This window comes from Pristis pectinata, chromosome 23 (assembly GCF_009764475.1).
Source record: "Pristis pectinata isolate sPriPec2 chromosome 23, sPriPec2.1.pri, whole genome shotgun sequence".
In the NCBI taxonomy this organism is placed as follows: domain Eukaryota; kingdom Metazoa; phylum Chordata; class Chondrichthyes; order Rhinopristiformes; family Pristidae; genus Pristis; species Pristis pectinata.
The window spans coordinates 3,039,709-3,161,604 of record NC_067427.1 but is presented as its reverse complement, the minus strand read 5'-3'; the positions used below and the strand labels follow the sequence as shown (position 1 = coordinate 3,161,604).

At 39.9% G+C, this 121,896-nt stretch overlaps 2 protein-coding genes across 6 annotated transcripts; both read right to left on the bottom strand.

The window, feature by feature from the left end:
* Window positions 1-5,667: 5,667 nt before the first annotated feature.
* On the bottom strand, window positions 5,668-87,538 carry rc3h2 (ring finger and CCCH-type domains 2). 4 transcript variants are annotated; one of them, XM_052036943.1, is made up of 20 exons: window positions 87,347-87,538; window positions 59,258-59,343; window positions 48,173-48,483; window positions 45,866-45,983; window positions 40,492-40,725; window positions 38,878-39,053; window positions 35,584-35,784; window positions 32,541-32,673; window positions 30,661-30,779; window positions 30,147-30,259; window positions 28,448-28,756; window positions 26,940-27,148; window positions 23,939-24,369; window positions 23,165-23,338; window positions 16,121-16,279; window positions 12,133-12,337; window positions 10,937-11,033; window positions 9,435-9,510; window positions 7,056-7,147; window positions 5,668-5,792 (listed from the first exon to the last, which is right to left on the bottom strand). In XM_052036943.1, exons 3-19 carry the CDS (start codon window positions 48,401-48,403, stop codon window positions 7,109-7,111), a joined length of 3,024 nt encoding a protein of 1,007 aa, XP_051892903.1. In that variant the 5' UTR covers window positions 48,404-48,483; window positions 59,258-59,343; window positions 87,347-87,538; the 3' UTR covers window positions 5,668-5,792; window positions 7,056-7,108. The 4 variants fall into 4 exon arrangements, with proteins under 4 accessions (XP_051892903.1, XP_051892906.1, XP_051892905.1 ...); XM_052036946.1 differs by having other exon boundaries at window positions 59,286-59,343; XM_052036945.1 differs by lacking the exon at window positions 87,347-87,538 and adding an exon at window positions 63,269-63,286.
* Window positions 87,539-105,285: 17,747 nt separating this feature from the next.
* zbtb26 (zinc finger and BTB domain containing 26) lies at window positions 105,286-115,154 on the bottom strand. Of its 2 annotated transcripts, XM_052037312.1 has the most exons (3): window positions 115,017-115,154; window positions 112,707-114,096; window positions 105,286-105,756 (listed from the first exon to the last, which is right to left on the bottom strand). In XM_052037312.1, the coding sequence occupies exons 1-2, from the start codon at window positions 115,133-115,135 to the stop codon at window positions 112,710-112,712; spliced, it is 1,506 nt and encodes a 501-aa protein (XP_051893272.1). In that variant the 5' UTR covers window positions 115,136-115,154; the 3' UTR covers window positions 105,286-105,756; window positions 112,707-112,709. The 2 variants fall into 2 exon arrangements, with proteins under 2 accessions (XP_051893272.1, XP_051893271.1); XM_052037311.1 differs by lacking the exon at window positions 105,286-105,756 and having other exon boundaries at window positions 106,599-114,096.
* Between the last annotated feature and the right edge of the window lie 6,742 nt (window positions 115,155-121,896).

Genomic DNA, 121,896 nt, shown 5'->3' with positions numbered 1-121,896 from the left:
GCTGCCAGTGCCACGCAATAGTGAAGGTAGGAATAGGAGGAGATGGCAACTAAATACGTGACTAAGAAGTTGGTGCAGGAGGGAGGGTTTTAGATTTTTGGATCATTGAGATCTCTTCTGGGGAAGCTGGGACCTGTACAGAGAGGATGGGTTACACCCAAACCTGAGGGGGGCCAATATCCTTGCAGCCAGGTTTGCTAAGAGTTGCCAGTGGTTCAGGAGGGTTTAAACTAGATTGTGAGGGGGAAGGGAACCAGAGGAGTAGGTCAGAGGAAGAAGGGGATGGGGAAATAGTCAGATCTGACAGGTAGAGAGGCGTTGAGGAAGGAGTTGAGTACAGGCTATAAAAGTAGAAAAGTGGATGGGCTAAAGTGCATTTACTTAAATGAAAGAAGCATCAGGAATAAGGGAGATGAACTGAGAGCTTGGATAAGTACATGGGACTATGGTATTGTGGCTATTACAGAGACATGGCTGACACCAGGGCAGGAATGGATATTGAATATTCCTGGTTTTCAGTGTTTTAAAAGGGATAGGGAGGGGGGTGGGGGGAAGAAGAGGAGGAGGGGTGGCGATACTGGTCAGGGACACTGTTACAGCTGCAGAAAGGGTAGATAATGTAGAAGGATCCTCCCTAGATCAATATGGGTGGAAGTTAGGAACAAGAAAGGAGCAGTTAACCTCCTGGGAGTATTCTATAGGCCCCCCCCAGTAGTAGTAGGGATACTGAGGAGCAGATTGGGAGGCAGTTTTTGGAAAGATGCAAAAATAACAGGGTTATTATAATGGGAGACTTCAACTTTCCAAATATTGATTGGCACCTGCTTAGTGCCAAAGGTTTAGATGGGGCAGAGTTTGTTAAGTGTGTCCAGGACTGATTTCTGACACAGTATGTTGACAGGCCTACTAGAGGGAATACCATATTAGATCTAGTTTGAGGTAATGAACTGGGACAGGTGACAGATCTATTGGTCGGTGAGCATTTGGGGGACAGTGACCATTGCTCCATAACCTTTAGAATTGTCATGGACAGGGATAGGAGCAAAGAGGATGGGAAGATATTTAATTGGGGAAAGGTGAATTATGACACTATAAAGGCGAGAACTTGGGAGAGTAAATTGGGATGACATTTTTGAAGGGAAATGTACTATGGAGATGTGGTTGATGTTCAGGGATCTTTTGCAGGATGTTAGGGATAAATTTGTCCTGGTGAGGCAGAGAAGGAATGGTAGGGTGAAGGAACCGTGGGTGACGAGAGAGGTGGAACAACTAGTTAGGAAGAAGGAGGCAGCATACATAAGGTGTAAGCAGCAAGGATCAGACAGGGCTAGTGAGGAATATAGGGTAGCTAGGAAGGAACTTAAGAAGGGACTGAGGAGAGCAAGAAGGGGACATGAAAAGGCTTTGGCGAGTAGGGTTAAGGAGAATCCCAAGGCTTTTTTCTCGTACGTGAAGAGCAGAAGGATGGCTAGAGTAAAAGGTAGGTCTGATTAAAGACAAAGGTGGGAGGATGTGCCTGGAAGCTGTGGAGGTGGGTGAGGTTCTCAATGAATACTTCTCTTCAGTATTCACCAAGGAGAGGGATCTTGATGATGCCGAGGACAGTGTTGGTAAGGGTAATGTTCTGGAGTATGTAGATATCAAGAGAGAGGATGTGTTGGAATTGTTAGAAGATATTAGGACAGATAAGTCCCTGGGGCCTGACGGAATATTTCCCAGGCTGCTTCGTGAGGTGAGGGAGGAGACTGCTGAACCGTTGGCTAGGATCTTTGAGTCCTTGTTGTCCACGGGGATGGTACCGGAGGATTGGAGGGTGGCGAATGTTGTCCCCTTATTCAAAAAAGGTAGTAGGGATAGTCCAGGGAATTACAGACCAGTGAGCCTTATGTCTGTGGTGGGTAAGCTGTTAGAAAGGATTCTAAGAGATAGGATCTATGAGCATTTAGAGAATCATGGACTGATTAGGGACAGCCAGCGTGGCTTTGTGAAGGGAAGATCTTGCCTCACAAGCCTGTTAGGGTTCTTTGAGGAGGTGACCAGGAAGATTGATGAGGGTAGTGCAGTGGATGTGGTCTACATGGATTTTAGTAAGGCGTTTGATAAAGTTCCGCATGGTAGGCTTCTTTAGAAGGTCAGAGGCCAAGGGATCCAGGGAGGCTTGGCAGTGTGGATTCAGAATTGGCTTGCCTGTAGAAAGCAGAGGGTTGTGGTGGAGGGAGTGCATTCGGATTGGAGGGCTGTGACTAGTGGTGTCCCACAGGGATAGGTTCTGGGACCTCTACTTTATGATATTTATTAATGACTTAGATGAGGGGGTGGAAGGGTGGGTTAGCAAGTTTGCAGATGGCATGAAGATTGGTGGTGTTGTGGATAGTGTGGAGAGTAGTCGAAGCTTAGGGGGATATTGATAGGATGCAGAGCTGGGCTGACAAGTGGCAGATGGAGTTCAATCCAGAGAAGTGAGGTAGTACACTTTGGAAGGACAAACTCCAAGGTGGAGTATAAGGTAAATGGCAGGATTCTGGGCAGTGTAGAGGAGCAGAAGGATCTGGGGGTTCACATCCACAGATCACTGAAAGTCGCCTCACAGGTAGATAGGGTAGTTATGAAAGCTAACATCCCATAAACTTTCTTAAATCGTGGGATTGAGTTTAAGAGCCGCGAAGTAATGATGCAGCTTTACAAAACTCTGGTTAGGCCACACTTAAGAGGTCTATATCCACTTCTGGTTGCCTCATTATAGGAAGGATGTGGAGGCGTTGGAAAGGGTGCAGAGGAGATTTACCAGGATGCTGCCTGGATTAGAGAGTATGGATTATGAGGAGAGGCTAAAGGAGCTGGGGCTTTACTTATTGGAGAGGAGGAGGATGAGGGGAGACATGATAGAGGTATACAAGATATTAAGAGGAATAGATAGAGTAGACAGCCAGCGCCTCTTTCCCAGGGCACCAATGCTCAAAACAAGAGGACATGGCTTTAAGGTAATGGGTGGGAAGTTCAAGGGAGATGTCAGAGGGAAGTTTTTCACCCGGAGAGTGGTCGGTGCATGGAATGCGCTGCCTGGGGTGGTGGTGGAAGCTGATACATCGGTCAAGTTCAAGAGATTGTTAGATAAGCATATGGAGGAATTTAAGATAGAGAGATATGTGGGAGGAAGGGGTTAGATAGTCTTAGGTGTGGTTTGAAGGGCGGCACAACATGGTGGGCCGAGGGGCCTGTATTGTGCTGTATTGTTCTATGGTTATCTTAGGGATGTTTTCAGTGTCCTCCACGATGAAGACTTTTATAAAAAATTGATTTCACACATCTGCCTTTTGTCTCTTATTATGAATTCACTGGTCTCATTCTCTAGAGGTCTCACACCTACCTTAGCCGCCTCCGTCCTATGTATTTATCCATAAAACTGCCTGTTTGTTTTGATATCTCAAACAATACTTTCTATGAATTCCAAGATCACGACTGGGAATGCACACTGGCCAAGGCCTCTGGTATAAACCAGCAATGCTTCACATGATGTGCAGCACCTTAAAACTATCAACAGTACAATTCATTTATTTTGCAGCACTAAAATTCTGCATTAACATGCTATGTAAATTGTTTATGACAGATTTTCAATATTACATTTAAAAAACTGTCGAAGACATTTATATACTATTTATACCCCTTTGTGAATATCTCAAAGCATTTTGCAACCAATGCCGTACTTCGGAAATACAATGTTGAAGTGTAGGAAATTGCACAACATAGATACACACACACACACACACACACACACACACACACACACACACACACACAGAGCAGATTCCTACAAACACAACGTAGTAGTGACCAAATCACGTATATTTTTAATAATTCTGAGTGAGGGACAACTGTTAGCCAAGACACCACAGTTAATTAACTTTTGAGCAGATTCATAAGTATCTTTTGATTGGGAAGGGTCAGGACAGGAAAAAAAATGAATACAGCTTGCCACACAGAAGTACCATTCAATCCCTTATTGATTCTGTTGATCATTTGCACCCTGCTATGCACATTTAGAGTCACTACTGTATGTCCCTCAATTCACATTTCCAAAACCTCCTCTCCTCCTCCCCCCCCCCAACCAAACATGAATTTGTTCGCTACTGCAGACTCAACTTGTGTTATAGCTTAACCTCCCCTCCCACCCACAAGACAATCTGTGCAGTCATTGCTTTACTTCATAAAGGTCTCTGGTGCTTATAATTCTGTCACAGTGACATGCTGAACATTGAAAGGAAATGGTTCCAGAAAAAGCAGAGAGCAGGGAACTTGGTTTTTGATATCATAGACCAATAAAAAACAGTTCAGGATACAGATTAGCCCACTATGCCTGCTCTTCCAAAGCATTACAAACCTAATCTTGTTATCCAGCACTCTCTACATAGCTCTGCCTTAATTGGCCACATAGTAAGCAAATTTTTCACTGAAGGGTGCAATGCTCTTTGTCTCCATTATCCCACCCTCCACCAGCCCTCTACGTACAAAGTTATTGGCCTTTATTAGTGTTATTTACCAACACATGCACTGTTAGGGAATTACACATTTGAATTCTTTAAGCTTCTTTATTCCATACCTTTCCTTATTTTCCTATTATATGTATACACTCATTCATTGATTTTTCTCCCAAATGCCTAAACTTGCACCTGCCACCCCACAGAACATATTTTAAAAATACATTTTCTGAACATGATACATTTGTTGAACATAATTTCCCTGTGTCAGTCTCTATTACCCTATGCTTCACTGAATGTTCACTAGTTTTATTCTTAAGATCTATAACTTGATATATCTGCAAGAGGCTGCTTTGCAATTAGCCAATGTAAGCTTTCCCACCCACTACATGATCTGTACTGTTGCCACTCTTCTTTCTAACAGTCTTGTCACTTCCATCTTTCTACAGATGTTGCCTGACCTGCTGAGGGTTACCAGCATTTTCTCTGTATATTCCTGATAGCTGTTAGCCAATGTTTTCATGACTACACTTCTTGTCCAGTCCATAGGTGGACTGTAGTTGTGGTTAATCTCCAACCATTACACAGAAGATATGCTCAAATAATCTGTGCAACATTGGAGAAGAATAGCAAAAGGGGATTAATGCAACTGTTGAATTTTAGGATTGTTTAGAATTTAATGTTTTTTTTAATTTTTCAAATATTTTGGGTGTTTTTAAAAAGTCAGAAACAGTATTTAAATAGCTTTGGCGGCTAGCTAAGCCAGGGTGTAGTTTAGCCACCCAAATATCTTATCCAGCATGTCTTGTGGATTGGGTTTAATCTATCCCCATCTCCACTCCCACCCTCTACAACTAGATTCACGTGTGGAAGTACATGGTGCAGGACCTCATTTCCGAGGATCTGGGTGCCGTGGTTTCAACCAGGAGATGAGAAAGTGTGGATTTAGTCTGGAGATCAGCAGCGAGCACAAATGGCTTACTGCTGACTGCAAAATCCAGATCACATTTTAGTTAATCACAGGATAAGTGAAATCATTCAACGGTACAATTTCACTGTTGTTGCATATTTTTCTAAACAGTTTGCAGACTTCTCTCGTTCTATCTCCAGATCAACAGGATTTAGAAATCCAAACTTTAAGGAAATAAAGCTGTTTAGTTGAAAAATGTCATAATTTTATAATTCTTACTTTATCGCAATCTGCTCTGCAATCCTGCGTCCCTGCTCCTCCTGTTCTTTACCTTGGTGCTTATGATGGCCATTTTCGGACATTATGTCATCAGTCAGATCTCCTTGGGAGCCAATAACCAGAACATCCTATGTGAACAAGCAGGAACAATATCGTTTTATACCTGGTATCAACTTTTATCCAATGAGATTTAACATACAAAATAAAATTTGCAGTTAGCAAACATCACAGAACATTTTAGTCATATCTATCTCACTTAAAACATTTTTGCACCCATCTCCTTCACTAAGCTTGCAGGTATAACCTTTTGCAAAATAAAAACCACAAAGGTTGGTCATCGCTACTAACTGAGGCTTCAGAATATATACCTTCAAGCAGAACTCATTGACACAAGTGCAGTGTGACCAAAATCCTAAACCATTTACGGCGGCTTTATTTGAACACAAGTTACCATGATGGTTCCTGGAAGATTTTGAGCATCAAGCACTATTGGATTTCAGTTTTGCAATTGCACAATTTATTTCTGTACACATTTTCTGCAACCTAGTCTGTTAAACGTTAAAGTTCAAAATTCTTGCAGCTATAGGTAAAAGGGATAAGGAATCCATAAGCTAAAAATGTAGATTAAAATCACCAGTAAAACCTGTGCAAGGCAAATCATGGTTCTCTCAAAAAGGACCTAGTTACTAGTAAATAAGTTAACGCAAATTTGAAAAACAGTTATGCTTTATCCTGTTCAAAATATAAAATTTCAGAGCTTAGCATGCAAAAAAAAGTATAATGAGTATTAAGACTATTCTTCAGACTTTGAAGTTATTTAGAATCTCATTCCATTTGTGCCACATAGCAACAGGGAACACATGCAAATGGTATTTTATTTTTCTGTCAAAATATTATTCTGATTCAAGAAATAACTTTTTTTTGCTTGTATACTGGTATTTCAGTGCAAAACTGATTAAATTGATTACCAACAGTTAAAACAAAATTCAAACCCCACTATCAACTGCCCAGCAGTTGTCAGCATCTCACTTCTAACACTGACAGCTGTGGATTCCAGTCTCATTTTGTGGACTTGATCATAAAAACTGACATTTGTGCATTTTCAGATGATATTTTAAAGCTGAGGAGCTATGTGCCCTCAGGAGGGAGGTGGGTGGGGCTATTTCCCTGGTGGGCTAGCTGATACTTATTCCTTCAACTGGGATCACCAAAAGATCACCATGCTGTTTTGGTGTGCGTGGGGGGGGGGGGGGGGGGGGGGTACTTTTATCCAAATTGACAGCTAATTAAATTGCATTAGTGACTACACTTCAGAAAATATTTTACTGGCTGCAAGGCAACTTTGTAACATCATAATAGGTGCTCCTATATATAGTTGATCAGATCCGTACCTCTATTCCTTCATCTTGGTCAGCATCAGTATCCAAAGCAGAAAGCTCCAATTCTATATCTGGTCATCTGCAGAAACTTCTGTAAATTCCCTCTGTTAGTAAGCAAACAAGTTTATAATTGCCTGCCTGGTACCAACAAGAGACCGACTGCAAGTGCTTAAGTATAGTAAGATGTAAAATGTAATTTAAAAAAAATAATTGTTTATTAGCATGCAGTTAAACCGTATGCACTCCAAGGCATTTTATGCAACAGTGTACACAAAAGCCAGTAGACAGGTATAAAGATCCTAAAGAAGTGTCATTCCATGGATCATCTTTATCTCAAAATTGTTCGAAATAAAAAAGGGAAAGAAATTAGGCTTCAGATTGACAGAGCCCTGGTCAGATCACATCTGGGCACCAAGTTTAGTTCCAGGCATTACACTCCAGGAAGAATACAAAGGCCTTGAAATGGGTTCAGTGCAGCTTAAATTATGAAGACAAGCCCCATAAACCTTGAGTACCATGTACAGTCCTGGTCACCACTACACCAGAAGTGTGTGATGAGACTAGAGAGGGCGCAGGAGGAGATTCACAATATGTTGTCAGGGCTGGAGAATTTCAGTTATGAAGAAAGATTGGCAAGGCTGGGACTTTTTCCTTTGGAATAAAGCAGGTCAACAGGGAAACATAAATGAATAAATGAAGCAAAGCCGAGGCAGAGTGACTAGTGGAAGTGAATAACTAGGAGATACAGCTAACTGGTAGAAGGATTAGATGGGAGATGGCCAAGAGTCATGGGCGTCAGTCACTCATTTAACTAGAGGCAAAAACCTTCAACGCATTAAAAGTTACCTGAATAAGCATTTAAATGCCATGACTACAAAGCTGCACTCAGAGCTTGGATGTGGGGAAAAGCCTAAATAGCATGGACACAATAGCTGAATGGCTACTTGCTATGCCACAAACTTCAATAATACATACTCCAAAGATCTACAGCAGATTAAAGATATTTAGAATGATAAATAGATTTGAGGGGGATACTTTAATCAGGAAAGCTGGAACTCTCTTCCTCACAAAAGGCTGTAAATGCAATGGCAAATGAATTTAAGCCTCTTTACCTTGCTTCAAACATAAGTATGAACTTTTTAATTTATTTTATTTGCCATGATGACAAAATATACACTTCCTATTGATTCCCTATGTTCTGGATTACGGGACAAAGAAAACCAAGTAGAACAAAAGTGAGTCTATTAGCAATGTATATAAAAAGTTGCTATCTGAGTAAATGACTAAGGGACAAGTACACCCACTTTCTTTTTGTGTGTCATGCAAAGTATAACAAAGTAAACATCAAATCTTAGCCAGGGTTCTGGAGCAGAGTTTTGCTTTAAGTGTGTTGCCCCAGAGTTCAGTGGACAGTGGCATCTCACAAAGCCTTATTCTTGTAACAATGTCTCTGAAATAGTTTGCCTGCAAAGTTGCTAGAAAAGTCAGCTGATAACTGTGAGAAGGCCCAGGATACACAAGATCTAGTGGACAACAGGATGAACTGCACCCCCTTAATGAACGAGATTTGAGAATTGAGAAGTAAAATGGAAGTATTGATTAGGTGGAATCAGAGCAAGGACATTTAATGTCACATCAGGTGCAGTAAAGTTGGGGGGGGGGGGGGGGGGAGAGAAAGGTTGAAGACAAAGACAGAATTTTTTTTATTTTTAAATGAGAGGATGATTGGCAGTCATTAACAATTATGATGTTAAAGGTGTATTTAGCTTGTTACTATTAGACTCATTCTGTGGAAAGTTTAAATACAAAACAAATTAAATGAAAGAGGTTAAGAGCTAGATGTTGCTTTTGGTCAATAACTTTTAAGTGATTCAAAATTATTGGGCAATTCTTCTGTTCCATAAGTTGCTTGGTCTGTTTGCATATTAGCAATGATGTGCATCATTCACACATCCACTAATTTTTCAGTAATTTACAAGCAAACACTTATGCTGCTTGCTATGCTATACCAAGTTCAGTTAAAAAAAAATAACTGCACCAAGAACCAATTACACTTTTAAACTGATAATTTATATGGCATTGCGCATGCACTGTGAAATAGACCAAATAATATTCAGCAATTAAAATGGATAGAAAAACAAAAAAAACCCCACAATTCTCCAGAGGAAAAGGATATATAATGCATGTCTGCATGGGTTTATTATCTTTTTCTTTTTAAAAACATAGCTACAGGGGCGAATTCTTTCCCAGCAATGAGCCCACTTCAAGGAAGTGATTACATCTGAAGTTATCCCATAAACAATAAGGATAGTAGAATCTAATTATGGAAGTGATTTCATGGGGAGGAACTTTAAGATGTGGATTTCAAATTCTTGGTTATTACTTCCTTACCTGTTGTAGCTCAATACTTAATTGATCTCCACCATTAGGATGTTGCCTAGGGGCAGAAATGTCCATCAATCTGTCCCTGTAGATTAAATATCAAAGATTAACCCAAGTCTTCAATAATACCAAGTAATTGCTAAATGTACCATATACTGGAGCGACAGACATAACACAAGAGCATAACACATACTTCAACATAATATTCTGAGGAGTCACAAAATAAAAATGAGAAGTTGTGTAAAAACTGTATGATCTTATCATCAAGTTCTCACACAATTCCTCCTGACTAGCAAGTGTATGAGAATCAAGGAAAAAAGTTGGCCTGCCCACTTTCCAATGAAAAACTCTTTCAAGGAAACCTTAAAAGTTATATAAAAAGTTTAAGACATACCTTTGTATTACTGAATTTGAGTCTTCACCGAAGCATAGAATGGATGAGTCAATTTATAGTGGGTAATCAAATGAATCTTTTCAAAAAAAATGTATAAAATATTTGATATACAAATCTTAAAAGTTGTCCATGTGAGAAAATAAATATGCTGTAAAATATTTGCATGGCGTGTTAAGCTATTGAGGGATGCAAATTCATATTACAACTGCATATTTATAAACTACTTGACACGTTCATTCGTGAAAGACAATAATATTGCATAGGAAAGTCACTATACATGTATTTGAAAGAAATGAAATTAATTAAGGTAGTGTGGCCAAGATCAGATCAGTATTTTTCCACTTAAGGATACTCCCGTGTGCGGCAGTCTCCCTGGTTCTCTAACATGAGGGCAAGTCAACCCCACCCTCCCAATTAAAAAAAGGATAACGCAACTCCCAAAACTAATAGACTTAAAAATAAGTTCCAGTTTCATGATTTATTGAATAACAAGTATCATTTTTGAGAAAGTATGGCAAATTTTATAATGATTTGTACAAATTTACCATCAGATGTGTTCCTCCATAATTTCCAAAGAAGTCATCCAAATTTATATGGATGGGAGAGAAAAGGAAAAATCCCCAATTACTGCTTTCCATTTTGAAACAACTGTTATTTCAGTGTTTCTTGGCAAAGACCTCACCATTATTCCACCTAGTATGCACACAGGTAGAGCAATGACAGCATTATAATTTAGATCCAAATGCAAAAGGATGTGTTGTATGGAAAAATTTTACTATGGAATTTGCAGGTTCTTCTGTGGATCATGAACATTATTCTCCCCCCAACAGCAAGGGTTTTGAATCAAGATTTTCAGAATTCATGAAGTTCTTTAGGACACTTTTTTTTATATATTAAAAAAAAGCTTAGAGGAGCTAGATTGTAAAAACAGTCACCAAATATTCTATTTTGCTTTTCAAAAAACTGCCAAAAATGGCTCCCTTTCTATATACTTTTCCAGCAAGGTCATTGCATCTAAAATAGCTACTGTATTCATGTTGAAATTCAATGGAAACAAATGAAGATATGGGAGACAAAGCAAGCAGAAATCATTAATACTAACAGTATTTCAAAGTACCTGTTTAGGAATTGACCCGTGGTTGAATTTGATCCATATGAAAGAGCATGGGAAGTCCAACTACTAGAATCTGCGTGACTCACATGTGGACTATAATCTGTGGAAAAGATATAGATTTCACCAACATGTATATATGTTATTTTAAATTCATTTGATATTTATGCCTGATCCACGATACAAAAACTGAAAACGCTGTAAACACTCAGGTCAGGCTGCATCTGTGGGATGAGAAACTGAGCTAATGTCTCAGGTCAAACACCCTTCATTGGAACCTTTAATGAAGGGTCTCCAACCCGAAACATTAACTCTGTTTCTCTCCACACAGATCCGGTCTGACCTGCTGAGCATTTACAGCATTTTCAGTTTTTATTTTCGATTTCCAGCATCTGCAGTTTTATTTTGACTTTCAATACAATACCCAAGACACAGTTTTTGAGATTAAATAAAAGATAAAACTATTATTCTTGTCAATAATTGTCAGATTTTGAACTGATGGCAGTTTTTTTTAAAAAAACCATTCATTTACAAAAAGGTATAGCAACACTTATGGAATTTGTACTTAAAAAGTGCTTTACATGACTTGGAACCCACAGAATCCCATTAAGTGCTGCAGAGGAGCTTATTTATCCAGATACCATGGGGATCTGCATCAATTAGTTAACTTGATTTAAAATAAAATATTTTAAAATAATAATTTAAAACTTGACACTGCCTTAAAAATAAAGCTAGATCCATTTGTATTTATTAAGTCTAATAAGAACACAAGTGCTAAAAGAAATAGAAGTTCTTAGTAATCACTTGCCTTTTATGAGGTTAATATTTCAGTGTTAAACACACATTTAACAATATTATTGCTATAACACTATGCGAACTGAACATTTAAAAAAAACAACCAACAAGAAATAACAGAAATCCCTTGATCTGCCTGCAACCTGAATTGAAGAGTCGACATTTATAAAATATACAATATACCATTTTCTCATATAATTAATCAAAGCCACAATACAGGCATCTTGCAGTTTGGAAACAGGTACGAGTGATATTAATAATACAATCAGCTTTATATTAGTATCACATATCCTTTTTCTTTATCACCAAATTTGACCTAAATTTACAATAATATCTACATTGAAAACTTTCTAAATATACCTAATTGTTTAAAACAATGATATACAACAGGAAACACAACTACTAACCTGTTACACTAATTGGCTTTGTAGCACTTCCTTGGGAAGCTGTAGCTTGGACTGGGTCTGTGTTATTATAACCTGTGCGGGCAGACCTAGAAATTGCACCCCATTTAGAGATGATCGGTCCGTCACCAAACGGAATTATGGGATCTTCATCTTTTCCCCTTTTTTGAGGGCCAAACAGATTTAGACTTCTTTTCACATTAAGGTCCTGAAAATGGCCAAAAATGATGTGAAAGATAAAGTGTTGCAAATATCCAGTTTTAAACAATGTTAAACAATGTCTACGACAAATATCCTTCTTTCAAGATATAGCTCCTGGTCCCCCTTCAAATGCGAATGACAAATTATTCTTGTGCAAGTAATAAACCAGAGAAATTATAAACTCTATTTGGTTACCAAGACAAAATACCACTTTCATTCAGTTTGCTATCCTTTCAGTTTAAGTCCAAGACACAAGATATAATAGAACAGAAAAGCTGCAGAACATTAAACAGCTGAGATGAAATTACTAAAGGGAAATTGTGTAATGATGAATCGGAGAAGAGTATGGAAAATTGTTAGAAGCGTTGGTGGACGCTCACATGAACCATAGTCATCAGCATAGATGTTTTGGTTGAATATTTCTATTCTGTAAATGCTTTGTAATACTTAACAAAAGGAAGCTAATGCACACCTGCAATTTTCCACAAGGTGTGCTAATAAATCCCTGCATGAAGAGGCCATTCTGAGTGGAAGACAAATCCACAGGGAAGGTGTTAATGACAGGAATTCCCAGGCAACGATCAACCACCTCCTTACAACAAGTTCGTTTAGTAGCATAGGGAGGCACCTGAGAGCTGGCCCCTTGCCTATGACCTCAGCTGGAGAATGTAGAACAAAGATCAGTTTCATAATGTGCATTGATCTTGATCTGTGTGTAAACAGATAAACCATTCCACCCACAATTAGTTCTTTTTCTGTGATGGCAGATCAAACAAATGACAGAAAATGAAGTAAAATTCAATTATCAATGGCAACAAACTATTTTCAGTTCCTGGTATAATGCAAACTCTGAAAATCTCTTCCAGCAGAGAAAGCCCAAGGTCCACAAATGACTGGAATTTTGTTTAAATTTTAGTGATGAAAGATATGAGTTAACAAAAGATGAAACAGGCTCATTGTCAGTTATGCTATTTCTTCAATAGCACTTTCAAACACACAACCTTTACCATTACCTGGAAAGTGAAGGGCAGCAGGCACTTGGGAATGCCACCAATTTCCCCCCATTCCAGAATTATAAAGTGACACAGAGTTTCAAAGAAATGGCAGAGAATTTCAGAGAAATGCTTCCTAGTGGAACTATCTGCATTTTTCTACAAGTGTCAGAGAACTCAGGACTCCTGTGATTGCTGAGCATAAACACAAGTCCAAAAGCTCTTGATAAGTGTTTCCTGGCATTTTCCTGCCCGAGATATTGGATTCTTCATGGGGTTCAGAGGCCAACTCCTGAGTTATTTCCCATCAGTCACGCTGGGTATTCTGCTTACTTAATCTGTGCCAGGTTAAATCTGGCTCCAATTCAGCAACTCCTTTCATTTTAATGAAGAGACCAAGGGAGATGAGCAAGTTTCAGCCAAGTTGCATTTTTCAATTTTAACTTATTTTATTGGAAGTTATTAAGTTAATTCAACTTTATTAAATAGATACAGGCACTGTGCAGTACAACTGTTTGAGTCAGAACTGACCATCAAGTTATGTTAACTCAGTAACTTTCTCTCCGCCCCCCCAACCCCCCGACCATAGACGCTGCCTGATCTGCAACCCATTTCTTATTTCAGATTTCTAGCAATTATGGGATTGTTTTCCTCCCTCCCCAGCCCTCATTCACCTCCACTATACACATCTCTTCTGGAGAAATCTTTCATTGACATGAAACGTTAACTCTGTCTCTCTCCAGAGAAGCTGCCTGACCTGCCAGATACATTTTGGAAATGCATTGCTTTGCAAGTATGCTCATCAAGAGGACTACAATTATTCAAAATGACAGCTATCTTCAGGGGCAATTTGGGATGGGCAACAAATGCTACCCATGCCAGCAGCATCCCCATCTTGCAAATTAATTTGAAAATGAGATTTTAATATTTTCAACATCAAAAGAGTACATCATAACTGCACTGCACACTAAATCCAAGGAGCCAAGGGGACACTTTACTTCCCTATAGATCATAGAGAGCAAAAAAAAATGAAATGCCAGAGACAGTGACTTGCTCTCCCAACCCTAACATTCAGTCTTGTTTTACCACACAGAACTTTCTGCAAGTCCAACACCTGCTGTACACCAACTATCTGACCTCGGCTGCACTTTCTGAAAATAACTTTGGGCTGTACTTCCAGTGTAAGCACTTTTTCCAAAAGGTCATCTGAAAACCATTGAGGGCTTTGCCCATTATAAATAACTTACACACTCACTGGGGTCATTACCTCTGCAGCCATAAAAACATTTATATTGATTACATTTGATTAAATAGTTCAAATATTTTATTTAAAAAGGTACATTTCAAACACATCAGCATCACTTTGTGTTTATATGGTGCCTTTAACAAAGAAACATTTCTTTGATGCTTCAGGGAATATTTAATACCAGACCACATAAAGGGGATTTTAGAACAGATGACAAATAGCTTTGAGAATCAGAGGGGAGGGAGAGATACGGGGCTTAAGTTCAAATCATCAGAATGTACAGCTGCCACTGGAAGTACAACTGGAATGCAGAAACCTGAGGATTGAAGGGCTGGAGAAGGTTACGGGAGGGGCAGGGCCATGAGAGAAATTGAAACTATGCTGGGACATCGGGCACCTGTATTTTCATCAGATTTTTTTATCTGTACATAAGATGGAAAAATGCACTTAATTTGAACAAGTCTGGAAAAAATATGTACTTTAAATGTTAACTTAAATCCAAATATTCCTTTGGTCATTTATTACAATGCCTGAAACAAAAATATCAGTAAAATAACGTAATATACTGAAAAGCTTGTCAATACCTTAATACGATGGTGACCAACTCTTTCAAAAATCATAAAGTGACCATATTAAGCTATTCTTCTAAATACCAACCATCTGTTTATAGATCTACAATATGAAACTCTCAAGTTTTCCTAAATGTCATATTTCCTTGTGACATACAAGGCCATTCAGCCTTTCAAGTCTATGCTGGCTCTCAGAGCATTCCCATCAGTCCCATTCCCCTGCTTTGTTTCCCTATAACCCATTGTCCCTACCTACTCATCAACTCTGCCAGATTTTCCTGCCCATGCACCTACACTAGGGCTAATTTACAGCATCCATTAATGTATCTGCACTGATTGGAATGTGGGAAGAAACCAGAGAATGCAGGGAAACCAATCATGGGGAAAACACTCAAACTCCATACAGAGGACACTTACGGTCAGTATCAAAGCCAGGTTGATGGACCTGTGTCATAGTAGCATAATTACTGCACTACTGTGCCTTCTGGGGAAAAGGTATTTGTATGAATAATGGTGTACATTGATAAAAGCTATTGTACTTACATTCAAATAAGTGTCAAAAAAACTAAATTCTTGAACTGTATATGTACAAAGAGCACTTACATTTCCACCAGATAATACTGAAGAAAATGATTACACTAAAATACTTCTTTGAAAAATAACACATCAACTTAAAATTATATGGATATAGTTCCTCGCTTTCAATGTCAGAAAAAGTATACACAGACAGTGACAGAAATTACAGAAGCATTGCATTATTATTTTCTTATCCTAGTTTAGAAATTAATCCAAGTTTCACTCTATAGAATTTTGGCAGTAAAATGGTTCCAACAACAGACTTAGTGAAGATATTATTAGTATCATTGCTCACCTCATTAATATATAACAGTTTACTGGAACCTTTCTAAATTTGAAGTCACACCCCTTCTAATATCAAATACAACAATGAAAAGTGAACTCTTGAAAGAGATCAATTAGCTTACCAATATCTCTACATTGGTGGTTGCCATGACATCCTTTGGATCAGACTCCATTGCACTAATACAAGAGCTGATAGTCCCACAAGACCATGGCGAGTAATGGGACATGCTGTCATCATCAAATTTAGTGCCCACACACAAGTCACTGGTATTCTCAGAAAACTGTTAAAAGACAAGCAAACAGATATTACTGCTCCAATAGCTGATCATAGTTTTAGTCTTTGCAACTTCACCAAAAATCATTCAGTACTCAGACACACATGCACTTCAATGTGATTTGCTGGGTCTCATGAAGTTTTAAAAAAAAAGTGGGGAAACCCAAGTTGACCGAACAATAGCTCTCAGGTGGTGCTGTTCACATCATGGAGAACGTCACATCAAACGCACTGATTAAATAGCAGAGCATCATGAGAAGTGGGCTACTATAGGTGAAACTAATACGAATAGAGGAAGAAAGCAAAAGGCAAATCTGGCGATTTAAAATAATAATCTTCTTGTACTCTGTATCATTTACAAATGGTGCTAACAACTTTTGACAACTAATCTAACACTCACAGAAACTGCACATAGCAATGCATTTTATTTTCTCCTGCGCCCCCCCCCCACCATTGCATTTTTAAAGATTCAAACCCAGCTCATCCCCAAAAGGTGGCAAAATTACTGAAGCACATTGCAATTATATTGAGAACAGCTGAGTAAACACAGGGTATTAGAGTAAGAAATTACAAAGTAAGCCTTACTCTAACTAGTTTTACAACAAAGAGTGTTTGTGTATAAATATACTCAATAGTTTTGTTTCTGTGACATGTACAAAAATGTCTAAACCCAATGCTGATTAAATGCTGTTTCTTGCTGTTAACAATACACTGGTTTCTAAAAAAAAGACTTGTGTAAAGGAGATGCCCTGACTAGAATATGGAATGGCAGTGAAACAAGAATTTGGCTGCCCTCTGAAAGAATAGCTGATGCTTTCCACCATAATTGTAGCAACAAACTAAGCTTTTTAGAAAATAAGCTGGAGATACATTATCAAGTACTCAGCAGGAATGAAGTCTGCAGAAACAGAATGTACCATACTATTACTATTTGTTTCTGAATTAACGTGGATACTGATAAACATGATAATCTGCAGGAAATGTCTCTGTTCCACTCAGAAATGACAGCAGAAACCACAATCTGTGGTAATGTTGGGAGGGGCTGCTCTTATACTGGGCTGGACTCTTGCGGAAAGGACTTAAATAATAATTTAGGATTTCCTTTCTCTACAAACAGGGGTGGGAATGTGGAACCTATCAGCAAACAAAATGACTGGAGTTTTGATGAGTTTAATGTGAGGCTCAAGGGATATACAAAAGAAGGCAACAGTCACATAGAAGTAGGATGAAGTAAAATTGTAGATTCTGCATAAAAATTCATTACCGTTCCATAATGTTTTTGTAGGTAAGAATTACTAACAAGTAATTATCAATATTAAAAGTCAGCGTAAAAGGGAAACAGTACAGAAGCTCTTCACGCTGGGCAAAATGAAATTTCAAACCATTTGTAGAGCCACAATCTAAAAGTAAGTTTACAAGACCATCATCTGACACATGCTTAAAAAAGTTGTGCATTACTGGCACAGGTCACATGAATAGTAACGAATTATTTGTAAAAGTACAGTTTAAACCAAGTTTTATAGTTAACATTGCACTGATGCCTGATAAAACTCATGAAATTTCAACTGAATGCTTACAACCAATTTGCCTAGTATCACAGAATGACACAAAGTAGAATCTTGATGCACTGAACCACTGCATAAATAAGAGATTAAATACTGTACATCATTTTCACAATAGTCAAAACTATCCTTGATATTTTTATATTGTCATTAATCAATGGATTTGAAATCAAGAACTTCCATTTATAGTGTGTGTCTGTGTGTGTGTGTGTGCGCCTGTACACCACAGATCACCAAGTAATATAACTGTGCACCACTGGAGGCCTCCATTTGGCCCACTGAGTCTGCCATAGCTCCCAGTACAACACTCTCATCAGTCCCATTCATCCACTTATCCCTATTGCACTGCAAGTTGTTTTTGTTCAAGTGCCCAGCCAGATCTATTTTGAGAATACTAACTGATTGTTTCCACCACTCTTACAGGCAGGAAATGCCAGATTACAGCTATTCTCTTGACTTTTTTGGCCTAAACTACAAATCTGTGCCACTAGGTTCTAGAATCACTTACTAATGGTAACAGTTTGATTTACCCCAAGTAATTTAGAAAAAATCCTTCAAACCTTTTCATTTGTGCCAGAAAAAAAATCACAATTTAAGATGCGATTAAATAAAATCATGCCCGTTTCCCCTCCCATTGCCACTTTTCTGCAGTAACTTCATAAACCTTGGTTCCCTTAATGTCTAAAAAAAGTTGTCTTTAATATATGCAGAATCAGAGCCTCTACAGCTTCCATGGATAGTGAATTCCAAAGATTCACCCCTTTCCAAGTGAAGAAATTTCTTCTCATTTATCCTGAATGGCCGATCCTCATGACTCTTGGTTCTAGACAACTCAGCTATGGAAAACATCATACCTACATGTACCCTATCAAGCCTATAAGAACTTTTTATGCTTCAATGAGATCACCTCTCCAGAGGTTAGAAGGATAAGGTCTAATCTGCTTAATCTATCACATGACAAATCCATGAATCAATTTGGTGAGCCTGCTGCAACCTCTCCATCACAAGTACATCCTTCCTTGGATAGGGAAGCCATATCTGTGCACAGTATTCCAGATGTGGTCTCATTGCAGTCCTATGTAATTGGAACAAGACATCTCTACTCTTGTACTATAATCTTCTTCCAACAAAAGGCTAAAGTAATGTTTGTCTTTTTAATTGCTTGCTGTACCTTTTGCAATTCATGTACTGGGACACCCAAGTCCCTTCAAATCTTTCAGTTTTTCCACAGGTTTAAAAATTGTCTCTTTCCACTTTTTCCCTACCAAAGTAGATGACATTTTTCCACATTATATTCCATTGGCCAAATCATTGCCAATTCACTTAATCTGTTTATATGCCCTTGAAGCCTCCATTCATCCACCTCCCTATTACTAATACCTAGCTTGTATCATCAACAAACTGGGATGCATCACATTTGATCCCCTAAATCAAATCATTGACATAGGCTGTGAAAAGCTGGGGCCTCAAACTAAACCCTGTGCCACTCCACTACTTATTACCCACGAAGTGACCCATTTATTCCCACTGTGTTCTGCCTGCAAATCAATCCAGACCTGAAAATGATCCACCCCAATATTATGTGCTTTAGTTTTATTCAATAACCTCTTGTGTGGCATCTCAAAGGCCTTCTGAAAGTTCAAATATACCATCATCATCTGGTTCACCCTCATCTATTCTACTAACTGCAACCTTAAAAAATCTGAACAGATATTTCTAAACATAATTTCCCTGTCATAAATCCATGATAAATATGTCCAAATATAATTATTTTCTAAGTGTACTGTTACCACCTCCTTAGTAATAGATTAGCATTTTCCCTAGTATTGACGTCACCCTAAATGGTCTATAGTTCCCAGTTTCTCCTTCTCTTTTCTTAAATAGTGGGGTCATATTTGCATCATCATAATATGTTCCCTTAGATTGGATTAATGGAAACTCCACAGTCAACTCATCCTGGAGATTTATTGTTTTTCAATCTTTGAATGAATGTTACAGATTGGTAAATTGGTATATTATCATCACATGTACCAAGGAAAAAATGCTTCAGATTTAGACAGAAAGGGATTTGACAATGAGAGAAACAAAAAAGAGGCAGAAAGAAATCAGGTCCATAGGGCAAGAACAGGCCAAAAAGATGGGCCTAGAGGACTAGTTCTGCTTGTGGATCATGGGAGGAGGTAGAACCTAGGCTGGAACCTGGAGGGTGAAGGTCCTGGAAGACAAGTCTTCAAAGGCAGCGAGAGTCAGTGGGAAATGTTGGCTTGATGTTTACAGCAGGGTTATGATTGAGGATGCATGATGAGATTTGACACTCAGCACCTTGAAAAAGTCACACTTGCCATCATGTTTAATAATAGGAGTTTTGGATGGATTTCACAGAATGGAACTGGTCAGTTTTTGCTAATTTTCTAGGCGGCCATGCGTGAAGTACACAAATCTCTGGACAGCATGAGGCCTTGGGTAATGCAATAATAAGATTAGATATTTTAAAATTTTAGACTCTGTTCTCCTGTCAGGGTAAAATGTTGGCACAACATTGTGGGCCAAAGGGCCTGTACTGTGCTGTAATGTTCTATGTATTTGCTAACAAAGATCACCATCAGTTACCAGGGGGATAAATGGAAAGCAGTAATTGCAAATGTGAAACCAAGGCTAAGAGAGACTTTTTTTAAAATTAAAAAGCAACAAGTTATTTTTGGTTAGTTCTGCTGTATATGCTCTTATATTGTTCTGCTCTAGAGAGGGATAGGAACAGACAGGCTAGAAAGGTGTTTACTTGGAGTAAAGGGAATTATGAGGCTCTCAGGCAGGAAACTGGAAGATTAAATTGAGAACAGATGTTCTCTGGGAAAAGTACGGAAGATATGTGGCAAATATTCAGGGGATATTTGTGTGGAGCTCTGCATAGACATGTTCCAATGAGACAGGGGAGTCATGATAGGATACAGGAACTGTGGTGTACGAAGGCTATAATAAATCTAGTCAAAAGGAAAAGAAAAGCATACAGAAGGTACAGAGAGCTAGGTAAGGTTAGAGATCTGGACGAGTACAAGGCTAAAAGGAAGGAACTTAAGAAAGATTAGGAGAGCCAGAAGGGGACATGAGAAGGCCTTGGTGGGCAGGATTAAGGAAAACCCCAAGGCATTCTACAAGTACGTGAAGAGTAAGAGGATGAGGTGCGAAAGGAGGGCAAGTGCAGCAGTGGGAAAGTGTGTATGGATCCGGAAGAAATAGTGGAGGTACTTAATGAATACTTTACATCAGTATTCACCATGGAAAAAGATCTGGGGGATTGTAGTGGGGACTTGCAGTGGCCTGAAAAGCTTGAGCATGTAGATATTAGAAAAGAGGTGGTGCTGAAACTTTTGGAAAGCATCAAGTTAGATAAGTCGCTGGGACCGGATGAGATGTACCCCAGGTTGCTGTGAGAGGCGAGGGAGGAGATTGCAGAGCCTCTGACGATGATCTTTGCATCGTCGATGGAGACGGGAGAGGTTCCGGAGGATTGGAGGGTTGCGGATGTTGTTCCCTTATTCAAGAAGGGAAGTAGGGAATTATAGACCGGTGAGTCTTACCTCAGTGGTTGGTAAGCTGATGGAGAAGATCCTGAGAGGCAGGATTTATGAACATTTGGAGAGGTATAATATGATTAGGAATAGCCAGCATGGCTTTGTCAAGGGCAGGTCCTGTCTTATGAGCCTGATTGAATTTTTTGAGGATGTGACTTAGCACATCGATGAAGGGAGAGCAGTAGATGTAGTGTATATGGATTTCAGCAAGGCGTTTGATAAGGTACCCCATGCGAGGCTTATGGAGAAGGTGAAGAGACATGGGATCCAAGGGGATGTTGCAGTGTGGATCCAGAACTGGCTGGCCCACAGAAGGCAGAGAGTGGTTGTTGAAGGGTCGTATTCTGAGTGGAGATCGGTGACCAGTGGTGTATCTCAGGGATCTGTACTGGGACCCTTACTCTTTGTGATTTTTATAAATGACCTGGATGAGGAAGTGGAGGGGTGGGTTAGTAAGTTTGCGGATGACACGAAGGTTGGGGGTTTTGTGGATAGTTTGGAGGGCTGTCAGAGGTTACAGAGGGACATAGACAGGATGCAGACTTGGGCTGAGAAGTGGCAGATGCAGTTCAACCCAGATAAGTGTGAAGTGGTTCATTTTGGTAGGTCAAATATGTTGGCGGAATATAGTCTTAATGGTAGGACTCTTGGCAGTGTGGAGGATCAAAGGGATCTTGGGGTCAGAGTCCATAGGACGCTCAAAGCGGCTGTGCAGGTTGACTCTGTGGTTAAGGCGGCATATGGTGTATTGTCCTTCATCAATCGGGGAATTGAACTTAGGAGCCGTGAGGTATTGTTGCAGCTATATAGGTCCCTGGTCAGACCCCACTTGGAGTATTGTGCTCAGTTCTGGTCACCTCACTACAGGAAAGATGTGGAAGCCATAGAGAAGGTGCAGAGGAGATTTACAAGGATGCTGCCTGGAATGCGGAGCATGCCTTATGAAAGCAGGTTGAGGGAACTTGGCCTTTTCTCCTTGGAGAGACGGAGGATGAGGGGGGACCTGATAGAGGTGTATAAGATGATGAGAGGTATTGACAGGGTAGATAGTCAGATGCTTTTCCCCAGGGCTGAATTGGTGGCCGCAAGAGGACATAGGTTTAAGGTGATGGGGAGTAGATATAGAGGAGATGTCAGGGGTAGGTTTTTTTTTTACTCAGAGAGTGGTGAGTGCATGGAATGGGCTGCCGGAAACGGTGGTGGAGGCAGATACGATAGGGTCTTTCAAGAGACTGTTAGATAGGTACATGGAGCTGAGTAAAATAGAGGGCTATGGGTAAGCCTAGTAATTTCTAGGGTAGGGACATGTTCGGCACAGCTTTGTGGGCCAAAGGGCCTGAATTGTGCTGTAGTTTTCCTATGTTCTATGTATATACATGTCCAGTTTTATAAAGCAACCCAAGGTATTTATCCAAGTATGTTTTAATTAGTCCAGTTCAAAAATAAGGGGTTTCTTTCACTTTTGTGTTAATGTTATAAAACAAAAAAAGGATGGATTTTATTTTACAAACAAGGAATCTGTGATACATTTCTGAAATAAAAGAGAATAGTTTAACATAATAGAAAGCTAGTTATTACCAAAAAAGATAAAGTATATATCATTCAAGACAAAGGATCTGTTTTAAAATGTATGATCCAAATGCTTACTATCTTAAAGTGCATTACAGTCTATATACAAAATCATAATTAAAAAGGAAAGCAATCACTGTATTTAATTCTTCATCACCATCACTTTAAAGTCTAATCTGACTTGCATACCTCGGAGTTGAATTCTACACTGAACAAGGGGGATGGAGGAGCAGAGGGCTGGGCTACCGTAGACAAAGCAGAAGAGACAAGTGGTGGTTTCTGAGTGGAATACTGCGTCCATTGGTCTGGTTTCCGTCTTAACAGGTCATCAAAGCCTGGCTGCTGTATCCGGCTGAATGCATCCTACAAGGAAGATACAAATGACAATAAATTTTAATTCCCAACTTCAATACACTAAATGTTAGATAAAGCACCCTCCTGTGCAAATTTTAAACAATATTCAGAATGTAAATAAAAACCATATGTAGCTTCTCTCCTATTGACATAATAAGCAAACACATTAGCACGACATGATATTAAACAAATGGATTAAGAAGTTCTTGTTTAAGCTAGTAAAAACTTCAGTACAAAAAAAAAAGATTGTTTATGTTCCTAAGCCTTAATCAGATTATTAATTTGTCCTGCACCATTATGTTTCTTAGTTAATTAGTTTTTCCTGGTCCAACACACTCCACACAATTAGTACTGTACACGACTTAAACATGTTATGATCAACACTATACAAGTTGCTATGAAGTCAACTTTCTACTAAAGGAGATGAAGCTCAACATAATGCTCCTAAGCTATAAAAACTGCTTCACTTTGCTTACCAGTATAATTTAGTATTAGCTTAACTCTTCAAAATAAAGTAAATCCCAAAATTAAACCATAATAGCAAAAACTTATTGTTGAATTACTATTGCTGCCAATAAAGTAAAAAGAAAGCAAAAAAGTCTATCCTACCCTCTGCATGGCAACACTCCTCTGTTCATTTGATGGTTGTCCAGCCATAGAATAATATCCATCAAGTGAGCTGTATCTTTCTCGTGGAGGATGCTGGTAAGTAGCTGAAGGTACTACATCCATTGGAGGTAAAGAATTACTCCGCATGACATCATCCCGTGGATACATCTGTGGCCTCCACATGCGCCTGCTATCATACACTGGTGCATACATTCCAGAAGGGACTGCAGGAACTGAACCATACTGCTGGGGAGGGCCTGATGGGTAAGGTGAAGATGCTAGTCGTTCTCGAGGTGGATATGCATTGTAGTGGTCAGTATATGGCACAGTGGGTGGAAGAGGAGATTCTGGCATACTGTTAGGACGTACGTAGCGCGGAAGGCAAGGAGACACACCAGAAGGTAGACCAGTATGTGGAGGATAATATCCTCCTGTGTGAAATTCAAAGAACACAGAAAAGATTACTAATCTTCAAGGTACACAAATATCAAGTTAAATTACTTGCAGAAGAAATCATACAATTTTAAATTCAAACATTAACAAGTACATCAGAGGCATCGTTGATCAGTGCCTTTATCATAATCCATTCTCTCAAATTTCTTAGGCTACTTGGAATACTAATGATGTACATAAACATGTAACAATATAAATTAGAACAGTTGCTAATCTAATACAAATGATAAGAAAGGGGAGTATCTAGTATTTAAAAAATTTACTTTGCTTCCCCCCCCCCACCGAATACGGTAATGAAAAGTGCCTTATTTGCTCAAAAGGAACCACTAAAAACTTAAAATCTCAAAAATAAAAATTCTTTTGGCAATTTCAAAAGGCAGAGAAAATTCAGATTAAGTACATTCCTACAAGGATCAAAAGGGGCACAAAGAATAGTTAGGTGTTTAAAAGAAAGGTCAAAACTGAACTGACACTTAAAAGTATGGTGATATGAAGAGAGAAGAGTTTCAGACCTTTCAAATTTCTGGAATACACCATTTTAAATAAATATTAATTTTTGGGACCTGCACATAGTGGGCAAAGCCAGCATTTATTGCCTGCCTCTAACTGGCACAAAGGAGGTGGTGGTGAACTGCCTTCTTGAACTAACGCAGTCCTTCTACTTGAAGGTACTCCAGGATTTTGACCCAATGACACTGAAGGAACAGTGATATATATCCAAGTCAGGATGGGGTGTTACTTGCAGAGGAACATGGACCTGAAGAACCTGGCCTTCTTGTTGGTACATGTCTCAGGTCTGGGAGATGCTGTCAAAGAATCATTGGCTAGTAACTGCAATTCACTTTGTAAACAGTGTACACTGTGGATCAGTGGTGGAGGCAATGAATGTTTAGGATGGTGGATAGGATACCAAGTGGTCTGCTTGAGTGTTGTTGGATTTGCACTCATCCAGAAGCCTTCGTCTGGTGTAGATGGTGGAAAGGCTTTGGGGCGTCAGGAGACAAATTACTTGCCCCAGATACCTGACCCTCTTGACCTGCTCCTGCAGCCATGGTATTTAGGAGGCTGGCTCACTTGAGTTTCTGGCAATGGTGAACCCAGAATGTTGTTGGTAAGGGATCCAGTGATGGCAATGTCATTAAGTGTGAAGGGTTGGTGCTTAGACTCTCCCTTGCTGGGGACTGACAGATGCTGAATCCATTATCTCTGTTCAGAGAGAAAGGAAGAAGCCAGGTAAATATTCAGGCTAATGGATAATGAGAGAAAAAGAAAGAAAGAATCACATGAAAAACTGCAGGAGATGGAAATCCAAAATAAAAACAAAAATGCTGGAAAAACACAGGTCTCAAATATTCCTTTGTTCTACCCATCCCTCCTTCCCTCACCTTCTCTACCAGTGAAAGCCAACTTGTTTTTTCTTTCTCAGTTGCGACAAAGGGTCTCAAATCTGAAAAGTTAATGGTTACTCTTTCCACAAATGCTGCCTAACCTGTTGAGTGTTGCTTGTATTTTGTTTTTAAAGTAATTCCAGTTGTAAGCAAAATCTTTGAAACTATAATGAGATAAAATAGTGAGAACTTCAAAGTTATATATAAATAGAAGGTATTATGTGCAGTTCTGGTTGCTGTATTAAAGGAAGGATGTGGAGGTTTTGGAGAGGGTGCAGAAGAGGTTCGGCAGGATGTTGCCTGAATTACAGTGTATTAACTACAATGAGACGTTGGACAAACTTGGATTGTTTTCTCTGGAGCATTGGAGGCTGAGGGGTGACCTGATAGAAGTATATTATGAGAGGGATACATAGGGTAGATAGTCAGAGTCTTTTTGCCCAGGGTAGAAATGTCAAATACCAGAGAGTATAGCTTTAAAAAGGTGAGAGGGGGAAATTTTTAAAGGAAATTTACAAGACAAGTTTTTCTCTATAAAATAAAGAAGTGGTAGTTATCTGTAACACCTTGCCAGGGGGAGGTGGTAGAAGCAGATATGATAGCAATGTTTAATAGGCATTTATACAGATACATGAATAGGCAGGGAATGGAGGGATATAGAGCATGTGCAGGCAGATGGGATTAGTTTAATTTGGCATCAGGGTCAGCACAGATATAGTTCATTTCCTGTGGATAAAAGAGTTCATTTCCTGTTCGATGTTCTATACATTTTGGGATTAAAACCAAGAAATAGGATTATTCAATCTAATAGAAATATGTTGAAAGATGAGAATGGAGAGACAATTTTTGGAGCTCTTTTTCAAGCACCGTGTTAAAATTGGGAATGCATTGCCTGAAGGAAGAAATGCAGGTTTAATGGTAGGTTTCAGCAAGGAAACTGGATAAATATTGTTGAAACAAAAACTGGAGGAATAGCAGGGGAATAAAAGGAGTAACTGGATTTCTTTTAAATAGCCATCGCAGGTTTGGTGGAGGCTTGTTCTACAGGTCTTCAGAGAGGCCACCCTGAACTGTATCTGTGTGAACAGCCATTAGGTACAGCATAGATTCATCAAGCCATCACTATGGATGGAAAAACTATAGATTTTGGTTTAGCTTACCTGGTTGTTGGTATGCAGGCAATTCATAGGAAACAGTTGCTCTGGGGTCCTGATAATACAAATCAGGTTGCTGAGATGGGTACACCGACACTCTTGACACAGATTTTGCAGAGGATAGGGAAGTGGCATCTGGTCCAATATGTGATGACATAACAGCTGAAGTAGGGAGAACCTGGTTGAGAACAGTCTTGGGAGGTGAACCAATTTTACTGAAAAACAAAAGGCAAGTCTCTTATAGCAAAATGCAATTTTAACTAGTGGCTTCAGAAACAATGCGCTTCCTTCGCAAAGTATTATTCATTGAGGAATTTATAACAAGGAGATAATTGCTCAATACCCAGCAGGAGTTTACATGGAAAAATATTTTGGTAGAAATAGCTTTCTTCTGTCTTTCAAAGATGAGAGCAGATGTACCAAAAATGTAGATTCAGGCTGATTGCCAAGATCCTGCCCTTACACACCAAACACTACTGAAGCTTCTTCTCAGACAACTTTGAATTTTTAAACCATTCTGTACATGTTTGAAGCTTACTATAATTCAGCCATTCAAGAAATATATCTACAGGTTCCAATTTTTAAAAAGAAAAAAAAAATTGAAATAAAAGTAGTTGTGGGAATTCAATTTTAAATAGGCCAGTTTCTTTGCTAGGTATACAAGGTAATGGACTGAAACCTCTTATATTTGCTCAGGTTGAATAATCCATTTGGCAATAGATTCCGTGCTCACAAAACACAACTTATTCCACATCATCTGTCCCCTCGGGTAGCTGTATGGTTTATTCTTAAGCAAATTTTTTTTTGTAAGTGCCTTCATGAAAGACCATTAGAAATAAAATTTTTGATTTAAGTACACACTGAAGCATTAAACTACATTTCTTCTCAAATGCTGCTGTATGATTTAATTGCAAAATTATTGTAGGCCGTAATAACTTTTCAGCTCATTAAAAATGGTATGGCTTGGTCTGCTATTTGAGTATTGGTCTACTCAAAATAATAAAGTTCCCATTTTTAGACTAATCCCATTTTATTTTCTCTACATTCACATCAACTCTTCACAGATTCTATACCTCACTTATACACTAGGGGCAATTAACAACAGCCAACTAACCTACCAACCAGCAGATCTTTAGGATGTGGGAGGAAACCAGAGCATTTAGCATCTAGAAGAAACCCATAAAGTCACAGAGAGAACATACACACTCCACACAGTGAGCACCCAAGGTCAGGATTCAACCCAGGTCTCTGAACCCCAATCAAATGTACTGATAGCTTTTAAAGAGTACATCAGAATCACTTTCTTTACAAATCGTGCACAAAGTAACAATGAAATAATTGAAAAATCATTGTGACAATCTTCTAAATTAGCTTACATTTTAATTAGATGCTAACTTACCTCTGTATAAAAGCTATCACTTGTTACAATGTGTGCCAATTTGTAACTTTAAACATCAATCCAAAGGTGAAGTTGTACGGATTTCAAATTTTACAAAAGGAAAGTGACATCTTACTTTTCTGTTGGTGAACCAGATAGTGATCCAGGTGTGCTCAGACAGTTTTGTCCAATTTTCTTAGCATTCTCCAAAGAAGCTGAGGTATCTGCACATCGTGGTATTAGTTGTGGCGTAGTACTTTCTGGACTAATTATCCCATTTGTTGCCTGTACCATTTTCACAGTGGTTTCAGTGGATCCTGTTACAGAGACTATATTTCCTGCAGATGTTGTGACTATATTGGCAATTCCAACTTTGTTCTGAAGCGCTTGTGATAGAGGGAAGGGCCTGACTGTAGCATTAATCTTCTTATTCCGCATCCGATACCTATTATAAAGAATACAACTAAGTTTTCCACTCCTACGATGCATTCAATATATTAAAAATCATCGTAAAGATCATTTTTGCACAGGTTTTAAGGCTCAAAAAGAATATTGCAAATTAACCATATACACTACCACTGGGCAAAAGTCCGACACTCTGAAGTATGTTCCAAAGATAGCTGCAAATCTAACAATACCCTATGAAGAAAGATGATAATTTTCCTGTGCATTTCTAACCAGCTAGCAATACTTCAACTTCCAAACTTGAACTCACTGTTCCAAATCTGATTGCCTGTGTCACAATATGTATTAAGATCCACTCACCTGTCAAATCACTCTGGTCTCTAACATACAGTTGCTCCCAGGTCAACATTGCGATTTCAAAATTATCACCTTCATGTTCAAATCCCCCTACGGCTTTGTCCTTTATCTTTAACCTACTCCAATCATACCATCAGTGGAAATTCAGCATTTTACCCCCATGTCTAACATATTGCACAATTCCCATTTCTTCTGTTCTACCGTTGGTGGCCATTGGTTTAGCTGTCTAGGGTCCAAGCTCTGGAATCTCCTCCTTAAGCATCTCCACTTGTTCCTTGAATTCTCTCTTGTACCACATCTTAATGCCCCCTTAAAAGAGTGCCAATTTTTGCTCAATTAAATGTGAAGCTCTCTTGTTTTACTTTATTAAGAGAGGAACAAGTGCAAAGTTGTTGTTATATTACCCCAAAATGTTGAAGCCACGAAGACATCCATCTTCACTGTCAAATCTATCTTTAGACTGACATTAAAACTGCTGTTGTTGGCTCCGTTTTTAATCTCTCCACACATGCTGCCCAACATGCTGACACTTACAGAATTTACAGCTTTTGTGGGTTTTTCATTTGGCAGAAAGTTTTTCCCTCAACCTCAAAATAACCATATCATAACAGAAACACTTAACAAGATTCTTGCTGTTATTACTGATTTTAATAGTTTAAGAAAGATTTTCCAAGAAGAGAATTGTACAAGGAATCTTTATTTTTGTCCTTTCGTTTCTCAAGTTCAGCCCAGATTATGGCTTAAAACCTTCACTGTGACAGCAATTTAAAAAAAATCCTAGTTTCTCTCAGATGACAAGATTGGAAATACCCACAATGCAATATAGACTATACACCTCAAAAGAAAGTGCAATATTACGATACAGTTATAGGAGCTCAACAATCCACCCACCTATGATACATTTAACGTGTAATTAACATAACAGCACCCAAAAGTCCAACATTATATTTCTCAGTGCCAATGTTTCTCCCCACCAATGAACATGTTTTCACTGAATTTGAAAGGGGAAAGGCAGGGTTCCAAGTGCAAGGACATATTTCTACTATAATTAATATATAATTAAAAATACATACTTTTCCAACTCCTCTTGGGAGTGAGCAAAGGTACAATTGGCACCACGAGGACAACCTCCTTGTTGTCGAAGATCTCGGCACATGCTGGTTTTATATTTGCTGTTTGGCTGTGGCTGAAAACAACAAATGAACACTAGTTTCATGGCTGTTTATGCCTGACTTTTGTTATAATCTTAATCCAACAGCAGTCAATTGTTTTAGATCAATACTGATTAACAACTATACTTTGAAACGTTTGCTATGAAATAATGGAAAACTATTTCTTAGGGTGATAGAGCTTTCTTGTAAATTGTAAGTTGCAATAAGTTTATTTTCCAATACAAAAGAACCTCAAACAACGTGACAGTCACATTTTAAATTTTCCTCAAATTCAATTTGAAGGTAAAAAATAATTTTGCACATTTTTAAAATGGTTTTGAATAACTAATTATCTTCAGAATATCAGCTAGCTCAAATTCTATTGACAATATTTTGACTCTTTTGAAACAAGAATACATTAACAAAAAAGGCTTACTTGTGGTGCTTCATGACCTTTTTTACTGAAGTTCTGGATGAAATCCACAAGCCCATGAACAACAGTCTTTACAGCTACCATTGAATTTTCTAGTTGTTCCCATGTTGGAGCTGCAGCATCTTAAGAGAAAGACAAATAGTATTTTTCCCTCTTACTTCTAAATCAACATGTTACATTGAAAAGCCAAGGCTTGTTGCTTCAGATTTATTTGACATTTTACAACTTGCAAAAAGTAGTTCTCCCTTCACTTTTTCATTGTTTCACTCCTTTTCACCTCAGCCTCTTCAGAATGCAGAAATCTGTTCACATTTTGATAAAGACCTTCATTTTTCTTAAAAAACAATGAAAAATTGTAAGTGTTGACTTTAAGAGGGACCTGGGTATCCTTGCACTTAAAGTTAAAATCCAGCTACAATAAGCAATTAGGAAATCAAACTGTATACTGGCCTTTTTTTTAAACAAGATTTTGAATACAAAAGTCTAGATGTCTTGATCCAATCATATTGGGTCTTGGTGAGACTACAACTGGAATATTGTGTATAAGCAAGATATACGAGACAGAAGGAAATGAAGGTTCATCGGATTTATTTCTAAGATGCCAGATTTGTCATACAAGGAAGCCCAATCTGCATGATCTCTCCACTTAACTGAGTTTAGAAGAATGAGTGGTGACTGCATTCAAACATACAGAATTCTTGTGGGGCTTGACAGGGTAGATATGGAGTTGATGCTTTCCCTGGCTGAGGTATTTAGAACCAGGGGTCGAGTTTCAAATTAAAGGGTCTACCACTTAGGACAGATGGAGTCACAGAGCAATATGGAACAGATACAGGCCCTCCAGCCCAACCAGTCCATGCCACCCACCCAACCTGTCCCAATTTCCTGCGTTCAGCCCATATCCCTCCAAGCCATGCCCCTCCATGTGCTTCTTAAATGATACAGTTGTACCTGCCTCAACCACTTCCTCTGGCAGCTCGTTCATTACACTCACCACCTACTGCGTGAAAATGTTGCTTCTTCAGATCCCCTTTAAATCTTTCCCCTCTCACCATAAACCTCTGCCCCCTAGTTTTGGACTGCCCTACCTTAGGTAAAAGACTGTTACCATCCACCTTATCTATGCCTCTCATAATTTTAAACATTTCTATCAGGTCGTCCTGTCATTCTCCTAAGTCCCAAGGAATAAAGATCTAGCCTGGCTAAAAAAAATTTACTCACCCCAGAGAAGGGGGAAATTTTAGAATTCTCCACCCAAGAGGGCTGTTGGGGCTTGTTCACCAAATAGATTACAAGATATACTGGTTAGTGCAGGAATGTGGCAGAGATAAAAGATCAGTCAAGATCTCATTGAATGGTGGAACAGACATGAAGGGTCAAATGGCCTACCCTGTTTCTATGTTCTAACAGTCCAAGCTGCCAGTCAACCAAATATGTCCAGCTGTCCAGGGTAGCCAGAATTTTTGATAATTCAGTGTGGAACTATCGTATAAATCTGCTTGATATTAGTGTATACACTTCCAATAGAACTTCCTTGGACTATAAAGCCCAGCCATACCATAAAGGCATTTTCTCCAAATACACAATTCCCATTGTGCTGGAAGAACTATGTTCTGAAAGTTTAATGCTTAATAAAAATGTGGCCCTGTTCAGGTAAGAAACACATTCATTTACTAACTTGACATCATGGAATCTAAAATACTGAGAAATATACTGTTTCAAAATAAAAGAGCAGATATTTTCTAGCAATAGGCATAATGTCATTGGGATTGCATTTAGTTAGTTATATCGAAAATTAATTTATTTCCATAAAACAGACCAAAAACTCAGGAATATTCCCAGTTACAACTGTTTAGTTTAGAAACATCAAGGTATATATTTACCTGGGTTTGGATCTATATTAGCTAAGAGTTCAAGATGAGATCGTAGCCTGTTCAGATTAGCTGGATCTGTTGTCCGCTGCAGGACAATAGTCAATTCCTGCACACTCTTTGCAAAAGATTCTGGAGATTGGAGCTGCAGGCAAAAGAGAAAACAAAAAAAAAGGTAATAAAAAAAATGTTATGATTTGTTGTGACTAAGATTTACAGGAAACTGTGCTGCAGCTTAGCTGTCACCATCAAGCTATGAAAGGGAATTCTGATACTATATTTCAGTTTTGTCACCTAGCAAAACAATAAGAGTCTACACCAGAACTCCTTACAACCACTAACAACTTGCTCAATGATTGTGATGAAGATGAACAAACTCCACTTGACCTTGAGCATTCACAATATTAAAATCAGTCCACCATGGTCTGCTTTGGCAGAAAAGTGGAAAAAAAACCCAGCATATTATCAAAATTGAGAGACTGAAAAACTGGGTGTCCTTGTGTGCTTTGTAAAAGGCTAGCTTGCAGGAACAGCAATTAGAAAAGCCAAAGGAACGTTATTGTTTATTATTAGGAGAATTGAATACAAAACTAGGAAGGTTATGTTTGTCACAGAGGGCATTAACAAGACCACATCAAGAGTACCGACTACAGTATTGGTTTCCTTACTTAAGGATGTTAATGTTCTGGAAGCATTTCAGGAGATTATGAGACTAACACCTGGACAGGGCAGGTCATGTTATGAAGAAAGATTGGATAGGTTAGGCTTGTACCTGCTGGAGTTTAGAAGAGAAAGAGAGGAAGACTTGATTTTAAACACAGATCCCAAGGGATATTGACTGGGTGGATGTGGAGATCACATTTCCTCTTGTGGGAGTATGTGGACTAGGGGGTCACTGTTTACAAATAAGGGTTCACCCATTTAAGACAAATGGGTCTCAAATCTTTTAAGCTTCCCTTTGGCAGTGGAAGCAGAGTCTCTGTATAGTTATATACTTGATAAGCATGGTGTGGGGAGGTGATGTGTATGAAATGTGATAGAAATGCAGAGTTGAGGTTGTGATCAGATCAGCTATTATTTTAATCAATGACAGAGCAGGTTCAAGGAACTGAAAGGCCTACTCCTGCACCTAATTCACGTTTGTATTGGCAGCAGTGACCTCAGTTGCCAATACAAACACGAATTAGGAGTAGTAGGCCTCTTGCAATTTCCTCCCTATTACTTGCATTAAATTTTGTTGGCCAGCACTCATGAAGCAACTTGACAGCTTTTACACCTCAACAATAAATTATTACTTAGTATTGTAATTGACTTAAGCATGCACAGAGATTATAGCAAGAATGAGTTATCATTAAACACTATATAAAAGTAGTATCTGACCCCTTCATGATGTACTAGCTCATACTGAATATCAAGACAAAAAACCCTGAAGTCATGCTATGATTCCAATACCTAATGAGCGATGCACTGATAACCAAGGTAGTAGAAAGACTCCTTGCTATAAAATAACACACGAGGAGATTTACTGTTGTACTACATTTGGAGTGCAGTTATTATATAGAAAGGGATTAGGGATATCTGTAAATACAGCTCACTGCCATATAAAATGCTGAGTTACCGATAACAATTAATACACAAAATAAAGTGAAATACTCAGATCAGACAGCACCCGAGGTGACAGCAAAGCTAAAGTTTCCAGTGAATGGCTTTTCAGCTGTTCTGATATCGTTTCCCATTACACAGAAACTGCAAAACCTGCTGTGTTTACATTATGTAATTTATAAAGACGGAAAATTATCTAACAACTTTTGAGCTGAACACATTTTATAATCCAATAACATTTTTTAAAAAATTAAATAAACCTATATCCACAACACTTCTGATGCCTTTGAGCACATTCATTCAATTTATCTAGAGCACCATCTCCCACCAGGGTGTATCCTCCTTGAATGCAAGTTGCCCAGTTCCCCTCTTCCACCTGGATAAACTACTTTGGGCACTTATCACTTCCTCCAAAAGGTTTGGCTATGGGAACCTCTAGGAGTCCGAGCTGTGCACTTCTCTCAGCAGGACTCTTGGAACCTTCCTCAGATCTTCTCGCTTTTCAGATAAATGCTCTTGCTGTGCACTAGAAAATTTCATCATCATAGCTGCCAAAATACACACTTTACAAGATCCATCATGAACTCTATCAGAATCAGATTTATTATCACTGACTTGTATGTTGTGAAATTTGTTGTTTTGTGGCAGCAGTACAGTACAAGACAAAAATTACTATAAATTACAAAATAAATAAATAGTGCAAAAAAGGAATAACATAGTATTGAAGGACCATTCATAAATCCGATGGCAGAGGGGAAGAAGCTGTTCCTAAATTGTTGAGTGTGGGTTTTCAGGCTCCTGTACCTCCCTCCTGATAGTAATAATGAAGAGAGGGCATTCATTTCTTCCTCAAGTTTCTCCATCTCTATGTGCTAGATCCAACAACTATTGCAACTATTCTTCCAGTTTCCAGGAAGGAAGTTATTCTGTTCCCCCAGTTTATCTAGTATTCTGACTAGACCACCTTCCTTCTACGTCAACCAAAAGGTCACTCCCCCTACAGATGGCAAGACACTCACCCATGTTCCATTTCCTGCACTTCTGATCTTGCCCCTTCTCCATCACTACAGAACCAGGATAGAGATTCCATTGAATATCTACCTCATACACCCTCTCCCACACCTCTTCCAGCACCACAAAAGGATAGCCCTCCCCTGCACCCCATGGTCTACACCTCCATTTATCAATACTGGTGGGAAACTTGAGCAGCCTGTGGAAGGAAACCAAAACACCTAGTAGTAACTTATGCAGACATGGGGAGAATGTACAAACTGCACACAGGCAACACCCAAGGTCAGAATTGAATCTGGGTTTCTGGAACTGAGAGGCAGCAGCAGTAACTGCTGTGCCACCATGCCACTTAGGTTTGCTGTGGACTGAGCAGAGGATATTTTAGATTTTTCTCAAGTTTCCCTGGTGAAACCTAGTATTAGCCACATCTTCTACAACTCACCTTATCAATGATAGACTGCATGTGTGATTTATGTGCCAAGTCTCCATACAAAAGGGAAGACCATTGTTCAGGGGAAATTCGAAGTCCTGCCTCCATGGCGATATGAACAATCTGTGCATCATGCTCCCTGCGCAAAGCTTCATAAGTACGAAACTCTTCTTTCAGTTGCATCAGAGAAGAATCTTCATCCCTTTTTGTAACCTAGAGAGAAATCCACAATGAATCATGCCTATCCACATAGTCCATGCGGCAGACAGCAGTTCAATATGGGAAAATGCAAGGTCATCCAATTTGGACCCAAGAAAGATAGACCTAGTCATTTTCTAAATGACAAGCAACTTGAAATTGCAGATGCCAGATTAAGGGCTCTAAAGAGAGAAGGTACTGAAAGCTAGCGGACAAGTTTAAAGGGGTAATAGAATATTGTTTTTTCTATTATTAGGAGTACGCAAGCTTAATTGTCCTTTCATCACAATTCTAGCCATATACCCAAGCTCAGTTGCTAACATTGGTCTCAGATTCAGAACAGCAGAGTCAAGTCTCATTGGAGATTTACACACAAAAGTCACACTGACTGTGTAGTGGTGACACCACTAGAAATACTGTTGCTCGAGATGAGATGTTAAACCAAAGCACATTTGCTCTCTTGGGCTGATGTCCAATTTATCCCCTGCTCAACATAACTAGAAATGGATTATCTGGCTATTATCAAATTGCAGGAGTTTCATTTGTTCAAATTATCACTCGTTAGATCCTATCTGGAATACTGCATCCTGTTCTGGGTAGTGCATCTCATGATTAATATACTGGTCTTGAAGTAGGTTACAAGTTTCCACTTGCACTAAATTAGTTACTACCCTTTTCAAATTAATCCATTTTTATCCACCAGAATTGGTATTAATTTATTTAAAAGCAAACAAGGAAAAATAATCCCATAGTCAAATTTGTTATCAGGACATAAGAGAATGAAAAATAAAAAATAAATATGCACATCAGGTGATTTTTCACTAATTACTTTCAATAAATTCCACCCGCTAATGCTTACCTGGCGAAGTCAACAATGTTTAAGTAATTAGTTACCAGAATACATACTGGGTTGTACAGAAATTAAACATTTCAGTGATGAAAGTTCTTAAGAGTTTATCCCCATTCCTGGCTTAGTGGAATGGAGCCTTGGGTGTTGGGAGTGTAAGTGGCTTTCATAGCACTCAAGAATACATGCACGTCAAGGTAGCTTGCTAAACTTCCTGCACTCTCTTCACCCACCATCTGTTCATAAAGTCCCAGGTTTCTGCTGGACCTTTGACTTTAGGTACTTGCAAAGCATTTATTTTCCCTTGAGGAAAGATGGAGAGGTTTGATACAATGTGCTGGTCAGAAAAATAAAATCGATGGAATCCAAGGGAGAATGGTAAATTAGATCATTGGCAGGAAAGATTGATGGGCAAATTTGCAAGTGGAAGACTATAAGTAGTGGGATTCCACAGGTCTGAGTCCTTAATTCCTTGCTTTTTATATTTTACATTCTCAGTTTAGATTTACATATAGTGGTCATATGGTCATGTAGAATACATCAAATGCATTGCCCTCATTGACACGTCTTGTTAACTGCCTCAAAAACAAATTCTAGTCAAGTATGATTTTCCTTTAACAAATCTACACTGTGCTGATTACTCTGTGCCTTTCTAAATGAAGGTTTATACAATCCCTCAGAAAAAAGTCCAAAAATCTGCCCACCGCCAATGTGAAATTTACTGGCCTAACTTGGTTTTTAATCACTTCCTCCTTTGTGAAACAACAGTACATTAACAATCTTCTGGCACCAATCCTGCAGCCAGGGAGGGATGACAAATGATGGTCAGAGTCTTTTCCTAGCTTGCTTTTTAAAACTGCCTATGTTTCATCCATGCCTGTTGCTTTGGCAACTTTCAAAACATGCTGAACCGCTTAATGTTATACTATGTTTATCCCACCCATTATTTCACACTCTTCCTTCTTAACTACAATCTCTACATCTCCTTCATTTGTGAAGATAGCTGCTAAATATCAAGAACCTTACCCACAAACTCCATCTCCACAGCAATTATATTTTTGTCCCAAACAGGCCCCGCTCTTTCCTCCATTAGCCTCTTGCTCTTTATTTTTAAAAAGATCTTTGGATTTTCTTTGCAAGTATTTTGTCATGCTCTTTGGTTTCCTAACATCCCATTTAATTTCATCTCTACATTTTCTATATTCTTGACGGCTTTCTGCTCTGTTAAGCTCCAAGATGTCTTTTCTATAGTGTGGTGACTAGCACCGGATGAAATATTCCACTTGTGTCTAACTGGTACTTTATAAAAGGTTCAAGATAATCTTCCTCTCATTGTGCACTGTACCCTTGAAATCCAGGATCCCATTAGCTTTACAACTACTTTCTCAGCAGCACCTGCTGCCTTCAAAGACATATGTACGTACACACCTTTTAAAACAGTGCCATTTACTCAACATTGTCTCTCTTATTTCATTCAGCCAAACTGGCAGTGCATGGTTTAAAAAAGACAGATGCATTTGATACACAAAGCTATAATTAAATTGTGATTTTGAGGGCATTGTAGATTCCCCAACATTAGGCCACAACTGCAATGTTTTGACTCAGACCGTCAGTGCATTCTGTCACACACCGATTCTCTCCGCTCTAAATGGCAGAAAGACAGCAGCAGCAGCACAAGGAGGGACCAGGTGGTGGATCAATGTGCAGAGACCTGGGTCAGCAACCACAGAGCAGGACAAATAGTGGGCTCATGGACTGCCTGTAGAGGATTTTGTGGAATTACCTGTCCCACTGGTGAGGGGCATGTGGGTAGATGGGATCTGTTCCCTGGGCTGGATCAGTTAAACAGGCAGGTGCAAGGGAGAGCAGACCTCACCCTCCATGGCATCAGTGCCAAGTATCATTCCTGGTCCTTGCCAAAGAGCTGAAAGAGGGATAACTGCTTCTCAACAGGAATCACAAGACAACACTGTATATTGTGTTTTCAAAAAGCGGCAAGTTAGGTGAAGCTGTTACTCCACTCCTCCTCCCCTCTAAAACATAATTAAAAGTCAGACATAATTGTGGAAAAGTAATGTTATCTTGTCTGCAGCTTAGCTATTGTTTTAAGAACTTCTTCCTGAAAGTTAAGTTCCTTTTGATACGTTAAAATGTTGCTAACATACAAATTACAGACTTTTACTTAAAATAAAACTGTTAATTTTTCTAAAATTTAAGTTACAGAAGCTGAACAGAATATCTTGTAAACATGAATGCAGTACCTTGAAACATGAAGCACGGTACAAGAGTTGTACGACATGACCAATACTAGTTTTGGATGCCTGAGGAAATCGTGGTTCAAGTCTCTGAACGACAAAGAGAACCAGCACTTTCCTAGAGAGTGCTGACCCATCTTCCAATGCAAGCAAGACCAGTTTAAGAGCTTCTTCCTGCATAGCTGATGAAGGAATGGAAAACGCAATCACTATTTTTGTTAAGAAGATACTTCCTAGAACTTTTAAGTATATCTGAAGTGTTAAGGTACTTAAGAGCCAAGGTGAGAAAAGAGTTGAGGTACACATTAGCCTTGATTAAGTACAATGACAGAACAAGCATGAATGGCTTACTCCTTTTCCTATATATTTTACACTACATCAAACACTAAGAGAAAAGGAATAGTCCATCAACTGAAAAGATCAAAAGGAATCCCCCCCCTCCAGAAATAGCAGACAGTCTTCAGAAATACTACCAATCCAGTACAAAAAATACTAAAAACAATAGTCACATGCAGTTAAACAACTTATGCCGCACATCATGCGGACATAATGGTCGATAACTTACTGACAAAATGACTGAGGCCAACGCCATTCACCATGATTTATGTGCAAATGCTAAATTAATTTCATGTAAGGGCCAGTGCATGATTTAAAGCAGAAAATCTTAAAAGGTGCCATTCAAAATGCAATACCCTGCCACTGGATTCACAAAAATGGCAAATTGCTGATTGATTCACCACTGAACAAGCTTAGAAAGGTGCAAGAGTTACTGTATTTTCATTTTAAACAAGTAAACATAAATTTAAAATGGTTTTAAAGTGAAACAAGGAATCTGTTTTGGAGTCTTATTTAATTAAGTTGGATTAGCCATTATTGACGTGCTAATTATTAATTACACCCAAAACTTCTCTGAAGCAGAAATCAACTATTTTATGCACTTAATCCCTTAGCTTTAATTGAGTATTTAAAAGAGAAAAGAAATTTAAAAAAAAAGTCCCAGTCAAAACTTGAGCTCGGGTTTCTGGACTGGAACTCAAAGCCACAGCCTTGAGACTCACTTCAGAATGAATTCAACTGAACCAGAACTGACACACTTATTTTTAGTTAGAACATAGTACAGCAAAGGAATAGGCCCTTCAGCCCATGATGTCTGTGCTGAATATGATGCCAAATTAAATCAATCCCTTCTGCCTGCACATGATATAAAACACAGCACAGGAACAGGACATTCTCCAAAAAGAATACAATAACAGATTTTGAACAAAGGGTTATCAAAAACAAGAGGGCACAGGTTTAAAAGGTGAGAGAAAGGAGTTTTAAAGGGGATTTTAAAAAGGGATTTGAGGACAAAGTTGTTTATTTATATCTGGAACTCTATGCCAGAGGTGGTGGTGAAGTCAGATACAATCACTTATGTGTGAGATATTTAGACAGCCACTTAAATAGGCAAGGCTTAGTAGGATAATGACATAATGCCAGCAAATAGGATCAGTGTAGATGGGCAAAAAGGTTGGCCTGGATGTGGTGGCCCCTTTCTGTGCTGTGCAATTCTATGACTCTTATGTTTTAAACACTCACTGAAACCACAATTACCATGATTATTTTTATCTGATTTCTTACCTGGTCCCAAAAACTGGCAACCTCTGGCCCGGACTGCAGCCCACAAATTGGCTGATAACTGCTGGGGATTCTGATGCTGCAGAATGAGTTCAGTAACCGTTCGTTCCCCAAGTGACCTTGCTGCTCGCATTGCTCGCACACGTCCTTCCTCCTCTACCAACTGACAGTTAACCAAGGTAACCAGTTTTCGCTGCATTGGTCTGCTCAGTGCACTCTGATTTAGACTTGCAACACCTGAACAGAGCAAAGTTACAAAGTGGTTAACAAAAGCGTTAAGGCTCATGCACAGAGTTTCTACTGTAATGGAATATCACACAATTCAGAAAACAATTCAATTGTCAAAATTTAAGGAATTTCTGATATCAAATCTATAACAAATAGATAAATTATGAAATTGAAATGGCAATTACAAAATCTAATCAAGTTTGCAGAGACAAAGGCAAGGATTTCCACTGAAATCAGTGTGAGATGTTTAAACATAGTGTAAGAAGGCACAGATAACCAGTTGTTTTGCTATAAGTACAATTCAAATTTACAACAGAAATTGGGGCTAAATAACGTCATTTTCATAAAACCTTTAGATAAATAAAATTACTTAAAATGACTTGGTCTGTAAAAAGCTATAGAAAAGTTTTATTTGGCAAATGTAAAATACATTTTAACTAGAAAGAATACCAATGAAGGGGAATATCAAAAGGTGATGCTATTCTGTAGGTGAACCCATGACAAAATTGGAAATCTGTGTTTAATAGATTTCCAGCTTCATTATTACTTTTCTTCAGAATGTGGGCATCACTATAGAGGCCAGCAGTTACTGCTCACCCTAAATGCCTTCGAGAAGGTGATGGCGAGTTACCTTGAATCGCTGCAATTCTGATAAAAGGTACTTTCACCATCTGTTGTGTAGTGGATTTAGATCCGTCAATGATGAAGGAATAATGATACATTTTTCAAGTCAGGATGGGGAGTAACTTGAAGAACATGCAGGTGGCAATATTCCCATGTGCCTGCTGTCCACGTCCTTCTTGGCGGTACAGATCGCTGGATTGGAAAGTTTTGTTAGTGTAGCCTAGACAAGTAACTGCAGTACAATGTAGAATGACACACTGCAGCCAAGATGTGCCAGTGGTGGAGGAAATTAATGTAAAGTCGATGGGGTGCCAACCAAACAGACTGTTTTCCACTGAGTGGTGCAGAGTTTCTTCAGTGTTGTTGGTGTTGCACTTATCCAGCAATTGTAAAATATTCCATCATGCTCTTGATGCATCTTATAGAAGGTAGAGAGGCTTTATGATGTGTCACTTGCTGCAGAACATCCAGTATCCAATCTACTCTGGTAATCACATTATTCATGTTGCTGCTCCAGTTGAGTTTCTGGTTAACGATGACCACCCTAGAAACAGGATGGTGGGGTCTTTGTAATGGTAATGCCGTTAAAGGTTAAGAATATGTGATTAGATTCTTTTAGAGATGGTCACTGCCTGGTATTTGAATGGCATGATTGTTACTTGCCATTTATTAGCCCATGCCCAAATATTGTATAGATCTTGCTGTCTGCAGACATCATCTGCTTCATTTTCTAAGGTGTTGTGAATTGAATGGCATATTAGTCAGTGAACATCCCCATTTGAAATAAAAGGCAGTAACATTCCAAAATTCCCAGGCCCTTAGAAGCAAGGAAGGAAATAGTAAAAGGCACTGGCCATTTTCCAATTCTTTGTCCACATGCATGATGCCAAAAGATTGGAGGATTGCCAAGTGGTGTCATTGTTTAAAACACAGTTAATTAATGCCAATCACCTTAATACCAAGCAAGTTATTGCCCCAGGTTTTGTAGGGAAATTGTCTTTAACTGTTACTGGAAAATGTCGGCAGCTTGCAACTTTGAGATTTTTCAAAAGAAGAAGAAAATCGCAAAATTGCAAAACTACTGTAAAGCAGCTGATTGGAATTGCGCTCAGATGATGGACTCCTCATAAAGTCCACCAAGGAAGCAAGTTGATGCATCTCTCCATTATTTATTGAGGATCCAACTGAACTACTTCCCCATTCATTTCAATGCAGTGAAATAGTTTATGGTCAGCGATATTTGTTGATTAAATGCAAACACAAGTTAGGTTTAAGTGTCATAGATTTTTAAAACAAAAATTGATTTCCCTTTTATAGTTTCTATGCTATTATCTTTGAATGTTATTGATGTTTAATTTTTAACAGCTTTGGTACTTGGTTAAGCCAGGGGACATGGTTTTGCCAGCAGCTGTATTTTTCTCCCCCCTTCGCTATTTTGACCTTCACCCCAGACTAATGAAATTTACAATTCAGAAGATCTTGTTGCCCTACAGACCCAACTAAAGGAGTTAGGATGTCAGAGAAAAACTGTCTGTGGAAGTTACACGAGCCAAGTCCAAACTAATGAAATGTTTGAATATGGCTTAGCTAACTCTGGTCCACAGAAAACAATTCAAAGGGACAGTATGAAAGGTATTTAGGAAAATAAAGTTTAACCAAGGACAATCTATATCAACGATTTGGATGAAAAAGTAGTTGGCATGGTGAGAAAGTTTGAGGAGGACACCAAATTAGTGGCATAGTGGACAGTGAAGAAGGTTATTTAAAATTACAACAGGATCTAGAACAACTGACAAAGTAGGCCAAAGAATGGAAGATGAAATTTAACTTGGACAAGTACAAAGTATCGCATTTTGGTAAATTAAACCAGGGCAGGACTTACACAGTAAATGGCAGGGCTCTGCAAAGTATTGTAGAACAGAAAACCTAGGCGTACAAGTACATAGTTACCCCAAAATGGTGACACAGGTAGACAGGGGGGTAAAGGCAGCCTTTGGCACACTTGCCTTCATTGGACAGGGCATAGAGTACAAGAGATGAGACATAATGGTAAAACTGTACAAGATGTTGATGAGGCCACACTTGGAGTACTGTGTGCAATTCTGGTTGCCGAGCTGCAGGATGACATTAAGCTGAAAAAGAGTGCACAAAGGATTCAAAAGGATGTTACTGGGACTGGAGGGCTTGAGTTGCAAGGAGAGACTGGAAAGGCTGGGGCTTTTTTCCCTGGAGCATATGAGGCTGATGGGGTGACCTTACAGGAGGTATATAAAATCATGAAGGGCATAGATAGGGTGAATGATCACAGTCTTTTCCCCAGGGTATGGGACTCTCAAACTGGAAAGCATATAGCTAAAGTGAGAAGGGAAAAATTTACAGGGGACGTGAGGGCAACATTTTCACCAGACTATGGTGCGAATGTGGAAAGAGGTGCCAGAGGAAATGTTAGAGGCTGGTACAGTTGCAATGTTTAGAAGGCATTTAGACAGGTACATGGATACAAAAAAATAAGAAATAGGAGCAGGAGTAGGCCATCTGGCCCGTTGAGCCTGCTCCGCCATTCAATAAGATCATGGCTGATCTGTCCGTGGACTCAGATCCACCTACTTGCCTTTTCCCCGTAACTCTTAATTCCCCTACTAGGCAAAAATCTGCCTCTTAAATATATTTAATGAGGTCGCCTCCACTGCTTTCCTAGGGAGAGAATTCCACAGATTCACTACTCTCTGGGAAAAACAGTTTCTCCTCATCGGTCCTAAGTCTACTCCCCCGAACCTTGAGGCTGTCCCCCAGTTCTAGTCTCACCTACCAGTGGAAACAACCTTCCTGCCTCTATACTGTCTATCCCTTTCATAATTTTATATGTTTCTATAAGATCCACTCCAATTCTTCCGAATTCCAGCGAGTGTAGTCCCAGATGACTCAATCTCTCCTCATAGGCTAACCCTCTCATCTCCAGGGGAGAAGGATAAGAAAGGTTTAGAGGGCTAAGGGCCAAATGGGACTAGCTCAGGTAGGCAACTTGGTCGGCTGGGACAAATTGGGCCAAAAGGGCTTGTTTCCATGCTGTATAGGGATGGTCATGACAGATTAAAGCGATTGAATTAAAGAAAAGATGACAATGGGGTGAGCTAATGCAGTTTATGCTTTTGATATAGTCTGTGTGGATCTAAACAAGGTGTCTGACAATGTCCCATATGACACACCAATCAGAAAAGTAAAATGTCACAAAATTGAAGGAAAGGTGACCAGATGGATTCAAAATTGGCTCAGTAGCAACACAACTAAGAATAACAGTCCAAGTTTTAGGCTGTAAATGCAGTTGGGTTCCACAGTTCTTAGTACCATATTATTGTACAGGTCCACGGTTTGGACTTGATTTAGAAATTTGTAGATTATACCAAAATTGGTAGTGAGGTAAACAGTGAGAAACAAACTTGTAGGCTGCAAAAGAAAACTTCAATGAACTGGCCAGAGACATTAAAGAAGCAACCAATGAAAAAAAAAGGGAGATTGAGTTAGAACCACATTGTTCAATTTAGTGCTATTAGATAAAACAATGACTAAAAGGATTTCAAAACCTTTTAATCTGCATGCTGTCACTTTGAGAAAACTGGCATTGTGACTACACATCTACAAATTGATTTTGTGTTCGTATCAATGAATGCACTAAATAAATGAATGCGCCGAATGTTTTCCAAATTTCTCATTTTTTTGCATTCCAAAAGGACACTTCCCTTCAGGATACTCTTGTCTATTCCTTCATCTCCACAAAAATTTACTCCCTTTCCCATGTATCCACATGTGCAGCAACATCTGCCCTCTTCCACCATTCAAGATTCCAAGCATACTTTTCAGGTGAAGTAGCAGCAGCAATTTACTTCTGTTAATTCAGTATACTAGATACGTTGCTCACAAGATGGTCTCCTTTACAACAGGATAACTGAACATACATTGGGTGATCATGTGAAACACCTTCATTCAATCTGTGAACTTGAACTTCCACATCCCTGTCATTTTAATTCTACATCCCATTCCCATTCTGACCCTTCTGTATTTGGTCTCCTAATCTATTCTAACACGCTTGAGGAACAGTACCTCATTTTTGAGTGAGCACATCATAGCCTTCCAGATTAGATATCATTCAACAGTTTCAGTTTTGAAGTATTTTCCTTCAGTAAATTTCTGATAAATATTCTGCTTCCACCATTTATACCTCACTGACCTAATTATGATCATCTCAGAACCACCCTCTTGTGTGACTATCACTTTTGCCACAATCTCTTCTGCCTTCCACCCTCTCCCATCCCTTTACTCTGCATCTTTAAATATTTTCATTTCTAATTTTTCCTGGTTTTGATAAGACATGAGCTTGATTATTAACAGTTTTTCATGGATTTCGAATGTATTTTGCTTTTTTTAAAAAAATTAAATGGGTTTTCCTGCAACCTGTAGATACAAATTGCAAGCTAGAGAAGACATGTTACTTATTACAAATACTAGCACAGATCTTAACTCTACCTACCCTTTCCTCCACTAAGAGGTTTCAAGTAGAGTGCCAGCTCCTCCACACACTTCTTTGCAACCTCGTAATGTTTATTTTCAGCCAAGTTACTCAGGTTCACAGTCTGCTGGTCTGGGACCTAGTTGCAGTCAAAACATTTAAAAAATATCAAATAATTTGGCAAGATGAAAAAGTAATTTTTAGTAATACACATGAAACAGTATTGGAAATTATCCAACACATCAAAAAAGAACAGCAAGAACAATGCATGAATGTTGTTGCCAAAAAATTTGGTTGATAGAATTATGCATTTGTATATTACTGTTAAGCTGTAATGAATTGAATAAGCAACAGGGCTGAATGTAGATCCCCTAAAGTGAATGAATGGGTGTAAACTGGGTAAAGACCATGTTGATAACTGCAACGGCACACTATTTTTGAGAGAGAAAGGGGGATAACACTCAAACTAATACACCTGGTTCACCTGGTTACTGTTCAATTTGATACGATTCAAAAAGTAAAGGAACAACAGCTCCTAAGTGTGCCTTTAACATAGCAAGATGCCTCAAGGTGCTTCCCAGGAGCTTTTGCAAACAAATATTGATGTTGAGCCATGATAGGATACATCAGAACAATTGACCATAAGTTTAGTCAAAGAGACAAGATTCTCCTTTAATTACTGCATGCATTTCTGGTTGCTGCATTACAGGAAGGATGTGGAGGCTTTTAAGGGGGTGCAGAAGAGGTTCACCAGGATGTTGCCTGGATTAGAGAGCATCAGCTACAAGGAGAGGTTCACAAACTTGGATTGTTTTCTCTGGAGTGTTGGAGGCTGCAACCTGACAGGAATATACAAAACTATGAGGCATAGATAGGGTAGATAAGTCAAATACCAGTGGGCATAGGTTCAAGGTAAGAGGGGCGAGGTTTAACGGCACTGCCAGGGGAGGTGAGCAGATAATGATAGCAATGTTTAATAGGCATTTACAAAGGCACATGCAGGGAATGGCGAGATATAGACCACATGCAGGCAGATGGAATTAGTTTGGATTGACATCATGGTCGGCATAGACATCGTAGGCTGAAGGGCCTGTTCCTATACTGTACTGTTCTACATGTTCCTAAGAGGGGGAAAGTAAGGTATAAAGGTAGAGAACTTTAGAGAGACAGTATTCTAGAGTTTAGGGCTTTGGCAGTTGAAAGAAAAGGCTGCCAATAATAGATTGGTTAATTAATGGGAATGCTCAAAAAGCCAGAACTGGAAGGCTGCAGATAGCTTAGAGGGAGGGTTACAGGGCCAAAGAAAGTTATAGATACAGGAAGGCGTAACATTGAAAATAAGGGTAAGAATTCCAGAATAAAATTTTGCTTAATCAGAAGGCAATGTACGTCAGTTATAGTTGAAGGGATCAATGCCCATTAAAATATGAACAGCAGTTTTGGATAATCTCATTAATAGGGAATAAAATGAGAAAGGCTGGCACATGGTCAGGACCTCATCCTAATTAATCAAATTTACAGATATCTAGATATCACACTTAGCAGCTAAATACCAACTTTTATTGCTTGTTCATGATAACGATTACTTCTTTAGTTTTCCCATAACAAGCAAAACAAACGTTCCCAGCCAAAGTTTAGATGATAGCTAAATGCAAGAAATCTAGTGGCTAAACTCAAATTTCCTCAATAATCTTAACTTCTTGACATTCTATGTATTCAAGTTATGAATATTGTAAGTAATAAATAATAGTGGTCACACAAGGAGTGATAATTACTGTAGTGTACAATTTAGCTTTCCACTTTCAATACAAAAACTCTTTATGAAGCACTTTTTTTTGCTGACTAAGCAGGATCTTGAGCAGAATGACTAATCTGCATTAGTGTAATTAGAAATAAAAAAGGAGCCTTGAACAAAGTGGTTATTTCATACAGCTGTTGTCATTCTGCATTTCCATTGTATTCACCGTGTCCCCCCAAGAAAAAAATCATTAAACAAGTCTTTCAACCCTGATATTAGTTTGAAAAGCAGTTCTATCAATTTGGCTTTTTATGTGTACAGGATAATTCTAGCTCAGTTGCACCTTAAAAAGCATTTGTACCCTGATATAATGCATTAGGAACATTATTTCTGAACCCTAATTTAGTCATCAAAAAGGATCAACTCTGTGCATCTGAAGGCTGGTTTAATTAGATGAGCAATTTAACTCTAGATAGCACTACTAGTAAATTTAAAAAAAATTCTAATATGGAATTTAATGATGATGCCATCTTCAGCTGCAAATGCCAATTCCAAAAGGTGCAACTGCAGCATAACAAATAAAGATTTACCTGTGCGCCAACTAACTGCAGAAGTGCAAAATTCACAGGAAGAACATCGATGTCTGTGTTGATGGCGGTCTGGTCAAAAGGACACGCCTTGCGGTGTAGTTTGTTCAGGCAAGTTTTGCAGACAGTATGCCCACAGCCTAAACTGATGGGTTCGTGCACATTCTCATCAAATTCATTGTAGCAGATAGGACAGGAGAGGAATTCTGTCCACTGTGATGCTTGCACAGGCATTCTGAAAGTTGGTCTGGATTCCGTTTCAGTGCTAATGGATGACTAGCATAGTGCTAGTGGACTGTCAGAGATTTAGACAGCTGCAAGGAAATCAAAACAAGCAATTAATTTAAACTATACTAAATATACAAATCATTGTGCAATCTCTCACATGGGTTTAATTATTTTTGTAATGATATATTTGTAATATCTACTCAGATGCAAACACTTAATTCATTTTTATTTCTCATTTATATATCAATGATCAACTTTACATTATTCAAAAGAGGTTGCTCACTCATTTGTGCTCTAAGTTTTGGAAACCTTCAGCTCCTGAATTAAAAAAAGTTATATTTAATCTACAATGGAGAAAATAATTAATATTATTATTCCTTCATTTACAGAAGTTTGATTTATGAATTTTGCTATATTGTAATAAACTTTTTGCAGTACATGCTTTTGACACTGTACTACATCAATGCACTCTGTACTAACTCAATGTAACTGCACTGTGTAATGAATTGACCTGTACGATCGGTATGCAAGACAAGTTTTTCCACTGTACCTCAGTACAAGTGACAATAATAAACCAATACAAAGCTAAATTTATGCCATATTGAATAGTGCGCCAATTTCTGTGCATGGGAACAGTGCTAAAATTCCCCATAAGGCATTCTGCCCAGCCTTTTTGATTTACAAAAATTTTGCTTATAAATTTTCTGGGAACACACAGGTTTCAAAAGACAAATGGCTGTAAAATGGTTGGAAGATAGATTGGCATTACAATAACCACCACATTTTGCTGTACTCAGAACCTTTCAAAGACAAACTAGATTATATAACCTATCAGACAGACCCCACTGTCCAAAACAAAGAATTGGGGTCAAGCAACTATTACCCTATATTATGACTGTCACACCACCAAATGAATGGGCACTGACAGCCCAGAACTTTGGCAGCATGAAACTTGACTTTTTTTAAAAAAAAAATCCCATGTGTGAAGAAAATTAAATGCTGAACAATGTACCAGGCCAGTGAACATTGCTTGCCTATTATTTCTGCAATAGAATACTTTTGAGTCTTGTACTCTCAACAAATATACATAGTCAATTTCATCCAACATTTCCTTACACACAGGCTATACATTCCAAGATGTTTAAAAACTCCAACTACATAAAAATCCGCAGACTCTCAAAACAAATGTGGCTACTTCACAGAAAATAACAGGGTTTTCAATTTTCTTTTTCTGTGGCAGATATCACAATAGAAGCCAATACTCAAATTATTGCTTCAACAACCATAGTACCGTGCCTTAAAATATTTAGGGAAAAAATGTTTTCCTGACATTTAAGGATTTATCAACTTAATGTGGATATAAACTAGATGCCATTAACAACCAGCTACAAGCATGGCATCTCTTCCAGAAGAGTTGCCCAAACAAGGGCCAAGTGAGACCCCAATGAGATCCTAAAAAAAATATGTTCAGTTACAGCCTCATGACAGCATTTCATAGAAGTAAAATATATGTAGAACTTTCCACATATGACCCTACTATAAAGGAACTAAATGTAGCTGTTCCATGTCAAAATTAACTATGCTTTAGATTTGCCTGGGGCTGTCATTCCATTTGTCAGAGTCATACATAGCGGAACCAGGCCCTTCGGCCCAACTGGTCCATGCCAACCAAGATTCCCATCTAAGCTAGTCCCATTTGCTTGTATTTGGCCCTTTTCTATCCATGTTTAAATGGCTTTTAAATGTTGTAATTGTACCCACCTCTACCACTTCCTCTGGCAGCTTGTTCCATATACCCACTAAGTGGAAAAGCTTGCCCCGCAGGTCCCCTTTAAATCTTTCCCCTCCCACCTTAAAACTATGTTCTCTAGTTTTAGACTGCCCTACCCAAGGAAGAAAGACTGACCATCCACCTTATCTATGCCCCTCATGATGTTATAAACCTCTACAAGGTCACGTCTTCACTGAATTTAAAGATACAAGTGATAAAAGAAATTTGTTAGATCATTAACACCTCATATTCCTTGATTAAATCTACTGATGCTTAGTAATGTTCCATGAAACAAAATAAATGACCACATAAATATCCTTAGTGACCAAGACACGAGAAAGATCTTTGGATACTGCCTTTCAAATTTTTTTGTTTTAATACCTGCTTAATTATTTAGACCGGATCACAGGAATATAAAAGTGCCTCACTCCCTTAGTAATGCAGTGTACTATTGGCCTAGTTGAGCTCATTAGCTGTCGTCTTCACCATCTCCTGACTGAGATTGTGCTCACATCTAGTAAAAGCAGATGGCCAACAATCCTTAGGCTTGTGTTTCTGCAAATCTTTACACATGATGAAAACAAAAAGTGAGAGTTTCAGAAGTACTTCAGTTGTTTAAAATAACGTTATAGGAAAGTGATCAATAGGAATTCAGAGAAAGATTCTTCAGCAGACTAGACAATAAAAATTAATTGGATTTTGTGAAATATAGAAAGGACAAGCTGAAGACATATAGCGAAGTAAATTAATGTAACATCTTTAGAAACTATTTGATGAACCATTTGTGGATTATGAAAAAGGAAAATGAAATCTTTCAACAAACCTTTAAATGTCATCGTGCATTTTTAAAGTTGCAATAGCTACATGCTACTGTTAATAAAAAAATCAACTCAGCTATTGCCTATTTGTCCATATATACTTGCAATGCATATATATGTACATAGTACAGCAGTTGTTACCAATAATAATGAGCCCTGGACTAACAATCCAGAGACCAGAGTTAAAACCCCCTATAGTAGGTGTGGAATTTAAATTCAGTTAATAATCTGAAACTTTAAAAGCAAAAAGTCCTTGTAATGATGATGGGGAGAAAATCTGCCATCCTTACCTAATCTATCCCATATAACCCTAATCCTGATGCCCCAATGTGGTTAACTCTTAAGTGCCTAGTAAGCCAGTTCTATCATAACAGATATGGTAAAACAGAAAACAATGGACCACCTGACAACTTGGGCAAAAACTGCTTACCCCTGTGCATTGGAAGCTATCTCGCAACTAATCAGATCAAATCTCTAGTCTTTTCATATCTAGTGGTCAATTAAACAGTCAACAGGAGGCGGCTCCAAAAACATTGCCATCCTTGATGGCAGCAGTGTCTAACACAAGTACTAAACACAAGGCTGAAGCACAAGTAACCACACGAAACCAGAAGTGCTAAGTGAATGATCCATCTCTGCCTCCTCCTGAAAACCACACCAGCAGCCGATCTTCAGTCAACTCAATTCACGAGGAACCAAGAAATAGTTAAGAGTACTGGATGCAGCAATGTCCCGGCTGTAGTATTTAAGATCAGAGCTTCAGAATGAGCCATACTAAGCCAAGTTGTTCCAGTGCAGTTACAAAACCCAACTATGTGGAAAATTGCCCAGGAATATCCTGTTCACAAAAGCAGGTCAAATACAAATTGGCCAATTACCAAAAAGCCTGCTCTCAACCATCAGAAAAGTGAGGAATGTTATTGTCCACAGTGCCATCAAGAGGCACTGTTCATCAACAACCTGCTTGCTGGTGGCCAGTTTACTACAATTGATTCCTTAGGCTATTTTGACAGCCTTTACCAAATCAGCAATCTCTACCACCAAGCACAAAAAGGGTTTCAGACACATTGGACAACCACCATCCATGTGTTGTAAGATGCATACTATTCCAACTCAGAAGTATGTTGCCATTTGGATTACGGGAGGATTGCATTCCTATAAAAAAAGTCAGTATCACGATTTCTATAACATGTTCAACAGACACCAGTAGAAAAAAAATTACATTTTGTACTTATTACTTTCTTTTCACAAATAAATTCTGTAAGAGCAAATCTTATTCTGTATCTCAAATTTCTGGGTAGTGATTTGTAAATTCCGTTAGGACAAACTTCTGTTACCCAAACACCCATAACATGGGGGTCACCATTACTGGAATTTTCTATTGAATAACACAGAGTACCTTTATGAAAGGGATTACAGCAGTTTAAAGTGTTGGGTCATCAAAACCTTTTTAAGATATTGGAAATCAGGAATAAAAACTGGGCTTGCAAGGTATACCCTGGTCCCCCCCTAAAAAATGTTGGATTGCAGCACACTGTTTCAGAGATGCCTCAGTGCTACAATTAGTACGTTTTCCTACCTTTCCAAGAAAGATTCCACTTCATTACCAAATCTTAGCAGTTCTAAACAGTGGGCTCATTCAAATTTTGAACAGGTAGGAATGTCAATGTGTCAACCAGAAGAGGAAAGTGATTGAACCAAACTGCATGATTTTAAATTTAAATCTCAAGAGATTAAACAAGATTGATTTTTAATATCATACAATTTCCATGAATTTTAAGAAAATCTGGTGTTATAAAAAGACAAACATTTGCATGTTGACAAATCAAAACCAAGATAAGATAAGATTTCTTTATTCGTCAGATGTACATCGAAAACACAAAGTTCAAATGCATCTTTTTGCGTAGAGTGTTCTGGGGGCAGCCCGTCACCAACATAGCATGCCCACAACTTCCTAACCTGTATCATAAGCATCAGAAACATTTTCATGGGTCTAAAAAGAAAATTATAGCTCTACTTTTTGAAATATAAAATTGTAAGTAGGGGTGAAAACACATTTACATTGGCGAATCTTGTTTAAAGATCAAGATATCTGCTTGTACTTTTGGGTTCATGTTCTAATGTTAACCACACTATGATCTGCGTGTCATATGACAGCCAGTGTGTTTAGGGCTTTGAAATTACAAGACCCAGTAAAAAGCATGATAGAAAAATATTTGAAATCTCAATTATGGATTTGGAAGTGGGGGGGGGGGGGTGAAGAAAAGTTGTACTCTTCAGTTCCACAGCAGAATTGGAAAACACACATCCAAATGAAGATGCTCCATTCCTAGAGAAGTGCTTAGAATAGGATGTAGTACAAATCCAAACAAGCAAACCAATACTTTAAAAATCCCACAATGGACAGAATATTGTATATTAATAATAATAAACTAATCACCGACATCTGGTACTTCTGTATATTCTGGGGAGAGAATGCCGAATGACAAATAGAATGTAGTACTCTCCTTAAATCTGTGTATATAACGGATTTCCACATGATTAAATCATTGCATACATTTATCACATTCTTAGCTGTACAGCTTTGATCAAAATCCTCTGTAATACATGACAAATTGATCTCTACATACCTATATGTTCAGAACAGTATGTAACTTACAAGATCTCAAAAGTGAAAACCCCATTAGTGCACTCACACTTATACATGATTGTAGCTGAATATGTCACTTTTAAATGAGGTTTCAAAATCCAAATGGTGAAGTTTAATCTTTATTCTCCAACATACTCTTTCAATCCATTCACTTTATTCAACTAACTTCTGTCTTGGGAACCCACCTTTAATTTGTTTCGAATATCATAATCATGGCACACATTTCCCCTCTCATTCCTTCTCTGAAAATTTTTGAACTAGTACATTTTCAATATTTCCACTATTAGCCAATATGTTTCTGAGGTCATCATTTTTGGATCATCTGCAAACTGTGATAGTGGTCTATAAACAAATTAAAAACAGGTTTTTGAAAACAAAACCAAAAAATGCTAAACATACTCAGTAGGTCAGGCAGCATTCTGTGGAGACAGCAACTGAATAAACTTTTCAGGTCAATGGCACTTCATCAGAACTGATTTGACTTGGCCAGCTCTGATGAAGGGTCTTTGACCCTAAACATCAATTCTTACTCTCTTCACAGAATGCTGCCTGACTGGCTGGGTATTTGCAGCATCTTTGAGTTTTTATAGTCTGAAATATGTACGTAAAGAACTATCACCCTTTATAGTTCTCCAGTTTGACATAATTAAGCATTCCCTCCCCCCCCCCCCCCCCCCCCCCCCCCCCCCCCCCACCTGTCTCATTCTTTAACCAACTTCCCATCTATGACATCAAACTCGGGTTGATACGCCGTACCTCGTTTTCATCAGGCTTCCAATACTGCACAATATTGATACGTTCTCCAAATCTGCATAAACATCCACTGCATTTTCTTTTGAAAATTTAAAATTTTCAAATTTATCAAATGTTCTTCAAAATTTACAACTACTCAAATTCTCTTTTGAATTGAGCACACTCTACAGTCATTGCTTTTGTCTTTAATTAATCTATACATCCCATGATGTGGCCTCTAAATACTTACCCACAAACGTGATTGGCCAACTGATCTTTATAAAGAGCAATCCTTTTGACAAAGAGTAATTTTTATATCCATGGATAAGCATGCCGAGCCTCTGCAAGTCTACTTAAGTAATTTTGGATACATCGTAAGAATTTTTAAAACTTTTCCATACCAAGTTACCCCAAGAGTCTCCTTTTGTACTTATCCTGCACAGTTCTTCTAACATCTTAATTTTAAATCTCATTCCATTGTCACTCTTTTGAGAGAAGAAAAAAGCTAGCAGCTTGGAGATCAAGAATATCTGCCATGACAAACTGAAACCAAATTCATTAAATCTTGCCTACCACCAAGGAAAGACTACTACACTGTGAAAATCGAACTGGTTCCCAGGAAAGGGAACGTCCCCAGGAAAGGGAACTTGTCCTTAACCAGACTGATTTACAAGATACTCCTGTCCTTCACTAGTTGGAAGAGTAAATACCTTCATGGAAAGTATGGATGAACAATAAATACCAATTTGCCATTTCCAACCAAAAAATTTTTTTTGGAAAACTGATTGTTGAGCACTGTTTTTCCTTTATCACCATTAGAGTTTTCCCCAATTCCCCACTTCCTTTCACCCTTAAATTACAAGTTATAAATCCTCCTCTCCACTCCCCAAGTCTTTCTCTGCATTCTCCTTAGCTATTCTAATTTAACTTGCTTTTTTTCCCCCCTCTTTATCCTCAGGAAACCATCATGCACAATTCCCATTGGTCTAATTTAAATTTCACTTTCTTTATTTAAGGAATGATTTCAGGGTTTGCTGTTTGGGTAGCAATTTAAAAATATTCCTAGAAATTCAAAGTATCTTTGAAGTATCACTTTAGTACAGTTTCAACAGATCATCCTATTGTAACAGTCTTTCAGATTATTCAGAGACCTTGTACATTTGTTCAGATAGATTTACAATCTTTTAGAACTCCACTCAACAACAGGGAGTTCTCCACCAGTCACTGTCCTGCCAACTAGCATTCCTTTCTCAATCACTCTCTCCAAAAACAGATCGCTAGCTATTAAAGGAACCTTGGCAATTGAAAAATTTACTGCCATCTTGTATATGTAACTGATATGTAGGCAAGTCTGTTGCATGAATAAAGAAAATCTAACTTTATTTCATCACAGGCTCTCATGTGATCTTCAACCTCCGATGACAGAAGAACAACGCTAAAGGTGTGTGACAAATTTAAAAATCTAATTAACAATGATTATTTTTTCTTGTACACAGGTAATAAATCAAATGAGGCACCAAACCATAATATACATACATTACATACATTAATCTATGCACATTTCAGAGAAATAAAATTAAGGGTCTCGACCTTTTTTCTTGGATGCCTGGCTCAGCCAAGATGAACAAATTTTAAATAAGTAGCCAAGGATATGAAGTTCTGTGAATTAAAAAAAACACTTTGTATATTGAGACAAGATAGTACTACAACACAAGATACTTTGTTGTCCTACACACTAAAATGTTTTAAAAGAATATTGTACTTAAAGGCCTATAATATATTAGAAAATGGAGCCCATAGATTAGAATAATCTTTTACAAAAAAAAGTTCAAATGACAATCAGCTTGTGCACAGCTTATTTTATTATGAATCTGTAGCCTAAGATTACATGCAATTCTGAATTGTGCAACTGCCCTAAATGTACTTCAGTATTATTAATGTGATGAATGTTAAATGGTTTGGAACTTCTTGTTCACTTCAATTCAAGTTTAAATTTATGAATATTCTATTTATGAATTTGCACTATTATGTATTTGCACAACTGGTCCAGTCTTACTTACACCAAGGCAGAATTCGAAAAATGAAACAAAAAGGTCTCAGGAACAGACAATATCCCTGAAGCTCTAAAAGTTGACAGAATATGTACACAAATTCAAACTCATTTTCTACATCTAGGAAGACAAAGACAGCCAAGAGACCTTATACACCACAGTCACGACCATCTTTGAGATTGCGGCAACAAACAGGCCATCTGCCACAGGGAAATCATTGCCAAGGTTGATAAGGTCATAAAGAGAACTTTTGGCACTTTGGCCTTCATAAATCAGGGCACTGAGTACAGGAGTTGGGATGTTATGTTGAAGTTGTACAAGACGTTGGTGAGGCCGTATTTGGAGTATTGTGTGCAGTTCTGGTCACTTACCTACAGGAAATATATCAATAAGCTTGAAAGAGTGCAGAGAAAATTTACAAGGATGTTGCCAGGACTTGAGGACCTGAATTACAGGGAAAGGTTGAATAGGTTAGGACTTTATTCCATGGAGTGCAGGAGAATGAGGAGAGATTTATAGATGTATACAAAATTATGAGGGGTAGAGATGGGTGAATGCATACAAACTTTTTCCCCAAGGTTAGGTGAGACTAGAACTAGAGGACATAGGCTTAGGGTGAAAGGTGAAATATACAAGGGGAATTTGAGGGGGAACATTGTCACTCAGAGGGTGGTGCGAGTGTGGAATGAGCTGCCGGCAGAAGTGGTAGATGTGGGTTCAATTGTAACATTTAAGAGAAGTTTGGATAGTTACATGGATGGGAATGGTTTGGAGGGATATGGTCCGGGTGCAGGTAAATGGGACTAGGCAGAAGATCAGGTCAGCATAGACTAGATGGGCCGAGGGGTCTGTTTCTGTGCTGTAGTACTCGTCAACTCTATGACTGCTGTCAAATAAGGTTGCACCATCACCCCTCATACTTCTCACAATACTGCATTCTACTCCAACAATTTTCCTGCTGGAGTAGAGCTAATCTACAAGATATTCAAGCTATATTGCCTCCACTCCAGAACTGGATCAGTCCGAACAAAGTGATCCAGCTCTAGAAATCACACCATCCTTGCACACGTGCATTTGAAGGCTGAGCTCCAAGTCATCAACTTCCTCAATTATGAGAACGAACCTTGTACTAAAGATCCATAAAAACAAAAAGGCCTCCTATGACTACACAACACTGTTCTCTGACAAGAAAGATCCACAAGTCCCAATGGCAGCCCTCATTGCTTGCCTGCCCAACACCAAACTCCCGAAACAGGGACTTTACTTCAAGCAAATTCACAGCAAAAGATTACAAGCAGGTTAGAGGAAGTGACTGAAGGGATGTTCCCAAAGCTGCGAGGCAAAAGGTATAACATTTGAGAATTTCTGACCCATGACTGCTTAAAATTGAGAAGCATTCAAGATGGCACTGAACTCACTGAGCCTCAAATCCCTTCACTGGGAGCATACAAGGCCAGTGAAAACTTGAGGGAGCAGACCATTTCGCAAACTACAAGGACCTGTGCCCCATAGCAGTTTGTGAACCCCTACATCAGCAGCCACTTCAGAAATTGCACGAGTAAGAATAGCGACAGACAACTGCTCTAAGTGTAATGAAAACATTACAAACAATAAGTTGTCAAAATGAATGCTGATCGGAATCTAGCAAGAACAAGATGGTAAAGTACAAGAAGAAACATGCATGCAACATCAGTCCTGAAAATCAAATTTGTTGCAAACATTATTTGAATTTAATCTCAGAAACAGTCAGTCATTCATTTTAAAATCCAAGGCCTCATTGTCATTTTTGAATACATCACTTGGCAAAATCTTAGCTTTCCTAATGACTACACCAGCCTAGAACAAAATGATATTTTGCAACTGAAATATGAGATAGCAACTATAACAGATTCAAAAGTGGTGAGAAAATAAACTGTTGTTTAGAGTTGTTTAGTCTCCCAAAAGTTAAAGACAATGTATTAATATTCATCAACTGTTTCAATACCACACGGATCTAGTGAATTTACATCATATATATTTGGCAGCATTACTGAAAATGTGAAAAAAGAAAAAAAGCTTCACACAAAATTAAACAGATGCTTAGCCAAATGAGATGAATAAAAGCGAGCAGAGATGAAAATATCTGTTTTAAGCAAGGTTTTGCATCAAAGGTGGCAGTGGGGTGGCAAGGATATGTGGTAGATCAGAATCAGAGGACAGAAGGTTGCAAAAGACACACATAGCATATATGTATATATATTGATTGAGGTTTTACAGCTAGGTGAGGATTTTAAAAATCAATAAACCATATAGGGAGATATTACAGATCAACAATGAATGGCAGTAACTAGATTTAACTGAAGACAACGTGGTTAGCCAAGTTTGTGGTGGATGAAAATCACGATGACAATGGTGAAATCAAATCTAGAAACATTAAAAACATTGTCAAAAGATTTCAGTGGGAATAGAAGGAAGTAAAGAAGCTACTTTTTGTTTTAAAATCAAAGACAAAAAAGAAGTTTTTAAGCTGACTGCTGGGAAACACAATGGATGTCCAAAACACAAACAACAAGTTTAGTTGGTCTCTGAAGGAAACCAACAGTCACAACTCATCATTTTGATTAATTTTCCAATATTTAACTTAAAAACTAGAGCCTCTTAGCAAACACTGGGCAATCAACACACATCTGACTACTACACACTAGCGGAGAAAGTGTCACAATGTGTAGATGGGAAACATCCTCTTGGGATATTTCTGATAAACTGAATTTAGATGGTAGTTTTCACACAATTGTGCCATCAGGCAGATTTTGAATATATACATGGGGGGTGGAGGAAAAAAAGGTGCTTGGACATCACCTGGGATTGGGTACAAAGTGGCACTGACCAAGTTTGGACCAGGTCTCCTTCCCATCTCCCTTCATCTGGGTCACAGGGTGCAAAATCTACGAGGAGGAAAGAAACACATTTAAAAAGAGAAAAAAATAACACTGCATGGTTTCAGAGATCCTTTGCTGCACAGTATATTTGCAACATTCAGCATTTGCAAAATTATTTTTCTTCCTTAAATATATATTTAAAGTCATCCCCTTCCATTACACCTGTATATAACTAATGCAACTATTCACATCAATAGATGTAGATGGACACGAGTTACTGCAATAGTGTCAACACCGATCTATTTTAAGAAAGAGGAAACTACAAAATAGAAGCAACTATAAGGAGCTAGAAGACTCCCAATCATAATACCTGAAAAGAAATATGCAGTGACCCTCTTTCCAGATCTGTTGCTGTCTTTCAGGACATTAATGCTGAACTGCTTTTGGTGTTCAGGATGTAGCTACAACAATATTTCTAAATGTTTTCTTTTAAAAAGGATTGCCTATGTAAATTGTAACTAAGAAAACTGAACCACTGATCATTCTGAAAGAAAAACATCAATTACTGAAAACTCAAGTACATTATTTCGTTAATGAATCTACTCTGAAGTTGGGTAATTGGTAGAAACATCCATGTTCAAAGACCAGAGCACCCCACTAGATGACTCTGATCAATTTAAACAAAAACAGCTTTCAGATTAAGAATAGCTTTATCCTGACTGCAGAATATAAATATCTCAATGAAAATCAAACTGCTGAAACATATTGAAAACTGTTCACTTATTAGTGGCTAAAGGAGAGGCCAATAAGATTGTTAGCAAGGTGCTACATCATGGAGCTCACTGTGCCAAAATAGTTCTTAATTGTCACTGTTAACTTATAATTGCGCAATAGGTATTCTTTTGCCTTGTTATCCTTTTCAACCACATTGCAGCATCTGACATGCTTGATCAATATTATCCTCATACTTCATCATTGCCTCCTGAGTAGAACCTTACTCATCCAGTTAAATTCTCAACTGCCCCAGTTTTATCCCTGCAAGAGCTAATTATCCCATGCTGATATTTGTCCATAATTGAGTAGTATTGATCTTTCTCCCTCATATTTACACACTGTCTTTGGCAACATCGTTGCATCTCCTCCATAATTACACCCATCCCTGCCTCAGCTCTGTCGTTTCTGAAACATAGAACATAGAACAATTACAGCACAATTCAGGCCCTTCGGCCCACAAAGCTGCGCCGAACATGTCCCTACCCTAGAAATTACTAAGCTTACCCATAGCCCTCTATTTTACCCAGCTCTATATACCTATCTAACAGTCTCTTGAAAGACCCTATCGTATCAGCCTCCACCACCGTTTCCGGCACCGTTTCCAACCTTTTATCTGTCCTTTTGTTACCTGTAGGACAAACTATTCCAATGCACCTAAATGGCTTCTACATTCTCGGTCATCCAAAACTCTGCTGCCCATGTACAAACCCATTCCATCCCTTTCACCAATTACCTGTGCTTGCTGAAGTACAGTGACTCTCAGTTAAGCAATAGGCTCTAAAAAGGTCTACAGAAGACTTAATTAAATGTAGTTCCCTTTCCCATTACAAATTCAACATGAATAATCAAAAGGGTAAATGCAGGATGCCACATCAGAGAAACTGAATGAATAGAAAATCTAGAAATGGTGATTAGATGATGACAGCATGGATGTGTTTTATGAAAAGAATGACAAAGTAAACTATAAAGTTTTACAGTTTTGAAATCTTAAGGAAAAAGTGCTGAAAAGGATTGTGTGAAGACTCAATTTCAATACAAGGATGTCAGGTAAGGAGGAGAAAAGTATAGAAGAAGCACATTTCAAACTTAGAACAAGACAGGCAAGTTTAAGCCCAGACCATATTTACATCATTACAAAAAAAATAGACTAATCAAAGCTTAGAGCTAATGTGCATTTAAAAAAAAATCCACTCTAAGAATAAGGTGTCCAGGGAAGAAGACTTCCTGTTGCATTTCAGTAAGTCTTCAAAACAATCATAGGTACGTTAATTGAGAAAAATCAGAAGAAAAGCATATTGACAAGTTTTCAGTGGCTCACAGATCAACTAAAACAACTCAGAAATGAAATTTCCAATAATAGCAGAAGATAATATACCAAATCTTGGGAGCCATTTTAACACTTTGAAAACAATCCATTACTAGTGCAGTTACAATTCAGATAATTTATACACCCATCAACTCCCCTTTGATTCCTTTCGCCATCAATCTACACTAAGGGGTAATTTACAGTACTATAATTGTACTGTCACAATTGTGTATCTGGAATGTAAAATGTAACATATTTCTTTGACGTAAACAGGGAAGTGGATAGCTGTTAGCACTCTTAACACTCATGTGGCCTTGCTCTATGTCAGTTACATATAGTCATCGGCAACCTCATTGGCCAGGGTTTTGCAGACAGTGGTGAAACAACATTCACCAGTGATCTTAAAAACAAGCCATTAATAAAGATATAGTGATTGATAGCCTATTTTACTTGCTGTACAGGGCTTAGGGGGTCTCAGATGGATAAGCGATGAGGTGAAACTGGTTCCATAGTTCTGGAGTAGGTTATATAACCAAATCTCAGATTTAAAATTAACAGATAATCAAAAGCAACATGATCTTTGTGGAAGAGAGTTACAAATTTCTACCACTCTGTATGCATAGAAATGTTTTCCCAACTTCATTTTGGAAAGGCCCAAGTCAAATTTTTTGATTAGATGATTAGTTCAAGGCTCTCCAACCAGAAGTCATCATTTTCTACCCTACCCTCAATACCTTAGAATTCTTAGCATAACACTACTTAAATGTCACAGAATACAACTAGCTTACCCAAGCTCCCCTTGAAATTTAACCCCTGGAGTAAATGCCATGCAGATTTACTAGAATTGTACTTGAATACCAAGGCCAACATATCCTCCAAATTCTTCACTATTCCCATTAGAGTCTCACACTATAAACCAGGAAGTAAAAAAAAATAAAAATTTTAAATCTTATGTTTTGAACAAGTAAAAGACAGGAACATAAACAAGATGAAATGGAAACTAAAGTGTCAAAATGTTTTAAATTACACTAGAATTTTGAAATATTTGAAACAATTACAAACCACATACACAATCATTTTCTTCCAGGGTCAAAGTTTAAGGTGCAATTACAGCTACTACACAATTTGTATTTGCAGTGGAAAAATCTGGTGGTAAAAATTGCAATAAGTGGTCTTTGGAAGAGCAGAGAATTACTCCCAGCAAGTTTGTTGCGAGGACAGATTTAAACAGATTGGGCCTGTACTCTTCAGCTTAGAAGAACGAGAGGTAAACTCAAACAAATTGTACAAAATTCTTAATGGTCTTGACAGGGTAGTTGTAGAGTTAACACTTCCCCTGGCTGGTTTGTCTAAAACCTAGGATCACAGTTTCAAAATAAGGGGTTGACCACTCAGGTGAGCTTGGCAGAAATTTCTTCAATGAAATTCTTTCCCCAGTAGTTCAGTGGAAAATGCTGAATATTTTCAAGACAGATAGTTACATTTTGAGATATGAAGGGAATCAATGGATATGGGGTCAGTACTGGAAAATGCACAGAAATAAAAGATCAATCATGATCAGGTTGAATGGCAGAGCAGACACAAGGGGCCCGAATAGCCTACTCCTGTTTCCAGTTCTCTTCAAATATCACATTTTATGCATGTGCTGAAGCAAACAAACCATCAAATTCACATTTAAAGAAAAACTGCAATCACAATTAACTCTTGCCACTGGAATTACAAAATTTGCCCCTCTGACCATTTTTACATCTGCTAAATACATCAATTCTATTCTAGGGTACTATTCTAATCTACTAGTTGCCATTACATCCTGTTGTACTCATTATTAACGCATATGCACTTTGAAAGCATCAGCGGTCAATTCTTGAATGGGGCATTCCATCAAATAGTATTCCAACATGTACTACTTACCATGAAGCACAGTTCTTTGATTACACCCTACAGAAAGCATGAGAAAATGCAATATTCTGTATAAATTGGGTGTGGAAATCAATCAACGTGGAGTGCATTTGGAGAGTGAATATCAGAGTAATTAAAAGATATAGGAGAAACATTTTCAAATTTGGTAGATCAACTTCTTGCGTGCCACAGATGCCTGGCAAAAAAAAAAATCAATATTTGACAGCCTTGCACATAAAGGCCAGTTATTTAAAATAAAAGGCTTTTATCTAATTAGATTGTGATGTGCAGAGCAACCCCTTCATAACCATTCCAGGTTTGATCCCTTCTGATTAATTACCCTGCACAAATGTGACATTGATAAGATATCTTTATTAGTCACATGTACATCAAAACACACAGTGAAATGCATCTTTGCATAGAGTGTTCTGGGGGCAGCCCGCAAGTGTCGCCACGCTTCTGGCGCCAACATAGCATGCCCACAACATCCTAACCCATACATCTTTGAAATGTGGGAGGAAACCGGAGCACCCAGAGGAAACCCACGCAGACACGGGGAGATGTACAAACTCCTTACAGACAGTGGCTGGAATTGAACCTGGGTTACTGGCGCTGTGGGTGGCACGGTAGTGTAGCGGTTAGCACGACACTATTACAGTGCCAGCGATCAGGGTTCGATTCCCATCGCTGTCTGTAAGGAGTTCGTACGTTCTCCTGTGTCTGCGTGGGTTTCCTCTGGGTGCTCCGGTTTCCTCCCACATTTCAAAGACGTACGGATAGGTTAATATGGGTTTAAAATAGGCAGCGTTGACTCGTTGGGCCGGAAGGGCCTGTTTACCATGCTGTAAATAAAAATAAAAAATAAATAATAGCGTTACGCTAACCGCTACACTACCATGCTTGCATTTAATCCAATGTATGAAAACGCTGTTTGATGCTGTTACTACTCTTCTGTTAGAGTATACAGGTCACTTGTTTAAAAAAAATACAAATATTGACGTCCTTACAAAAAGGGAATACAGGCTGTCCCTGGCTTATGAATACCTGAATTATGGAAACTCCTACATACAAATGAGCTCCTATATTATTACTACATTCAAAAGTCCAATATTCATTCCTGCAAATAGCAAAACTAGTTTCCCCTCTCTCTCCATTTTCGTAAATGTTTTATTACTCCTGTGTTTTTGATGCCATTCATTAGAATATATTGGAGGTATGGTTACCATAGAGTGATTTTTGTGCATTTTCTGACTCGTGCACAAAATTGACTTATGGAAATCTGTAAAACAAAAAACCTGTTCATTACCTAGGGATGGCCTATACTTTTGGAAACTTGCACAATATATCTGCATGCATTCAGAGAAAATATGCAAACAACTTTAAGTTTGTCCAGCAAGCTCCAGGAATTCTCAATTCCCCACTCCCTCCCCCAAATGGAGCTTTGTTTCCTTCTGCATATTATCTTTTACAAACTCTGTAAAAATGTTAGCTCTCCAAATTCTTTGTTTCAGAGGTCAATTTTGGAGAAAAGTATACCAATAAAAATTCCACATAACAAAAACTAAGTGGAAGATTCATGCAAAGTCCTAGGTTCAAAAGAATCTCCACCCACTTAGTTCGGAAAAACCAGATTTCGATTTTAATCAGTAAAGGCTCTGAAGAACCAAAAGCTCCATCCTTGTAAATGTGAATGGATTGGGATGCTTGATTTAAATAATTAACAACCTAACCATTATAGACGTGTGTGGGGCACCCACCACCATGTTCTTCAGTAAATTAAAAGCTGTGCAGATTCTGGAAATCTGAAATAAAACAGAAAATGCTGTAAACACTCATCAGCAAGTTAGGTAGCATCTGTATAAATAGAAACAGAGTTAAGTGTTTCAAGTCTGAGACCCTTTCACCATGCTTTTTTTTATCTACAGAATGCTCATTTCTCTCAATGCTACATGAATAATAACAATTCCACTTCCCTTATGGAGTTCAGCTGCATTGAACACAACTAATATTTAGTGGTCTAGAATGAGATGTGGCACAACACACCTTTCATATTGTAATCTTAATTAAACAAACAGAAATTCGTATCATTCTTAATTTGCAACCAGATGTTACTATCTGGACATTGCCAAATGTCACATTAATTTGCATAGAATGCAAGTACCCAGCTATTTTTTGGTGAATACCTATTTCACAAAGTCATGCATCATCGGACCTTTTTTGAAAGGAACAACGGGGATAAAGTTAGCCTGTTCTGTCATTTAGTGTTACTCCCGATTGAAAATAATGGAAAAGAAAATACGAAATAGAATTAATGTCATGCATGTTCTTCATAGAACTAGGAAACACTATCATTTGTGTCCCCTTCAAGTGGTATGAAGGAATACTTAACTGTAACACTGAGAACTTCCCTGATCTTCTTCAAAATACTGAAATAGACATGCAACACCTCTTCAATGTAAGATCTCATCAGAACAACGGAACTGCAGTGAAACTAATGAAGTTTCATCAATTTAGATTAATAGTCAAATCCTTGGTGACAGTTAGCCAAACTTACCACACATTAGGGTGCATAAACCGATCAGTTGTCAGAAACACAAGACAAAGGCATTTAGTGCTTTGAACTTTTTCAGCCATTCAGTGAAATTACGGCTGATCTGCAACCTTACTCAATTGCCTATAAATTTTATCTTTCCCTCAAGTTAATCCAAAGTTGTATGGTTCACTTACACCGAATCATGCCAGTGAAGGGCAAATGTGGTTTTAGATTGTGATCTTTGCACAAGAACACATCAAAAGTTTGCATTTCTAACTTAAGCACTACTAACAATTGAATTGATAAGATAAGATCTTTATTAGTCACATGTACATCGAAACACACAGTGAAATACACCTTTTGCGTAGTGATTTTTGGGGGGCAGCCTGCAAGTGTCGCCACGCTTCTGGCGCCAACATAGCATGCCCATAACTTCCTAACCTGTACGTCTTTGGAATGTGGGAGGAAACCGGAGCACCCAGAGGAAATCCACACAGACACGGGGAGAACGTACAAACTCCTAACAGACAGTGGCCGGATTTGAACCCAGGTCACTGGCGCTGTAAAGCATTATGCTAACCACTATGCTACTGTGCCTGGGGTACAGCACAGCAGCTGGCACGTCATAGCTGAAGGACAAGGAGGAGATGTTGAACACAGGGCAGTCTGAAAATGAGGAAGAATTAGTAGATTGTAGCGACTCACCGCACTGGCATAGAACCGGCTCCCGACATCGCAACGTCGTCGGAGGCCCCGATCCAAGATGGCGCGGGGCCCTCCTTCTTCCCCAGTGTTGGGCTGGGAAAGCCCGTGCACGGCAAGGTCAGGTGACATGCGCATGACGTCAGCGCGGGAATTGCTTGACTATTAAAGGCACACTGCGCCCCGGTCGGCATTCGACCTTCGATTTCGAAACCAGCGACTCTGTGTCTTCACTTGGTAGTGTGTAGCTAGCCGCTAGATTGGTGACCTCGACAGGCCCAAACGTTTTTGGACCCACGATGTCTGCACAGCAAGAGGTACAGGCAGTAGCCCTTAACCTGCCCACCTTCTGGACCCTCCAGCCAAGTGTCTGGTTTGACCAGGCTGAGGCCCAGTTCCAGGTTCGCCAGATCACCAGGGACGACACCAAGTACTATTACATGGTGGGCGCCCTCGACCAAGACACCGCCGTCCAGGTCGAGGATTTCATCCAGGCGCCCCCAGAGGAGGAGAAGAACGATAAGTTCAAGACCCTCCTCCTCGAGACTTTCGGCCTTTCCCAACGCGAGCGAGCCTCCCGCCTCCTCCACCTTGATGGGTTGGACGACAGGCCCCCCTCCGCGCTCATGAATGACATGTTGGCCCTGGCAGACAGGCATAAGCCCTGCCTGCTGTTTGAGCAGATCTTCCTAGAGCAGTTACCCGACGACATCCACCTGCTCCTGGCAGATGCCGATTTCAGCAAACCCCGGAAGGTGGCCGCCCGAGCGGATGTCCTTTGGCGGGCGAGAAAGGAGAGCGGGGCGTCCGTCGAGCACGTTGCCACGCCACGTACCCAGCGGCCCAGACCCGGCGATCGAACGCCCCCCACCCGCCACCAGGTCTGAGGCACCGACCGACCAATGGTGTTTCTACCACCGGCGGTGGGGTGCTAACGCCCGCAGATACCGGCCACCATGCCGGTTTCCGGGAAATGCCAGAGCCAGCCGCCGCTGATGGCTACGGTGGCTGGCCACCCGGATAGCCTCTTGCATGTGTGGGACAGGCGTTCCGGACATCGGTTCCTAGTGACACCGGAGCTGAAGTCAGCGTCGTGCCTCCCAACAGCCGCAAGACTCGCAACTGTACACCAGGACCCACCCTCAGAGCCGCCAACGGCAGCGCCATTCAGACCTTTGGCACCCAGTTAGTACACCTCCAGTTCAGCACCTGTGACTTTACTTGGAGGTTCATCCTGGCCGCCATCGTGCAACCACTCCTTGGGGCTGACTTCCTTCGTGCCAACAGTCTGCTGGTTGACCTGCGGGGTAAGCGCTTGGTACATACCAGGACCTTCCAAACGTTCTCGTTGGGTGAGGCCAAGCTGCCAGCCCCACACCTTGACTCTGTCACCACGTCGACCAACGAGTTTGCCAGGGTCCTGGCAGAGTTCCCGTCCATACTAACGCCCCAGTTCTCCACCACCTTGCCCAAGCATGGCCTCCAGCACCACATCCCCACCCAGGGCCCTCCTCTCCACGCCTGCGCCTGGCGGCTACCCCCAGACAAGCTCCGCCTCGCGAAGGAGGCACAGCAAAAGGACATGGAGATGGCCAGCTACCGCACCGCAGTCTCGGGCCTGCGACTGCAAGACCTTCTGGTAGGCCCCGGTGAGCGCACCCTGCCCTGCGATATCTCCATAGGTAGACCCCGCCCCATCGTCCCAGCTGCCTGGCGCAGATGGGTGTTTGATGCCATCCACGGCCTTGCACACCCATCCATCCGGACTACTGTCTGGATGGTGTCAGACAAGTTCATCTGGCATGGCCTGCGTAAACAGGTTTCCGAATGGGCCCGGTCCTGCACTCACTGCCAGACCTTGAAAGTATAGCAGCACGTCAAGGCCCCCTTGCAGGATTTTCGGCCTACCCGCCAGAGGTTCGACCATGTCCATGTCGACCTGGTCGGCCCCCTCCCAGTCTCCTGAGGAGCGCGGTACCTCCTCACGATTGTCGACCGTTTTACCCACTGGCCTGAAGCCATTCCCCTCGCAGATACCTCCGCCCAGTCCTGCGCACAGGCCCTTTTGTCAACTTGGGTGGCCTGTTTCAGTGTCCCGGCACATATCACTTCCGACAGGGGAGCTCAATTCACCTCCGGCCTGTGGTCTGCCATCGTTGACTTGTGGGGTTCCCGGATCCACCTCACCACCGCCTATCACCCACAATCCAATGAGCTGGTGGAGAGGTTCCATTGCCACCTGAAGTCGGCACTCATGGCCCGCCTTAAGGGGCCCAACTGGGTAGACGCACTCCCCTGGGTCCTGCTGGGGATACGCACCGTGCCAAAAGAGGACCTGCATGCCTCGTCTGTGGAGATGGTCTACGGAACGCCCTTAGTCGTCCCGGGAGAGTTCCTACCAGCCCCTCGGGGGCCAGAGGAAGGACCTACCACGGCACTCGAATGGCTGCGCAAGCGGCTTGGAAGCCTGGCCCCGATTCCCACCTCACGGCATGGACAGGTCCCGGCCCATATGCTGACTTCCCTCCAAGACTAAGTTTGTCTTCGTCAGGAGGGGCGCAAACAGATCACTGCTGCAATGGCCGGACGAAGGGCCATTCCGGGTTGTCAGGAACAATGGATCTACGTTTGTGCTGGACATTGGGGGGGGGGGGGGGGGGTGGGTGCGTGAGGAGGTGTTTACGGTTGACCGGCTGAAGCCGGCTCATTTAGACTCGGACCAACCCATGGTGGTACAGCGAGCACGGTGCAGGGGCAGGCCACCCAAGTCATAGTTTATTTAATTCTGGTTTTCGCGACAGTATTGCCGGTTCTGGGGGGGGGGTTATGTAGCGACTCATCACACCCGCATCAAACCGGCTCCCGACATTGTGACATCGTCGGAGGCCCCGATCCAAGATAGCGTGGGGCCCTCCTTCTTCCCCAGCGTTGGGCTGGGAAAGCCTATGCGCGGGAAGGTCAGGTGACATGCGCGTGACATCAGCGCGGGAACTGTAGTGCGGGAATTGCTCGGCTATTAAAGGCGCACTGCGCCCTGGTCGGCATTCGACCTTCGATTTAGAAACCAGCGACTCTGTCTTCATTTGGTAGTGTGTAGCTAGCCGCTACAAGATCCTTTAATCACCATCAGGTTGCAATGAGGGCAGAATGAGAAGAATACAGAATTACGACTGGATATGTACAGATTGTGTGAACTCTTGATCGCAGACAAAAAGCTCCTCATTGCATGTCTCTTATTTTCTTTATGCTCAAGACCACTGTGACTGAACAAATTTTAAGTTGCCAAGTTCAGTACTCAAACTCAGCACTCCTGGTGAACCAGATTATCTACTGATTTTCAGTTATGCACGTGACACACAAATTGGTTTGATGGTAGGAAGCACAGGGTGATGGTATAAGATTGTTTTTCAGACTGGAGGCCAATGACTAGTGGTGTTCCCCGGGGCTCAATGCTAGGCCCATTGCTATTTGGATGAGAATGTACAAAGCGTTGGTAGTAAGTTTGCAGATGACACTAAAATAGGTGGTGTCCTTGACAGTGAAGATAGTTATCAGGATCTAGAGTGATCTTGATCAGCTGGGTAAGTGGGCCGAGGATGGCAAATGGAGTATAATTGAGATAAGTGTGAGGTATTACATCTTGGGATGACAAGTGAGGGTAGGACTTTCACAGTGAACAGTAGGGCCCTGGGGAGTGTTGTAGAACAGAGAGACCTATGAGTGCAAGTATACGGTTCCCTGAAAGTGACATCGCAGGTAGACGAGGTGAAGGTGCCTTTAGGCACACTAGCCTTCATCAGTCAGGGCATCGAGTATAGAAGTTGGGATGTTATGTTGCAGTTGTACAAGATGTTGATGAGGCCACATTTGGAATACTGTGTTCAGTTTTGGTCACCCTGCTATAGGAAAGATGCCATTAAGCTGGAAGGAGTGCAAAGGAGATTCATGAGGACATTGCTAGGATATGAGGTACTGAGTTAGGGAGAGAGGTTGAGACTTTTTTCATTGGAGTGTTGGAGAATGAGCAGTGATCTTATAGGTATATAAAATTATGAAGGGCATAGATAGGGTGAATGCACACAGCTTTCTCTCCACCCCCCCCCCCCCACGGTTGGGGAATCAAGAACTAGAGGGCATAAGTTTGTGAGAGGAGGGAGAGTTAATAAGAACCTGAGAAGAAACTTTTTCACCCAGAGAGTGGTCAGTAAATGGAATGAGCTGCCAGAGGAAGTGGTTGAGGCAGGTACATTAAGAATGTACTTGGACAGGTGCATGGTAGGGATATGGGCCAAATGCAGGCAAATGGGACTAGCTTAGATGGGAATCTTGGTAGGCATTGACCAGTTGGGCTGCAGGGCCTGTTTCTAAGCCACGTGACTATTACCTGCTGCAAGTGGTAAGACTTGGAGAACAATGCTACTCATGGATGAGTGAACGAACAATGAAGGCATTCAGGGGCAAAACCTTCCTCATTACCTGAATGTTCAGTCAACATGCACTGTGTTGTGTTATGAAAAGAAACAATGTGATGTAATCTTGGAAGGGCAACAATGTCACCCGTTTTTTGTTAGATTGCCATACAAATAGAAGATGAGCCTTTGAATATTTCTAAAGCTCTCAGATTCTGGCTGGTATGTTAAGAACTTACAGTTACACTCGGCAAACAACAAGACAATCTTTGGTTGCCCTGAAGCCAGAAGCTGTTTTCTCATCCATCACTGAACGGGGGCAACCTCCTCCAAAAGAGCACATTAAACACTTGTTTCAGAGAAGACCCATGTTCTTTGATGATTTGTTTCAGCTCCTCTGTGAAATTTTCTGCTGCCAAGTTATCTGCACTTGCTTCCATCCCTGGAAGACAAACATTATGCCAAGCTGCATGCATCTAGAACTTCAAACCAGACCAGCCTTAAACGTATCAGCACTTTCACAAGATCCATCATCCTCCTCACATTCTTTTAAGTCTTACCATAATGATCGCTTCTTACTAGATCATCAAATCTCATACTATTGATTCTGATCTTCTAACCACATACTTAACCCTTCTCTCATTCTCTCCAATACAACATCTCCAGGGATAATATTATGCTACAAAGTGAGGTCTATTTCCAATATAGTACTGAACAAAGATATGAAAATTGAGATTCCCCTATGCTCGATAAGGGTCTATTTCCATTGTTGTATTCAGTTTCAAAAGTGGTCTACGTAAATACTGTGGTTAGTTTCAAGGACTTATGTCAAGTGGAACCTATTACATCAAGTGGCTACAGTTTGTGATTTCAAGTCACATGTGTTAACCAAGCACAGTTGCCAACCTAGTAGATAGCGATCTTAAGAGTCATGGAGTCCTACAGCACAGAAACATGCCCTTCAGTCCACCATATCCAAGCTGACCATCAAGGACCCATCCATATTAATTCCACTTACCAGCATTTGGGCCATAGCCTTCTATGCCTTGGTGATTCAAGTGTTTGTCTAGATAATTCTAACTCTTGAAAAGTACATCTGCCATTACCACCCACTCAGACAATGCATTCCAGATTCCAACTAACCCTCTGGGTGAAAAGTCCTTTCTCAGATTCCTCTAGACTTCTTACCCCCTTTATCTACACCCTCTGATTTCAGTCACCTCTGCTATGGGGAAAAGGTTTCTTACTATCTACCATATCTATGTCCCTTGATTTTGTAAACCTCCAGGAGGTTCCAGCCTCTTCCGCTCCAAGAAAAACACACCCAAAATATCAAATCTTTCCCCTTAACTGAAATACTCCATCCCAGGCAACATCCTGGTGAATCTCCTCTGCACCCTCTACAATACAATCATGCCCTTCCCACAATATGGCAACCAGAACTGTACATAGCACTCCAGTTGTAGTCTATTGTTTTAAAGCCATTTCATAACTTTCCTACTCTTATATTCTACACCGCAGCTAATGAAGGCATATCCCATATGCCTCCTTCATCGCCTTACTTATCTGTGCCAACATCTTCGGGGATCCTTGCACTTGTACACAAAGGTCCCCATGTTCCTCAATACTCCTTAATCCCTACCATTCATTTCGTACATTCTACCTTCATTAATTCTCAAAATATATCACCTCATCCTTAATCAGGGTTAAATTCCATCTAACCTCATCAACACCACCAATTTGTGTTAAACTTACTGATCCTACCTCCAACATTCACATCCCAATCATTAATGTATACAAACAGCAAGATTCCAACAGCAATCCCACTGGTCAAAGGCTTTCAATTACAAAAAACAACAATCTTCTGCTTCCTATGACCAAGTCAGTTTTGGATCCAATTTGCCAACTAGTACTCTAAGCTTGGGCTCCGAAGTTCCTAATGAAGCCCATGTAGACTACATCAACCACAAGCCCCTATCAGTGCATTTTATTACCTCTTGGTCAGACAGGATATTCCCCTAAAGACATGCTGAATATCTTTGATTGATTTCTGATTTTCCAAGTTAATTAATCCTGTCCCTCAGATACCACCCCCCTCCCCTAAACAACTTTCCTACCACTTAGGTTAGACTCACAAGCTTGTAATTACCTGGCTTATCCCTGCTGCCCTTCCTGAGTAAAGATCCTACATCTCTGTCCTCCAGTCATCTGGCACCTCTTCTATCGCCAGCAAAGATCTAAAAATCTGTCAGGGCCCCGAATACTCTTTATTTCACTTTTGAATGACTATCACTTGTTAAATGTAGACCTACCTGCAAGTAGCTTAACATTAGGATTACTAAAAACATTATCCTAAAATACATTAGGATAGATAAGTCACCGGGGCCGGACGGGATATATCCAAGGTTATTTCAGGAAGCTGGGGAAGAGATTGCTGCACCTTTGGCGCCAGTCTTTGCGTCCTCACTGGCCACAGGAGTACTGCCTGATGATTGGAGGGTGGCAAATGTTGTTCCTTTGTTTAAGAAAGGGAGTAGGGATAACTCTGGGAATTACGAGTCTTACTTCAGTGGTGAGCGAATTACTGGAGGAGATTCTTAGAGACAAGACTTTTGGGCATTTGGAGAAGCATAGGCTGATTAGGGAGAGTCAGCAAGGCTTTGTGAGGGGCAGGTCGTGCCTCACGAGCCTGATTGAATTTTTTTTTGAGGATGTGACAAAGCACATTGATGAAGGGAGAGCAGTTTATGTGGCGTACATGAACTTTAATAAGGCGTTTGATAAAGTTCCTCATGGAAGGCTCATTCAGAAAGTCAGGAGGCATGGGATCCAGGGAAACCTGGCTGTGTGGATTCAGAATTGGCTCACGCATAGAAGACAGAGGGTGGTGATAGATGGAGTGTATTCTGCCTGGAGGTCAGTGACCAGTGGTGTTCCACAGGGATCTGTTCTGGGACCCCTGCTTTTTGTGCTTTTTATAAATGACTTGGATGAGGATGTGCAAGGGTGGGTTAGTAAGTTTGCTGATGATACAAAGGTTGGTGGTGTTGTGGATAGTGTAGAAAGTTGCTGTAGATTACAACAGGATATTGATAGAATGCAGACCTGGGCTGAGAAGTGGCAGATGGAGTTCAACCCAGAAAAGTGTGAAGTGATACACTTCATGAGATTGAATTTGAAGGCAGAATACAAGGTTAATGGCAGGACTTTTAGCAATGTGGAGGAACAGAGGGATCTTGGGGTCCACGTCCGTAAATCCCTCAAGGTTGTAGCGCAGGTCGATAGGCTTGTTAAAAAGGCTTATGGCGTGCTGGCCTTCATTAGTCGGGGTATTGAGTTCAAGAGCCACGAGGTAATGTTGCAGCTCTATAGAACTCTGATTAGACCACACTTGGAATATTGTGTTCAGTTCTGGTCGCCTCATTATAGGAAGGATGTGGAAGCTTTAGGCAGGGTGCAGAGGAGATTTACCAGGATGCTGCCTGGATTGGAGAGCATGTCTTATGAGGATAGGCTGAGTGAGATAGGGCTTTTCTCTTTGGAGAGAGGGAGGATGAGCAGCGACATGATAGCGGTATGCAAGATGATAAGAGGCATAGATCGAGTGGACAGTCAGATTTTATCCCAGGGCAACAATGGCCAACACGAGGGGACATAATTTTAAGGTGATTGGAGGAAGATAAGGGGGATGTCAGAGGTAAGTGTTTTTTTTACACAGAGTGGTGGGTGCGTAGAACGCACTGCTGGCAGAGGTTGTGGTGGCAGATACATGAGGGACATTTAAGAGACATGAATGATAGAGAAATAAGGGGCTATGTGGGAGGGAAGGGTTAGATAGATCTTAGAGCAGGATAAAATGTCAGCACAACATTGTGGGCCGAAGGGCCTGTACTGTTCTATGATATTGAAATCGGCCTCCCAACATCCCCACCCCCCCACCCAAAATCATGACCTTAATTCCTAGCTCATCACTACCTTGTCACCATCTTCAAAATGCTCTTCCACTGACACTTTAACCACTTGCTTGGCTACATTCCTAAAAACTGTCTTACACTTCTCTAGTAGCACTATGTACTAGCTCAAAAACTCTCCTGGACACACTTTAAAAATTCTACCCCTCCTTTACATCTTTAACACTCAAGTGACCCTAGTTAAAAAATCCCCTCCTACCATAACCCCATTTCTCTTACATCTCTCTATGATTTGTCTACATATCTGCTTCTCTATCACCTGTTGACTGTTAGAAGGCCAATAACATACTCCCTGCAAAGTGATCACCCCTTTTCACTCATAAATCATGGACATGCCTCCTAAAGAATCAATTGGCTTCTAGCAAATATTTGTAAATTGAACAATCATAAATAGAAGCGCACCTACAGCTATTTGCAGGAGATGCAGTAACCAAGGACCTAGCTTCTGAGAAATTTTCTAAAAGAACTGGAGTGGTGATTGGAATAGAACTAAAATAAAAACAAAATTCTGGAAACACTCAGCAAGTCAGGTAGAATCTATAGAAAGAAAAACAGTTAATGTTTCATGTCCAGAACCCTTCAGCAGAACTGGGAAAGAGGGGTAAAAAAGTTAGTTTGGTAGCAGAGAAGGTGGGGTAGGGGGAATGACTCTTATAGGGCAAGACTGAATGACCTAATGTGGCAGTTTAGCAGTTAAAAATCAGATTCTTATTAGCCTTTATTGTGTTGCTAATAGCAAGGCTGTGGGATGTGCCTTGCAGGCCAGATTGTACAAAAAAAAGAGCCAAAATGATGGCAGGCAAAAATGGCCAGTTTTTATAAAAACAAAAGGGCAAGTTATCCAAAGTTGGAGAATTTGATAGAGTCCTGCAGGCTGTAATATGTTCAGACAGAAGGAGAGGTATTGTTCCTCAACTCTGTAATGGCTCTCATTGTAACAGTGCAGGAGGCCACAGGCAGAAAAAGTCAGTGAACTAAAATGGTAGGCAACTGGAAGCTCAGGTTCCCATGCAACTGCAGCAAGTACAATATCTGTCCTTTCAACTCTTCCCTTCCCACCATCCAGGGATTCAAACAGTCTTTCTAGGTGAAGCAATGATTCATTTGCACTCCTTCCAATCTAGCACACTGCATTCAGTGTTCCTATCGTGGCCTTCTAAGACAAGATAAGATTTCTTTATTAGTCACATGTACATCGAAACACACAGTGAAATGCATCTTTGCAATAGAATGTTATGGGGCAAGCCTGCAAGTGTTGCCAGCTTCCAGTGCCAACATTACATGCCCACAGCTCCCAACCTGTATGCCTTTTGGAATGTGGGAGGAAACTGGAGGACATGGAGGAAACCCACGCAGACACGGGGAGAACATACAAACTCCTTACAGACAGTGGCTGGAATTGAACCCAAGTCACTGACGCTGTAATAGCATTACACTAACCGCTACACTACAGTACCTTTTCTACAATGGAGAAACCAAACAGTTTGGGTGATGACTTTGCAGAGTACCTGCATTCAGTGTGCAGGAGTGACCCTTCCAGTTACCTGCCACTTTAATTCACCATCCAATATCCAAACCAAATGCAAGCTTTGTATAGCTGACAGACAAGATGCCAGAGAGACACTAGATTATATCCCTGCCAATAGCAGGGTACATTCCAAGCCTTTGACATCCAGGTACAGATAGCCTTCTCAGAAAATTCAGCAAATTTACAACACAGCAGGCATTTCAGCCCATCACTATAAAAGAGCTACCCAACCTAATCCCACCTTCCAGCACTAGGCCCATGGCCCTTCAGCCCACAGCTCACACATTATAATGGTATCTGGATGTGTCTTTGAAAGTTTCTGCCTCCAACACCCTATCAAACAATTACAATTCTCTGAATGAATCCCCATCAACACCCCACCACCATATCTTGTGCCATTTCGCCATCTCCCTTGAATCTATGCTTCATAGTTTTTTGGGCTCCTCCAAGGAAAATGTGTGGAATGAAAAGGACCTAGGTCCCTCAGTTTCACAGAGAACAACCTATTAACTTTCATCATAGGTTCAATTTTCAAGCCCTGCAACATCTTTATACTATATCCTCTACAACTTCTCCAGTGCAATTACATCTTCCTTGCAAAGTGCTGACCAGAGCTAGACACAATATTCAAGATATGGTCCATTGTTACATACATCACCTTCCTGTACTTACATGCCTCAGCTAATAATGCATCCTGTATACTTTTTAAAACTACTGTACTGACGAATTGACCATCAAGGACTCAAAGACCAATATTGCTAGTTCTAGTCTCACACTCCAGATACCACACCTGACATACTGTTTTGGTTGTCACACTACAAGAAGGGCATTATTGCACTGCAGAGAATGAAGAGGAAATTCACCAGGATATTGTCTGGAATAGAGTGTTTCAGTTATGAAGAGAGACCAAAAAGCTAGGTTTGTTTTCCTTGAAATGAAAGCAGCCAAGGTGGAACCTGACAGAGGTGTACAAAATTATGAGGGGCATAAACAGGGTAGGAAACTTTTCCCCCCAGAGGTCTAGAATAAGAGACCATAGGTTTAGGGTAAGGGGTAAGAGGTAAGAGGTTTAGAGGGATCTGAGAAATCTTTTTTAAAACTCAGAGGGTTGATTGGAATTGAGAATGCACTGCTCAAGTAGGTGGGGTAAGAAGATGCTCTCACAACATTCAAGTATCTGGACAAACACTTAAATAGCCAAGACACAGAAGTCTACAGACTATGTGCTTTAAAATGGGTTTGGAATAAGTTGGTTACTTGATCATCAGCCTGGACATGGTGGACCAAAAGGCCCATTTTGTACGCTGTATGATCCTGTGACTTTTGGTAGAATTCATCCTCCAAGCAAAAACCCATCAAGTTCCTCAAGGACATGGTCGTTTCAATGATATCACTTCACGTTCTTCTGAATGCTAGAGAACATAGGCCCAGCCTACTCAAACTCTCCTCATTAAGTCCATTCAGCCTACATACAAATGGCTCATAAAAATAAGTGAGAATGTGGTGTTGAAAATGGAGGTGGTGATCTCCTGGACCTTTTCAAAGATAACAATGACAAAATGAAGGGCTTGTAACAAAATGGAATTCCAACCATAAATTTCTGTAATAATCAAAATAAAATTCAATACCATGCAAACTAGATTAAAAGGAGGAAATGAAACAGGCCAAATCAATAATTCCCACATGGTGACAAAGGCAATTATAAAAAGACCTGCAATGGCAACAGGAGACAAAACCTAATAGGAATTTCTAATTTTGGAATGGGTTCTTATGTACCATGCTCATGAAAAATGGTGATTAACTGCATGATGCCAAAAGCGTTTAAAAAAATTACTCCCAATTTCAATAATACTATAATTATGGACAAATGACTATTTTCAAGATATTAGTTCAGAAGTAACAAGAAAATGGAAAGATTTTGTTGATGCATACACACTAACTTTGGTGCTGAAAATTTAATAAATCACAAAATTCTTCACAAATTGAATGGTAAACACAGAATACACTTGTAGATGATGCATACATGCATAGAGGGAAAAATAAAGTTGGGTGGTCTGACCGTTGTTTCTCACCAGAGCTACAGCAAGTCAGATATTCAAAACTTTGATCTTGGTGTTTAATATTGGACTTGGCAGCAGTCCATAACCAAATGCAGCAAGGCCTGGACAATATCCAGACCTGGGCTAAGAGGCAGCAAATAACAATGACGATATCCAACAAGAGAGAATCCAGCTATCACTCCCCTGATATTCAATGACATTACCATCACCGAATCCCTTCACTATCAATATTCTGGGGCTTACCATTAACCAGAAACTGAAATGCAGTAGCCATACACAATGTGGCTACAAGTGCAGGTCAGAGGCTAGGAACTCCGCGGCAAGTAAGTCACCCTTTAACTCCCCAAAGCCTGTCCAGTATCTACAAGGCTCAAGTCAGGAGTATGATGGAATACTCTCCACTTGTCTGGATGAGAGCAACTTCAACAACACTCAAGAAGCTCGGCATGATACAGGACATAGTAGCCTGATTGATGGGCACCCCATCCACAACCATTCACTCATTCCACCTCTGACACATGGTAGCAGCAGTTTATTCCATTTACAGGATGCACTGCAACAACTTATCAAGACTCCTCAGCAGGCCCCTTCTAAACCCATGATGGGCAGCAAAAGCACGAGACCACCACCAACTGGAAGTTGCCTTCCAAGCCATACACCATCCTGCCTTGAAAATATAATCACCATTCTTTCATCACTGCTGGGTCAAAATGCCGGAACTCTCTCCTTAACAGCATTGTGGGTATACCCACACTAAGGACTGCAGCAGTTCAAGGCGGCAACTCGCCACCACCTTTGAGGGTAAGTAGGGATGGGCAATTAAATGCTGGCTCAACCTGCAAAGCCCACATCCTTTGAACGAATAAAAACTCTAAATCCATCCTACTTTATACCAAGTAACTTACAGCACTTGAGCATTGCTGTTGAAAGTCAACAAGTCAAATATTATTAAACACACCAAGAAACCACAATTAAGCATCTGCAGCAAACAGAAGACCTTGATAGAGGGGTACTATAATGCACTGCTTGGCTATTGTTCAGTTTTAAGAATCACCTTTTGAAATTAGAATGCAAAATTTGAACTTGGATATACTGAAGATATTCCACAGTCTACTCTTGGTCTGTTTGAGACAACTTCCATTTGAGAATAAATTCAAACTATTCAGCGCAAGCGCAAGGCAGTAAATTGACAAAGTGAAGACAATGCATAATACGGCCAATAATAAGACAATACCAAATCCAATACAGGGCTAACAAATTTACAACCATCTTTGGTTTTAAATCCCAGCCTGTGATACATAATTGATCTTAGTCTATTTAACAGTAAAAAGACTACAAGTTGTTCTCAATGCCATTTGGTCAGGGAAGAGAAAACTCAAGATTCCCTAATATCTATCCAAGATCTGTTGTAGCTACAAATGTATGGACACAAGAACCACAATCAAGATCATATGTGATGCTCCCCACCAGCTATCCTCATATTGCCTCAATGTTCTTCATATTTTGCTGCACACGGGCCCGGGTTGTTTTATCATAGGCTGAGATAATGCAATTGAAATTGAACTCTACAATCAACAATAAACAATAAACATTCCCACTCCTGAATTCACAAGCATAAGATCAGCTGAAGATTTGTTCAGTTGGGACAGTTTTGAGGAGTTAGACTGTATACTGGGGCTGAAACAATTACCACAACTGCTCTCCTTCGTACTGGGTTTGATTCCAGTCAGTGGAAAGATTCCCCCTCAATTCTTAAAAACTTCAGGTTTTTCAGCTGGGCTCCAATAATGCCATTGTCAAATGCACTTTAATGTCAAGGACAATCACTCTCACCTTGTCTCTAGAATGATAGGAGCTCAAGAAATACAAGTAGATCAGAAATCACAAAATTAAATTGTCAGTCTATAATGCAATTATTTGCAGGTAGTAAATATTAGCAGGTAGTACTTAAGGTACCAAAAAGAACCCTAAAGCAAAACATCTTGGGCTGTAACCATACGGCAGATATGGATTTGGGTGTATGACTACAATGTGGAAACAGGATTTACTGGTTTTGCTCAGTCGCCCATCGAATTCAACAAAACAGAAGGACAAACACCACATACACAAAATTCCTGACTTTATCTACTTTAAACAAGGACTTTTTAGCTTCCAGCTTTCTAAACTACATTGATACACATATTCAACCAGTCTCATATGTGCAAATTCTCCAGAGGAATATTTAATATAATCATTTTTTTTTGCAGTGGAACATATAAGCTTAAAAATGAAATATAATACAACCAAAACAGCAACCTACTATTAAGAGACAGTAGTATTACTAGACAAGTTCAAAATCTCATTGTACCTTCCTCACTATTCCCAAACTTCCACATTCTGTCAACCAATTTGCTTTGTACAAATATGACAGAATCAAAGCCATAAATTCCTAGAAAGTCAGAAATTTGCAGCCAAAGGAATTCCACGGCCAGTGGGTGGTGGGAAAATGAGGAAAAAAAGGAGCAAGGCCAGGGAAGGCAAAAGGAAATGGAAACATTAGGAGTAGATGGGAAAGATTTGAGACGTGCAAACAATAATAAGTCACAATGGCATTTCCTTTTAATAATTCATCATAAGGATTTCTCAGCAGACAATCCCTGTTAATAAATATTCTGACTTGGAAATCCAACAACCTAGGTTAATTCATATGATAAAACACCAGAAATGATTTTCTTAAAAGAGATTCTTTCAGAAGGAAAGAATTTCAGCTTTATTTTTGAACTTGCATGCTATTATCCCTCATACTGCTGACAGAAGGAAGGAAAATAAATTGTAAAGAATATAAATTGGAGGGATAAACTTACAAAAAACTGTTAATCTCCTGATTATGTACAACTATAATACACAAAATGGAACACAACTACTTTTACATATCCTGAAGTCTGACCTTAAATAATCTGCAAGACAGATTTGAGCAGAAGACAAAGGCTCTAAAAATGAACCCAAGGCTTTTGGTACAATTGACAACATGTTCTATGCCTACAGCTGCAATAATTATGAGACTAGTTCATTGATGCAGGCTTTCACATTTAAGATTTGCATAATTAAATAGCATTAATGCCCAAACCCATCACAGCCTTTTGGATCATTTATAAATTGAGTTCAAGATTCAAACCACATATTACTCCAACAAGTTACATCAACAGAATGAATGAGCTAGAGTGAAAAAGCCTGTTATTTAAAACAAATCTACTGTTGCAATAACACCAGTGGCCAAGCCACCCAATAATAGAGGTCATATGAATGTGCATGCCAACACATGACCACACAAAGCAAGTTTTCATACTCCTTTAACTTGAGGAAACACATTGCTTACAATAAGAAGCAATATTTTAGAGCATGATCACGTCTCAGCTGTGAAGTCTGAAGGTTGTGTTAAATGACAAGTGATTCATCAAGCAACAAAATAAAAGTTAAAGGGAAAAACAAACAGCCAGCCAGCTAAGAGTGGCATTTGTCCAATAATAGCATGGCTTTTGTTTACACATATAGCAATTTGTGACTTAAAATGTTTGATGTGATTACTACATCCACCATCTGTAAAAGTTAGAACCTGTAACCAAAGTCCAAATTCCTGCTGTCACTATGATAACAGTGGAACCAAATTTTTCAAATACTGAAATATGAACTATTTAAAACATCAGACAGTCACATTCTAAGTGGTTATATTTCAGAAAGATAGATGATAAACTAATAGTATTCAAACCAGATGCACAAAAAAAATTAAAGTTTGGTCTACCATTTCCCCCCCCCCCCCCCCTCCCCCCTCACACAAACTCCTTTGGTTCATGTATTCTGATTTCAAGCACTAATTCAAAATCTTGTTTCAACACACTTATGAGATTTACTTTCCATATCCCAGCTTTCAGAGTTATCTTCCAGCATAAACACAGTATTTCCCATTGCTTTACACCCAACTCTGAACACTCATCAGTAATTCTCAATTCTATATACTTCTGTTTCATATCACATCTACATTTATGCTCTCTAAACAAATACTAGGTCTAAAAGAAAAATTCTCTTAAGACCTCTGCAAAAACTAGCAATTTTTCCTGGATGAAGATTCACAGCAATTACTTCTCTGGAGCTCTGCCAAATCACCTTTCTTTGGGGAGAGATGGGAACCAAGAATCAGCAAGGTAGCAACTACTGGGGAATTACAACAGAAACCAACTGTGCACATAACCAAGGTATATACTTACATTTTCAGATTTCACTAGAAGCTGGAGCCAAGGACCATTTCTCTTCCTGCTGGTTTATGAAGCAGAAATCAAACCACAGCCACCCAAATGCTCCCAGCTCAGTGATGGTAGGCATCAGGGGGCTTGCTGCTGAGACTCACCCCACAAGCCTTAAATGTTTTGACAGGAGAAAGTTAGAGGAGGACCCCAGTGAAGCTTCATCTTTCAAAGTCTAAGAGGCTTTTTACAATTGTTAAATGTCCTTAATTTTCAGAAATATCTTAAAAACCATTAAAAATTGCTGTTAGTGAAGTTTAAAAAAAAATCAAGGGTTACTTCAAAATCTTAAGAACAAAAAAAATTCTTCCAACCTCTAAACCAGGAATCTCCATTGGAATGGAAACTCTGATTCAGTTCTGATTTAGTTAGGATCGGACAGGCAGATTCCCCAACACCAACATCTGTTACTCTCACCGTATCCAGGACTTGCTCAAGAGGCAGTAGGTGAATGCCAGCAGTTCCTTTCTGAACCATTGGCCAGAGACAGCATGATTTGGCCCAACAAACTGACAATGTCAGTTTTATCAAATTATAGCCCACAGCTTTCTGCATCCAAAGCAAATGCTTCACCTAAGAAAACTTATTTCAGTGCAATACAAAGCTTCAATGTCAGGAGGTGCTATCCTCAGATGAGCCACTGTACGAAGACTAATCTGCCTGTTCAGTAAGTCAGAATTTCATTACACTTATTCAAAAGAATATTGGGATTAAATCCAATATTCTTCCTTAGCCAATCATTCATTGTCATGCTGTCCATGGGTCTTATGACAAAAATATCTTCTGTATTTGCCTATATAACAGTGACTGTACTTCAAAGTAAAGCATGTGAAGCATTTCAGATATTGCTGAACAGTTATGACAGAGGCTCTTTCTAACTTGTACAAATTCTCAAAGAGGGCAGGAAGGAAAAGGTTTCAAATATATAGGTATAATATTAACTCTAAGTAAATACCACATCCTTTTGATTTGGAATTGCATACGATTATTTCACCATCTGCTACATTTGTCACCTGATTTACAGAAGCTCTGAAAAACATCATGTCCCCTGAGGTTATCAGTCAGCAAACTACATACCAACATCAGTCACCATGTAATTTTACCTCTATGCGTTGCAAATGTAATGTTTCACTCCTGATGCAACATTTTACAATGTAAACTGGAAAGCACAAAAAAAGTTATAAACTCAAGAATTATACTCTTGCTGCCTTTAAAGTCTCTTCTTGTGTAAATATTTACAGGGCTTACAGCAGACTGACATATCTCAGTGCACAATTGGTTTTAAAACAAACTAGCATTCCTAGCTTGCATTAAAATCAATTTATTCAGAAGGAACATTGATTCACTTTATCACTCTCAACAAGGTTTTCCACATTCCACTTCACCGAGATACAAAAGCATGCTAGCTATGGTGCCACAAATGACAACAGCCTTCAAATACACTGTTAAAATGACAAACATTTATATTTTGGTATGGCGAAGACAAGGAGTGGGGATTTAATGTTGGGGAGAATGGAGGATTATACAAACATTTATGTTTAATGCCATCCACACAGTAAATTCCCACCTGCATTCTCCAGGCATTAGTGAATGGCATTGGTAGCAGTATAATGAATGGTTATTCCCTTCACTAATTGTGGCATATTGAGGGCAGTACAAGCAACATGGACACTTTTGCAAAGAACTAAAATCCTGTACCTTCCTAGACTACAGAAGTATTTCAGATTGTACTAAGTACTACACTTACCAATGAAGACATTAAGGAAGCTAACTATGCATGACTATATTTTTGTTAAAAAATGCAAAAGAATTGGAATGCTGAGGGGATGAAGCTGGCATTTTCAAGGCACAGATGTTTGTAATTTTCTTATATACATTCTATAATGTACAAATAAAATTGGGACAAAAAAAAATCCCATTGCTTAATATCTCTTAAGTCCAGCCTTCAGTCACCTTAACCACATATTATTTCTATCCCCAACCTCAACGTGACTTTGTTCAAAAATAAGAGTCATGAGAAAAAAAAACTGACTAAAACACCTCAACTTGTTTTTTGGTGAAGGTTGAACACAGCAGTATTACAAGTGGTTTGGGAGTACATTTTTTGCACCACATATTACTTTTTTTGAAAGCAATGGTCAAAAATATGTTATCATCCCACCAAATCAAAGTTAAAATAATTAGGCAGATGCAATTTTAAGCAATCCTAGTCAAATAAACCTCATGAGAAAAAATTTTGTAAATATTCCTGACAAACTTTTCCTATTTCAGTTACTTCAGATTCAAAAGGATTACAACATTCAAAATTTGTTTCTAAATGACAAATACCATTCTATGTCACCGAATCATTGTTAAACAAAATTCACACCACTGCAACAGGCTATAATGAGTCAAAGAACCAAGTGTCCCTAGAGAAGCAAGCAGTGAAACAAGAGTTTGCATAGTTAAGAGAGAAAAATTGGGGAGGTTTCTGATGTGGAGTAAAGTACAATCAGATTCTGGGAGGCTACTGTAGGAACCAAATGTAAGATTTGGAGAAATGGCAGACAGGGAGAATGAGGAATGGCCAGGGGGAGATGCAAGGCTGTGATGAGATAAATAAGATTTTGTATTGTTTGTTGGGAACATGGAATTAGCAAAGATCAGTAGTAATGGGACTTAGTACAAGACACAAGTCATATAGTATGTGGACAAATTAGAGTACATATAAAAGATGGGACTCAAGCAACCAGTGAGAAGACAGCACTTGACAGAAATGTGGCTAATGGTTTTATCAGACAGTAGATGGGAAGCTGAGACAGAGATAGTGCCTAGAGTAGAGATGACATTGTGAAGATGAGAACAAGTAGGTATGATGAAGAGGGCTTCATTGATCAGCTGAATGTCTTGTAAAGAAAATTCTTTACCAGGAGATGGGTATTCCACCCATTTGAGCTATAAGCTTATGATTCCTATCTACATCAGTGCTACACTGAATTCATCATAGGAACTACCATGTACATCAGTATTCAGAGCACAAAATTTTTTTTTTCAAAATTGAAATGAAGTCAAGATGCTGGTAACGCTCAGAACAGGCAGTATGGGTGGGGGGTGGGGGGTGGGGGGGTGGGGAAGGAGCGCGCGAGAGAGAGAGAGAGAGAGAGAGAGAGAGAGATTATTTCAGGTGGAAGAGATCAACCCGAGGCATTAACTGTTTCCTTCTATTGATGTTGCCCAATCTGCCGAGTACTTCCAGCATTTTCTGTTTCAAAACCTTTTCAAATTATAAACATAGAACGAATGAAAGCTTTTCACTGTATTTTAATCCTTTAAATCCCACTTTGTTTACTCTACCGTTAGTGATTCTACCGGTTACGTGCCATACAGCAGTAAATATTATTTTCATTCCAAACATAAAAATCTCAATATAGTAGACTTTGAGATACTTTCTCCTAGCCACACCATCAATTGCCGTTCCAAACAAAGCCGCCACAACCTGTTTTGCACGATTAGAAATCTCTTCGGGAAAACATCTCTCCTACATCTCCTTTCGCCAAGATCAAGTGGCATCATGGTGAAAGAGTGGTCACGTTTTAAATGCAAAGCCAAAATATGCAAAATAAATCACAGGAAACATGTGGCAGCTGCCCTTGAAACCAACGGATGCAGAATCTTACAACCTACGCTTTCTTACATCTTTAAGATGGGAAGGGTGTGACTGAATGAAGGAAAGAGCAAATCTTGCGCGGCTAACTAATGCCTTTAACTCAGAAGCAGGCTGTGGTTAGTGCAAAACTTACCGCGCCGGAGCACACCCACCCTTAGATTTAAAAGGAAGAGCACCACTTGCCCTGGCACCGTGCGAATGACAATCTGATTGCAGGCTTGTGTGCGCGGTAGTTGCGCAATTTTACGTGCTCAATGGAAACTAAATTGCGACCACAAGAAGAGGGCGATGTGCTGGTTCCGAGATGCAAGGGCGAGCCTGGGGTCCGGGGGCTGTCGGGCGGGGTGGGGGGGGGGGGGTCCCAAGGGTGACATTGAGAGGGTCGCGGGAGGGGCACCAGCACCCGGCCACCCCTCGGACCAGGGATACCCACCCCCTCCAGTTAGCGCGATTTCACATAGGTAGAGGGATGCCTAGCCCTGACAGATATAAGGCGGCCCCCCCCCCCCCCCCCCCCCCGTTAGGTGTCAGGAGGCAGCAGCAACACACCCTGGGAGCGCTGACACTTGGGGGAAAACATGGCGATTACACTTGTCATCGTGCCCGGGGAAAGGTGGCTCTCCCCCGGGCGGAAGCGCGCCCCGCCGCAAGACTCTCTCCCCGCAACGTTTACAAAGACATCTCCCCCTCGTCTGTCGCGCGTGTAAAAGATTAAAAGATTTTTAAAACGCACAGCCCTGAGGTGCGATTCTCAGCCTAACCTGACATAGCCCAGCGTCCCACCCCCCCCGATCCAGATTGACATCGGGCTACACCAATCACAATCGGACTCTCGCGTGTTTGATGTGCCAACAGCCAATGGGAGGAAGGTTGAGGGCGGGGCTACGCCAATAGTGTTAGGTTGTCTTTGACAGCTGCTTGCGGCCCGGGGGGGGGGGGGGGGGTTAGGTAGAAAACTCTTTACCTTTTCTGTAGGCACTAAGGAGGAGTAACATCCATCTTTCCATCGAAGAAAGAAAAAACTTTTAATAAGTTAACTTCACAGAAGCAATTAATAAATACATGTAAACAGCGGCTTAACCGCGGGTCATAAAAGCCGATGGAAGGTCGAGTCGTTGACGGTGCAACCCTGCTCCGACATTTTGCTCCGTGTCGCGGCGACTCCCCGTTAAAGGATCCCTCCCAGGAAGGCCGCCTCGCTGCCTCTCTCCCGCGTATCCCTCCGCCAACCGTCCCCCTCCCGCACCAATGCCAGCTTCTCCAGGCGCCAGACCGCCTCTGCCGCTCGGCGGACCGCCCCTCCAGACGGGGGCTGCCGTTTTCTGAGGTGACATGAGGTGTTTTTCTCCACCCCCCGCGCCTCAGAGGCGTGCGCTACTTTGTGCGCGGTGGAAGGATTCGGCGGTGGCGGCCGGAATGGGCCGCGTTTTTTTTGAGGCGGAGGCTGCGGCGGTGGGCGGTGAGTGGGGCCGGTGGCGCAGGGAGGGCGGCCGGCCGGTGGGCCGGCGGGATATCTGTCCGTCCGTCCTCGGCTCGGCAGTCGGCGCGGAGCGGAGGCAACGCAACATTCCGTCCTCGTTTGTGTGTGGGCGGCACACCTGTGGAGAGCTTTACTCCCCGCTTCTGGTTAATATCCGAGAACCCGGGGGGTAAATGTGGGGTGAATGTGGGGTGAAGGTGGGGAGGGGGGTGAATGTGGGAAGGTGGGGTGGGGGGTAAAGGTGGGAAGGTGGGGTGGGGGGTAAAGGTGGGAAGGTGGGGTGGGGGGTAAAGGTGGGAAGGTGGGGTGGGGGGTGAAGGTGGGGTGGGGAGGGGGGTGAAGGTGGTGTGGGGGGGGGTAAAGGTGGGGTGGGGAAGGTGGGGGTGTGGGTTTTGGGTAAAAGTGAGGGGAGGGGTGAATTAAAGTGGGGGGTGAGTAGAAGTGAGGGGGTGAATAGTCGGGGGGAGGGGGAGAGGAAAAGTGGGGACAGGTGGTGGGGAGGGTGTGAGAGAACAGGATGGAAGAGGAAAAGTGGGGATTAGGGAGAGGATGGGGGTAGAGGATGAGAAGATGGGGTAGTGTGGGGGTGGGAGGGGGTAAGTGGGCATGGATGGATGGGGTGGGGAGAGGGAGAGTGGGCACAGACGTGGGGTGGGGAGTGTATGAGAAACCCAGGGGTGGGTGGGGGGAATTCAAGTTTATTCTTGTCAGGGACATGCATATATGGGGTATAAACACCATGAAAATGAGCTCTTTGCAGCAGCACGGTACATTACAAATGTAACAAACTTAAATTAACTAATTGTGCATAACTTGCATGTGTGGGAAAAATAACAAAATAAACATGACGTACACACAAACCAGCGTGTAGGGAGTATACAAAAACACGATTGTGGTAACACTGCATGTAGTTTATTTGTACCCTGGATGGAGTGGTATATGTGTGACCTTGGAGAGGGTGTGCACAAACCCTAGGTGGAGTGGGATATACCGAAGAGGTGGGGAGGTGTACGTGACCAAAGGTGGGTTATACGTGGACTCTGAGAGGAATATGCTGTACCAGAACTGGGGGATGGGGAAATGCATACACCCAGGTGGGGCTTTACATTATCCCTGGTAAATGGGTATTAATGGTGTAAGTAAACTGAGAAGGAATTGAACATATGGTCTGGGACAGGTCTGGTGCAAGAATCCCAGTGAGATGCAAGTTAGTATGTGTGCCATAGGGAACAGATAGGTGGGGGGGACATGTTGCATATGCTATAGGGAGGGGGGGAAATATGCAAGAGCAATTTTACAATTGAGAATTCACAGAGCCAAGCCTGTTTACTGGTGAAGGAGGAATTGTTGGACATTGGATCACAGGAGATGCTCAGACAGTTGATTTTGGTCTTGTAGAAGGTGTGGATTAGGTAGATGATGGGGCATGATGGCCAGGCAGATGTGAATCAGATGATCATTTATGGTGGTGGGGTGTTCTAGGTGGATTATCTTTTTGGGGGGGGGGGGGGTAAGCAGACAAGTTGCCACTTAAAAGAAAAAGCACAGTTGGACAGCCAGTAGAGCCTCTGCCTCACAGCTCCCACAAACTGATTTATTTCTGACCTTTGGTGCTGTATGTGTGGAGTTTGCATATTCTCCCTGTGACTGCATGGGTTTCCTCTGAGTGCTCCAGTTTCCTCCCACATCCCAAAGACTTGTGGGTTGGTAGGTTAATTGCTTACTATAAATAACCCCGAGTGTAGGTGGGTTGTAGGAGAATCAGGGTGGAGTTGATGGGCATTTGGGACAGAATAGGTTACAGAGTAAAAGGTGGGGAAATGAGATTTATGAGAATGCTCATGAGAGCTAGCATAGACTCAATGTGCCAAATGGCTTCCTGTGTCATAAGAAAATATGACGTGAAATAAATGGTGATAGGCTTGTGGCTGGTATGTGGGCAATGGTAAATCTGAAAGGGGGTATAAAACAAGGAAAAGTTTATGAAATGCTAGAGTGTAGAATAATGAGAGGTGATTTCATTGAGACAAAATAATGTGAGAGGGGTTGACAAAGACATATTGGAGATTGTAGAACTACTGGGCATAGTCTTAGGGAAAATGGTCAAGCCATTTAATGCTGAGAAGAGGAGACATTTCTTTTGCGTTCTGTACGCCAGAGGACCGAGCATACTTTTCCAGTGCCCTCCCATCCATTACCCTGCTTAAACTGATGATCAACAACAACTCTGCTGTAGTCTTTAAACAGAGCACTTTGTGTTAGCTCAGAAAAATTGGCTTACTGATGGGAACCTTAGGACATTCCATTATGTTAGAGTTGATGCAAATCGATGTTATTTTTCAAAGATGAGATTAATTGGTTTTTGAACAAAGCCATGGAATACTGGAATCAGGCAGGAAAGTCATTTTTAAGTTGGAGGATCATCCATGATCTAATTGAGTGACGCAGGAGTGGCTGCATGACACATTCCAGCTTCTAATTCTTAAGTTCTAACAAGGAGGCATAATCATCAAAACAAAATCCGCACAGAAGCTGCAGAGTAATAATTCATTCCATTGTTCTACGTCTATAAAGTCTACTTTAGCATGTTGCTAATTTATGGTAATTATTGTTATAAATTATAATAATCCTTTGAAAAAAATTGCAGTGTTATTTGGATTATTGTCTGTATATTTTGGCAGCCAATTTGAAGAAAAGGGAAGTGATTGAAAAATTTCAGTAAAACTTGAAATAATAAACTCAGAATTTTGCAGTTTTCATTAGCAGTTTATTTCCAAATAATAATTACGTCATAAAATAATCCTTCGTGTACTGTTAATCTGCAATAAGACATTGTATGCACAGCTGTTGGTGTACACTAGCACCTGGTGCTGGTATGAAAACAAAATACAAATAATATTCAAAGAGCATACATTACAGAGAACAACATCCACAAGGAATAGTTTTGCAATGGTAGTCACATGGAGTTTCAGAAAATAGTGCAAATCAATCGAGTTCAGCTGTTGCACTAAATAATCTCTCGTGACAACACTAAATTACACAAAGTTAACCAAAAGGAGACTTGTACACTATTAGACATCAAACTACAATCTGTAGGTTCTGGAAAATTCTCAATGGATTGGAAAACTATCTCTGTTCAAGGAAGGAGAAAGACAGAAAGCAAGAGCTATCGTCCAACTTGCTTGACATCTTTCATTATTAAAGAAGTAGCAGGATATTGAGAAAATCATGATAATGATTAAGCAGATTGAACATGGTTTTATGAAAGGGGGATCAAATCCCACACCAGGTTCGGGAACAGCTACTTCCCTTCAACCACTTGGTTCTTGAACCAACCGGCACAATTCTACTCACTACAATTTAGCAACACTCTAACCATTTTGATCACTATGCAGTAAAATGGACTTTTTTTTTGTTCTAATTGGGTTCTCTCTTGTAAAAATTGTATATGATTTATGTTTAATTTGTTTTTCTTGTGAATGCTGATGCTATGTGCCTGTGATGCTGCTGCAAGTTTTTCATCCCACCTGTGCATATGTGTACTTGTGCATATAACAATAAATTTGACTTTGACTACTTTAATTTCTTCAAGGATGTAGCCACCAGGATGAATAAAAGGGAACCATTAGATGTGGTATACTTGGACTTCCAAAAGGTATTTAAGAAAGTGTCACTTAAAAGGCTACTGCTACTCATAGATTTGGGTTTAATACATTAGCATAATTGGCTGACAGAAAATAGAGTTGTGATAAATGATTTATTTTCAAGTTGGCAAGCTGTAATTTGGTCCTGGGACCTCAAATATTTATGATCTACATGACTGACTTTAATAAAGGAACCAAAGGTATTGGAGCCAAATTTGGTGATGATGTAAAAATTAGTGGGAAAGTAAGTTATGAGGAGGACACAAGGAATCTGATAAAGACTTAAATAGATTGTAAGTGGGCATAAATTTGACAGATGAGTATAATGTGGGGATTTTCCACTTTGTTAGGAAGATCAGAAAAGCAAAATATTTTTTAAATGGAGAGAGCTAGAATGCTGCAGCTAAGAAAGATCTGGGTGATACACAGAAGGTTAGCATGCAAGTACATCTAGTAATTGGGAAGGGAAATGGATGTTTTGCTACAACTGATCAGTACATCTGGAGTATTGTATGGAGTCTTGGTCTGCATATTTAATTAGGGGTATACTTGTGTTGGAGGCTGTTGATGTAGGTTGATTCCTGGGATCAAGGGGTTATGAGGAATATGAACAGATTGGACAATATCATGGGAATTTAGAAGAATTGGTCTTATTGAAGCATCTAACAGATGAGTGAGCTTGACAAGGTAGATGCTTTTCCCCTCATGGGCGAACTTAGAACTGGGGTACAGCTTCAGAAAATGGAGTTGCCCAATAGAGGAGGAATTCTTGTCTGGGTTGTATAGGCAGATTCATTAAATTATTTCAAGACCCTGTTAGATTTTTGGTCTATAGGGGAATTAACATTTATAGACATTGTATGGGAAAGTTGTGTTGTGGCCAAGATCAGATCAGTCATGAACTTACTTTACCTGTGGCCTTCTGCTCCCATTCGGATGTTCTTATGATGTCTGCCTTCTCTTTCCATGCACCTTCCCAGTGGCACAATAACCTTTGTTCATTTTCTACCTTCTTTAGCTCCTTTCAACAGCTACATCATTTCCATGTACCAGCCCAAAGATTGCCTTGGTTAGCAAATGAGTTGTTGTGTTCAGCATATGGTGACAAATGGTGCTCAAATGAGGAGCAGCAAGTACTGATGGTACAGATAGCACAAGAGGCAGCTGTCCTTGTATCAAAGTCCTTTCCCAGCTCTCTTAAGAAGCACAGAGAGGAGGACTTCAGAGGGGCCAACAGTGAGACTTGTATATACAGTAATAATATATAAGTATTTGTAGTTCTGCCATGGAGTTTCACTACCTTTGATGAAAGTGTTATCAGGGTCTCAAACACAACATCAACACCCTATGGTGTGCCTTGGAGAGCACGTCACCTCCAGTGATAATGCAATAAGTCTTTCTCACTGTAATCTTGTGTATTTCATAATACCTTGTAAAAAGTATTCTGAAAATCTAAGCTTCCAATGTTAATCCAGCTACACATTCAAGAATATAATAAAATTCCTCAAAAAATGTAACAGGTTATTAAGACACGACATTCTCTGGAACCCACACTAAGGTTCTGTAACATCATAGATTTTGCTGTAATAGTCACAGCTAGGCTGTCAGAACTATTGCAGGGTAAATTGGGCAGCAGACTCTGGCATCTGCACATGTGTGATTAAATATCTAAATCTGGAAGTTGTAGTTATAGATACGATGCTGGTTCACTGGTGAGCTGTTGGAAGATTTTGTGCTGAAATCAATGCAAGGATGTGAAGTTACACTACTTACCCACAATACCCCACGTATCTTCATTCCTTTACCTTTGCCAAATGTAAGTACTGGAATTCCCCACTCAGTAGTATAATGGCTCACCTTCAGAATGCCAGGAGCAGTTCAAGAAAGTGATTCACCACCACCTCTGGGGCAACTAGAAATGGATAGTAAATGCTGGCCATACCAACAGCACCTGCATCTGAACAAAAAATGAACAATTAAACAAAAAGCTGGAAAACCTGAGGCTGGTGCATTCCAGTGTGAGTATTTAAATGTATAATATGTAATAATTCCAATTGAATAGTTTTTCTGGCCCTGAAACATCAATTTAGCAAATGTGGATTTGCATACCTTCAGAAGAAAGTTGATGTTGAAGGTTTTTTTTCTAAAAAGTCCTATTTTTTTCTGTGTGTCTCTTTCACTCTTTATCTATTTCTCCCTGCGTTAATTTAGTTTTGTGTACAGAATTAAATGTAATGTATACTTGTGGTTTGGCTTTTGTTTATCTTGGCCATGATACTTCAAAGTGATTTGTTGAAGAGTGTTCTGTTTATCCTATTCACAGATGCCATGGAGGGCTTTCACTGAAACCAGCAGCAGATTAGTGGAAATATCCACTTACTAGTCCAGAAAAAAACTCTTTCGTTAAAAGATGTTTCTTCACCACAGACCAAAGTTCCGCCATTGCCTTCCAGTAACGGGCCCAAAATGCTAGTTAAACTAACGAGCTTATCATTTTCTGGCTCTGACATTTTTTTAGTACTGGCAAATTTCCCAGTTCACAGGCAAATTATCTTGTGAGTGATTTTCCCCATAAGGGCTACTTCTCTACAGAGTTCCAGCTTATTTGTTTGTTTTGTTGAGAAATAATGGATAATTCCAGGTTTTCCAGATTATGTCACATTCCTAGTTAAAAAAACATTGAAGAAATATTTTTGGATGATCATTTCATTTTCCTCTTTTTGCCTTTGCAGTGCCTTCTGCCACACCAGTGCCAAGGGTGGGTGGTCGTCTGGTTTTTCCAGCTTCCCTGGAAAGAAATAATTAGGTTTCCACAATGCCTCCATGGGAGTATGGTTCATAATGCAACTCTCTATAATGAGAGATTGCAGACCCATATCTGTGTCCAGCAATTCTACAACTTCAAAACCATCTTAAATATGATTTCAGTTTGAGGCAAAACAATAAATCATTACAGAGTACTAGTACTGCAAAATATTGCAATACAACTACTATGGGAGGAGAACTGGGCCAGCGGAGATAAAATGGCACTATTTAGCATAAGGGGAAGGTAGTCAAGAGACAAAATACTAAACCAGTTCCACTTTTGAAAAGAAATCTGGTCATTACCACAGTGTTCTCTGTGGGAGCTTGCTATGCACATATTGAATGTCAGGCATCCTACATAACAACAGTGACCATGCTTCAAAGGTATCTCATTGGCTGAAGAGTACCGTAGAACAATACTATGGGACGTCCTAATAAGCAATTTTATATATGTGTGTATGTGTATATCTATAGCTTAAGTTTCTTTTTGAAAAAGGATTGATTAAGATGTACAGTTTTTAACCTGTGGGGGTGAGAAGAGAGATCTGTATTTATAAAGCACCTTTCACAATCTCTGGCAGACTACTCCCCAACAAGTACTTTGTTGCAGTAATGAATTTTGCATCAAAGCAAATGAACACATGGAAGACAATTCTTTGGATGGATTCTGTATGAGTGTCGCATGATTCTTGACTTTATATACACTTTGTTTTGATATTGCTGTTATTTTTTAATAACTTTATAATTTTATATCTTTTTAAATCCTTTTATTTATCTAAGATTTGTTTCTGTCCTAACAATATCAAAAATCTATTTATGCAATGCTGTCCAGAGCCAAATGTTCATTAATTCCAGATTACTAATTCCTGAATTAACCTAATATCACGTGAGTCCCATTAGCCTGCTTCACATGCTGTGTTATTACCTAGATATAGTTGCCTGTGTTTTTCATTCTGTCTCAGTTGCCTTGGATCTGTCAAATTTAACTCCTGAGATTTTGAAATCCCCTGTGATTAGATTACAACTCCCTGCAGCTCTTTCATTTGCTTAAATAACTCGTTATGTGCTTGTTGGTCTTCAGCTGGCAGTTACCCATTAGTACTTGCTTCTCCTTACTATTAATTTTGACACAAATTGCTGCTGTCATCTCCCATTCTATTGTTAGTTAAACCCTTTTGAGATTGTTTATGTCATTCTAAACCAATAATAGTACTCCTCTACAGTGTTTAATATGTCTATCCTTACAAAACTTTTTATAGCTCTTTTGTTCCATCTCAGAGACCTCTTTTGCTTGCAGTTCTCTTCATGAATGCATGTGAAATTACTATTACTATCTTCAATTATTTTACTTCCAAGCCTTTGGCATTGGTGTAATAGTATAAAGCCTTTGGTATGGCATATTTGCATTTGCATTTTAGAAAGGCTTTTGTCAAAATCTCATTTGAAAGACTGGTCAAAAAAAGTAAAAAAAAACAAAGGATCCAAGAAAAGTTGATAAAACTTCTGTGCCTTAATTTCTATGGTTTATGAACAAGTCTAATCCCACCTTCCTGCGCTGGGCCTATAGTACTGCAGGTCATGGCTAAGCTCTTCAGATACACATTAGAGTATCTTTTAAATGAGCTGAGCTTTTCTTTTTTGGCCTCTACCACCCTTTCCAGCAGTGAGTTCCAGACTCCTAGCAACCACAAGGTTAGAAAAATTACTTGTCTCCTATGTAATCCTTCCAACAAATACTCTAAATCTGTTCCCCTGGTTATTGACCCGTCTGCTGAGGTGTTTAATAGATTAATACAAAACCAAAGAGTATGTAGAAAATAATTCCATTGGTTGCAATACCTAGAAATACAGGGTATGGTCTAAAAATTAGAGCCAGCCCTTTCAGGAATAAAATTAGAAAACACTTCTACATGTAGAATGACAGAAGATTGAAACTCACTTTTGCGAATGGAATTGATACTAGGTACCTATTAATTTTATATCTAAAATTGATTGATTTTTATTAGCCATTTTATTAAGGGAAATTGGACAAAGGCTAAAAATCATAGTTAGATCCTACATCATCCACAATCTCATTGAGTGGTGGAACAAGTTCATGGAGCTACATGGCTTCCTTCTCTTCCTATTTGTTTTTAAATAACATAACCTATAAATTGCTGAGTGTTTATTTCAGAATGCATTATGCTGAGTACAAAGTGTTGAGATTAAAAAAAACAACCACAGAATTGTCAGGAAACTGTTTATAATCAGCTTTGAAAGGACGTTCTAGGGAGGTGACTGGGGGAGAGAAGGAAGTGGGAATTCTTGGCAGAGAATTAAAGCTCCTGTTTGATGGGAAGCCAGCTGCATCAGTATTTTGTTGCACCACTATTAGACCATATTTACTAAGAATTATCGTGACCATCAAGGAAAATATAACAACTTCGTGAACCCAGATGTCAATACACATTTCAGTTAAATGGTTCTGTTTCATTTTCCCATCAGCTTGATGTACTGTGGTAGATTGTTTGCTTGGTAACACACACATATCATGTGTGCATACTAAGTAAAATGACTGTTTAAAAATAATTAAAGCATATTGTTGCCCGTTTACTTCACCCTTGGGGTTATTAGTAACATGCTATACATAGATATTAAACAAAAATACCTCTAGATTGATTAAACCTTTAGGTGATTTTTGCAAATATTCTTTACAAAATTGAAATATTTATGTTTACATTGGCAAGCTATACTGAACTAAATAGGAATTGCAATATAGAAATATAAAAGTGAATTTGTTGTGTAAGATTTTTATCAATGAGCGTTTACTGGGAAATGTTGCACAAATACTTCATAGTAAAGAGGTTTAGACTGGAATAATTATGGACATTATCATTGTTTATGGGTAACAATCTCTGGATTCAGTGGGAATTTAAGGATGAACTACTGGATTATGAAACTATCTACTAATAGTTACTAAAGCAATTCAGAAATATGTTACTGATTTGAATAAACAAAGCCTTAAATATTGTATGATACAAGTATGGCATATCTAACTACATCCTCTGGAAGCCATTACTTGGCCACCTTTGGTTTGACATGCCCAAATAATTACACTCAGGAAGTTCTTCAGGAAGCCATTGTTTACCGAATTATGAAAAGGTTAAACATTCCACAGCTAACTGAAATAAAGTAATTCTTTAACCAGAACTGTCAATGATACATTTGAAGTAAACAGTACTGCACAGTGCATTGGTTCTGTATGAAATCTGTAAAAATTGAACAAAATTTTCACACTTTTTCCTTCCCTGGATGCAGTGTTTCTACAGTTGACCTTTGTTGCCAGATATAAATCTTTACTAAACCGCTATGTCCACAAATAACATTTCCCGCACATGTCACTGCAAGAATATTAAAGATACTCTCAGTCCTAACAACAACATAGTTTTATTTCCTCTGCCAGTATTTAACCCATATCACGATGTGGGATGGTACCTTCTGCATTGTTCTGAAGGCTAACGTGACAATTTTTTGGAAATATTTTTCTCGTACCAGAGGCTGCATTTTATAATTTTATTTAGAATATTCTGTTTATGTGGCTCATCAGTGGTGGCAACTGAGAAAGAACAATAACTGGGCCAGAGACCGGCACTATGGTGCAGCGGGTAGTACCGCTGCCTCACTACTCCAGCATCTAGGGTTCAGTCCTGATCTCCATTGCTGTTGGGACTTTGTACATTCTCCCTGTGACCATGTGGGTTTCCTCAGGGTGCGCAGGCATCCTCCCACATCCCAAAGACTTGCTGGTTGGTAAATTGATTGCTGTAAGTTACTGAGGTGTAGGTGGTATTTGGTAGAATCAGATTGTTAGGAGAGAAAATGGGTTGTGGAGGGAATGGGATTGATGGGATTGCTTTGAAAGCTGGCATCGACTCAGTGTGCTGAATGGCTTCATGTGTCAAAGAAATATGAGAAAACTTAATGTGGAGGCTAAAAACTCATCACTAACCGTGGTTGTTACAATTGCAACAATATCTAATTTGGTTGCTTCACAGATTCAGTGTTAGACACCACAGAAGCAGGCCCTTCAGCCTAACTTGTCCAGGCCAACCAAAGTGCCTTCCTGAACTAGTCCCATTTGCCTGTATTTGACCTGTATCCCTCTGTCCATGAATGTGTCCAAATGTCTTTAGAAGTTGTACCTGCCTCTACCACCTCCTCCTGCAGCTCATTTCCATATACCCACCACCTGTGTGGAAAACATTGCCTCCCAGATCCTCTTTAAATCTTTCCCCCTCTCACCTTAAATCTCTGCCTTTAGTTTTAGATTCCACTACCCTGGGAAAAAGACGGTGACCATATTTATGTCCCTTCATGAGTTTATAAACCTCTACCTCAGCATCCTTCGCTCCAGGGGAAACAGTGTTAGCCTATTCAGTCTCTCCAGACCCATTAACTTTACTGCACCCTCTCTAGCTTAATCTTATAGCTCTCCATCTTTTTGTGACTACTTTCAGATAGATACCAAGGCCTTTTCGCTTCCCTGCAGCCACTTTTGAAATCACAAAGTCATCTCCTCTGACTTCACTTTTCTGGATTGTCTCCAGCATAATGTGATTGATCAAGTTTGCTCCGTAGAACTCTGGCTGTGCTGCATTGTGCTTGGCTCATTTTCATGCTTGCTGTGACATTCTTCAGAGGATCTTCACAGCTTTGGAACCAACTACATGTTATAAAGCGGTCCTCACTCAAAGCATCCGACTCAATCTGCACTTGATGCAATCCATTCAGCAGTTCGATAAATAGCAAGAGCCTTGATGACAATCAGCTCTACCCCCGGAAATGCAGCCTCAACCTTCCTGTAATGATTGCTACACTCAATCTTTTTTTAAAATATAATTTAGTTATTTTCAGGATATGGACGTGATTGGCAAGACCAAGATTTATGGCACATTCCTAATCGTCTTTAAAAGTTGCTGCCACCACCATGAACCATTGCAGTCCATCTGGTGAAGCTAATCCTATGTTTTCGTTGGGGAGGGAATTCCAGGATTTTGATACAGTGGTGATGAAGAAATGGCAATATTGTTCCAAGTCAGGATGGTGTGGGACTTGGATGGGAATCTGCAGGTAGTGGTGTTCCCTGTAGTTGAAGCCCTTATCTTCTTTGGTGGTGAAAATTCTGGTTTTGGAAGCTGCTGTCAGAGTATCTGAGGTGAGTAACTGGAGCATATTTCATAGGTAGTACATACTGCAGTTATAGTGTGCTGGTAGTGGAGGGAACTAATGTCTGGGGTACTCAAGTGGTCTGTCCTGGATGGTGTTAAGCTTCTTGGCTGTTGTTGGATCCACACTCAGACTAGTGACTTGTGCCTTGTAGATGGTGCAAAGGGTTTGGAATATCAGGAGGCGTGTCATTCACTACAGGACCACCAGCCTCTGACCTGCTCTTGTAGCTATAGTATTTATTTGATTGCTCCAATTGAATTTCTGGTCAATGGTGATTCCCAGGATGTTAATAGTGGGGGTTTAGGTATCCTTGAATATCAAGGATGGCTGGTTAGGTTCTCTTGTTTGGGAGATGTTCATCAGCTGGCATTTTTGTGGTATGGTTGTTATCCACCACTTACCAGCCCAGGCCTGAATGTTTCTAGGTTGTCCTGCATGCAGATGTGAGTTAATTCATTTGATGAGGGGTTGTACGTGAAATTGAAGGTAGCACAATCATCAGTGGATATCCCCACTTCTGAAGTTATGATGGAAGGAAGATCATTGATGAAGCAGCTGAAGATGAAGACACTGCACTGAGGAATGCCTCCAGACATGTCCTGGGGCTGCGCTGATTGCCTCCAACAATCACAACTATCTTCCTTTGATCAAGGTACAACTCCAGCCATTGGAGCGATTTCCTTTTGATGCCCATTGACTTCAATTTTGCTAGGTTTGTTTGAACCACGTTCGGTCAAATGTTGCCTCGATGTCAAGGGCAGACATCCCTCACCTCTGGCTCTTTGGTCCATGTTTAGGCCAAGATTGTGATGAGGTCTGGAGCTGAGGTGTCCTGTTGAAACCCAAACTGGGCATCAGTGAACAGGTTATTCGTGTGTAAGTATCACTTGATAACGTTGACAACACTTTCCACCACTTTGCTGATGATTGATGGCAGGCTGATTGGATTTGTCCTGTCATTTGTGAACAGGACACACCCAGTTAATTTTTCACATAGTCAGGTGGACGTCAGTGCTGTAACTGAACTGGAACAGCTAGGCTAGAAGAACAGCTAGTTCTGGAGTTCGGGTCTTCAGCTGGGATGTTTTCTGGTTCCATAACCTTTGCTGCATCCAGTGCTCTCAGCCATTTCTTCATACCATGTGGAATAAATTGAATTGGCTGAAGATTGGATTCTAAGATGGTGGAAATCTCAGGAAGAAGCCAGCACTTGTGGTTCCACATGGCTGTGACTGCTTTAGCTCTGTCTTTTGCACTTGCTTGTTGTGCACTGCCAGCATTGGGGAAATGTTCTTGGACCTTCCTCCTACTGTTGGCTGCTTAATTGTCCACCTCCACTTCCAAGGGTGGGGGAGTCTGAAACTAGAGGGCATAGGTTTAAGGTGCGAGGGGAGAAATTCAACGAAAAATCGGAGTCATAGAGTAATACAGCATGGAAACAGGCCTTTTGGCACAACTCGTCCAATCCCACCAAGATGCCCATCTAGTCTCATTTGCCTATGTTTTGCCCATATTCCCTCTTTCGATTCCATGGACCTGTCCAAGTGTCTTTTAAATATTGTTATTGTACCTGCCTCAACCACTTCCTTTTGACAGCTTGTTCCACATAGGCACCACCTTCTGCATGAAGAAGTTACCCATTGGGTTCCTTTTAAATATTTCCCTTCCCACCTTAAGCCTATACCCTCTAGGTTTTTATTCCCTTTCCCTGATAAGGATGTGTGTATTCACCCTTTCTTTGCCCCTCATGATCTTATACACCTCGATAAGGCTACTGAGAAAACGGGCAAGTTCTTTACATAGGTGGTGGGTATATGGAAGAAGCTGCCAGGGGAGGTGGTAGAGGCAGATACAATTACAGCACTTCATTTAAAAGTGAGCACTTGGACAGTTACGTGGATAGGAAAGGAATAGAGAGGTATGGGCCAAACGCAGGAAGATGGGATTGGTGTAGAGGCATCTCAGTCAGCATGGATGAGTCAAGCTGAAGGGACTATGGCTGTGCTGTACAACGCTGACTATTCACCACTGGATGAAATGTGACTGCAGAGCTCTGATCTGAAACATTGTTTGTGAGATTACTCAGTTGTCTTCTGCATGCTGTCTAGCACACATGAATCCTGCGGTGCAGCTTCACCAGGTTGGCACCTTATATTTAGGTATTGCCTGCTGCTGTTTCCACATTCTTCCTTGGACCAGGGTTGATAGGGCGAGGGATATGTTGAGCTATGACAATAACAGAATGCAGAGAGATACATTTCTGCTTCTGCTGATGGTCCTTAGCCCCTCAAGGAGACCCCACTTTGAGCTGCTAAGCCTGTTCTGAGTCTATTCCCATTTAGCACAATTATAATGCCAATCAACATGATGGAGAGTGTCCATGGTTTGAAGATGAGACTTTGTCTCCACAAAGACTGTGTGGTAATCACTTCTACCAGTGTTATCTTGGACACATTTATATGCCACAGTTACGCTGGTGAGGGCAAGATCAAGTAAGCTTATCCGTCATTTTGGTCCACTCATTATCATGTCACAGACTCAGTCTGTAGCAATGTTCTTCAGGATGCAGCCAGCTCAGTCACTGGTAGTGCTACCAACATGGGAGTTCTGACTTTGAGTACTTTCTGTGCCCTTGCAACTTCCAGTACTTCAAGCTAAACAATATGCAGATGGAGTACAATTGATCAGCTGAGGGAAGACAGTAATTAGGAAAATGGAAAAGATTTCTCTGCCTATGTTTGACCTGATGCCATGGGGTCTGGAGAAAATGTTGAGGACTCCCAGGGTTGCTTCCTCTGAACTGTATACCACTGTGCCATCCAGCTCTGGTGGGACAGAATATATCCATACAGTCTGATGGAAGAGTCTGGCACATCGTCCACAAGATGATTCTTGGAGGATGGTTGTTGACTGTTGTTTGATTAGTATGTGGTACATTTCCCTAATTTAGACACCAACCCCAGATCTTTGTGAGGAGTAGTTTGGAAGCTTCACTGGGGTTGGAGCAACTTTGCTGTGTCCAATTTCAGTGCTTCACTTCAACTTGGTTAGCTTCTCACCTTGTCTATGGATTTTTGTAGTGATATCACTATTGTCCTAAAACTTATAAAATGGCTCTCTCAAGCTGTTGAAACAAATTATTGACTGTTCCTCTGGTATGCCTGCCTTTGAGGTTTGTGATTAAATCCATTGTTCTGGGATTATCAAATCACTACCAAAGTGATACCTTTGACCATCTTCACTGACTTTTCCAGCTTGTTACGTTGCCCTGCAGATCTCTCTTTCAACCCCATGGCTGCCTCCACATGCACTTCAGTTATCAATACCTTTTAGTCCTGGTATTCTGCTGCAAGATTTAATGAATCTACAAGCAGTGCGTTCTTTATTGAAGGCAGTAACTCAGTAAACTGTAGTATCTGGGTACACCAATGCTTCAAGAATCATACTATGTAATATAAAAACGTGTTCTTAAAGAAACCCTACATGTACATTTATTATAAATCAACCCATATAGGCCAGCAAGATGCCACATTTTACTTTAGCTGTCTAGGACATACAAGCTCTCATATTAACTCCAAAATTCCTAAAACAGTGTATGCATAAAGAAAGAGCAGGCAGGCATTGGACATGGCAGATGGAGTTCAATCTGGAGAAGTGCGAGGTGGTACACTTTGGAAGGACAAACTCCAAGGCGGAGTACAAGGTTAATGGCAGGATTCTGGGTCGTGTGGAGCAGAGGGATCTGGGGGTTCATATCCACAGATCACTGAAAGTTGCCTCACAGGTGGATAGGGTAGTTAAGAAAGCTTATGGGGTGTTAGCTTTCATAAGTCGTGGGATCGAGTTTAAGAGCCACGAGGTAATGATGCAGCTCTACAAGACACTGGTTAGACCACACTTGGAGTACTGTGTCCAGTTCTGGTCACCTCATTATAGGAAGGATGTGGAAGCATTGGAAAGGGTGCAGAGGAGATTTGCCAGGATGCTGCCTGGATTAGAGAGTATGGATTATGAGGAGAGACTAAGGGAGCTGGGGCTTTACTCTTTGGAGAGGAGAATGAGGGGAGACATGATAGAGGTGTACAAAATATTAAGAGGAATAGACAGCCAGCACCTCTTTCCCAGGGCACCAATGCTCAATGCAAGAGGGCATGGCTTTAAAGTAATGGGTGAGAAGTTCAAGGGAGATATCAGAGGGAGGTTTTTTACCCAGAGAGTGGTTGGGGCATGGAATGCACTGCCTGGGGTAGTGGTGGAGGCAGGTATGTTGGTCAAACTCGAGATTGTTAGATAAGCATATGGAGGAATTTAAAATAGGGGGATATGTGGGAGGAAGGGGATAGTCTTAGGTGAGGCTTAAAGGTCGGCACAACATGGTGGGCCAAAGGGCCTGTAATTGTGCTGTACTGTTCTATGGTTCTACTGAAGATCGACTGGAAGTTGCTGCTTTTAGTTACACCTCATTGATCAGATGAGTAGATAACTTCCATTGCTATGAAATTTCCTCAAACTGATATCCTATCAGTCTTGATAAAAATGTGTGGGGAAAAAATGTGAACCACAAAACTTGTGTACTAGTAGCTTCTGTGCCATGGTTTCATATAAAGCCTCATGATCTAATAATGGGGTTTCCATATTCCATATTTTGTATAAATCTCTTCTAGTTTGTTAGCCCTGGGGAGGGCAGGGAAAGTGGATTCACGGGGGCTCATTCCATGTCTCATGCTGACACCATCTTCAAATGAAACACTCCTGCCAATACTTGGCAGGCATGTGCAATTTACCTTGCAACGGTTTGTTTTACCTTTGGCCTAATTTTCCACTGAAACTAGGAATCATTTTGAGATTTGCTGCACTGCTACCAGGTGAGATATTTGAAGAGAATTCAGTATATACGTGTCATCCATTAGAGCCAAGCCTGGCTGGACAAATTCTGTGGGATAGGAATTGTATGTTTTATACACACAAACACACAGGTTATCAACTACACATTAACTAAATTAATCATTCCTATTCAAATTTTATTTGAACCTTAAAGTACAAAACCCTGCAAGTAAATGACCATGGTACAGTAACTCAGCCAACTAATCACCTGCCCACCTCGAGACAACTATTTGGGTTTTGGGGACATTGAGACAATGTTTTTGTATGGCATTGACTATCCAGTGTGTAGTCAGATTACTTCAGATCAGATGTCTATTGCACATGTGCCCAAGATCACAAGAAATTGCAGAGAGTTGTGGATACGGCTTACTCCATCACATAAACCAGCCTCCCCTCCATGGACTCTGACTACACTTCCCACTGCCTCGGGAACGCAGCCAACGTAATCAAAGACCTCCCCCACCCTGGACATTCTCCTCCCCCACCCTGGACATTCTCCTCCCCCGTTCTGTTGGGCAGAAGATACAAAAGCTTGAAAACACGCACTACCAGACTTAAGGACAGCTTCTAACCCACTGTTATAAGACTCTTGAACAGACCCCTTGTATGCTAAAAAGATCTCTCAATCTACCTTGTCATTACCCTTGAACCTTTTGTCCACCTGCACTGCACTTTCTCTAACTGTAACAGAATGCAGAATGTAGTGTTATTGCTTTTCCCTTTGTACTACCTTGATGTACTTGTTTTGAAATGATCTGTATGGATGGCATGCAAAACAGTTTTTTTTACTGTATCTTGATACATGTGACAAAAATAAACCAATTACTTTGCACAGTAAATACAGGGCTCATTAATTTCATTTACAAAGCAGTTTATTTTTGTTTAAGTGAACTTGTTTTCCAGTGAATAAATTTGAATACTGCTATTGTAAAAAAAAAATCCCGCAATTGCAGTTATATTACACCAGGAATGTGTAAACCAGGTATTACAGAAAAGAGGACTTTTATTGTTGTCAGTGCATCTATTAGAGTTAACTGCTAGGATAAAACAAATAGAAAAAGCTATAATTGATTTATTCACATAACATATGCAAAAAAATAAAAAAATAAAATCTTTTAACATTTGTGTATACATGGTACCATAAGGAAACTACTTTTTCAACCTTTAAGTACTGAATGTGCCTCAACACAATTTTGTCAGTATTTTTGATAGAGCTTTTTTGTTTTATGATTTGAAAAATAAAGGTTACAAGTAACTTTTGTCCTTTACGGACTTTCCTCTTGTTTTCAGCCAGATGTTGGAGTAGGTCAGAGTTCAGCTATCCATGAACATTGTACTCCAGCAGACTTCTAGCTAAAATATAAAATTGTAATGTGGTTGAGGATACAGCTGAAAACAAAATCAATACAATTCTGCAAAAGGACGACTAGATATTTCTTTTAAAGTAAATGTACTACTCATCTATTCAAGAATGACAGCAAAGACAGTCAATGATTTCAAGTACCTTGCATCAAGAAAGTCGTATGCCTCTAGATAATGTCATCTCCTTAAATTCATCTGCAAATCCCAATCCGGAAGGTAGTATTTTAAAAAAATATCAAAACTGTCTGATCTGCTCGAGGACTGCAGGACATGGGACAAGTTCAAAAATCACAGCTTAGAGATTTCTCACTAACTTCAAAAGAATTAGGCTAAATGCCATACATCCCCAAATTAGCTTAGATCAATGAGTCATGTGTCAAGTAAGCCAATTAATGAGAGATATAACTGCACACTATAACCAGTCAACATGCAGTGATAGGGAGGAGCAGGAGATGACTCCTTTTCTTTCCCTCCTTCCTGGCGCCCTCACTTTGAGAAGTACCATGTAATTACATGGAAAGAAAAATCATTTTTGAACATCTGTCTAATTATTCTATGATAAAGCATGTTTGATTATCCTGTCATCTACAGAAGGGATACACCACAGATTTTTTTCCTCCAACTGCTTGGCTGTGAACATTGTTCACCTTTACCTGGCCTTAGTTAACATTGGATCAACGTTGTTAGCAAAGCTGGCTCATTCATTTCCTACAGCTGCACTCTCACACATCCATTCTTGTTGAAAACCTAATGATTTCGCAGCTGAGAAAAATGTCGCGTCATTTCTAAAGCTACATAATTAAAAGTACACGTATAAATATATATGTCACAAATACTGTCCCAGATGAGGTATATGCTATTGTGCTAGGAACCCAAAAATCTAGTTTCAGGACCAATAGGGTCAGGATACTGAAATAACGGTAGTCAGTTCTTATTGTGACATTGCATACAGTACTAGAAAATGCATACAAACTATTAAAAACAATTAACTGCTGATAAAAATAGAACACACCTTTAACTGTTTTAAAACTTCAACAGAGTCTTTTGTGGACTGGAAGCAACACATTATAAAGGATCCAAAATGGTAATCCTTTAAATGATATTCAGAACTTAAGTACACATTAAAATCAACCTGATAAACCATTAATAGGTGAATTGAATCAGCATATTACGCACCTACTAAATATTAATCTTGACAGACATTTTGACAGACTAGAAGTACAATTACAGTGGAATCTTCAGTATCCACATTAGTTATTTTGGTGAAATAAACCCTTTGTGGCTTTATTGGCTAATGCCTTTTTCTTCCTCTAACCACATTCAGTTTGTATTTCTGATTTTGATACTCAGTTCCACGTCTAGAGTATTGCAATACCAACATATGGAAAGTTTTCATCTCATGATTTCATACCAACTACTGCCCTCAATCCTGCTGCAATGGCTATGCTGCATATATTAAGCCCCCAGAATAAGAACCAAGTAAATCAAACAGATAGGAAAGAAGGCTGATTTGTCTGATTTTCATTGCTTTTCAACATGTTACTTTGAGGGTTGGATGGGAGGGAATTGTCTAACATCAGACGACTGGGATATGAAATCATTTTATTCAAAACTATTTCCACCCATGCACTGCACTTTGTGTTTATCCTCAGCTCTGCAAATCTCTGCTTCATAATCAAGAGGGTGGTTAAGCACTCTCTGCAGGCCTTTGTAGATTTTTTAATGTGAGGGATGCTAATTGGTATGCCTTCCCCATCCCTGTAGGTGGCATCTCCAAAGGTGACACTGATGGTGATCAGGAAGTCTTCAATGCAGGGAAAAAATCCCTAATTTGCTTCAAACTGATGCATGTATAGGTGCACACTCTCAATCTTAGCATATTACTGGGATTGGAAGAACAACTGGGATAAAAAAAATCTCCAAAGTATTCGCTTCTTCTGCATAATCCTCTCCTCCTTTGTACATAGATCCTGCTTCCCCTTAAATGCATCAATGCTATTCACTTTAGCTGCTTTTTACAGGACTGATTTCCAGGTAATGAAGTTTCTTCTGAATTCCCTATTTGATGCCACGAGAACACCTTGTATTGACGGCTCCTGGTTTTGCACTTCCCTGTGAATGTAAACACTTTCTCTGGTCTATCAAATCTTTTATAATTAAGGTCACCTCCTTGTCTCTTTTGATGAGAAGAGATCCATGATGTGTGTTCTTTCCTGATGGATACAAGCTCTTAGTTCTGCTATCTTCCTTTTAAAACATTTTTGCCCCCTCTACCGATTGTTTCTACATCCTTTCTGCGTGACAACCTTAAGTGCACAGCCCAAGGTCAGTATGATTTTAATCACAGTATCTCTATTTTTACTATGGCCAAACTGACCTACGTCACAACTTCCAGTGATGTGCATTTGTATTCCTAAATCCACTTGATCCACAACCCCATTAAGAGTCTTATTCTCAGGTGTTATTCTTCTAACCAAACAGTGACGTGTTGAATTTTTTTTGTCCAATATAAATTCCACACATTTATTAAGGTCTCATGACTTGTTACAAGTTTGTGTTAATGATCCTAATTAGAAGTCATTAGAATTAACAAAATTTCTAAATTTCTGAAGTCTAAATCATTAACGTTAATTATGAACACAGTGGATACAGCACTCATCCTTGTGAGACCCTACTTCCCACTTTTTGCCTTCCGAAACAGAAATCCTTTATCTCTTCTCTCTGCTGGCAGGCTATTCATTCTGCTAATCGTCCCCACTCTGTCTCTAAGTAATCCATTACGTGGCATCATTTTGAAGACCTTATAGAAATCCAGATATTTTACATCACTTCTGTCTACTTTCTAAGTTGTCTCTTCAATGAATTCAATGAGGTTGGTCAAACAAAACTCTCCTTTTGTAAATCCTCACCGACTTCATGATTGTATTTTAGTTTCTAGGTTTTTTTTTCCTTTTTTTTGGTAAAGATTGCATTACATTTTCTACCAATGTCATGTACTATCTTCCTTCTTAACTGTAAGCATATTGTTAGCTATCAGCTAGTCCTTTGGCACTAGATTTTTAAAAAAAAATTAATTATTAAAATATGTAACAGCACTCTTAGTTATCCCCCAGGTTCTGTTGAAGTGCATCGATGCAACTGGTACCCAGCAGGGGTTTTATCCTCAAGTATGATTCATTTAAAAATTTTCCCCCTCTTTAACTTCCATTATATCATCTTAATCTGATTTTCTGCTGTCATGACCAACCAATTAATCTCCTTGGTAAATACCAAAGCAAAGTAATTAAAGGTCTCAGATCTGAAATATTAACTGTCTCCCTTTCCAAATAAGCTACTTAACCTGCTAAGTTTTGAGCATTTTGTTTTTATATAACATTTTCACCACTTCTATATTATCTTGTCCTCTCAATTACCTTTATTAACTTTTTTAGTTTATGTGCTGGTAGAATATTGTGCTATTTTGTGTTCCCTGATGTGTTCATTCCACAGCTTTCCTAATTTTTTTTCTCTGGAGGTCTCTTGTATTCTGTCATGATCTGATTTGTTCATTTGCTAACTACTTTTTTCCAATTATATCTTAATTCATCTGTAGCATTACATTAGTGTTCAGTTTGTTTCTTTTATGCAGACTTTTTCCCTCTTGGCTGTTGAACAGTTTTAAATGTTTCCTGTTATTTTTCTACATGATTTACAATATTGCTGTTGATTTTATTTTCTGAAGTTTTTTTTAAGTCTCTCAAAATCATTCTCCATGTTCATCCTGGCCTTTGTCAGTGTTATGTGTTTTCCAACAAGTTCTGTCACCTTCTCTTGAGAGGGTGGAATTTGAAAGATAGCTTCAGTTGCTAATGAAGCCCCCAGATGAAAAGTTTATTTTTGATCCGGAGGTTTGGCTGGAGGGCCTCATGTGTCAGAGTACTTGGGAAGTAGCAAAAGGAAAACGAAAATGATGCTTATGTATCCATCTCAGCCTGATAAACACTGAAGGGCCAATGAGGTAAAAAAAGACATTACATTGAAATCTACTCCCAGGATAATATAAAGGCAGAATTATGGAAGTTAGTAATTCCATAAATCAAAACAATTATTTACCTAGCTCTGAAGTTTCTGCTTTGGTTATAATCATCAATCCCAGGGTGAACAGAGCCCCAAATTCTGCCAGTGTTAGTTTTTTTTGGCTCAATAAACTGCACATTGATTAATGCAAAATCTGTCATGAATGCAATTGGCCGGTGTGTTTAGAATGCAATTTCAAAAATACTTTGCTTTTATAAATTTTCCCTGTGAATTTGGTTACATTGGAAAATGGATTTTATCACAAAGTTAATTCAAACATCTGTCACCAATATCTCAATTTTAAAATCTGAACTATTTGCTAGTTTTATTGGTGTTTAGCAGTTACTTTAGTAAAAAAATCAAAAAAGTTTTAAAAACATGACTGTTAGTGTCCTTAATGCAGAAAAATAAATAGCTTAATAAATGGGTGCAATCAGAAACTCCCAAAAGCAGCCCTGCAGAAACTTTTGTTCACATTTGAAGATCCACGTATTTTTGTGCAAATTTGACCAGCTTTTGGGCAAATTATACTGAACAGTGTCGTTCAGGGGAAACATTAGCTCCAGTGTATCTTATTGACAGATTGCTTAATCATCAAATGCATCAGAGGACTGGATTTCTTTCTTTCATTTTATACTTCCAAGGGATCGGGGCTGTGCAATTATAGGGAATTGAATGTACCAAGAGTCAAATAGAGGGATGTAATTAACACCCCCTAGAGCTGGCAGTTGGATACTTGAATATCAGAGTACATTAAGCACAAGCACTGGGAAATTGATGACAGTTCCTAAGGAAGTGACACAGTGGCTTGCTGGTAGCATTCAACTGGAGTTGGAAACTTGTAGATTTAAATCTCAGTCCTGAGACCTATGCATGGTATAGTTGCAAAGGAGAGTAATGCTGTTGGAGATTCCACAGTTTGGATGAGATATTAAATAAGACCCTGTTTAATCTTTCCGGAAAATGCAGAAGATCCCATGCTGCTACTTGAAGAATTGGGGGGGGGGGGGGGGCGCGGTGATGGGAAGGACACTGTCCCTGGCTTTTTGGTTAATATTTACCCCTCAGTCAACAACCCTTAAAAACAACTACCCTATCCCTGTGTGGGAGACCCCCTGGCTGCTACATTTCTTGCTCTGCTACAGTGACCACACTTTTAAAACTACTTCACTATTTTCACTGGCTAAAAAGCACTCGGGATCATTGGATCATTTCAATGAAACATTCCTCCCTAGATTTAGAGTCTAATGTTTCTTTAGAAGACATTTGCACTGTTAGCAGTGCAATTAAAAGGTTTGCAACATAAATGCCAAAAGGTACAACACAACAAAATATCTGTTGAGGTGGAACCTCTCTCTTTGCAAAAAAGATGCTTGTACCCCCACACTAGTTTATAAATTAGTTCTGGATATGATACACCAGTGATATGTGCACAGAGCCTAAATTCACAACTGTAGTGTCAATTCAATAAACATAACTGCTCACCAAACTCTGTCAGTAAGCACCTTGCCGCCAACTCTTTTTTGGAGAGAGGGAGTGGAGAGAAAGGACAAATTGTAAAATAGTCCAAGCTGGCAAAAATCCAAGCTCCAAATTGATGCACATGTATCTCACTGGATAACTTCAGTGGAATTCTGTACAGACCATTTTTCAGAATCTTCAAGGAATGACACAAGTCCTGTGGCTTAAAATCAAATACCTGACTATTAAAACACAAAACCAGAGTAATGTGCACCTTCATATTCAGCAGCACCCACCATAACTGCAACTCTGAGATAGCAAACAATGGCATAATTCCACCGATACTAGGTAGAGGGACATGTCCATGAGAGTTTCTGAGGAGCATTACAAGTTTAACAATTTGGTGAAAATATACAAAGTACAGAATCACTACTCTTGAAGAAACTATTAATTGTCCATCTGTTTAAGATGCACAGCATTTCTTGTGTTTCAACAAATAGCCCTAGTTTCCCCAAACTAGCATATTTTACTGGTACAAATCTGGAGACAGAGGAAGACAGGACTGAAGAGTGCCTTAAATGTTTGAAATGGATGTTAAAATGTTTAAAAAGTTATTAGAAAAAGATCAGGATTAAAAAAAGGAATGGTCTATGTAAGATGCCTAAGATAGCAAGGGATTAAACAAGGCAGACACAGAGAACTATTTCCTCCAGTACAAATTACAATCACCTTACATTAAGGGACAAGTCATTTAGGACAGAAATCAGGATAAAATGTAGTGAAAAATCTAGAACTTTCTCCCCTGAAAAGGCAGTGAACGCTGGGTCAATTGAAATTTTCAAGATGGAGGTCAATAGATTTTTGCTGATTAAGGAATGTGGAACAAAGCCAAGTAACGAGGTTTAAGCAGAAATTAGTCAAGTGGTGGAAAAGGCTGGAGGCTCTGAATGGCTTCCTCCTGTTCCTATGTTCGACAAAGTCATAAGGCAAGGTTTCACAATTTAAGTATTCGTCCTGGAAAGTTAGTTAACTAACCAGATGCTTTCTGTTACCTACACATAAAGGGTTTTTGTGCCTTATTACATAGCCCTAGAGGAAAGAGAACCAGACAAATGCAAGACTATGTCACCTATTCATTTATAAAAACAATGTGGCCCATTAGAATTCATTCAGTTCATCTAAAAGTACTGAATTGCACTTTTAAAATTATACCATTCTTGCAGACACCTAATAAAACAACTGTTAGAGTGGGCTCTATTTCATCTGATTGAAATCTACGGAACATTTCTTCCAAGTGCAGTGTTCTGCATATTTACTAACCCATTTCGGGGAAAATTTTTTACCAACGTCCCTTAAGTGTTTAAGTTTTACCACTTGCCCAGAGGTTTTGTTGACCTTCTTAGATGTTAGATCTAGTAAATTACCAGTCATTCAATAGTATCTACTTCTAGAGTAATTTCTTGTATGCTTCCTTCAGTGACATTATCTACACATTTCTTCCCATGCTGTTCTTTGAGGTGTCGCCTGAGAGCTGGCTTATGTGCAAAGCCCACATCACAGTAGTTGCACTTGTGCGGTCTGTCACCGCTATGGAGATTCAGGTGGTCCTGCAGAGAACATTTCTGTGTGAACGTCTTCCCACAGATCGTGCATTGATAGGGCTTGATTCCCGTGTGTACGCGGATGTGCCGTGTCAGATTACTTTTCTGTGTGAAAATCTTGCCGCAGCGTAGACAAAGGAAAAGTTTGTGAGTTTTCAGATGACTGATGAAGTTTTCCAGATGCTGAAAAATTTTACCACATTTACTGCAGTGGTGGGGCTTCTGAAGCCACTTGTCCTGCATTTTAAAATGATTGGTATACATGGTTTTGTTTGCAAACAGTTTTGTGCCCCTGTTGCGCCTGAACAAAAACCCACCTGCAGCAGCCATTTCCTCATTTGGGAAACTACTCAAACCTTGCAGCTCAAACTCATTGGCTGCCAGCATAAAACTTGTGCCATTGACCACTTCCGACAATCTGGGCGGATCAGCTACAAAGTTCTGTAAACAGCTATCTAACACCTTGTTGCTTCTAGAATCAACAGACGAATTAACCAGGGAGTGCTGTGAATCAGGAGAATTTGCAACAGCTCTTTCTACACTATTGCTGAAATTATTTGAGAGATGACTCAAACTGTCACCATTCTCACTCTCTTGAATATCACTAGTCAGAGATTCCACTTTGACAATACGGATGTTGCTGTCTTCAGAGTCCGTTTCACAGTCGGAGACATCTCTAGTTTGTGTGAGATCTTCCAATTTGCTCTTTCCAGAATCAGAAAGCGGACTTTCTTGTGGCCTTTCTGAACTCTCAGGGAATGCAGTTGAAGTGCTGCTTTCCCCTACTTGGTGCCCTTGGTCTTCAGACAACAACTTTGGCTCAATGTATTTAGAAAGAGCTTGTGTGCATTTTTCCACAATATGACCCATTTGAAGGTAGCTTGCAGCAGTTAAGTAGTTTACCAATTCCTTCACAGGGAACTCTAGGATACCAGTGTAGCAGGATAAAAGTATCTGTTCTCCAACCTCAGAACTCTGGAGAAGTGAAATTCTGACATCCTTTGAATCATTCAGCAAAAACTGGTCCCTCAAAAAGGGAGAGCATGCAGCAAAAATTATTTTATGCCCCAGAAACGCCACATTGTTGATTCGAATTGTAACGTCGCAGAATCGCTTTTGCTGCCTCAACAAATTCATTTTTTGCAACATGGAGTCTCCATAGCTTGTAAACTTAAACCGAAGGACATCAGAATTTGGAGCCATGTTTCCAAACCTGAAAAGAAATAGAAAGAACATGAGCAATTACTATAAAAAGAATAAAGATCATTAGGTATTTTAAGCTACTTTTGTGGTACAGTGCCCAGTAGTATGATGCCATTAAGAGTACTCATTCTGCATACCATGTTCAGTCTCAAGGTTGCCTGAGACATGAAGTAATCTATCCGAAATACAAAATATTACAAAAGTAATTTCTGAATTATTTATTCAGTAAAACTCTCATCTTTGATTCAAAGCCAGTTCAATCCTTACTCAAGGAACTCCACACAATATTAAGGAAAATTTTTTTTTGTATGGGCCACATATATGCATACTATGGGACTTTGACACACAGTTTAAATACATGTCCTTCTTAGCTTGCAAATATTTCAAGCTTCTCATACTAGGCATTCAGATTTAGGAATTACTGTATGCATTACCCAGGCAACAGTAATAGCCCTTTCAAAAATAAAAGGCCAAACCATTAAATGGGAAATAAGTACAGATAGAACATGTTCTGAACTTTGAGGACTGGACTGCCAGGTTTTGGAGAATGGACAAGAATCACAAGCCAAGGAGTGGACATCTCTGATTTATACTTGGATGATGTAGCCCAACAAGAATCCAAATCAAGTCTTTATCTGGAAGCTAATTTTCAAAATTGTGCCAATATTTAAATGTCAATATTTAATTTCCAACATAAACTGACTAGTTGTCCGGGTTTATAGGGTGCAGTATGATCATGGCCAAGTTACTGGACTAGGCTGGAATAGTGATGCAGAGAAACAAGTTCAAATCCTGTCATGACAGCTGGAGAATTTAAATTCAATTTATGAAATAAATGTTAACATAAGATAACCATGAAACCAACTGATGGTCATAAAAATCCATCTGTTTCACTAACATCCTTGTAGGAAGGAAATCTAGTGTCCTTACCTGGTTTGACTCCAAATCCACCAATATGGTTTAACACTTAATTGACCTCTGAAATGGCATAGCAGACAACTTGGGATGGATGATAAGCACTGGCCATTTCGGCAATGTCCATATTTCATGAATGAATAAATAAAAACCTGTCTGGGAGAATCACAGAGACACTTTACTACCATTGCACAGCAGACAGTTATACCACAACATAATGCTATGTTGAATAAAAACAGAAAATCCAGGGGATACTCAGCAGCTCAGGCAGGAACTGTGGAGAGAATTCTGTTCATCTCTTCACAGATGTTGCCCGATCTGATAAGTATCCTCAGTATCTTGTGTTCTTATTTCAGATTTGCAGTATCTGTAGTTCTTTTGCTTTTCCATGTACTAAACTAAGTTGTCCATCTGCTGTCATCTAGCCAAGCGGGACTAGGTTCCATCCTTAGCTATCTAGTCATAGGCAAAGAAGCACCCGCAAAGCTTCTATTTGTGGCCTGGCATTGCTATTTCTTGCAAGTCCTTACCTCTTCTGATGCATCTATATGCTTACCCCATGTACAAAAAGTTGAATTCCTGAGTACCCACAGAGTTCCCCCAGCAGCTCATTTTTTGCTCCAGATTCCAGCATCTGCAGTCTCTTGTGGTCCTACCAAAAAGTTGCTGTGGTCCATGCCAACACCAGCAAAGGAGCAAGAGGCAAAAAGTGATTCTGCTCAGAGAATACAGGTGCAGAGTTGCAGAATAGGTCCTCAAAAATCAGTGATAAGTGGATTTCAGTATTAGTAATATGAATCCCCCCACGTTGGATCCAAAATGGGTACTACTTTTTAAATTGTGAAAAGCAAAACTAGGTCCACAGAGATTTCTCTCTATAATAATTGATTGGAACCACTTTATAGAGACTCCCAAGTGGCTACCAGCTCCACTTGCCAAGATAAAAATAGCCTTGGACATCAACTGGGACAAGAGACAATATAAACTAAAAGCAAAAGGCTACAAACAAAAAAAAACCAACAATTTACAGTAATCAACTAAATTGTCATGGATTAGTCCAGAAAGTGATCAACAGATCAAATGGATTGCTTCCCTTTGTGTTTAATACAGCAGAAATTATACTACAACTACAAAAAGCAGTGGATACAGCACCCCTATAACACTGGGAGCAGTTTTGGGAGAGACCCCCAGAAAACGTTGGAAATACGCAGGTCAAGCAATATCTGTGCAGAGAGAAAAAGTTAATGTTCAGATAATCAACCTTTCCAGTTCGTGTCAGAAAGGCGAGATTTCAAAACCTTAACCCCATTTCTCTTTACACAGATGCTGCCTGATCTCTGGAGTACTTATAGCATTTCTTGTTTTAATATCATTTTTTCCAACTTCAGCATCATTTTTGTTTTTGGTAACTATGTGAGGGAGAAGCACACAGATATACCAGAATGATATCCAAATGCTAGGGACTAAACTACAAGGACAGCAACTAGCATTGTATTCCCTAAATTTGGAAGGTTAAAGGCTGACTTGATTTTTTTTCAATAAATAATGAGGAACACAAGTAGATTTTGAGAATCTATATCCAGTAATTGAGAAAGTTAAGAGGAGGTACTTTAAAAGTCAGAGCCACACTTTACATGAGGAATGTTAGGAAACACAAATCATAGTTTTAAACACCACTGAAACAGGGCCTTTGGCCCAACTCGTTCATGCCGACCAAGCTGCCTACCTGAGCAAGTTCCATTTGCCCTGTGTTTATCCGATATCTCTCTAAACCTTTCCTGTCCATGTTCCTAATTGTTTTTTTTAAACATTGTAATTGTACCCGTCTTTACCTCTTCATCTGGCATCTCGTTCCATATACCCATCACCCTGTGTGAAAAGGTTCCCCTCAGGTCTCCCTTAAATTTTTCCCCTCTCACCGTAAACCTGTAAGGAGTTTGTATGTTCTCCTCATGTCTGCGCGGGTTTCCTCCCATATTCCAAAGATGTGCGGGTTAGGAAGTTGTGGGCATGCTACGCTGGCGCCAGAAGCGTGATGACACTTGCGGGCTGTCCCCAGAACACTCTACGCAAAGATGCATTTCACTGTGTGTTTCGATGTACGTGTGACTAATAAAGATATCTTAAAATCTTAAACCTGTCCCCTCTAGTCTTAGACTCCCCTACCCTGAGAAAAAGACTGTCCATTCACCTTATCTATGCCCCTCATTGTTTTTTAATACCTCTACAAGGTCATCCCTCATCTCCTACACTCCAGGGAAAAAACACTCCAGCCTAACCAGTTTCTCCTTATAACTTAAACCCTCCAGTCCAGGTAACATCCACATGAATCGTTTCTGCACCCTTTCCAGCTTAATGACAGGCATCCAGAACTGCACACAGTACTCCAAGTGCGGTCTCACCAACATCTTGTAGAGCAGCCGGAGCTCAGCAGTAACTGTGACTCTGGCAGTGTCACCCACATGCCTCAAGAGCACAAACCAGAAGGTTCAAGAAAGGAGAGAGACTGAAATGTTCTTAATTTTATGGTACCTTTCATCATTCCAGATGAGTAAACCATCAGGTAAGTGTGAAAGAAAAGGAACTTTAGATGACATGAGGCAACTCCTGCTATGCTGCCTTAATTGTTTATTAGAGAACTGTCTTAGGGTTTAATCACCCATGCCTACAATTAACTGGCATGTTCAAAATATTTCCCAGCAACCAATCCAGATTATATGAACTTTTAGAGCACCACTGAATGAGCAGTCTATCCCCTTCTTATGGAATCAGAACAAATGCTTTTAAAATGAATGGTATACAGTCTTAATATCAGCATTGGAAAGCAGGCAGGCCACCTGAACAGAGGTATTATCTTTACAATATCAATTATTCACTCAGTTAATGTTGGTATTCAAATCTATTAAATTTAATATCTACTGCTGTGCACTAACAATGTACTCCATTTCAAATGTGAAACATTTAATCTGATGGAAGTTCAGACCTTTGTCATAGATACTCTGGTAGAAAGCCAAGGGGCAAGTTACCAAGTATTCATTTTAAATGCTGTTGTGTTCCTCTGTTGAGCCAAACTTTGAATTAATCCAGCTGGGTCTCAGATTGGAGTTTGCAAGTGCTTCTAAAATGCCTCCAAAACATGTCACAAAACTCTAGGTATTTTGCTTTCCAAGCAGTTTTTTTTTTTTAAAAAGTGTACTTCAAATAAGATTGGTTAACAACATTTGACACATGTAAAAGGTAGACCATTGACGCATTAATTTCCCATAACATGCGATCTCGGCTAGTCATTTATTAATAAAACATACTGCTTGTTTCTACCACAAACAATCTGTTATGTGATTGGTTCAGAAAAAACCTTTTTACTTGTCAGTTTTGAGATAATACTCAAGTTCCTTATAAATTCTTTGGCTCCCAATAACTCGATCACAATTTGAGGCCTCTCTCACACTCTTAGCATGTAGTCTTTAAGGCTATCGCAGTTACAGCATCAAGTACTAGGCAACTAATTCACTGGATTGCATGTTAATCTTCAGCCAGTTTGAGCAAATTATTCCCAAATCTCATGGCTCATAGAACATTCCCATCAGACAAGTAGCTTTATCACAAAGAAAAGTTCAAAACAGATTGGCAGTTTTTAGAACCGCCAAAGAGATCTGAATGTTATGGAGTTTGCAGAATCTTGAGCCACATTTTGAGTTTTTTTTGCCAGATATCGTATATTTGTGCCAAGTAGTTACTGAGCCTTCTGTCAATGGAAAGAGAATTTTTCCAACAAGATTTTATGGTTTTGATCATTTCCATGAAAAATATCCCCTTCAACCTTTTCTGCTCCATCATGAACTTGCTCAGCTTCTCCACAGAAGTGAAGCTTTTAATCATTGGTACCTTTCTAGCAAATTTTTCTCACTATCCTCTCAAAGAGCTTGACGTCCTTTCTAAAGTTTGGTGTCCTTGGGCAAAACTCCAACAGGGCTCTAATAGTGATTTATAAAGTATAACCTGTATTTTGTTTGTAAAAACAACAAAGGCTCAGTATAACCTATACAACCTGTTTGCAAAGACAATCAATGAGCTTGCTTTTTTGTTGAAAACAGCTTTGTAAATTATCATAGAATCATAGAACAGTACAGGCCCTTTGGCCCACAATGTCATGCCGACCTTTAAACCTCATCTAAGACTATCTAACCCTTTCCTCCCACATATCCCTCTATTTTAAATTCCTCCATATGCTTATCTAGCAATCTCTTGGATTTGACCAATGTACCTGCCTCCATCACCGCCCCAGGCAGCGCATTCCATGCCCCAACCACTCTCTGGGTAAAAAACCTTCCTCTGATATCTCCCTTGAACTTCCCACCCATTACTTTAAAGCCATGCCCTCTCGTATTGAGCATTGGTGCCCTGGGAAAGAGGCGCTGGCTGATTCTCCTGACATGTTCAAAAACAAGTGCATTTACTCCACCAGGTTTATCATTTCCAATATCCTCTATAAAATTCTCATTTGGTTTATGAATGCTGTTGATACTTGCATATCAAATTTAATCTGCCATGTGTCTGCCCATCTCTCTAGTTAATATCCTCCTCACCACCACTGGTTACCAAATCACTGTTCAATTGTCTCCCATCAGCAAAAGATTTCATCACTGTTCTACTTTCTGTCCAACAGCCAAATTTGCATCAATTCTGCCCAAGTTACTTTAATTCCAATGGGTTCAATTTTACTAAGTTGATTACACTGTACTCTGCCAAATTCTCAAGTACCACAGTGGGGCTTGAAGTTAAATTCTCTAGATTACTATATTCTACTGTACTACTGGACTACGTTGAATCATAAAAGTCTGCGTGTTTGTTTTAAGAAGCCATTAAACTAGTGGCTGAGGAAAATCTAGAAGATGCAAAAGTAATTGGTAGAAGGATTAGAGACAAGGTAAATATTTTTAAGAGGTTAGCAGAGGTCCAGAAGTCAATGCCTGAAGGGGTGGAGGAGGCAGGAACCCTCACCACATTTAATTGAATGTTCAGAGCCATGATCTGCGGGGCAATGGTTAGCACATGTTGTAAGATGGGACGTTGTTCTTTTTCTGACAAGCACTAACAAGATAGGCAAGTGGTCTCTGATTGAGAGGAAAATTTTCAGTGATTCTATACTGGCCCAGACTTTGTACCTGTAATAACACACAAAAAGCTGGAGGAACTCAGTGAGTCAAGCAGCATCTATGGACAGTTGATGTTTTGGGTCGAGACCCTTCATCTTGACTACAAGTTAGACTGAGTCCAGATGAAGGGTCTCAACCTGAAACATCAATTATCCATAGATGTTGCCTGACCTGCTGAGTTCCTCCAGCTTTCTGTGTGTTGCTCCAGATTCCAGCATCTGCAGTCTCGTGTAGCTGTAATATCATAATCATTACACTGCAAAACTGAAGCAACTTTGGGATGTCTACTCGTGGGTATTTTAAGGTGGAAGTCCCAAGCTTCTATCAGGGATTCAGCTCTACTATACAGGTGTTGCTGTTTTGCAGCTTCTCCAATAGAACCCAGGGAAAACATGTGTGTTGACAAGAACTTTAGTGATTTATGTGGTACATAAATGTGGTACAAGAGGCAAGTTAGTTCTTAATGTGCACCAAATCGTAATTGTTGCTTAACCTCTCATTATCAAAATGAATGTGGACTACTTCCCTCATATTTCAAAGCACAATTTTTAGGGTTTATGTTTCACCTTCCTATCACTTTGTATATGCTCCAATCTTTATTTTGTGCTCTTTAAAATGTCTAAAAAAATGTATGAAAAGCTTTTTGCCCTCTTCTGTCTTGCTATACAAATGATGAGAGCTTCCCCTACAAGCTGTGCAGCCAGTCTGATGACATCACCACTGCTGGCCACCAGGGTCCAGTCAGCAACCAACATTGCAGAAGCGAAAGTTTTCACCAGCGGTCATTGCATCTTTCTAAGCAGCTTTCAACAAGATCAGCAGCGATTGCTGTTGGTCACTACATTCAAATGGAAAGCCTCTGATAAAGTCCCGGGTAAGTGTGAAGTGATACACTTTGGGAGATCGAATTCGAAGGCAGAATACAAGGTTAATGGCAGGACTCTTAGCAGTGTGGAGGAACAGAGGGATCTGGTGTCCATGTCCATAGATCCCTCAAGGTTGCCGCTCAGGTCGATAGGGTTGCTAAGAAGGCGTATGGAGAGTTGGCCTTCATTAGTCGGGGTATTGCGTTCAAGAGCCGTGAGGTGATGTTGCAGCTCTATAGAACTCTGGTCAGACCACACTTGGAATATTGTGTTCAGTTCTGGTCGCCTCATTATAGGAAGGATGTGGAAGAGGGTACAGAGGAGATTTACCAGGATGTTGCCTGAATTGGAGAGCATGTCTTATGAGGATAGGTTGAGCGAGCTAGGGCTTTTCTCTTTGGAGAGAAGGAGGACGAGAGGTGAGTTGATAAAGGTGTACAAGATGATAAGGGGGAAAGAAGGGCTATGGCTTCCAAAGATATTGTTAAGAGGATGGTGACAATGAACCTGATGGAGAAAGTGAGTGCAGAAAGAAGGAATAGAATGATCGAGTGGACAGTCAGAGACTTTTTCCCAGGGCGACAATGGCTAACATGAGGGGACATCATTTTAAGGTGATTGGAGGAAGGTATAAGGGGGATGTCAGGGCCAATTTTTTTTTAAAACACAGAGTGGTGGGTGCGTGGAACGCACTGCCTGTAGAGGTTGTGGGGGCAGATACATTAGGGACATTTAAGAGACTCTTAGATAGACACATGAATGGTAGAAAAATAAGGGGCTATGTGGGAGGGAAGGGTTAGATAGATCTTAGAGCAGGATAAAATGTCGGCACAACATCGTATGCCAAAGGGCCTGTACTGTGTTGTAGTGTTC

Excerpts from the sequence above, each read along its gene's own strand:
- rc3h2 (XM_052036943.1), bottom strand. The coding sequence starts at position 48,403 with ATGCCTGTGCAAGCATCACAGTGGACAGAATTCCTCTCCTGTCCTATC. Across the intron at positions 23,339-23,938 it reads GGAGTGTTGCCATGCAGAGG|GATGCATTCAGCCGGATACA; the intron begins GTAGGATAGACT and ends TCTTCCTTGTAG. Across the intron at positions 12,338-16,120 it reads CCACCAATGTAGAGATATTG|GACCTTAATGTGAAAAGAAG; the intron begins GTAAGCTAATTG and ends GGCCATTTTCAG.
- zbtb26 (XM_052037312.1), bottom strand. The coding sequence starts at position 115,135 with ATGAAATATGGACATTGCCGAAATGGCCAGTGCTTATCATCCATCCCA. Across the intron at positions 114,097-115,016 it reads TGGATTTGGAGTCAAACCAG|GTTTGGAAACATGGCTCCAA; the intron begins GTAAGGACACTA and ends ATTTCTTTTCAG.